Source organism: Oncorhynchus clarkii, chromosome 4 (genome assembly GCF_045791955.1).
Source record: "Oncorhynchus clarkii lewisi isolate Uvic-CL-2024 chromosome 4, UVic_Ocla_1.0, whole genome shotgun sequence".
NCBI lineage: Eukaryota > Metazoa > Chordata > Actinopteri > Salmoniformes > Salmonidae > Oncorhynchus > Oncorhynchus clarkii.
Genome location: NC_092150.1, coordinates 1,273,884 through 1,401,138, shown reverse-complemented (window position 1 = coordinate 1,401,138; position 127,255 = coordinate 1,273,884). Strand labels below are relative to the sequence as shown.

The 127,255-nt window shown below is 43.8% G+C and overlaps 2 protein-coding genes across 3 annotated transcripts; one reads left to right on the top strand and one right to left on the bottom strand.

The window, feature by feature from the left end:
* Positions 1-18,338: 18,338 nt before the first annotated feature.
* LOC139406279 (semaphorin 7A (JohnMiltonHagen blood group)) lies at positions 18,339-83,867 on the bottom strand. Its single transcript, XM_071148735.1, has 14 exons — positions 83,647-83,867; positions 75,742-75,881; positions 74,491-74,532; positions 67,197-67,292; positions 64,958-65,060; positions 63,195-63,305; positions 56,950-57,092; positions 44,726-44,904; positions 40,291-40,399; positions 33,695-33,890; positions 28,050-28,165; positions 26,419-26,564; positions 19,128-19,201; positions 18,339-18,951 (listed from the first exon to the last, which is right to left on the bottom strand). Exons 1-14 carry the CDS (start codon positions 83,729-83,731, stop codon positions 18,476-18,478), a joined length of 2,016 nt encoding a protein of 671 aa, XP_071004836.1. The 5' UTR covers positions 83,732-83,867; the 3' UTR covers positions 18,339-18,475.
* Positions 83,868-87,031: 3,164 nt separating this feature from the next.
* Positions 87,032-97,517, top strand: LOC139406278 (nei-like DNA glycosylase 1). 2 transcript variants are annotated; one of them, XM_071148733.1, is made up of 10 exons: positions 87,032-87,134; positions 88,213-88,448; positions 88,578-88,826; positions 89,191-89,310; positions 89,578-89,743; positions 91,297-91,390; positions 95,437-95,558; positions 95,640-95,667; positions 96,892-96,953; positions 97,034-97,517. In XM_071148733.1, exons 2-10 carry the CDS (start codon positions 88,228-88,230, stop codon positions 97,133-97,135), a joined length of 1,164 nt encoding a protein of 387 aa, XP_071004834.1. In that variant the 5' UTR covers positions 87,032-87,134; positions 88,213-88,227; the 3' UTR covers positions 97,136-97,517. The 2 variants fall into 2 exon arrangements, with proteins under 2 accessions (XP_071004834.1, XP_071004835.1); XM_071148734.1 differs by lacking the exon at positions 95,640-95,667.
* Positions 97,518-127,255: the final 29,738 nt, after the last annotated feature.

The following is a 127,255-nucleotide window of genomic DNA, read 5'->3' as shown; positions in this document are numbered from 1 at the left end:
AGCGTGGATTCCTTGATTGAACTCGCTATTCGCATTGAGCGACGGGTTGATCTTCGTCACCGAGCTCGTGGAAAGGAGCTCGCGCTCTCCGTCGCCCCCCTCTCCGCATCACTACCATCTTCCTCTGCCGGCTCGGGTGCTGAGCCCATGCAGCTGGGAGGTATCCGCATCTCGACTAAGGAGAGGGAACGGAGAATCACCAACCGCCTCTGTCTCTATTGCGGTTCCGCTGGTCATTTTGTCACTTCATGTCCAGTAAAAGGCCAGAGCTCGTCAGTAAGCGGAGGGCTACTGGTGAGCGCTACTACTCCTGTCTCTCCTTCAAGATCCTGCACTACCTTGTCGGTCCATCTACGCTGGACCGGTTCGTCAGCTTCCTGCAGTGCCTTAATAGACTCTGGGGCGGAGGGCTGTTTTATGGACGAGACCTGGGCTCGGGAACATGACATTCCTCTCAGACAGTTAAAGGAGCCCACGGCCTTGTTCGCCCTGGATGGTAGTCCTCTCCCCAGGATTCAGCGTGAGACGCTACCTTTAACCCTCACTGTTTCTGGTAATCATAGTGAAACCATTTCTTTTTTAATTTTTCGTTCACCTTTTACACCTGTTGTTTTGGGCCATCCCTGGCTAGTTTGTCATAATCCTTCCATTAATTGGTCTAGTAATTCTATCCTCTCCTGGAACGTCTCTTGTCATGTGAAATGTTTAATGTCTGCTATCCCTCCTGTTTCCTCTGTCTCTTCTTCACAGGAGGAGCCTGGTGATTTGACAGGGGTGCCGGAGGAATATCACGATCTGCGCACGGTGTTCAGTCGGTCCACGGCCACCTCTCTTCCTCCACACCGGTCGTATGATTGTAGTATTGATCTCCTTCCGGGAACCACCCCCCCCCCGGGGTAGACTATACTCTCTGTCGGCTCCCGAACGTAAGGCTCTCGAAGATTATTTGTCTGTAGCTCTTGACGCCGGTACCATAGTCCCCTCCTCCTCTCCCGCCGGAGCGGGGTTTTTTTTTGTCAAGAAGAAGGACGGGTCTCTGCGCCCCTGCATAGATTATCGAGGGCTGAATGACATAACAGTGAAGAATCGTTATCCGCTTCCTCTTATGTCTTCAGCCTTCGAGATCCTGCAGGGAGCCAGGTTTTTCACTAAGTTGGACCTTCGTAACGCTTACCATCTCGTGCGCATCAGGGAGGGGGACGAGTGGAAGACGGCGTTTAACACTCCGTTAGGGCACTTTGAATACCGGGTTCTTCCTTTCGGCCTCGCTAACGCTCCAGCTGTCTTTCAGGCATTAGTCAATGATGTCCTGAGAGACATGCTGAACATCTTTGTTTTCGTTTACCTTGACGATATCCTGATTTTTTCACCGTCACTCCAGATTCATGTTCAGCACGTTCGACGTGTCCTCCAGCGCCTTTTAGAGAATTGTCTTTTTGTGAAGGCTGAGAAGTGCACTTTTCATGCCTCCTCCGTCACATTTCTCGGTTCTGTTATTTCCGCTGAAGGCATTAAGATGGATCCCGCTAAGGTCCAAGCTGTCATTGATTGGCCCGTCCCTAAGTCACGCGTCGAGCTGCAGCGCTTTCTCGGCTTCGCGAACTTCTATCGTCGTTTCATCCGTAATTTCGGTCAGGTGGCAGCTCCTCTCACAGCCCTTACTTCTGTCAAGACGTGCTTTAAGTGGTCCGTTTCCGCCCAGGGAGCTTTTGATCTCCTCAAGAATCGTTTTACATCCGCTCCTATCCTTGTTACACCTGACGTCTCTAGACAGTTCGTTGTCGAGGTTGACGCGTCAGAGGTGGGCGTGGGAGCCATTCTTTCTCAGCGCTCCCTCTCTGACGACAAGGTCCACCCATGCGCGTATTTTTCTCATCGCCTGTCGCCGTCGGAACGTAACTATGATGTGGGTAACCGCGAACTGCTCGCCATCCGGTTAGCCCTAGGCGAATGGTGACAGTGGTTGGAGGGGGCGACCGTTCCTTTTGTCGTTTGGACTGACCATAGGAACCTTGAGTACATCCGTTCTGCCAAACGACTTAATGCGCGTCAGGCGCGTTGGGCGCTGTTTTTCGCTCGTTTCGAGTTCGTGATTTCTTATCGTCCGGGCTCTAAGAACACCAAGCCTGATGCTTTGTCTCGTCTCTTCAGTTCTTCAGTAGCCTCCACTGACCCCGAGGGGATTCTCCCTGAGGGGCGTGTTGTCGGGTTGACTGTCTGGGGAATTGAGAGGCAGGTAAAACAAGCGCTCACTCACACTCCGTCGCCGCGCGCTTGTCCTAGGAACCTTCTTTTCGTTCCCGTTCCTACTCGTCTGGCCGTTCTTCAGTGGGCTCACTCTGCCAAGTTAGCCGGCCACCCTGGCGTTCGGGGTACGCTTGCTTCCATTCGCCAGCGTTTTTGGTGGCCCACCCGGGAGCATGACACGCGTCGTTTCGTGGCTGCTTGTTCGGTCTGCGCGCAGACTAAGTCCGGTAACTCTCCTCCTGCCGGCCGTCTCAGGCCGCTTCCTATTCCTTCTCGACCGTGGTCTCACATCGCCTTAGATTTTGTCACCGGACTGCCTTCGTCAGCGGGGAAGACTGTTATTCTTACGGTTGTCGATAGGTTCTCTAAGGCGGCTCATTTCATTCCCCTTGCTAAGCTTCCTTCTGCTAAAGAGACGGCACAAATCATCATCGAGAATGTTTTCAGAATTCATGGCCTTCCGTCAGACGTCGTTTCGGACAGAGGTCCGCAATTCACGTCTCAATTTTGGAGGGAGTTTTGCCGTTTGATTGGGGCTTCCGTCAGTCTCTCTTCCGGCTTTCACCCCCAGTCTAACGGTCAAGCAGAACGGGCCAATCAGACTATTGGTCGCATCTTACGCAGTCTTTCTTTTCGTAACCCTGCGTCTTGGTCAGAACAGCTCCCCTGGGCAGAATACGCCCACAACTCGCTTCCTTCGTCTGCGACCGGGCTATCTCCTTTTCAGAGTAGCCTCGGGTACCAGCCTCCGCTGTTCTCATCTCAGTTCGCCGAGTCCAGCGTCCCCTCCGCTCAGGCTTTTGTCCAACGTTGCGAGCGCACCTGGAAGAGGGTCAGGTCTGCACTTTGCCGTTATAGGACGCAGACTGTGAGGGCTGCTAATAAGCGTAGAACTAAGAGTCCTAGATATTGTCGCGGTCAGAGAGTTTGGCTCTCCACTCAGAACCTTCCCCTTAAGACGGCTTCTCGCAAGTTGACCCCGCGGTTCATTGGTCCGTTCCGTATTTCTCGGGTCATTAATCCTGTCGCAGTTCGACTTCTTCTTCCGCGATACCTTCGTCGCGTCCACCCGGTCTTCCATGTCTCCTGCATCAAGCCCGTCATTCGCGCCCCCGCTCGTCTTCCCCCCCCCCCCCCCATCCTTGTCGAGGGCGCACCCATCTACAGGGTCCGTAGAATTTTGGACATGCGTCCTCGGGGCCGTGGTCACCAGTACCTCGTAGATTGGGAGGGGTACGGTCCTGAGGAGAGGAGTTGGGTTCCCTCTCGGGACGTGCTGGACCGTGCGCTGATCGAGGATTTCCTCCGTTGCCGCCAGGTTTCCTCCTCGAGTGCGCCAGGAGGCGCTCGGTGAGTGGGGGGGTACTGTCATGTACTGTCATGTTGTGTCTTGTCTCTGTCCTTTCCCTTCACCCTGTCTCCCTCTGCTGGTCGTTGTTAGGTTACCTTTCCACCCCCTCTTTCCCCCAGCTGTGCCTTGTCTCCTCCTAACCACCTCGTCACCCCTTTTCCCACCTGTTCCCTTTTTCCCTCTGATTAGTCCCCTATATCTCTCTCTGTTTTTGTTCCTGTCCTTGTCGGATTCTTGTTTGTTGTGTTTCATGCCTGAACCAGACTGTCGTCATGTTTGCTGTAACCTTGTCTTGTCCTGTCGGAATCTGCCGGTCCGTCTGAGCCTACCTATGTTTGGTAATTAAAGAAGCTCTGTTTAAGTTAATTCGCTTTTGGGTCCTCATTCACGCACCGTAACAGAAGAATCCGACCAAGAATGGACCCAGCGACTTCGGATCCTCTCCACTCAGCCGTCGGGATCCAGGGAGCGATGCTAGGCAGACACGAGCAGGAAGTGTCTGCTGCTCGACATGCCGTTGAGACCCTGGCCACCCAAGTCTCCAACCTCACAGAACAGGTTCACCATCTCCGCCTCGATCCACCGGCCACTTCCAGGGCTTTCGAATCTCCGGAGCCCAGAATCAATAACCCGCCGTGTTACTCTGGGGAGCCCACTGAATGCCGCTCGTTCCTCACCCAGTGTGATATTGTGTTTTCTCTCCAGCCCAACACTTACTCCAGGAGCACTGCTCGTGTCGCCTACGTCATATCTCTCCTTATTGGACGGGCTCGTGAGTGGGGCACGGCAATCTGGGAGGCAAGGGCTGAGTGTACTAACCAGTATCAGGACTTTAAGGAGGAGATGATACGGGTTTTTGATCGATCTGTTTTTGGGGAGGAGGCTTCCAGGGCCCTGTCTTCCCTATGTCAAGGCAATCGATCCATAACAGACTACTCTATTGAGTTTCGCACTCTTGCTGTCTCCAGTGGCTGGAACGAGCCGGCCTTGCTCGCTCGTCTTCTGGAGGGTCTCCGCGCAGAGGTAAAGGATGAGATTCTCTCCCGGGAGGTTCCTTCCAGCGTGGATTCCTTGATTGAACTCGCTATTCGCATTGAGCGACGGGTTGATCTTCGTCACCGAGCTCGTGGAAAGGAGCTCGCGCTCTCCGTCGCCCCCCTCTCCGCATCACTACCATCTTCCTCTGCCGGCTCGGGTGCTGAGCCCATGCAGCTGGGAGGTATCCGCATCTCGACTAAGGAGAGGGAACGGAGAATCACCAACCGCCTCTGTCTCTATTGCGGTTCCGCTGGTCATTTTGTCACTTCATGTCCAGTAAAAGGCCAGAGCTCGTCAGTAAGCGGAGGGCTACTGGTGAGCGCTACTACTCCTGTCTCTCCTTCAAGATCCTGCACTACCTTGTCGGTCCATCTACGCTGGACCGGTTCGTCAGCTTCCTGCAGTGCCTTAATAGACTCTGGGGCGGAGGGCTGTTTTATGGACGAGACCTGGGCTCGGGAACATGACATTCCTCTCAGACAGTTAAAGGAGCCCACGGCCTTGTTCGCCCTGGATGGTAGTCCTCTCCCCAGGATTCAGCGTGAGACGCTACCTTTAACCCTCACTGTTTCTGGTAATCATAGTGAAACCATTTCTTTTTTAATTTTTCGTTCACCTTTTACACCTGTTGTTTTGGGCCATCCCTGGCTAGTTTGTCATAATCCTTCCATTAATTGGTCTAGTAATTCTATCCTCTCCTGGAACGTCTCTTGTCATGTGAAATGTTTAATGTCTGCTATCCCTCCTGTTTCCTCTGTCTCTTCTTCACAGGAGGAGCCTGGTGATTTGACAGGGGTGCCGGAGGAATATCACGATCTGCGCACGGTGTTCAGTCGGTCCACGGCCACCTCTCTTCCTCCACACCGGTCGTATGATTGTAGTATTGATCTCCTTCCGGGAACCACCCCCCCCCCGGGGTAGACTATACTCTCTGTCGGCTCCCGAACGTAAGGCTCTCGAAGATTATTTGTCTGTAGCTCTTGACGCCGGTACCATAGTCCCCTCCTCCTCTCCCGCCGGAGCGGGGTTTTTTTTTGTCAAGAAGAAGGACGGGTCTCTGCGCCCCTGCATAGATTATCGAGGGCTGAATGACATAACAGTGAAGAATCGTTATCCGCTTCCTCTTATGTCTTCAGCCTTCGAGATCCTGCAGGGAGCCAGGTTTTTCACTAAGTTGGACCTTCGTAACGCTTACCATCTCGTGCGCATCAGGGAGGGGGACGAGTGGAAGACGGCGTTTAACACTCCGTTAGGGCACTTTGAATACCGGGTTCTTCCTTTCGGCCTCGCTAACGCTCCAGCTGTCTTTCAGGCATTAGTCAATGATGTCCTGAGAGACATGCTGAACATCTTTGTTTTCGTTTACCTTGACGATATCCTGATTTTTTCACCGTCACTCCAGATTCATGTTCAGCACGTTCGACGTGTCCTCCAGCGCCTTTTAGAGAATTGTCTTTTTGTGAAGGCTGAGAAGTGCACTTTTCATGCCTCCTCCGTCACATTTCTCGGTTCTGTTATTTCCGCTGAAGGCATTAAGATGGATCCCGCTAAGGTCCAAGCTGTCATTGATTGGCCCGTCCCTAAGTCACGCGTCGAGCTGCAGCGCTTTCTCGGCTTCGCGAACTTCTATCGTCGTTTCATCCGTAATTTCGGTCAGGTGGCAGCTCCTCTCACAGCCCTTACTTCTGTCAAGACGTGCTTTAAGTGGTCCGTTTCCGCCCAGGGAGCTTTTGATCTCCTCAAGAATCGTTTTACATCCGCTCCTATCCTTGTTACACCTGACGTCTCTAGACAGTTCGTTGTCGAGGTTGACGCGTCAGAGGTGGGCGTGGGAGCCATTCTTTCTCAGCGCTCCCTCTCTGACGACAAGGTCCACCCATGCGCGTATTTTTCTCATCGCCTGTCGCCGTCGGAACGTAACTATGATGTGGGTAACCGCGAACTGCTCGCCATCCGGTTAGCCCTAGGCGAATGGTGACAGTGGTTGGAGGGGGCGACCGTTCCTTTTGTCGTTTGGACTGACCATAGGAACCTTGAGTACATCCGTTCTGCCAAACGACTTAATGCGCGTCAGGCGCGTTGGGCGCTGTTTTTCGCTCGTTTCGAGTTCGTGATTTCTTATCGTCCGGGCTCTAAGAACACCAAGCCTGATGCTTTGTCTCGTCTCTTCAGTTCTTCAGTAGCCTCCACTGACCCCGAGGGGATTCTCCCTGAGGGGCGTGTTGTCGGGTTGACTGTCTGGGGAATTGAGAGGCAGGTAAAACAAGCGCTCACTCACACTCCGTCGCCGCGCGCTTGTCCTAGGAACCTTCTTTTCGTTCCCGTTCCTACTCGTCTGGCCGTTCTTCAGTGGGCTCACTCTGCCAAGTTAGCCGGCCACCCTGGCGTTCGGGGTACGCTTGCTTCCATTCGCCAGCGTTTTTGGTGGCCCACCCGGGAGCATGACACGCGTCGTTTCGTGGCCGCTTGTTCGGTCTGCGCGCAGACTAAGTCCGGTAACTCTCCTCCTGCCGGCCGTCTCAGGCCGCTTCCTATTCCTTCTCGACCGTGGTCTCACATCGCCTTAGATTTTGTCACCGGACTGCCTTCGTCAGCGGGGAAGACTGTTATTCTTACGGTTGTCGATAGGTTCTCTAAGGCGGCTCATTTCATTCCCCTTGCTAAGCTTCCTTCTGCTAAAGAGACGGCACAAATCATCATCGAGAATGTTTTCAGAATTCATGGCCTTCCGTCAGACGTCGTTTCGGACAGAGGTCCGCAATTCACGTCTCAATTTTGGAGGGAGTTTTGCCGTTTGATTGGGGCTTCCGTCAGTCTCTCTTCCGGCTTTCACCCCCAGTCTAACGGTCAAGCAGAACGGGCCAATCAGACTATTGGTCGCATCTTACGCAGTCTTTCTTTTCGTAACCCTGCGTCTTGGTCAGAACAGCTCCCCTGGGCAGAATACGCCCACAACTCGCTTCCTTCGTCTGCGACCGGGCTATCTCCTTTTCAGAGTAGCCTCGGGTACCAGCCTCCGCTGTTCTCATCTCAGTTCGCCGAGTCCAGCGTCCCCTCCGCTCAGGCTTTTGTCCAACGTTGCGAGCGCACCTGGAAGAGGGTCAGGTCTGCACTTTGCCGTTATAGGACGCAGACTGTGAGGGCTGCTAATAAGCGTAGAACTAAGAGTCCTAGATATTGTCGCGGTCAGAGAGTTTGGCTCTCCACTCAGAACCTTCCCCTTAAGACGGCTTCTCGCAAGTTGACCCCGCGGTTCATTGGTCCGTTCCGTATTTCTCGGGTCATTAATCCTGTCGCAGTTCGACTTCTTCTTCCGCGATACCTTCGTCGCGTCCACCCGGTCTTCCATGTCTCCTGCATCAAGCCCGTCATTCGCGCCCCCGCTCGTCTTGGCCCCCCCCCCCCCCCCCCCCCATCCTTGTCGAGGGCGCACCCATCTACAGGGTCCGTAGAATTTTGGACATGCGTCCTCGGGGCCGTGGTCACCAGTACCTCGTAGATTGGGAGGGGTACGGTCCTGAGGAGAGGAGTTGGGTTCCCTCTCGGGACGTGCTGGACCGTGCGCTGATCGAGGATTTCCTCCGTTGCCGCCAGGTTTCCTCCTCGAGTGCGCCAGGAGGCGCTCGGTGAGTGGGGGGGTACTGTCATGTACTGTCATGTTGTGTCTTGTCTCTGTCCTTTCCCTTCACCCTGTCTCCCTCTGCTGGTCGTTGTTAGGTTACCTTTCCACCCCCTCTTTCCCCCAGCTGTGCCTTGTCTCCTCCTAACCACCTCGTCACCCCTTTTCCCACCTGTTCCCTTTTTCCCTCTGATTAGTCCCCTATATCTCTCTCTGTTTTTGTTCCTGTCCTTGTCGGATTCTTGTTTGTTGTGTTTCATGCCTGAACCAGACTGTCGTCATGTTTGCTGTAACCTTGTCTTGTCCTGTCGGAATCTGCCGGTCCGTCTGAGCCTACCTATGTTTGGTAATTAAAGAAGCTCTGTTTAAGTTAATTCGCTTTTGGGTCCTCATTCACGCACCGTAACATATAGATCCATTCAACAACTAACCCTGGACAGTAGTTTGTTATAGATCTAATCAACAACTAACCCTGGACAGTAGTTTGTTATAGATCTAATCAACAACTAACCCTGGACAGTAGTTTGTTATAGATCCATTCAACAACTAACCCTGGACAGTAGTTTGTTATAGATCCATTCAACAACTAACCCTGGACAGTAGTTTGTTATAGATCCATTCAACAACTAACCCTGGACAGTAGTTTGTTATAGATCCATTCAACAACTAACCCTGGACAGTCGTTTGTTATAGATCTAATCAACAACTAACCCTGGACAGTAGTTTGTTATAGATCTAATCAACAACTAACCCTGGACAGTCGTTTGTTATAGATCTAATCAACAACTAACCCTGGACAGTAGTTTGTTATAGATCTAATCAACAACTAACCCTGGACAGTAGTTTGTTATAGATCTAATCAACAACTAACCTTGGACAGTAGTTTGTTATAGATCCATTCAACAACTAACCCTGGACAGTCGTTTGTTATAGATCTAATCAACAACTAACCCTGGACAGTAGTTTGTTATAGATCCATTCAACAACTAACCCTGGACAGTAGTTTGTTATAGATCCATTCAACAACTAACCCTGGACAGTAGTTTGTTATAGATCCATTCAACAACTAACCCAGGACAGTAGTTTGTTAGAGATCCATTCAACAACTAACCCTGGACAGTAGTTTGTTATAGATCCATTCAACAACTAACCCTGGACAGTAGTTTGTTATAGATCCATTCAACAACTAACCCTGGACAGTAGTTTGTTATAGATCCATTCAACAACTAACCCTGGACAGTAGTTTGTTATAGATCTAATCAACAACTAACCCTGGACAGTAGTTTGTTATAGATCCATTCAACAACTAACCCTGGACAGTAGTTTGTTATAGATCTAATCAACAACTAACCCTGGACAGTAGTTTGTTATAGATCCATTCAACAACTAACCCTGGACAGTAGTTTGTTATAGATCCATTCAACAACTAACACTGGACAGTAGTTTGTTATAGATCCATTCAACAACTAACCCTGGACAGTAGTTTGTTATAGATCCATTCAACAACTAACCCTGGACAGTAGTTTGTTATAGATCTAATCAACAACTAACCCTGGACAGTAGTTTGTTATAGATCCATTCAACAACTAACCCTGGACAGTAGTTTGTTATAGATCCATTCAATAACTAACCCTGGACAGTAGTTTGTTATAGATCTAATCAACAACTAACCCTGGACAGTAGTTTGTTATAGATCCATTCAACAACTAACCCTGGACAGTAGTTTGTTATAGATCTAATCAACAACTAACCCTGGACAGTAGTTTGTTATAGATCTAATCAACAACTAACCCTGGACAGTAGTTTGTTATAGATCTAATCAACAACTAACCCTGGACAGTAGTTTGTTATAGATCTAATCAACAACTAACCCTGGACAGTAGTTTGTTATAGATCCATTCAACAACTAACCCTGGACAGTAGTTTGTTATAGATCCATTCAACAACTAACCCTGGACAGTAGTTTGTTATAGATCTAATCAACAACTAACCCTGGACAGTAGTTTGTTATAGATCCATTCAACAACTAACCCTGGACAGTAGTTTGTTATAGATCCATTCAACAACTAACCCTGGACAGTAGTTTGTTATAGATCCATTCAACAACTAACCCTGGACAGTAGTTTGTTATAGATCTAATCAACAACTAACCCTGGACAGTAGTTTGTTATAGATCTAATCAACAACTAACCCTGGACAGTAGTTTGTTATAGATCCATTCAACAAATTAACCCTGGACAGTAGTTTGTTATAGATCCATTCAACAACTAACCCTGGACAGTAGTTTGTTATAGATCCATTCAACAACTAACCCTGGACAGTAGTTTGTTATAGATCCATTCAACAACTAACCCTGGACAGTCGTTTGTTATAGATCTAATCAACAACTAACCCTGGACAGTAGTTTGTTATAGATCTAATCAACAACTAACCCTGGACAGTCGTTTGTTATAGATCCATTCAACAACTAACCCTGGACAGTAGTTTGTTATAGATCCATTCAATAACTAACCCTGGACAGTAGTTTGTTATAGATCTAATCAACAACTAACCCTGGACAGTAGTTTGTTATAGATCTAATCAACAACTAACCCTGGACAGTAGTTTGTTATAGATCCATTCAACAACTAACCCTGGACAGTAGTTTGTTATAGATCCATTCAACAACTAACCCTGGACAGTAGTTTGTTATAGATCTAATCAACAACTAACCCTGGACAGTAGTTTGTTATAGATCTAATCAACAACTAACCCTGGACAGTAGTTTGTTATAGATCTAATCAACAACTAACCCTGGACAGTAGTTTGTTATAGATCTAATCAACAACTAACCCTGGACAGTAGTTTGTTATAGATCCATTCAACAACTAACCCTGGACAGTAGTTTGTTATAGATCCATTCAACAACTAACCCTGGACAGTAGTTTGTTATAGATCCATTCAACAACTAACCCTGGACAGTAGTTTGTTATAGATCTAATCAACAACTAACCCTGGACAGTAGTTTGTTATAGATCTAATCAACAACTAACCCTGGACAGTAGTTTGTTATAGATCCATTCAACAACTAACCCTGGACAGTAGTTTGTTATAGATCTAATCAACAACTAACCCTGGACAGTAGTTTGTTATAGATCTAATCAACAACTAACCCTGGACAGTAGTTTGTTATAGATCTAATCAACAACTAACCCTGGACAGTAGTTTGTTATAGATCCATTCAACAACTAACCCTGGACAGTAGTTTGTTATAGATCCATTCAACAACTAACCCTGGACAGTAGTTTGTTATAGATATAATCAACAACTAACCCTGGACAGTCGCCCCAAAGAGCCTTTTACAGTAACCGGCCTACACCTACTGGACAGTCGTTTGTTAATGATCCAGGCTTTGGCAGCTGGCGTCCAGCGTAGGGCCTCAAACTGCTTTTGGAGGGAAATTATATTATAGGCTCTCACAATTAATTTGTGGATGTCATCGAATAAATAATATACTTGACAAAAAAATGTAAAGAAATTATGCAGTTATATATATATATTTATGTATAAATGAAATGATGCAGACAATTACATTGATAGAAGCCACAATCTATCTGCGACATTAAAACTGATCTACCTCCTGAAGAAAAATAAGCTAATCAACGAACATACACGGTCGGTTTTCTACTTCTGCAAAACATTTCTACACGCAAAGGGTGGTTGTAATATTTATATCCTGGTCCTTGGTCAAGTGGGAGTCGAGTCCCTGTAAAAAGAATGCTGATATTGTTTGTGTTTCCACTGATTGTATGGTTTCAATGAGCCAATTAAGACTCCTTACCATAGTCCTCCCCTAGGAACCAAGAAGTCATTCAACTGAAAGAGAATGAACAACAACAGGAAACCACAACATTCAGGTCCACAATGACACGCCTCGGGTTCCAAGGATTTGATGTTGACAAAAGTAACACAGCCACTCTGAAACAACCTTCACCCAACCCTTGGAACAATGTTACCTTCACTCAACTCCCAACTCTTTTTGGGGGGTTCGAGGCCCTCTGATGCAGCCCCACCCAGGATATATCAGTGCTGCCTGCTAAACTGGGGGCTTAGTGTTTACACCCAAACTCTGGACACCTAAGGAGTTCAAGGGGCCTTATTATATATATATATATATATAATATTATATATCATAGCGCCTCAGCCCTTTCACATCCGCTACGCTGCTGCTATCAGGGGTCGTGTGTGTGTGTGTGTGTGTGTGTGTGTGTGTGTAGTGCTGATGGTAGGGGAATGTGGGGTTATTCAAACAGTAAAACAGCTGCTGTTGAGGAAAACACTGCTGTGGCTGCAGAACATAATCTACCAACGAGGGTATGAGTGAGAGTATTGTATTGTTAACAACAAGAGGCTAGAATCAGCAAGTCAGAGCTGGTTTGTTTGACTAGAGTCATTACACAGGACGAGATGACTACAACGTCATTCTCCAACATGAGGAGACTCGAGACTCTCTTCAATCCGGATAGCTGAAGTGTTACAGATGTGAGAGAAGGTAGAAGTGTGAAGGTCATTTCAGATTGAGCCGACATATACGCAGAGTTCAACGTTAATGCAATCCCAGGACCGATGTAATTAGGAGTCATGGCAACCATAGCACTTCCATCCCCCCTTAGCTAAAGACAGTTCTGACTGTAGAATTAGGCCAACTAGACGTGTTGTGTAACCGTCCGTTGTCTCCGGGGTAATTCTGTAGCCTCCTGGCCAGGGCCGTTTGATTCCAGCCTTGGGTACTGTGTTGTCAGCTCTGGCTTAACTCCATGATCTTTATTAAAGTGACCTGGGGTTAGGACAGACTGCATAGTCTGCTGACGGACCGGCGGCTACATGCACCTCAGACTGCGTGGGAAAGGAGGGATTGGAACCGTTTATAACAGCATGGTAATCTGAACACACACACACACACACATATACACACACAGACGCACACAACCAGAAGTGAAACTCACACACTTCATTCAGATACTAAATGTACACATCAACATCAGTGAAATAAGCATGTATTTCTTAGCTAATGGTGAGAAACCCCAAAACGTACAAGTCATTCCAAAATGGACCATCCTCTTGGGAAAAGGGCTAACCGAATGAAAAGGGCTAACCGAATGAAAAGGGCTAACCGAATGAAAAGGGCTAACCGAATGAAAAGGGCTAACCGAATGAAAAGGGCTAACCGAATGAAAAGGGCTAACCGAATGAAAAGGGCTAACCAAATGAAAAGGGCTAACCGAATGAAAAGGGCTAACCGAATGAAAAGGGCTAACCAAATGAAGGAACAAAACAACTGAAACCAAACTCAAAACAAAAGGAAAGTAAACCAAAGGTCAGCAGACCAGTGAGGGAGTCTGTCTGATTCAGTCCCCTTGTTGTTGTGACCTGCGTGATTACATGGATGAGTTCTACTGTATTCCTGTGAGACGTTGACTATGGAGGGTTTAAAGTGAGACATGTTGACTATGGAGGGTTTAAAGTGAGATATGTTGACTATGGAGGGTTTAAAGTGAGACATGTTGACTATGGAGGGTTTAAAGTGAGACATGTTGACTATGGAGGGTTTAAAGTGAGACATGTTGACTATGGGGGGTTTAAAGTGAGACATGTTGACTATGGAGGGTTTAAAGTGAGACATGTTGACTATGGGGGGTTTAAAGTGAGACATGTTGACTATGGAGGGTTTAAAGTGAGACATGTTGACTATGGAGGGTTTAAAGTGAGACATGTTGACTATGGAGGGTTTAAAGTGAGACATGTTGACTATGGAGGGTTTAAAGTGAGACATGTTGACTATGGAGGGTTTAAAGTGAGACATGTTGACTATGGAGGGTTTAAAGTGAGATATGTTGACTCCAGTGGAGGACTATGGAGGGTTTAAAGTGACACAAGTGATTAATTGACACAGAAAATAATAGCTCCCAAATCAGACACTGCTCTGTCATTAAAACATGACAGTAATCTACAAGATGAACTCTCTGTTGAAAACTGTACTTTGTTATTCATAATATACAACTTTAGGTTTACAAGACCTTTCCTTCTTCCGGAGACCCTGCCTCCTGCAATGCTGTGATGTTCTCACATCTGAGATATTCCCTCACATCCTGGTCACAAGCAGGAGCTATTCTGAAACCAATTGAATCACTCAAACAAACAAACACTGAATATTTATGATAATAAACCAAACAGTTACCACCATCGTCATTTACAAACATAATTTATTTAGTCTGGATAGCTTTAAGCAGTATGTAGATGCAAGCCTTGTCTTTAAGATCCTGCATGGTCTCCACCCCTATGTCGGCATATCGTGCTCAATGAAAGCACCTCTCGGAGAACAAGGGCAGTAACTAGAGGGGAAAACGTTGTCCCTTTTCAACACAGAAAAAAATCGGCCAATCTGTTAGAGCTACAATATGCTGGAATGCAATTCCCATGGAATTGAGAAGCTGCACGGATTATTGTAAACATGGCTAAAATCTATCCACACCTGTACACGAGTTCTGGGCTTCTTCATATGACGACAGTTGACGACAGTTGATGATGGTGTTGTTGTTGTGATTAGAATGGTATATTATATATTATTGGATGTAATGTATTGGTATTTTGTATTGATTTAGTGAGTATTTGTATTGTGACTGTGTAATTGTCCTTACCTGTCCTGGTGCTAATCAGCTATTGGCTAACCCCGGCACATTTACATGGATGTTACATTATTGTAATATAGATGTTGATTAATGTGCATTGTCCCCTATAAATAAATAAAACAAACAATATACTGTTTGATATAATGACAGGCTAACTACAAATACCTAGGTGTCTGGTTAGACTGTAAACTCTCCTTCCAGACTCACATTAAGCATCTCCAATCCAAAATGAAACCTAGAATTAGCTTCCTATTTTGCATCAAAGCATCCTTCACTCATGCTGCCAAACATACCCTCGTAAAACGGACTATCGAACCGATCCTTGACTTCGGCGATGTCATTTACAAAATATCCTCCAACACTCTACTCAGCAAACTGGATGCAGCCTATCACAGTGCCATCTGTTTTGTCACCAAAGCCCCATATACCACCCACCACTGCGACCTGCTCTCGTTGGCTGGCCCTCGCTTCATATTCGTCGCCAAACCCACTGGCTCCAGGTCATCTATAAGTCTTTGCAAGGTAAAGCCCCACCTTATCTCAGCTCACTGGTCACCATAGCAACACCCACACGTAGGCACACGCTCCAGCAGGTGTATCTCACTGGTCACCATAACAACACCCACACGTAGGCACACGCTCCAGCAGGTATATCTCACTGGTCATCCCCAAAGCCAACTCCTCTTTGGCTGCCTTTCCTTCCAGTTCTCTGCTGCCAATGACTGGAACAAATTGCAAAAATCACTGAAGCTGGAGACTCATATCTCCCTCACTAACTTTAAGCACCAGCTGTCAGAGCAGCTTCCAGATCATTGCACCTGTACATAGCCCATCTGTAAATAGCCCATCCAACTACCTCATTCCCATATTGTTATTTATTTTATTTATACATATTTTTATTTTGCTCCTTTGCACCCCAGTATCTCTACTTGCACATTCATCTTCTGCACATCTATCACTCCAGTGTTTAATTGCTAAATTGTAATTATTTCGTCACTATGGCCTATTTATTGCCTTACCTCCCTAATCTTACTATATTTGCACACATTGTATATAGACTTTTCTATTGTGTTATTGACTGTACATTTGTTTATTCCATGTGTAACTCTGTGTTGTTTGTGTTGCACTGATTTGCTATATCTCGGCAAGGTCACAGTTGTAAATGAGAACTTGTTAAATAAAGGTGAAATAAATATTTTTTTAATAAATAAAAAATGCTGTTGCTCACTAGTCTAATCAAATCTGTATGGTGCCTGAGGAGGATGGTCTTCCCCTTGTGGTGCCAAAAACATGATGGGGAGGAGGGGGAGGAGGAGGAGGAGGAGGAGGGGGAGGAGGAGGGGAGGAAGGGGAGGAGGAGGAAGGGGAGGAGGACACTGTTAAGTGTTGATGTTGTGTCCAGTCCAGGAGGAGTTAGGACAGAAGAGTCTTTCAGGGAAAGGGTGTTAACTATTCTCTGATGTTTCACCCCTAGAGAACACCCCACCCTTTCCTCTGAAAATATCTCAACTGTTATCAGAGGGTGTGTCTGGATCTGGGCCAAACTGTTGCATGTCACGTCCCAGGAGACCTCAAATTAACTGGTGGAGCTAAGCAGTGCTGCAGGTCATTGCCAAGTCTCAGTGGGTACAAAAGGCCAGGGCTTCACCAAACACACGGCGGCAATGACAGAGTCAGTACTTGCTGGACCTTGCTAATGCAATGGGAGTCTGTATGACAGAGCCTCTTTAGCCTGTTTACCCAAAGTGACTAACAATCTAATTGTCCTTAACTGCTCTTATCCTGAGCCTTCTGCCCTGGATCAGCAATCATGTGGATATTTTTGGAGGGATTTTCTTCTACGCAACAGAATTCCTTCCACCAAGAGTCCTGCTGCTATCTAACATAGTGGTAAAGAAAGTGCTCTGGCTCCTGCCCAGACTGATCTGGGTCCTACACAACAGGTTCCTGTTCAATCAGTACCAAACGGAAGGAAACCGACTGAAACATGGAGGGTTTTTAAATGTTTTGTTACGGTGTGCCCTAATGAACATGATCCAGGTTAAACGTTCTCCCAAAACAACCCCCCGACCTATTATAACTGTATAAGAGGTCGGGGGGGGGGGGGGGGGGGTTGTTATGGGAGACAGTTCGGAAAGTATTCAGACCCCTTGACTTTTTCCCTTTTTGTTGTTACATTACAGCCTTATTCTAAAATGTATTCAATTGTTATTTTTTTACTCAGGAGTCTACACACAAAACCACATAATGACATCACAATACCCCATAATGACATCACAATACCCCATAATGACATCACAAAACCCCATAATGACATCACAAATGACATCACAATACCCCATAATGACATCACAATACCCCATAATGACATCACAATACCCCATAATGACATCACAATACCCCATAATGACCAAGCAAAAGCAGGTTTTTAGAAATGTCTGCAAAAAAAATTTAAAAAATGAAATATCACATTTACATAAGTATCCAGACCCTTTACTCAGTACTTTGTTGAAGGACCTTTGGCAGCGATTACAGCCTTGAGTCTTCTTGGGTATGACACGACAAGCTTGGTACACCTGTATTTGGGGAGTTTCTCCCATTCTTCTCTGCAGATCCTCTCAAGCTCTGTCAGGTTGGATGGGGAGCGTCGCTGCATAGCTATTTTCAGGTCTCTCCAGAGATGTTTCATCGGGTTCAAGTCCAGGCTCTGGCTGGACCACTAAAGAACATTCAGAGACTTGTCCAGAAACCACTCCTGCGCCGTCTTGGCTGTGTTATTACGGTTGTTATCCTGTTGGAAGCTTCACCCCAGTCTGAAGTCCTGAGCGCTCTGGAACAGGTTTCCATTAAGGATATGCGTTGCTCTGTTCATCTTTCCCTCCATCCGGACTAGTGTCCCAGTCCCTGCCGCTGAAAAACATTCCCACATCATGATGATGCCACCACCATGGTGGGGCTCTAGGGATAATTCCTTCGACCTCATGGCTTGGTTTTTGCTCTGACATGCACTGTCAAATGTGGGAACTTATATAGACAGTTGTGTGTCTTTCCAAATCAAGTCCAATCAATTTAATTTTCCACAGGTGGACTCCAATCAAGTTGTAGAAACATCTCAAGGATGATCAATGGAAACAGGATGCACCTGAGCTCAGTTTCGAGTCTCATAACAAAGGCTCTGAATACTTATGTAAATAAGGTATTTCAGATTTTTAATACATTAGCAAAACATTTTTAGAAACCTGTTTTTGCTTTGTCATTATGGGGTATTGTGATGTCATTATGGGGTATTGTGATGTCATTATGGGGTGTTGTGATGTCATTATGGGGTATTGTGATGTCATTATGGGGTATTGTGATGTCATTATGGGGTGTTGTGTGTAGATTGAGGAGTTTTTTAATATATATGTTTTAATCATTTTAGAATAAGGCTGTAACGTAACAAAATGTGAAAAAAGTCAAGGGGTCTGAATACTTTCTGAATGCACTGTGGATCCATTATAGAGTGCAGATGTACAGTGTCATATCATGATGAAGTCCATAGTGGACATGATTTTATTGCAGAAGTTGCACGATAATGTCCAAAGCTGCAAAGGTCACGAACCAGCCCGCCTGCACTGCCATAGCTGCTGTTGCTCCGTTGTTCTTAGAGTCCTCTATGTTAGTACTGATGGTTCCCACCGGTCTAGCAGGCCTGCTGATTATGCTTGGGTTGTGGTTACTCTGCAGCTCTGTAGCTCGGACCACCCTCACCACCCTGGTATAGTCTCTCTCCGTGGAGACACACTGGTAGTGCCCATAGTGCTCTGTCTGCATGGAGGGGATGAGATGGAGACAGCTGGCCTGCAGTCGCAGACAGGGGCGTGTCGTGCCCAGGTGTTCCCAGCTGTAGTGGGCGTGGTAGGAGTCTATGGGACAGGACAGGTAGAAGGGGACGTTCAGGGGCACAGAGTGGACCGATGCACCGAGGGCGTTCAGGGACGAGGAGGGCTGGGTGTCACGTCTGGTCCTGTTGCTGGGCTTCTTTGGTTCTGGAGAAAGAGTCGGAGAAATGTATTTAACAAGGTAGGGGAATGGAAATCTAGCCTATTCATTCAACACATTCCAAATCAAATAACAGTGGTCCAGGCATCAGATTGACTCATTTGATTGATTGATTGATTGATTGAATTATTATCAGTGTGTGAGATGTCGATGTACAGTGTACCTTCTGATATTTTAACTCCTGCTGTTTTAAGGCACACATTAGTTTCTCCTCCATCAATATTTTGAATGCCTCCCCTATGGAAAGAAAAACAACAACATTTTAATCACAACGTTCAGTTCACTAAGACTAACACTGAGACTATATCAGTTTAGATACAGTAGACAGCAATGCTAGGTATATAAAGAAGAACCAAAAGTGGTCCTGCCAGTTACTGTAAAAGGCTCTTTGGGGTGTAGGCCGGTTACTGTAAAAGGCTCTTTGGGGTGTAGGCCGGTTACTGTAAAAGGCTCTTTGGGGTGTAGGCCGGTTACTGTAAAAGGCTCTTTGGGGTGTAGGCCGGTTACTGTAAAATCCTCTTTGGGGTGTAGGCCGGTTACTGTAAAAGGCTCTTTGGGGTGTAGGCCGGTTACTGTAAAAGGCTCTTTGGGGTGTAGGCCGGTTACTGTAAAAGGCTCTTTGGGGTGTAGGCCGGTTACTGTAAAATCCTCTTTGGGGTGTAGGTCGGTTACTGTAAAAGGCTCTTTGGAGTGTAGGCCGGTTACTGTAAAAGGCTCTTTGGGGTGTAGGCCGGTTACTGTAAAAGGCTCTTTGGGGTGTAGGCCGGTTACTGTAAAAGGCTCTTTGGGGTGTAGGCCGGTTACTGTAAAAGGCTCTTTGGGGTGTAGGCCGGTTACTGTAAAATCCTCTTTGGGGTGTAGGCCGGTTACTGTAAAAGGCTCTTTGGGGTGTAGGCCGGTTACTGTAAAATCCTCTTTGGGGTGTAGGCCGGTTACTGTGAAAGGCTATTTGGGGTGTAGGCCGGTTACTGTAAAAGGCTCTTTGGGGTGTAGGCCGGTTACTGTAAAAGGCTCTTTGGGGTGTAGGCCGGTTACTGTAAAATCCTCTTTGGGGTGTAGGCCGGTTACTGTAAAAGGCTCTTTGGGGTGTAGGCCGGTTACTGTAAAAGGTTCTTTGGGGTGTAGGCCAGTTACTGTAAAAGGCTCTTTGGGGTTGTTGGAGCGAACCATTAAGGAGAGCTCAGCATTGGCTGAGGCTGAAGTAGCAAGGACATGCACATTAAGAGAAGATGACACCCAGGCCATATGACACCAAGGCTATGCTCTATTTTTGAAAGAGTACATTAACCAAGACCAAACGTACATCTATGACAGCTGGACGTACTATGGTCAGCAGGATACAGGAAGAAGGATGGAAGCAAGATAACTGATGACTAAAACATGAAACATAAACATGCAATGCATATATTATTTTTAGGACGTGAAAGTAGTTCTACCATCATTATAACCTAACCAAAGCAGATATGAGCGTTAGTGGGCATAAACCAGCAAGCTCTGAGATGAGAAGAAAATAATGAAGGAAGGTCAAGGGAAGCTATTTTCATATAGAGGGAGGGGACTCTATACGTTATGCAAAGACAGAATCCTATAAAGGCAGGACTCTGTACTATGATAATTTAGTCTCTTTCCATGGAGGGGCTTGGCCCTGTTATGTTTGTGATAGGGTCCTTCCATGGAAGGGCTCAGCCCTGTTATATTTGTGATAGGGTCATTCCATGGAGGGGCTCAGCCCTGTTATGTTTGTGATAGGGTCATTCCATGGAGGGGCTTGGCCCTGTTATGTTAGTGATAAGGTCCTTCCATGGAGGGGCTCGGCCCTGTTATGTTTGTGATAGGCTCAGCCCTGTTATGTTTGTGATAGGGTCCTTCCATGGAGGGGCTCGGCCCTGTTATGTTTGTGATAGGGTTCTTCCATGGAGGGGCTCAGCCCTGTTATGTTTGTGATAAGGTCATTCCATGGAGGGGCTCAGCCCTGTTATGTTTGTGATAGGGTCCTTCCATGGAGGGGCTCAGCCCTGTTATGTTTGTGATAGGGTCCTTCCATGGAGGGGCTCAGCCCTGTTATGTTTGTGATAGGGTCCTTCCATGCAATTCTCCACAACAGGGTCTAGGCCGGTACCTGTAAAAGGCTCTTTGGGGTCTAGGCCAGTTACTGTAAAAGGCTCTTTGGGGTCTAGGCCGATTACTGTAAAACTTTTTTTGGGGTCTAGGCCAGTTACTGTAAAATACTCTTTGGGGTCTAGGCCGATTACTGTAAAACTATTTTTGGGGTCTAGGCCGGTTACTGTAAAAGGTTCTTTGGGGACTAGGCCGTTTACTGTAAAAGGCTCTTTGGGGTGTAGGCCGGTTACTGTAAAAGGCTCTTTAGGGTGTAGGCCGATTGCTGTAAAACTATTTTTGGGGTCTAGGCCAGTTACTGTAAAAGGCTCTTTTGGGGTCTAGGCTGGTTACTGTAAAAGGCTCTTTGGAGTCTAGGCCAGTTACTGTTAAAGGCACGTTGGGGTCTAGGCCGGTTACTGTAAAAGGCTCTTTGGGGTCTAGCCAGGTTACTGCAAAAGGCTCTTTGGGGTCTAGCCCAGTTACTGTAAAATCCTCTTTGGGGTCTAAGCCAGTTACTGTAAAAGGCTCTTTGGGGTGTAGGCCGGTTACTGTAAAAGGCTCGTTGGGGTCTAGGCCAGTTACTGTAAAAGGCTCGTTGGGGTCTAGGCCAGTTACTGTAAAAGGCTTGTTGGGGTCTAGGCCGGTTACTGTAAAAGGCTCGTTGGGGTCTAGGCCAGTTACTGTAAAAGGCTTGTTGGGGTCTAGGCCGGTTACTGTAAAAGGCTCGTTGGGGTCAAATCAAATCAAATCAAAAAATCAAATCAAATCAAATTTTATTTGTCACATACACATGGTTAGCAGATGTTAATGCGAGTGTAGCGAAATGCTTGTGCTTCTAGTTCCGACAATGCAGTAATAACAAGTAATCTAACTAACAATTCCAAAACTACTGTCTTGTACACAGTGTGAGGGGATAAAGAATATGTACATAAGGATATATGAATGAGTGATGGTACAGAGCAGCATAGGCAGATACAGTAGATTGTATCGAGTACAGTATATACATATGAGATGAGTATGTAAACAAAGTGGCATAGTTAAAGTGGCTAGTGATACATGTATTACATAAGGATACAGTCGATGATATAGAGTACAGTATATACGTATGCATATGAGATGAATAATGTAGGGTAAGTAACATTATATAAGGTAGCATTGTTTAAAGTGGCTAGTGATATATTTACATCATTTCCCATCAATTCCCATTATTAAAGTGGCTGGAGTTGAGTCAGTGTCAGTGTGTTGGCAGCAGCCACTCAATGTTAGTGGTGGCTGTTTAACAGTCTGATAGCCTTGAGATAGAAGCTGTTTTTCAGTCTCTCGGTCCCAGCTTTGATGCACCTGTACTGACCTCGCCTTCTGGATGATAGCGGGGTGAACAGGCAGTGGCTCGGGTGGTTGATGTCCTTGATGATCTTTATGGCCTTCCTGTGACATCGGGTGGTGTAGGTGTCCTGGAGGGCAGGTAGTTTGCCCCCGGTGATGCGTTGTGCAGACCTCACTACCCTCTGGAGAGCCTTCCGGTTGAGGGCGGAGCAGTTGCCGTACCAGGCGGTGATACAGCCCGCCAGGATGCTCTCGATTGTGCATCTGTAGAAGTTTGTGAGTGCTTTTGGTGACAAGCCGAATTTCTTCAGCCTCCTGAGGTTGAAGAGGCGCTGCTGCGCCTTCTTCACAATGCTGTCTGTGTGAGTGGACCAATTCAGTTTGTCTGTGATGTGTATGCCGAGGAACTTAAAACTTGCTACCCTCTCCACTACTGTTCCATCGATGTGGATAGGGGGGTGTTCCCTCTGCTGTTTCCTGAAGTCCACAATCATCTCCTTAGTTTTGTTGACGTTGAGTGTGAGGTTATTTTCCTGACACCACACTCCGAGGGCCCTCACCTCCTCCCTGTAGGCCGTCTCGTCGTTGTTGGTAATCAAGCCTACCACTGTTGTGTCGTCCGCAAACTTGATGATTGAGTTGGAGGCGTGCGTGGCCACGCAGTCGTGGGTGAACAGGGAGTACAGGAGAGGGCTCAGAACGCACCCTTGTGGGGCCCCAGTGTTGAGGATCAGCGGGGAGGAGATGTTGTTGCCTACCCTCACCACCTGGGGGCGGCCCGTCAGGAAGTCCAGTACCCAGTTGCACAGGGCGGGGTCGAGACCCAGGGTCTTGAGCTTGATGACGAGCTTGGAGGGTACTATGGTGTTGAATGCCGAGCTGTAGTCAATGAACAGCATTCTCACATAGGTATTCCTCTTGTCCAGATGGGTTAGGGCAGTGTGCAGTGTGGTTGAGATTGCATCGTCTGTGGACCTATTTGGGCGGTAAGCAAATTGGAGTGGGTCTAGGGTGTCAGGTAGGGTGGAGGTGATATGGTCCTTGACTAGTCTCTCAAAGCACTTCATGATGACGGAAGTGAGTGCTACGGGGCGGTAGTCGTTTAGCTCAGTTACCTTAGCTTTCTTGGGAACAGGAACAATGGTGGCCCTCTTGAAGCATGTGGGAACAGCAGACTGGTATAGGGATTGATTGAATATGTCCGTAAACACACCGGCCAGCTGGTCTGCGCATGCTCTGAGGGCGCGGCTGGGGATGCCGTCTGGGCCTGCAGCCTTGCGAGGGTTAACACGTTTAAATGTCTTACTCACCTCGGCTGCAGTGAAGGAGAGACCGCAAGTTTTCGTTGCAGGCCGTGTCAGTGGCACTGTATTGTCCTCAAAGCGGGCAAAAAAGTTATTTAGTCTGCCTGGGAGCAGGACATCCTGGTCCGTGACTGGGCTGGATTTCTTCCTGTAGTCCGTGATTGACTGTAGACCCTGCCACATGCCTCTTGTGTCTGAGCCGTTGAATTGAGATTCTACTTTGTCTCTGTACTGACGCTTAGCTTGTTTGATAGCCTTGCGGAGGGAATAGCTGCACTGTTTGTATTCGGTCATGTTACCAGACACCTTGCCCTGATTAAAAGCAGTGGTTCGCGCTTTCAGTTTCACACGAATGCTGCCATCAATCCACGGTTTCTGGTAAGGGAATGTTTTAATCGTTGCTATGGGAACGACATCTTCAACGCACATTCTAATGAACTCGCACACCGAATCAGCGTATTCGTCAATGTTGTTGTCTGACGCAATACGAAACATGTCCCAGTCCACGTGATGGAAGCAGTCTTGGAGTGTGGAGTCAGCTTGGTCGGACCAGCGTTGGACAGACCTCAGCGTGGGAGCCTCTTGTTTTAGTTTCTGTCTGTAGGCAGGGATCAACAAAATGGAGTCGTGGTCAGCTTTTCCGAAAGGGGGGCGGGGCAGGGCCTTATATGCGTCGCGGAAGTTAGAGTAACAATGATCCAAGGTCTTTCCACCCCTGGTTGCGCAATCGATATGCTGATAAAATTTGGGGAGTCTTGTTTTCAGATTAGCCTTGTTAAAATCCCCAGCTACAATGAATGCAGCCTCCGGATAAATGGTTTCCAGTTTGCAAAGAGTCAAATAAAGTTCATTCAGAGCCAACGATGTGTCTGCTTGGGGGTGGATATATACGGCTGTGATTATAATCGAAGAGAATTCTCTTGGTAGATAATGCGGTCTACATTTGATTGTGAGGAATTCTAAATCAGGTGAACAGAAGGATTTGAGTTCCTGTATTTTTCTTTCATCACACCATGTCACGTTAGTCATAAGGCATACGCCCCCGCCCCTCTTTTTACCAGAAAGATGTTTTTTCCTGTCTGCGCGATGCGTGGAGAAACCTGTTGGCTGCACCGCTTCGGATAGCGTCTCTCCAGTAAGCCACGTTTCCGTGAAGCAAAGAACGTTACAGTCTCTGATGTCCCTCTGGAATGCTACCCTTGCTCGGATTTCATCAACCTTGTTGTCAAGAGACTGGACATTGGCAAGAAGAATGCTAGGGAATGGTGCACGGTGTGCCCGTCTCCGGAGTCTGACCAGAAGACCGCCTCGTTTCCCTCTTTTTCGGAGTCGTTTTTTTGGGTCGCTGCATGGGATCCACTCCGTTGTCCTGTTTGTAAGGCAGAGCACAGGATCCGCGTTGCGAAAAGCGTATTCTTGGTCGTACTGATGGTGAGTTGACGCTGATCTTATATTCAGTAGTTCTTCTCGACTGTATGTGATGAAACCTAAGATGACCTGGGGTACTAATGTAAGAAATAACACGTAAAAAAACAAAAAACTGCATAGTTTCCTAGGAACGCGAAGCGAGGCGGCCATCTCTGTAGGCAGGTTACTGTAAAAGGCTCTTTTTTATTCATTATTATTTGTACTTCACCTTTATTTAACCAGGAAGGCTAGTCGAGAACAAGATCTCATTTACAACTGCGACCTGGCCAAGATAAAGCAAAGCAGTTCGACACATACAACAACACAGAGTTACACATGGAATAAACAAACATACAGTCAATAATACAGTAGAAAGTCTATATACAGTGTGTGCAAATGAGGTAGGATAGGGGAGGTAAGGCAGTAAATAGGCCATGGTGGCGAAGTAATTACAATTTAGCAATTAAACACCAGAATGGTAGATGTGCAGAAGATGCATGTGTAAGTAGAGATACTGGGGTGCAAAGGAGCAAGATAAATAAATAAATACAGTATGGGGATGAGGTAGTTGGATGGGCTGTTTACAGATGGGCTGTGTACAGGTGCAGTGATCTGTGAGCTGCTTTGACAGCTGGTTCTTAAAGCTAGTGAGAGAGATATGAGTCTTCAGTTTCAGTGATTTTTGCAGTTCGTTCCAGTCATTGGCAGCAGAGAACTGGAAGGAAAGGCAGCCAAAGGAAGAATTGGTATGGGGTTGACCAGTGAGATATACCTGCTGGAGTGTGTGCTACGGGTGGGTGTTGCTATGGCGACCAGTGAGCTGAGATAAGGCGGGGCTTTACCTAGCAGAGACTTGTAGATGACCTAGAGCCAGTGGGTTTGGCGACAAATATGAATCGAGGGCCAGCCAACGAGAGCATACAGGTCGCAATGGTGGGTAGTATATGGGGCTTTGGTGACAAAACGGATGGCACTGTGATAGACTAGATCCAATTTGCTGAGTAGAGTGTTGGAGGCTATTTTGTAAATGACATTGCCGAAGTCGAGGATCGGTAGGATGGTCAGTTTTACGAGGGTATGTTTGGCAGCATGAGTGAAGGATGCCTTGTCATTCTTTCTTCTTTCTTTTTGTCATTCATTATTTGGCCTGGGAGTGTAAAAGGCTCTTTGCGGTCTAAGCCGGTTAATGTAAAAGCACTTTGTGAAAACTGCTTCTGTAAAAAGGGCTTATAAATCCACTTGATTGAAAGACACAGCTTATGGGACAGCCATGCTTGGTCAATTGAGGAGGAGCCAAAGAGGAAACATTAGACTTACGGGACGGTGGGTTTGCACCCAGCCTCTGTCCAGGCGCAGTACGGGTCTCTGGCCAGAACACACACATAACAGGATCCGTTATAGTCCTGACACCTCTGGAGGTCCAGAATGGAGATCTGCTCTGACAAACCCACCACCAGTTTCCTCTGCACATAGACAGAAAGATGCTAGTTAATACTAAAACATCCCATCACATATATTTCACATTTGAACAATATCTATCTTAATACCATCAGAGTCTAAGCCCTGTCTTTATTGGGGTTACTGCTATTAGCTTAAACAAACGCTTTCCACAGAGGGGTCATACTAGCGTATAGCCCAAACTGTTTGGATGCCACAGACAGAAGTTGGCAGATCGGCGTTACCGATTTCAGACGAGTCTCCTGACACTTGGGGAGATCGTAAAGCAAAATGGAGAACACCATCGTGAGAGTGTTATCTTTCCAGGGGTCAGTTTGTAGGCTTAAATGTTCAGACGCTACAGACGATATTGTGAGAAGACCCATTTTTGGGATGTCTCCTGGTCTGACAAACACCGCTCTAGCTCTGTGACCTTTCACCTCCCGAGTGGCGCAGCAGTCTAAGGAACTGCATCTCAGCGCTATAGGTGTCAGTACAGACAGACCCTGGTTCGATCCTGGGCTGTATCACAACCGGCCGTGATCAGGAGTCCCATAGGGCGGCGGACAATTGGCCCAGTGCTGTGGGAATGTTTTTCAGCGGCAGGGACTGGGAGACTAGTCAGGATTGAGGGAAAGATGAACGGAGCAGAATACAGAGAGATCCTTGATGAAAACCTGCTCCAGAGCACTCAGGACCTCAGACTCGGGCAAAGGTTCAACTTCAAACAGGACAACGACCCTAAGCAAACAGCCAAGAAAACGCAGGAGTGGCTTCAGGACAAGTCACTGAATGTCCTTGAGTGGCCCAGCCAGAGCCCAGACTTGGAGAGTCTGGCTGTGTGCTTAGGGTCTCTGGGAGAGACCTGGAAATAGCTGTGCAGCGACGCTCCCCATCCAACCTGATAGAGCTTGAGAGGATCTGCAGAGAAGAATGGGAGAAACTCCCCAAATACAGGTGTGCCAAGCTTGTAGCGTCATACCCAAGACGACTGGAGGCTGTAATCGCTGCCAAAAGTACTGAGTAAAGGGTCTGAATACTTATGGAAATGTGATATTTCCGGTTTTTATTTTTAATACATTTGCAAACATTTCTAAAAAAAACGTTTTGCTTGGTCATTATGGGGTATTGTGTGTAGATTGATGAGGAAAAACATGGAGGAAGTGAAGGGGTCTGAATACTTTCAGAATGCACAGTAACCTGATCACATAGGGCCTAGGTCATATCTCATATAACCTGTACACTCAGTGTATATCTATATTAAACACCACTCTTCTGAATACCACCCTTCTAGTCATATCCAAAATAACTTGATCACAGTACATTTTAGCAATTTATCAGACGCTCTTACCCAGAGTGACTTACAGGAGCTATTAAGGTTAAGTCCCTTGCTCAAGAGTACATACATTGACAGATTTTTCACCTGTTCTTCTCTGGGATTCGAACCAGCAACCATTCGTTACTGGCCCAACGCTCTTAACGACTAGGCTACCTGCCACCCCTGCCGGTACCTTTCTAGAGTCCAGTTTCATGGATCTGATGACATCAGAGTGGTTGGAGAGATGAGTCTCTGAGATGATGAAAGGTTTGAAACGATCATTTAAGATCTTATGGATCATTCCAGTGTCTGGGGAAGGAGATACAGAAAGTTAAACAATAATTTACAAGTTGAAATAGGCCTGATTGCAGTGCACAGTCATTTAGTCACTACAAGTTGAAATAAGCCTGATTGCAGTGCACAGTCATTCACAAGTTGAAATAGGCCTGATTGCAGTGCACAGTCATTTATTTACAAGCTGAAATAGGCCTGATTGCAATGCACAGTCATTTATTTACAAGTTGAAATAGGCCTGATTTCAGTGCACAGTCATTTATTTACAAGTTGAAATAGGCCGGTTTGCAGAGGCCTGGCAGCAAGTAAGTAGCCTTCCAAGAGCCTTGGCTTGCTCGAGCTGGAAGACACTGAGAAACAGCTTCTATCTCCAGTCCATTAGACTGTTAATCAGTCACCACTAGCCAGTCTCTGCCCAGTACCCTGTCCTGAACCTTAGCCACTGTCACTAGCCAGCCTCTGTCCAGTACCCTGCCCTGAACCTTGGCCACTGTCACTAGCCAGCCTCTGTCCAGTACCCTGTCCTGAACCTTAGCTACTGTCACTAGCCAGCCTCTGTCCAGTACCCTGTCCCGAACCTTAGCCACTGTTACTAGCCAGCCTCTGCCCAGTACCCTGTCCTGAACCTTAGTCAATGTCACTAGCCAGTCTCTGCCCAGTACCCTGTCCTGAACCTTAGTCACTGTCACTAGCCAGCCTCTGCCCGGTACTCTACCCTGAACCTTAGTCACTGTCACTAGCCAGCCTCTGTCCAGTACCCTGCCCTGAACCTTAGTCACTGTCACTATCCGGCTACCACCCGGTACTCTACCCAGCACCCTAGAGAATGTTGCCCTACGTACATAGAATCATTGAACAAAGATCACTGTAATAATGTTTACATACTGTCTAACCCATGTTATAGGTATATACTGTATTCTAGTCATGGCTCATCCTACTGCCCTAGTTTACTGCCCTGGTATTAATTATCTGGTATTAATGCCCTGGTATTAATGCCCTGGTATTAATGCCCTGGTATTACTGCCTTGGTATTACTGCCCTGGTATTAATGCCCTGGTATTACTGCCCTGGTATTAATATCTGTTATTAATTATCTGGTATTATTGCCCTGGTATTAATGCCCTGGTATTACTGCCCTGGTATTACTGCCCTGGTATTAATGCCCTGGTATTATTGCCCTGGTATTAATGCCCTGGTATTACTGCCCTGGTATTAATGCCCTGGTATTAATGCCCTGGTATTACTGCCTTGGTATTACTGCCCTGGTATTAATGCCCTGGTATTACTGCCCTGGTATTAATATCTGTTATTAATTATCTGGTATTATTGCCCTGGTATTAATGCCCTGGTATTATTGCCCTGGTATTAATGCCCTGGTATTATTGCCCTGGTATTACTGCCCTGGTATTAATGCCCTGGTATTAATGCCCTGGTATTACTGCCCTGGTATTAATGCCCTGGTATTACTGCCCTGTTATTAATGCCCTGGTATTCATTATGTGGTATTACTGCCCTGGTATTACTGCCCTGGTATTAATGCCCTGGTATTACTGCCCTGGTATTAATGCCCTGGTATTAATGCCCTGGTATTAATGCCCTGGGATTACTGCCCTGGTATTAATTATCTGGTATTAATTATCTGGTATTATTGCCCTGGTATTATTATCTGGTATTAATTATCTGGTATTAATTATCTGGTATTATTGCCCTGGTATTACTGCCCTGGTATTAATGCCCTGGTATTAATGCCCTGGGATTACTGCCCTGGTATTATTATCTGGTATTAATTATCTGGTATTATTGCCCTGGTATTACTGCCCTGGTATTAATTATCTGGTATTACTGCCCTGGTATTATTATCTGGTATTAATTATCTGGTATTATTGCCCTGGTATTACTGCCCTGGTATTATTATCTGGTATTAATTATCTGGTATTATTATCTGGTATTAATTATCTGGTATTAATGCCCTGGTATTAATGCCCTGGGATTACTGCCCTGGTATTATTATCTGGTATTAATTATCTGGTATTATTGCCCTGGTATTACTGCCCTGGTATTAATTATCTGGTATTACTGCCCTGGTATTATTATCTGGTATTAATTATCTGGTATTATTGCCCTGGTATTACTGCCCTGGTATTATTATCTGGTATTAATTATCTGGTATTATTGCCCTGGTATTACTGCCCTGGTATTAATGCCCTGGTATTAATGCCCTGGTATTAATGCCCTGGGATTACTGCCCTGGTATTATTATCTGGTATTAATTATCTGGTATTATTGCCCTGGTATTACTGCCCTGGTATTAATTATCTGGTATTACTGCCCTGGTATTATTATCTGGTATTAATTATCTGGTATTACTGCCCTGGTATTACTGCCCTGGTATTAATTATCTGGTATTATTGCCCTGGTATTAAAGCCCTGGTATTACTGCCCTGGTATTACTGCACTGGTATTAATTATCTGGTATTACTGCCCTGGTATTAATTATCTGGTATTACTACCCTGGTATTAATTATCTGGTATTACTACCCTGGTATTAATGCCCTGGTATTAATTATCTGGTATTATTGCCCTGGTATTAATGACCTGGTATTAATGCCCTGGTATTAATGCCCTGGTATTATTATATGGTATTAATTATCTGGTATTAATTATCTGGTATTACTGCCCTGGTATTATTATCTGGTATTAATTATCTGGTATTACTGCCCTGGTATTACTGCCCTGGTATTATTATCTGGTATTAATTATCTGGATTTACTACCCTGGTATTACTAGCATGGTATTAATTATCTGGTATTATTGCCCTGGTATTACTGCCCTGGTATTACTGCCCTTGTATTACTGCCCTGGTATTAATTATCTGGTAATACTGCCCTGGTATTATTATCTGGTATTAATGATCTAGTATTATTGCCCTGGTATTATTATCTGGTATTAATTATCTGGATTTACTACCCTGTTATTACTAGCATGGTATTAATTATCTGGTATTATTGCCCTGGTATTATTATCTGGTATTAATGATCTAGTATTATTGCCCTGGCATTACTTCCCTGGTATTACTACCCTGGTATTAATTATCTGGTATTATTGCCCTGGTATTAATGCCCTGGTATTAATGCCCTGGTATTACTGCCCTGGTATTACTGCCCTGGTATTAATTATCTGGTATTACTGCCCTGGTATTAATTATCTGGTATTACTACCCTGGTATTAATGCCCTGGTATTAATTATCTGGTATTACTACCCTGGTAATAATTATCTGGTATTACTGCCCTGGTATTATTATCTGGTATTAATTATCTGGTATTACTGCCCTGGTATTACTGCCCTGGTATTATTATCTGGTATTAATTATCTGGATTTACTACCCTGGTATTACTAGCATGGTATTAATTATCTGGTATTATTGCCCTGGTATTACTGCCCTGGTATTACTGCCCTGGTATTACTGCCCTGGTATTAATTATCTGGTAATACTGCCCTGGTATTATTATCTGGTATTAATGATCTAGTATTATTGCCCTGGTATTATTATCTGGTATTAATTATCTGGATTTACTACCCTGTTATTACTAGCATGGTATTAATTATCTGGTATTATTGCCCTGGTATTATTATCTGGTATTAATGATCTAGTATTATTGCCCTGGCATTACTTCCCTGGTATTACTACCCTGGTATTAATTATCTGGTATTATTGCCCTGGTATTAATGCCCTGGTATTAATGCCCTGGTATTACTGCCCTGGTATTACTGCCCTGGTATTAATTATCTGGTATTACTGCCCTGGTATTAATTATCTGGTATTACTACCCTGGTATTAATGCCCTGGTATTAATTATCTGGTATTACTACCCTGGTAATAATTATCTGGTATTACTGCCCTGGTATTAATTATCTGGTATTACTATCTGGTATTAATGATCTGGTATTATTGCCCTGTTATTAATTATCTGGTATTACTATCTGGTATTATTGCCCTGGTATTAATTATCTGGTATTACTACCCTGGAATTAATTATCTGGTATTACTGCCCTGGTATTACTGCCCTGGTATTAATTAGCTGGTATTACTACCCTGGAATTAATGATCTGGTATTACTGCCCTGGTATTACTGCCCTGGTATTATTGCCCTGGTAATAATGCCCTGGTATTAATGCCCTGTTATTAATTATCTGGTATTACTGCCCTGGTATTAATGCCCTGGTATTATTGCCCTGGTCTTAATTATCTGGTATTACTACCCTGGTATTACTACCCTGGTATTAATTATCTGGTATTACTGCTCTGGTATTACTACCCTGGTATTACTACCCTGGTATTCATTATCTGGTATTACTACCCTGGCATTACTACACTGGTATTACTACCCTGGTATTAATTATCTGGTATTACTACCCTGCTATTACTACCCTGGTATTAATGATCTGGTATTACTGCCCTGGTATTACTACCCTGGTATTAATTATCTGGTATTACTACCCTGGTATTACTCTCCTGGTATTAATGCCCTGGTATTAATTATCTGGTATGAATGCCCTGGTATTACTGCCCTGGTATTACTACCCTGGTATTAATTATATGGTATTACTCTCCTGGTATTAATGCCCTGGTATGAATTATCTGGTATTACTGCCCTGGTATTAATGCCCTGGTATTAATTATCTGGTATTACTGCCCTGGTATTAATGCCCTGGTATTACTGTCCTGGTATTAATTATCTGGTATTACTACCCTGGTATTACTGTACAAGCATTACGCTGCACCTGCAATGATATCTCAAATTCTGTGTACGTGACCAATAAACTTTGATTTGATAGTGTTTATTCATAGTGTTTATTCATAGTGTTTATTCATAGTGTTTCTTCATAGGGTTTATTCATAGGGTTTATTCATAGTGTTTATTCATAGTGTTTATTCATAGGGTTTATTCATAGTGTTTATTCATAGTGTTTATTCATAGGGTTTCTTCATAGGGTTTCTGTAGCATCAGACAGCTAGTCTTTCGCGGGGCCTGGCCTAACAGCTGGTATTAATTATCTGGCCTAACAGGCTGTCAAAGACGTTGTCGTTGTGCACATGAGACTCTGAATAACACGTGACTGTGATAAAGACATCATAATACTGATAACAACCATGATGAACAATGGTCACACTGTGTCTTCATTTCATCATGCTGTTGTTAGAAGAATATTACAGCACGGCAGGAAATGCAAACGTTTTGCCTATTCAAGATTTAAAAGGCTTCTAGTTTCTAATTTCCACTTCAAAACTTCAGAAGATTTTACAAAAAAATGTATCAACCTCTACCCAAAATAATTCATTAATTATAATCAACACAACAATTCACATTTCCTGTTGCTGCAGGATTATTTTCCTGTTTTGTGAAACTGGCTCAAATTAAGATCCAACATCTGTAGGTCAGCAACAGCACCGACAGTAGAAAAGGGGTGAATGTTCAACTTGGTGGTATTTAATTTCAACCCAGAGAGTCTATTTCCAGACATGGAGCCCAGACATCACCTACCAGTTGCTAGCAGCAGGACGTTGTGCATGGTGTAGTCTGCAGCCTGTACTCGGTCCACAACTATCTTGGTGTAGTTATAGTTAGAGATGTAGAATGGGGTGTAGGGCTGGATGGGATGAATCCAGTCTGTCATCTCTGGGTGATCCTTTATCACGTTCACCGTAGCCAACGGCAGGTCTTTACTGTCAGGGACACACTGAGGAGATAAGACAGGAGAAAATATCTTTACCCAGATAAGCACCCCATTCGATACAAGCCTTTGCCAAATAAGTGAATAAAATCGGAATTTCGCAGGCAAATAATATGAGACATTCATGTCGCTTATCCCAGGACTAAATCTAGCATAGTTTGATCAGATGCATGTTATGTAGTCTGTCCACCAAAGATTACGGAGACATGGGATGCTGACATAAATATTCCAGCACAACTTCCTATGTTGTGTGGAGTTGGTGTTTACGTTTCTCAATAGGTCACAGGAAATCACTTAGTCCAAATAAGGGCATAAAACCTGCTTTTGTTTATACTCCTATAAGTCATTTAAAATTTCTTAAAAACACATGTATAAATGTTAACACTCTTACATGTTAAACCGTGTATATAAATATGCTTAAGGCATAGATACAAGAAGAAAAAGTCACTTGCTTCCTGGTAAAGGGAGTCAGGAAGCACAGCCGGCCTTAGTCAGACTGTTTTTTGTTTTGTTGTAGCCTATACAACACGTCTTAGTCACATCAGGAACTTAGACAAAACAATACAATATATTGATGCATCCCAAAAGGAAGAACATGAGGACTGTAGGGTCAGGGTCAGGGTGGAGGAAAAACAGATTGAGGAAGTTGTTCAGACAATAAACCACCTAACAGAAACCTGACTACACACATACACCTGCAGGGTCTTAGTAGTGGTAGAAATCACATGTTATTGGTCACATACACATATTTAGCAGATGTTATTGTGGGTGTAGCAAAATGCTTGTGTTCCTAGCTCCAACAGTGTAGTAGTATCTAACAATTCACCACAACACACACATATCTCAAAGTATAAGAATGGAATTAAGAAAAATATATTAGGACCAGCAATGTAGGAGTGGCATTGACTAAAATACTGTAGAATAGAAAACAGTACATACATATGAAATTAGTAAAGCAGTATGTAAACATTATTAAAGTGACCAGTGTTCCATTATTAAAGGGACTAGTGTTCCATTATTAAAGTGACTAGAGTTCCATTATTAAAGTGACCAGTGTTCCATTATTAAAGTGACCAGTGTTCCATTATTAAAGTGACCAGTGTTCCATTATTAAAGTGACCAGTGTTCCATTATTAAAGTGACCAGTGTTCCATTATTAAAGTGACCAGTGTTCCATTATTAAAGTGACCAGTGTTCCATTATTAAAGGGACTAGTGTTCCATTATTAAAGGGACTAGTGTTCCATTATTAAAGTGACCAGTGATCCATTATTAAAGTGACCAGTGTTCCATTATTAAAGTGACCAGTGTTCCATTATTAAAGTGACCAGTGTTCCATTATTAAAGTGACCAGTGTTCCATTATTAAAGTGACCAGTGTTCCATTATTAAAGTGACCAGTGTTCCATTATTAAAGTGACCAGTGTTCCATTATTAAAGTGACCAGTGTTCCATTATTAAAGTGACCAGTGTTCCATTATTAAAGTGACTAGTGTTCCATTATTAAAGTGACCAGTGTTCCATTATTAAAGTGACCAGTGTTCCATTATTAAAGTGACCAGTGTTCCATTATTAAAGTGACCAGTGTTCCATTATTAAAGTGACTTGTGTTCCATTATTAAAGTGACCAGTGTTCCATTATTAAAGTGACCAGTGTTCCATTATTAAAGTGACCAGTGTTCCATTATTAAAGTGACCAGTGTTCCATTATTAAAGTGACCAGTGTTCCATTATTAAAGTGACCAGTGTTCCATTATTAAAGTGACCAGTGTTCCATTATTAAAGTGACCAGTGTTCCATTATTAAAGTAACCAGTGATTCCATGTCTATGTATATGGGGCAGCAGCCTCTAAGGTGCAGGGTTGAGTAACCGGGTGGTAGCCGGCTAGTGATGGCTGTTTAACAGTCTGATGGCCTTGAGATAGAAGCTGTTTTTCAGTCTCTCGGTCCCAGCTTTGATGCACCTGTACTGACCTCGCCTTCTGGATGATAGCGGGGTGAACAGGCAGGGGCTCGGGTGTTTGTTGTCCTTGATGATCTTTATGGCCTTCCTGTGACATCGAGTGCTGTACAGTCGTGTCCAAAAGTACAGTCGTGTCCAAAAGTTTTGAAATAATTTTGTCTGATGTTACTATGGAATACTGAAGTATAATTACAGGCATTTGATAAGTGTCAAAAGCTTTTTATTGACAATTAAATTAAGTTGATGCAAAGAGTCAATATTTTCAGTGTTGACCCTTCTTTTTCAAGACCTCTGCAATCCGCCCTGGCATGCTGTCAATTAACTTCTGGGCCACATCCTGACTGATGGAAGCCCATTCTTGCATAATCAATGCTTGGAGTTTGTCAGAATTTGAGGGTTTTGTTTGTCCACCCCCCTCTTGAGGATTGAAGTTAATCCCATTGAAGTTCTCAATGGGATTAAGGTCTGGGGAGTTTACTGGCTATGGACCCTAATTATTGATGTTTTGTTCTCCGAGCCACTTAGTTATCACTTTTGCCTTATGGCAAGGTGCTCCATCATGCTGGAAAAGGCATTGTTCATCACCAAACTGTTCCTGGATGGTTGGGAGAAGTTGCTTTCGGAGGATTTGTTGGTACCATTCTTAATTCATGGCTGAGTTCTTAGGAAAAATTGTGAGTGAGGCCACTCCCTTGGCTGAGAAGCAACCCCACACATGAATGGTCTCAGGATGCTTTACTGTTGGCATGAGACAGGACTAATGGTAGCGCTCACCTTGTCTTCTCCGGACAAGCTTTTTTCCGGATGCCCCAAACAATCGGAAAGGGGATTCATCAGCGAAAATGACTTTACCCCAGTCCTCAGCAGTCCAATCCCTGTACCTTTTGCAGAATATCAGTCTGTTCCTGATGTTTTTCCTGGAGAGAAGTGGCTTCTTTGCTGCCATCCTCCAAAAGTCTTCACCTCACTGTGCGTGCAGATGCACTCACACCTGCCTGCTGCCATTCCTGAGCAAGCTCTGTACTGGTGGTGCCCCGATCCCGCAGCTGAATCAACTTTCGGAGACAGTCCTGGCGCTTGCTGGACGTTCTTGGGTGCCATGAAGCCTTCTTCACAACAATTGAACCGCTCTCCTTGAAGTTCTTGATGATCCGATAAATGGTTGATTTAGGTGCAGTCTTACTGGCAGCAATATCGTTGCCTGTGAAGCCCTTTTTGTGCAAAGCAATGATGACGGCACGAGTTTCCTTGCAGGTAACCATGGTTGACAGAGGAAGAACAATGATTCCAAGCACCCCCCTCCTTTTGAAGCTTCCAGTCTGTTATTCAAACTCAATCAGCATGACAGAGTGATCTCCAGCCCTGTCCTCGTCAAAACTCACACCTGTGTTAACGAGAGAATCACTGACATGTCAGCTGGTCCTTTTGTGGCAGGGCTGAAATGCAGTGGAAATGTTTTTTGGGGATTCAGTTAATTTGCATGGCAAAGAGGGACTTAGCAATTAATTGCAATTCATCTGATCACTCTTCATAACATTCTGGAGTATATGCAAATTGCCATTATACAAACTGAGGCAGCAGACTTTGGGAAAATTTAGATTTGTGTCATTCTCAAAACTTTTGGCCACGACTGTATGTGTCCTGGAGGGCAGGTAGTTTGCACCGAGTGTTGTGTTCGGCAGACTGCACCACCCTCTGGAGAGCCCTGCGGTTGCGGGCGGTGCAGTTGCCGTTGCAAGCGGTGATACAGCCAGATAGGATGCTCTCAATTGTGCATCTGTAAAAGTTTGTGAGGGTTTAAGGTGCCAAGCCAAATTTCAGGTGCTGTTGCACCTATTTAATTTTGTCAGTTATGTGTACGCCGAGGAACTTGAAGCTTTCCACCTTCTCCACTACTGTCCCATCGATGTGGATAGGGGGATGCACCCTCTGCTGTTTCCTGAAGTCCACGATCATCTCCTTTGTTTTGTTGACGTTAAGTGAGAGGTTATTTTTCTGGCACTACACTCGCAGAGCCCTCACCTCCTCCCTGTAGGCTGTCTCGTCATTGTTGGTAATCAAGCCTACTACTGTTGTGTCGTCTGCAAACTTGATGATTGAGTTGGAGGTGTGCATGGCCACTCAGTCATGTGTGAACAGGGAGTACAGGAGAGGGCTGAGCACACACCCCTGTGGGGCCCCAGTGTTGAGAATCAGCGAAGTGGAGGTGTTGTTTTCAACCTTCACCAACTGGGGGCGGTCCGTCAGGAAGTCCAGGACCAGGTTGCTCAGGGCGGGGTTCAGACCCAGGTCCTCAAGCTTAATGATGAGCTTGGAAGGTACTATAGTGTTGAATGCTGAGATATGGTCAATGAACAGCATTCTTACATAGGTATTCCTCTTGTCCAGATGGGATAGGCCAGTGTGCAGTGAGACGGTGATTGCATTGTCTGTGGATCTATTGGGGTGGTAATCAAATTGAAGTGGGTCTAGGGTGTCAGGTAAGGTAGAGGTAATATGATCCTTGACTAGTCTCTCAAAGCACTTCCTGATGACAGAAGTGAGCGGTGATAGTGATAGCCATTTAGTTCAGTTATCTTTGCCTTCTTGGGAACAGGAACAATGGTGACCATCTTGAAGCATGTGGGGACATCAGACTTGGTTAGGGAGAGATTGAATATGTCCGTAAACACTCCAGCTAGCTGGTCTGCGTCATGCTCTGATTACGTGGCTAGGGATGCAGTCTGGGCCGGCAGCCTTGTGAGGGTTAACACGCTTAAATGTCTTAATCACGTCGGCCATGGAGAAGGAGAGCCCACAGTCCTTGGTAAGGAGCCGCGTAGGTGGCACTGTGTTATCCTCAAAGCGGGCGAAGAAAATGTTTAGCTTATCCGGAAGCAAGACATCGGTGTCCGTGACGTAGCTGGTTGGTTTTCCATTTGTAGTCCGTGATTGTCTGTAGACCCTGCCACATATGTCTCGTGTCTGAGCCGTTAAATTGCGACTCCACTTTGTCTCTATTCTGACGTTTTGCCTGTTTGACTGCCTTGCGGAGGGAATAACTACACTGTTTGTATTCGGCCATATACCCAGTCACCTTGTCATGGTGGTTCGCGGTTTCAGTTGCGAATGCTGCCATCTATCCACAGTTTCTGGTAGGTTTTAATAGTCACAGTGGGTACAACATGGTCAGACCAGTGTCAGATAGCCATCAGGACGGGTCCTTCTTGTTTGAGTTTCTGCCTATAGGAAGGGAGGAGCAAAATGGAGTCGTGGTCAGATTTGCTATTCTGGGTAGCTTCAGAGAATATTATTGACGAATACACCGATAAGTGAGTTTATCGGGAAGTGTATAGGTGATGTTGTACACTTCCCGATAAACTCACTTATCGGTGTATTCGTCAATAATATTCTCTGAAGCTACCCAGAATAGCAAATCTGACCACGACTCGTCCTGATGGCTATCTGACACTGGTCTGACCAATCGAAATCCACGCTTCAAGATTGTTTTGATCACGCGGACTGGGATATATTCTGGGTAGCTTCAGAGAATAATATTGACGAATACACCGATAAGTGAGTTTATCGGGAAGTGTATAGGTGATGTTGTACCCACTGTGACTATTAAAACCTACCAGAAACTGTGGATAGATGGGCCTTGTAGGCATTTCAGAAAGTTGAGTAGCAGTGTTCTAATGTTTTCCCAGAGCGAGTACTACAGTCAAGGTGTTGGTAGAACTCTAATGTTTTACCAGAGCGAGTATTGGTTGGTAGAACTTAGGTAACGTTTTCCTCATATTAGCTTTGTTGAAACCCCCAGCTACTATAAATGCGGCCTCAGGATATGTGGTTGCTTTAATGCTGTTGTTGTCAGGCACAATCTACTCGACAGGCGCAGCACATACAGGCAACTATGAGTCACACAGTTGGAGGTATTATGTGTCATGACTGTAGCAGCCACAGCCACAGCCACAGCCACAGCTATAGAAAGACATGTGGAAACTGATGTGAACTCTGAGCTGTAGAGCCCCATGGTTCCATGCTTTAGTCAGCTGTACAGGCCAAGGGGGGTCCAGCTTTAGGGTATGTCCCAAAGGCCATCCTATTCCCTATGTAGTGCACTACCTTTGGCCAGGGCTAAGGAAAGTAGTGCACGATATAGGAAATAGGGTGCCATTTGGGACACACCCCATGTTTCCCTTTGGTTGTGGAATACTGATGCTCCTATAAGGCACGCAGAGACACATTTTCCCCCTATCCACCCTGGAGTAATGAGTCTCAAATTTTCCTTTGTTTTCAGTCACTTTTTAGTTATGGTCCACATGACACTGGCTGAAATATGTCTGATTCTTTAGGTTAAGAAGACAACAGACTCCTTTGTTAACGAGAGCAGAGATGTACATGTAGCTGCAGAATAGAACATATGTCTATTGTCCTGGAGATGTAAAATAGTCCGAATTTCTTACTGTTCCAGGTCTTGGGTTGGGAATGTCGTTACTGTATCCCCTGAAGGGAGAGTTCTGGAATATCCGGTCGATCTCTTCCATGGAGTAGACGCAGACAGCTGTGCCATTCCTATTGGTGGAGAGAACAGGTTAGACTATATACAGGGGGGTACCGGTTAGTAATGAGACTATATACAGGGGGTACAGGTTAGTAATGAGGCTATATACAGGGGGGTACCGGTTAGTAATGAGACTATATACAGGGGGGTACCGGTTAGTAATGAGACTATATACAGGGGGGTACAGGTTAATAATGAGACTATATACAGGGGGTACCGGTTAGTAATGAGACTATATACAGGGGGGTACCGGTTAGTAATGAGACTATATACAGGGGGGTACCGGTTAGTAATGAGACTATATACAGGGGGTACCGGTTAGTAATGAGACTATATACAGGGGGTACCGGTTAGTAATGAGACTATATACAGGGGGTACCGGTTAGTAATGAGACTATATACAGGGGGTACCGGTTAGTAATGAGACTATATACAGGGGGGTACCGGTTAGTAATGAGACTATATACAGGGGGTACCGGTTAGTAATGAGGCTATATACAGGGGGTACCGGTTAGTAATGAGACTATATACAGGGGGGTACCGGTTAGTAATGAGACTATATACAGGGTGTACCGGTTAGTAATGAGACTATATATAGGGGGGTACCGGTTAGTAATGAGACTATATACAGGGGGGTACCGGTTAGCAATGAGACTATATACAGGGGGTACCAGTTAGCAATGAGACTATATACAGGGGGGTACCGGTTAGCAATGAGACTATATACAGGGGGGTACCAGTTAGCAATGAGACTATATACAGGGGGGTACCGGTACAGAGTCAGTGTGAGGAGGCACCGGTTAGTTGAGGTAATATGTACATGTAGGGACAGTTATGAAAGTGACTATGCATAGATGGTAATAACAGAGAGTAGCAGTGGTGTGAAAGAGGTTGGGGGGGGGGGGTCAATGCAAATAGTCTGGGTAGCCATTTGATTAGATGTTCTGGAGTCTTATGGCTTGGGGGGTAGAAGCTGTTTAGACCTAGACTTGGACCTAGACTTGACGCTCCGCTACCGCTTGCCATGGGGTAGCAGAGAGAATAGTCTATGACTAGGGTGGCTGGAGTCTGACAATTTTTAGGGCCTTCCTCTGACAAAGCCTGGGATAGAGGTCCCGGATGGCAGGAAGCTTGGCCGAGCAGTCGGAGGCCGAGCAGTTTCCATACAAAGCAGTGATGCAACCCGTCAGGATGCTCTCGATGGTGCAGCTGTAGAACCGTTTGAGGATCAGAGGACCCATGCCAAATCTGTTCAGTTTCCTGAGGGGAAATAGGTTTTTTTGTGCCCTTTTCACGACTTTCTTGTTGTACGTGGATCATGTTAATTTGTTGGCGGTGTGGACACCAAGGAACAATGAGAATGGGGGCGTGCTCTGTCCTCTTTTTCCTGTAGTCCACAATCATCTCCTTTGTTTTGATCACGTTGAGGGAGAGGTTGTTGTCTTGGCACCACACGACCAGGTCTAGCCCAAATATATTTATTGGGGCTCAGGACGATTCTGGTGATAGTTATCTGGCCCAAATATATTACTTGGGGCTCAGGACGATTCCGGTGAGAGTTACCTGGCCCAAATATATTACTTGGGGTTCAGGACGATTCCGGTGAGAGTTACCTGGCCCAAATATATTACTTGACACTGCATCACAATGCAAACTGCGTTGCTACAGATGCTGGTTCGAGACCCGTGCCGGCCGCGACCGGGAGACCTGTGAGATGATGAACAATTGGCCCAGGGTCATCCGAATTAGGGGAGGGATTGGCTGTCCCGGTTGTCCTCGTCCCATCGTGCTGTAGTGACTCCTGTGGCGGGCCAGGCGCATGCACTCTCACACGGTATAATTTGTATCTATAAAATGTGTAATATTTAAAATGACTAAATCGGGTAATTTTGTGTACATTTACTTAAATTTGCATCGGGCCGCTTCTGGCGGGATGCCGGCAAAGTCAGATGAATTCTAGTAGAAGGAAACGGCCCGATGTACTTGGGGCGATTCTGGGAAGTCATTCATTTTGATTCTGGGCCGATTCAATCAGTTCCGGCCCACCGGAAGAGGGCCGATTCCGGGCAGATTCCTCATTGCTAGCTGGGTTGTTTAACAGAATACGGTTATCTTCCTCATTGCTAGCTGGGTTGTTTAACAGAATACGGTTATCTTCCTCGGTGTAACAAGTGTTGAATTTCACGTTGTATAACTATTGCAAAACATTTTTATAGTTCCCAAGCCTGATATTAGTGTACATTCCTTTTGTTGCTGTAAGTGCCTTTTTTAATGTTGCACACTTCCTTCTCCTTCTGCATTCCCTCTCATAAACATCCTGCACCCCCTTCCTTCTCCTTCTGCATTCCCTCTCATAAACATCCTGTCTCCCCCTTCCTTCTCCTTCTGCATTCCCTCTCATAAACATCCTGTCTCCCCCTTCCTTCTCCTTCTGCATTCCCTCTCATAAACATCCTGTCTCCCCCTTCCTTCTCCTTCTGCATTCCCTCTCATAAACATCCTGTCTCCCCCTTCCTTCTCCTTCTGCATTCCCTCTCATAAACATCCTGTCTCCCCCTTCCTTCTCCTTCTGCATTCCCTCTCATAAACATCCTGTCTCCCCCTTCCTTCTCCTTCTGCATTCCCTCTCATAAACATCCTGTCTCCCCCTTCCTTCTCCTTCTGCATTCCCTCTCATAAACATCCTGTCTCCCCCTTCCTTCTCCTTCTGCATTCCCTCTCATAAACATCCTGTCTCCCCCTTCCTTCTCCTTCTGCATTCCCTCTCATAAACATCCTGCCCCCCCTTCCTTCTACTTCTGCATTCCCTCTCATAAACATCCTGCCCCCCCCTTCCTTCTCCTTCTGCATTCCCTCTCATAAACATCCCCTGCCCCCTTACCTCTACCCTGTCTACTCTATCCATGTGGAAGAGGAAGATTATGAAAATCATAATCAATCCTATATGTTAAAATACTTAGAATGAGTGAATAGGGTCACTGACAGTGTTTGATAATGGTCTCCCATCATGATGTTGGGATATCTATACATTTCAGTAATTTATTTACTTTTATACGTTGACTGCTAGCTAGTTACTGTATTTTTATATGTTACTGTCAGATAGTTACTGTATTTTTATATGTTGACTGCTAGCTAGTTACTGTATTTTTATATGTTACTGTCAGATAGTTACTGTATTTTTATATGTTGACTGCTAGCTAGTTAGTGTATTTTTATATGTTGACTGCTGGCTAGTTACTGTACTTTTATATGTTGACTGCTAGCTAGTTACTGTACTTTTATATGTTGACTGCTAGCTAGTTACTGTATTTTTATATGTTACTGTCAGATAGTTACTGTATTTTTATATGTTGACTGCTAGCTAGTTAGTGTATTTTTATTTGTTGACTGCTAGCTAGTTACTGTACTTTTATATGTTGACTGCTAGCTAGTTACTGTATATTTATTTATATGTTGACTGCTAGCTAGTTACTGTACTTTTATATGTTGACTGCTAGCTAGTTACTGTACTTTTATATGTTGACTGCTAGCTAGTTACTGTATTTTTATATGTTGACTGCTAGCTAGTTACTGTACTTTTCTCTGTACATGGCGTCATTGAGCTAGCATGGCTATTAATGTCCCCTTTCATTGTTCATTGGGGCGGCAGGGTAGCCTAGTGATTAGGGCGTTGGACTAGTTACCGGAAGGTTGGACTAGTAACCGGAAGGTTGCAAGTTCAAATCCCCAAGCTGACAAGGTACAAATCTGTCGTTCTGCCCCCACTGTTCCTAGGCCATCATTGAAAATAAGAATTTGTTCTTAACTGACTTGCCTAGTTAAATAAAGGTTAAATAAAATAAATAAAAACATTTGCAGAGCTGGCGTATAAAAGGCAGCATTTGTTTCTGGAGTTGTTTCCTGTCACGATCAGAAAATAAAACCTAGTTAGACCAACCCAGATCCTCTGGTCATCTGTTCTCGGATCAAAAACAGAACACAGAGGCAATCTACACCGGTCACATCAGGAAGAACCTTTGTCTATACAGAACCTGCTGTATAGATATCCCAAAATCATGATGGGAGACCATTATCAACCACTGTCAGTGACCCTATTCACTCATTCTAAGTATTTTAACATATAGGATTGATTATGATTTTCATAATCTTCCAGGATCTTTGTGTTCTGTTAAAATAGCATTTACTGATGTCAATGGGAGACCTGCTCGAATATCTGAGGTAGGCGTGCAGATCTCAAGTCAGAATACCGCTCCAGTGACATTTAGTTAGGAATTTGGGGCATTGGGAGAGGAGCCAGGAGCTGCTGGGAGATAACAGAGGCAGGATCATTTTCTCACCAGCTGCTAGTGAACAGAGCATAGACTTGTGAGTCCCTCCATTCCTCCGCGTGGAGCACGTAGACATCTTGGAGACGGTTAAAGTAGAGCGACTCGTTGGGAATCCCACACACCAGCCGAGCCTTCAGGAACGACGTCCACATGTTCTGCAAGAACCGCTTAGAACCGCCTTCATCCACCTGTAGAATGACATCACCACCATAATCAACATTATCATCATCACCATAATTCTCACCACGATCACCATCATCATTACCACCATCATCATTACCACCATCATCATAACCACCATCATCATAACCAACATTATTCTCACCCTCATCATTATCACCATCATCCTCATCACCATCATCCTCATCGCCATCATCCTCACCACCATCATCTTCACCACCATCATCCTCATCACCATCATCATCCTCACTACCATCATCCTCATCACCATCATCTTCACCACCATAATCCTCATCACCATCATCTTCACCACCATCATCATCCTCATCACCATCATCCTCATCACCATCATCCTCACCACCATCAACCTCATCACCATCTTCTTCACCATCATTCTCACCACGACCACCATCATCATCCTCACCATCACCATCATCCTCACCACCATCATCTTCACCATCATCCTCACCGCCATCATCATTATGCAGCTGCACAATGATGACATCATCACCATCCTCCTCACCACCGTCATCCTCATTATGCAGCTGCACAATGATGACGTCATCAGAATAAACTTCCTTCATACACCTGCAGAATGATGACATCATCAGAATAAACTTCCTTCATACACCTGCACAATGATGACATCATCAGAATAAACTTCCTTCATACACCTGCACAATGATGACATCATCGGAACAAAGACACTGAAAAAGAACCAAGCCAAACAAAGGTCTTCATGTCAATGCTTTTCCACAACTATGACCCCTTTAATCGGACCAGTAACATACATGGAACCGAGATAGATGTCTCACAGTGGAAGTTGAGTCTTTGAAGGCCGACAAGTGTTCATCTGCACAGACGGTTCTGTTCCTGGTTATCCAAACAATAACATACTGTAGATAGAATGTTAGTGGCCTTCAAGATTCACAGGTGGTATGGTTAGCCTACATTACAGTATATACAGTAACGTGTCTTCTCCAACAAATAGCTGGGCTGCTAGAAGGGAGGGCCTTGTACTGCAGTAGAATAAACAGACAAGGTGCTGTTACAGCTGTTCTCGGGAATGACTGGAATCTGTGGGATACGAGGGGAGTGTTGGTGCAGATAGATCCAGACAGAACTGTGGTTCAGAACTTGATGAAAAACACTTGTAATCTATCCTGGAATCAGATCAGTAAAATCACTTGTAATCTATCCTGGAATCAGATCAGTAAAAACACTTGTAATCTATCCTGGAATCAGATCAGTAAAAACACTTGTAATCTATCCTGGAATCAGATCAGTAAAAACACTTGTAATCTATCCTGGAATCAGATCAGTAAAATCACTTTTAATCTATCCTGGAGTCAGATCAGTAAAAACACTTGTAATCTATCCTGGAATCAGATCAGTAAAATCTCTTGTAATCTATCCTGGAATCAGATCAGTAAAAACACTTGTAATCTATCCTGGAATCAGATCAGTAAAATCACTTTTAATCTATCCTGGAGTCAGATCAGTAAAAACACTTGTAATCTATCCTGGAATCAGATCAATAAAATCACTTGTAATCTATCCGGGAGTCAGATCAGTAAAAACACTTGTAATCTATCCTGGAATCAGATCAGTAAAAACACTTGTAATCTATCCGGGAGTCAGATCAGTTAGTGCTGTATAACCATCTCCTGTGGTAGATGTCATGCCCAACTATGCACGTGTTAAACCAGTATATTTGCATCACAACACTGAAGTGTAAGAGGTCTCCAAATGTTTTAAATGGACTGGATCATTATATATAACACTTGGGTCCTGTTTCAGTAACAATGATATTAGACCTTCTTGTTGCGTGTCTGATAATCTACCATTTATATAGGAGTGGTTAAAACCTGATAATAATGGTCCTCTGAGTATATCAAAACAAGTTTGGTAAACCTCCACTGGTATGCCATCCAGCCCTGGAGTTTGGTAAACCTCCACTGGTATGCCATCCAGCCCTGGAGTTTTCCCAGCCTTAGAATGGCTTTCATTGCATCAAGAAATTCCTTCTCTGTAATTTGGCCTTGACCTGAGTCTTTCTGTACAGATGTTAAAAAATCCATACAATTAAGCTTCGGTTAGTGGAGATGGAGGAGACTGAAACGAGAATATATTCTGAAAGTAGTTTATTTCCTCTTTCAAAACATCATTCGGTGAATCATGTGAGACTCCATCATTTGTAACTAGTTTTAATACATTTTTTTTAGCAGCATTTCTATTTTGAAGATTGAAAAAGAATTTGGTGCATTTTTCCCCATATTCCATCCAGTTGGCTTTATTTTTATAATATATTACACTGGATCTTTCTTGAATAAGTTCCCCCATTTCTTTTTGTTTCTCCTCTAACTTATTCTGTGCCTCTATGGTACAGTTTTTATTGCTATCTAACTGTACTGTTAGTCCTTCAATTTCCTTGGTTAATATGGACTCTTTTGATCTAAATTGCTTTTGTTTTATAGATGAGTACTGAATTGCATGGCCTCTAATGGCACATTTAAAAGGTGTCCCATACAATAAGGGGATCTGCTGTACCTATGTTATGTCTGAAAAAGTCAGTTATAAATTCTTCTGTTCTAGTTAAAAACAATTTATCATCTAGTAGGCTTTGATTAAATTTCCAATATCCTCGCCCACGTGGAAATTCTGTAAGAGTCATATATATGCCAATTATGGGATGATCCGACCACATTCTGTCCCCTATCAACACTTTTTAAACTTTTGGTGCCAGAGAGAAAGGTATGAGAAAGTAGTCAAGAGGACTAGCTTGATTAAGACGACTAACTTGATTAAGCCTCCGCCATGTATATCTCACTAGGTCAGGGTATTAAACCTCCATGTATATCTCACTAGGTCAGGGTATTAAACCTCCATGTATATCTCACTAGGTCAGGATATTAAACCTCCTCCATGTATATCTCACTAGGTCAGGATATTAAGCCTCCGCCATGTATATCTCACTAGGTCAGGATATTAAACCTCCATGTATATCTCACTAGGTCAGGATATTAAACCTCCATGTATATCTCACTAGGTCAGGATATTAAACCTCCATGTATATCTCACTAGGTCAGGATATTAAACCTCCTCCATGTATATCTCACTAGGTCAGGGTATTTAAGTCTCCATATATCCACTAATTCCAATATATCCATGACATTCATGATTTCCTTAAGTGCCTGAGGGTGATAGTTTGTAGTGTGATTTCCTTAAGTGCCTGAGGGTGATAGTTTGTAGTGTGATTTCCTTAAGTGCCTGAGGGTGATAGTTTGTAGTGTGATTTCCTTAAGTGCCAGAGGGTGATAGTTTGTAGTGTGATTTCCTTTCCGGTCCATAGAGGTATTTAACACCGTATTAAAATCTCCCCCTCTATGAATGTCTGAGTGTGACCCCCTCCCCATGAGTTACTGCAGCTAGTGTTGCCAGCACTGCCACTGCCTGGGTGGGGGCACCCCACCGGAATCCCCACCGGCTAGGTACAAGGTCATCAAGGTTCTCATTAGCACTCTCATTTGAGAGTGTCCTTGTATAGTATGCTCTCCCTTTAGGGGGCTTTGGCTTTGGCAGTGCTGCCATCAGGTTCTTGGTCACCTCCCTGACCAAGGCCCTTCTCATCAGATTGCTCAGTTTGGCAGGGCAGTGATCTCTAGGAAGAGTCTTGGTTCTTTAAAACTTCTTCCATTTAAGATGGAGGCCACTGTGTTCTTGGGGACCTTCAATGCTGTAGAAATGTTTTAGTACCCTTCCCCAGATCTGTGCCTCGAAACAATCCTGTCTCGGAGCTCTGCGGACAATTCCTATGACCTCAAGGCTTGGTTTTTGCTCTGACATGCACTGCCAACTGTGGGACCTTATATAGACAGTTGTGTGCCCTACAAATCATGTCCAATCAATTTAATTTACCACAGGTAGACTCCAATCAAGTTGTAGAAACATCAAGGATGATTAATGATAACATGATGCACCTGAGATCAATTTCGAGTCTCATAGCGAAGGGTCTAAATACTTATGTAAATAAGGTATTTCTGTTCCTTATTTTTAAGAAATGTGTAAAACATTCCAAAAACCTGTTTTTGCTATGTCAATATGGGGAATTGTCTGTAGATTGCTGAGGATTTGTATTTACTTAATCAATTTTAGAATAAGGCTGTAACGTAACAAAATGTGGAAAAAATCAAGGGGTCTGAACACTTTCTGAAGGCACTGTACATAGACACATTGGCTATACTGAAAGCCAGTGGCATGTTGTTAGTAAAGATTGAAGAAAGTAAGGGGCCTAGACAGCTGCCCTGGGGAATTCCTGATTATACCTGGATTCTGTTGGAGAGGCTTCAATTAAAGAACACCCTCTGTGTTCTGTTAGGCAGGTAACTCTTTCTCCACAATATATCAGGGTGTGTAAAGCCATAACACAAACATTTTCCAGCAACAGACTATTATCGATAATGTCAAAAGCCGCACTGAAGTCCCCACAATCTTTTTTTAATCAATTTCTCTCAGCCAATGATCAGTCATTTGTGTAAGTGCTGTGTTTGTTGAATGTCCTTCCCTATAAGCGTGCTGAAATTCTGTTGTCAATTTGTTTACTGTAAAATAGCATTTTATCTGGTCAAACACAATTTTTTCCAGAAGTTTACTAAGGGTTGGTAACAGGCTGATTGGTCGACTATTCGAGCCAGAAAAGGGGGCTTTACTATTCTTGGGTAGCGGAATGACTTTAGCTTCCCTCCAGGCCTGAGGGTACACACTCTCTAGTAGGCTTAGATTGAAGATATGGCAAATAGGAGTGTCAATATCATCTGCTATTATCCTCAGTAATTTTCTATCCAACTTGTCATTTGAAGGGGTGTCCACATACTTTTCTATATCTAGTGTACCATAGGTACGGACGGTCTCATTGAGTAGTGGAGGCACTAAGCCAGGATAGTAGGTAGGTCATACAAACTGAAGTTCAGTAACCACTAAACTGCTAAACTGTGTCTGAACTGGGTCTGAACTTGGTCTGAACTGGGTCTGAACTGGGTCTGAACTGGGTCTGAACTGGGTCTGAACTGGGTCTGAACTGTGTCTGAACTGGGTCTGAACTGGGTCTGAACTGAATGGAAAACACTGCTAATATACATCTAATCCCACGATCAGGAGTTGGCTACAGATAGATCTGGGATCCGAGGTGTTAAAGGTTAAACCCACTGGGTACAGACGTCAGTTCAACGTCTAGTTTTGATTTACATTTGTGAATTCAACGTGAAATCAACAACAACAAAAATTCACATCCAATCGGTTTTTCCACATTGATTCAACATCATCCCATTGTATTTTTTGGGTTTGAAATGAAACAATGAAACAACAGCCCAGTCTAGATCAGCAACCACTGAACTGCATCTGAGCTGGTCTCTTATGGTCGGTGTCACGTTATAGGAGACGGAAGGCAGCACTAACCGTTAGCCAAGTCTCAGGTTCTCATAACCTGTGAGTATCAATGACCCTGGTAACATTTTCCATCTCCTCTCCTTCCCCGTTTCAGAGACACAGGCCAAACGCGGTAATAATTAGATGTCCTACCGTTTACTAGTCACATGCTATCTAAAAGGTAGAAACAAAAAGACATACTATAGACAGATGGAGAAAAATATCAAACTGAAAACAATATGGATGTCGTTCTCAGACTAACTCAACTCAGTGAGTTCACCGGTTAACTTCCTTCCTGCTGACACTTGGTTTTTATCTAACACAAGATCACAGGAAACATTACGCACCGTGAGAAAACCACTGTTAGCCTTCTGACATCAATGTAATACATCAAGTAGCTGGCCAGTCAGTAGCAGTGTGTACTCAATATTTGGGTCCCACTTGAAATGGCATGCAGGTTATAAAGTCGTCATAAAGCCTTCATAAACGTGTTACAGATCAGCTATTACTGTATGGCATGCTCTATAAAGGCTTCATAAAGCCTTCATAAACGTGTTACAAATCAGCTATTACTGTATGGCATGCTCTATAAAGGCTTCATAAAGCCTTCATAAACATGTTACAAATCAGCTATTACTGTATGGCATGCTCTATAAAGGCTTCATAAATGTTGCATAACTGTGTGATATAGATATACCAATGTCAAATGTGACATAAACAACTATGTAAAAAATGACATAAACCTGTGCTTTATAAAGGGTGGCATAAGCAACGTTTAATAAAGGCCTTGTAAATGATATTAAATGGAGGGTTCACAAAGCATTCATAACCCTGTCATGCATCTTGGTAGAGCATTTCAACACCAGGATAGTGGGTTCAATTCCCGGGACCACACATACGTACAAATGTATTCACGCGTGACTGTAAGTCGCTTTGGCTCAAAGTATCTGCTAAATTGGTTTCTGTAAATTGTATATATTATATTACTGTAAAAAAAAAAAAATCTAGGATGGTCCCAGCTTCTTTCCCTCTTTGCATTGTCAATATTGGACCTGACCTCAACTTTACCCAACATGCTGTGCTGCAGGACCCTACAGTGGTCATGCACAACAAAAAACGTTGGCATTTTAAAATCAGTGAATTGTTTTGCCATGTAACTAGCACTTCTCAGTAGAGCTCAGAGCAGGCCATTCCGTGAGCGCAGCAATTATTTTGCAACACGAATCAAATGAGCCCAAATCAGTCCTCCGTGACAACAAAATCATAAACAACAGAGTAGGGCTGGCTAATACATCCTTCGTTTTGGGGTCATGCTCAGGTCAAACTATTTGGATCATTTATACTTCCATATTTCCAAGTCCTATTCTAGAAGATTCTTGAAGATCATTTAATCATATTGTTATATGTAGTAGAAAGCGATGGGTTAGAAGAAGTCTACATAACCAACCCATAAAGTCAACTTTAACATCCATATGGCCAGCTATGTAAACTTTAACATCCATATGGCCAGCTATGTAAACTTTAACATCCATATATGGCCAGCTATGTAAACTTTAATTAACATCCATATATGGCCAGCTATGTAAACTTTAACATCCATATGGCCAGCTATGTAAACTTTAATTAACATCCATATATGGCCAGCTATGTAAACTTTAACATCCATATGGCCAGCTATGTAAACTTTAACATTAATTATCCTGCAGTAGATGTTGTTCAATTGGTAACATACATTGTTGTCTACTTCTAATGCCTCTTGAGGGGAAAGTAATCTAAAAGTAACTGAATGTAATCAGACTATGTTTCTGAATTTGGGTAAACCAAAAGTTACGTTACTGATTACAATTTTGGACAGGTAACTAACGGATTACATTTAGGAAGCAACCTGCCCAACCCTGGCTGTTAGTGAGAATTACTCTGGGGTTATTACATTTAGGAAGCAACCTGCCCAACCCTGGCTGTTAGTGAGAATTACTCTGGGGTTATTACATTTAGGAAGCAACCTGCCCAACCCTGGCTGTTAGTGAGAATTACTCTGGGGTTATTACATTTAGGAAGCAACCTGCCCAACCCTGGCTGTTAGTGAGAATTACTCTGGGGTTATTACATTTAGGAAGCAACCTGCCCAACCCTGGCTGTTAGTGAGAATTACTCTGGGGTTATTACATTTAGGAAGCAACCTGCCCAACCCTGGCTGTTAGTGAGAATTACTCTGGGGTTATTACATTTAGGAAGCAACCTGCCCAACCCTGGCTGTTAGTGAGAATTACTCTGGGGTTATTACATTTAGGAAGCAACCTGCCCAACCCTGGCTGTTAGTGAGAATTACTCTGGGGTTATTACATTTAGGAAGCAACCTGCCCAACCCTGGCTGTTAGTGAGAATTACTCTGGGGTTATTACATTTGGGTTTACATCATTAAGCCGTTATGAATGTGTTATGAATGACCGAAGGTGTCTGATTTTAAATTAAGTAGAGCATCATGTGATAGTCTTTATAGATCTTATGAATGACCGAAGGTGTCTCACCCCAAACTAAGTATTACAGGACACGACATAAAGTGTCAATTAAAAGGTTATTAACGTTCTGATGATTTATGAAGGTTCTCTGAGGATCCACAGGTTACTGTAGGGTGTGACGGGTATTTAAATGGGTTGAAGGACCTATGTGTGTGTGTGTGTGTGTGTGTGTGTGTGTGTGTGTGTGTGTGTGTGTGTGTGTGTGCGTTTGTGTGTCAGAACCAAGACGATTTGGAGTAGTTCAACCTGAGAATACCTCACCGGGTGTTCCTCTTCTGTTCCCATGGAGACCAGCACGACATGTCACCCCTTTATAAAGCACATGTTTATATCATATTCCACATAGTGAGTAGAACATTTGACATGAGTGATTATGTCACACGGTTATGCCACATTTATGAACCCTTTATAAAGCCTGACATACGGTTATAGATGCTTTGTAACACATTTATGTAGTGCTTATGAAGCCTTTATAAACTGAACGGGAGCGGGGCCAATATTTGGTTGTGGATGCCAATCACTGATTGCTGTTTGCTCATCTCATACAGAAGCAACCCTGTTGACTAACGACAGAAAAACACGGTTTGCCTAATCTCCCGAATCAGATTGTTTCCAAAATATGACATGTATTGAGGAACCATGTGTGCAAGACTGGAAACCAAGGCTACTGTTTTCCTATCTCATACAGCACAGCCCTGCTGACGACATGATAGACAAGCTCTGCCTTCAGGTTTTCAATTTCTTCTGTCAATAAAATAACTTAATGAACAAAGAACAGTATTTGAGTCTGGAACAGCATTGTTTTCTTCCAACTATCTTGACCTTCTAAGGCAACATATCTCGTAGCACGGGGTAGAGACTAGACTCTTGGCAGGGTAGAGGAGTTTTGAATCTATCTGATGAGGAGACAGCTAGCAACTCTTTGTCTCGTCACAGTCCACAAGTCCAGAACAGACGATGGGAGATGTACAGTACTACATAGAGCCATGACTACATGGAACTCTATTCCACATTACAACATAGAGCCATGACTACATGGAACTCTATTCCACAGTACAACATAGAGCCATGACTACATGGAACTCTATTCCACAGTACAACATAGAGCCATGACTACATGGAACTCTATTCCACAGTACTACATAGAGCCATGACTACATGGAACTCTATTCCACAGTACTACATAGAGCCATGACTACATGGAACTCTATTCCACAGTACTACATAGAGCCATGACTACATGGAACTCTATTCCACAGTACAACATAGAGCCATGACTACATGGAACTCTATTCCACAGTACTACATAGAGCCATGACTACATGGAACTCTATTCCACAGTACAACATAGAGCCATGACTACATGGAACTCTATTCCACAGTACAACATAGAGCCATGACTACATGGAACTCTATTCCACAGTACTACATAGAGCCATGACTACATGGAACTCTATTCCACAGTACTACATAGAGCCATGACTACATGGAACTCTATTCCACAGTACTACATAGAGCCATGACTACATGGAACTCTATTCCACAGTACTACATAGAGCCATGACTACATGGAACTCTATTCCACATCAGGTAACTGATGCAGCAGGAGAATCAGATTTAAAAAACAGATCAAAATACACCTTATGGAACAGCTGGGACTGTGAAGAGACACACACAGGTACAGACACATGCACACACACACACGATAACACACTCTATACATACACACACACATAGGCACAGACACATGCACACACAAACACGATAACACACACACACACATGGATTTTGAACTGTCAATATGTGGTAGTAGAGCAGGGGCCTGAGGACACAAATTTAATGTGTTGTGGATGTATTGTAATATATTCAGACTGTCTCTATCCCACTATCTGACAGACTGTCTCTATCTAACAGACTGTCTCTATCCCACCATCTAACAGACTGTCTCAATCCCACCATCTAACAGACTGTCTCTATCCCACCATATAACAGACTGTCTCCATCCCACCATCTAACAGACTGTCTCTATCCCACCATCTAACAGACTGTCTCTATCCCACCATATAACAGACTGTCTCTATCCCACCATATAACAGACTGTCTCTATCCCACCATCTAACAGACTGTCTCTATCCCACCATATAACAGACTGTCTCTATCCCACCATCTAACAGACTGTCTCCATCCCACCATCTAACAGACTGTCTCTATCCCACCATCTAACAGACTGTCTCCATCCCACCATCTAACAGACTGTCTCTATCTAACAGACTGTCTCTATCCCACCATATAACAGACTGTCTCCATCCCACCATCTAAAAGACTGTCTCAATCCCACTATCTAAAAGACTGTCTCAATTCCACTATCTAACAGACTGTCTCTATCCCAACATCTAACAGACTGTCTCTATCCCACCATCTAACAGACTGTCTCTATCCCACTATCTAACAGACTGTCTCTATCCCACTATCTAACAGACTGTCTCTATCCCACCATCTAACAGACTGTCTCTATCCCAACATCTAACAGACTGTCTCTATCCCACTATCTAACAGACTGTCTCTATCCCACCATCTAACAGACTGTCTCCATCCCACCATCTAACAGACTGTCTCTATCCCACTATCTAACAGACTGTCTCTATCCCACCATCTAACAGACTGTCTCAATTCCACTATCTAACAGACTGTCTCTATCCCAACATCTAACAGACTGTCTCTATCCCACCATCTAACAGACTGTCTCTATCCCACAATCTAACAGACTGTCTTTATCTAACAGACTGTCTCTATCCCACCATCTAACAGACTGTCCCTATCCCACTATCTAACAGACTGTCTCTATCCCACCATCTAACAGACTGTCTCTATCCCACCATCTAACAGACTGCCTCTATCTAACAGACTGTCTCTATCCCACCATCTAACAGACTGTCTCTATCCCACCATCTAACAGACTGTCTCTATCCCACCATCTAACAGACTGCCTCTATCCCACTATCTAACAGACTGTCTCTATCCCACCATCTAACAGACTGTCTCTATCCCACCATATAACAGACTGTCTCTATCCCAATATCTAACAGACTGTCTCTATCCCAGTATCTAACAGACTGTATCTATCCCAACATCTAACAGACTGTCTCAATTCCACTATCTAACAGACTGTCTCTATCCCAACATCTAACAGACTGTCTCCATCCCACCATCTAACAGACTGTCTCTATCCCACTATCTAACAGACTGTCTCTATCCCACCATCTAACAGACTGTCTCCATCCCACCATCTAACAGACTGTCTCTATCCCACTATCTAACAGACTGTCTCTATCCCACTATCTAACAGACTGTCTCTATCCCAACATCTAACAGACTGTCTCTATCCCACCATCTAACAGACTGTCTCTATCCCACTATCTAACATACTGTCTTTATCTAACAGACTGTCTCTATCCCACCATCTAACAGACTGTCCCTATCCCACCATCTAACAGACTGTCTCCATCCCACCATCTAACAGACTGTCTCTATCCCACCATCTAACAGACTGTCTCTATCCCACCATCTAATAGACTGTCTCTATCCCACTATCTAACAGACTGCCTCTATCTAACAGACTGTCTCTATCCCACCATCTAACAGACTGTCTCTATCCCACCATATAACAGACTGTCTCTATCCCAGTATCTAACAGACTGTCTCTATCTAACAGACTGTATCTATCCCAACATTTAACAGACTGTCTCTATCCCACTATCTAACAGACTGCCTCTATCTAACAGACTGTCTCTATCCCAACATCTAACAGACTGTCCCTATCCCACTATCTAACAGACTGTCTCTATCCCACCATCTAACAGACTGTATCTATCCCACCATCTAACAGACTGTCTCTATCCCACTATCTAACAGACTGTCTCTATCCCACCATCTAACAGACTGTCTCTATCCCAACATCTAACAGACTGTCCCTATCCCACTATCTAACAGACTGTCTCTATCCCACCATCTAACAGACTGTCTCTATCCCACCATCTAACAGACTGTCTCTATCTAACAGACTGTCTCTATCCCACCATCTAACAGACTGTCTCTATCCCACCATCTTACCTTACAGACTTGTGCTACTCTAGAGATCCAGGGATCAGCTTCAGGGCTGCTGTCAGAGTTCTTCTCCCTGAAGAAGATATATATCTTCTCCTTGTCCGGCTCCTCCCTACGTCTCACCCAGCAGGCGGAGATGAATGTGGGCTCTGGGAGGACAGGGAATATTTATCAATTAACCCATTCTTCTATAAAACACTCCAGTTATCATTTACAGTGTTCCATTACCTATCTAACGATTGCACAATAATTTTTGCAAACAAAATTTACGAGAAACAAACATGTCGCATCTCATCACAGAACACATGGGTGTATCAGTTTATCAACAGAACACATGGGTGTATCAACAGAACACATGGGTGTATCAGTGAAACAACAGAACACATGGGTGTATCAACAGAACACATGGGTGTATCAGTGAAACAACAGAACACATGGGTGTATCAGTTTATCAACAGAACACATGGGTGTATCAGTGAAACAACAGAACACATGGGTGTATCAGTTTATCAACAGAACACATGGGTGTATCAGTTTATCAACAGAACACATGGGTGTATCAGTTTATCAACAGAACACATGTGTATCAGTGAAACAACAGAACACATGGATGTATCAACAGAACACATGGTGTATCAGTGAAACAACAGAACACATGGGTGTATCAGTGAAACAACAGAACACATGGGTGTATCAGTGAAACAACAGAACACATGGGTGTATCAGTGAAACCACAGAACACATGGTGTATCAGTGAAACAACAGAACACATGGGTGTATCAGTGAAACAACAGAACACATGGGTGTATCAGTGAAACCACAGAACACATGGGTGTATCAGTGAAACCACAGAACACATGGGTGTATCAGTGAAACCACAGAACACATGGGTGTATCAGTGAAACAACAGAACACATGGGTGTATCAGTGAAACCACAGAACACATGGGTGTATCAGTGAAAGAGCAGAACACATGGGTGTATCAACAGAACACATGGGTGTATCAGTGAAACAACATAAAGTACTAACACAGAGGAACCCTGAGAGAGTTCCATCCAAACTACAGTGACCCCTCTTCCATGATTAACAGCCACAGAGCCAAGTCTGCCGCCTTAAATCATGACGTAGCTAGTAGCCTTGGTTTGGCAGCTATGCTGATACGCGGAAGAGTAGACGGAAAGATAAGGATTTCACTAATGAAGCTGTACTGTGATCGCTGATGCCAGACTGAGAATGAGACAGCGTCCCAAAAGCCACCCTTTCTCCTACACAGTACTTTTGACCAGGGCTCTAGTCTAAAAAAGTGAACCATATTGAGAATAAGGTGCCATTTGATCGGCTATGAAAAGCCACCTGACATTTACTCCTGAGGTGCTGAACTGCTGCACCCTCGACAACTACTGGTATTATTATTATCTCACCCTGCTGGTCATCTATGAACATTTGAACAACTTGAAGAACGATCTGGCCTTAATGGCCATGTTCTGTTATGTTCATCTTAATCTTATAATCTCCACCCGGCACAGCCAGAAGAGGACTGGCCACCCCTCAGAGCTTGGTTCCTCTCTAGGTTTCTTCCTAGGTTCCTGCCTTCATAGGGAGTTTTTCCCTAGCCACCGTGCTTCTACATCTTGCTGTTTGGGGTTTTAGGCTGGGTTTCTGTATAAGCACTTTGTGACATCAGCATACATTATCACATTAATACATTATCACATTAATACATTATCACATTAATACAGTATCACATTAATACAGTATACAGTAACACATTATCACATTAATACACCATCACATTAATACAGTATCACATTAATATGTGGCCGCCTCGCTTCGCGTTCCTAGGAAACTATGCAGTTTTTTGTTTTTTTACGTGTTATTTCTTACATTAGTACCCCAGGTCATCTTAGGTTTCATTACATACAGTCGAGAAGAACTACTGAATATAAGATCAGCATCAACTCACCATCAGTACGACCAAGAATATGTTTTTCGCGACGCGGATCCTGTGTTCTGCCTTACAAACAGGACAACGGAGTGGATCCTATGCAGCGACCCAAAAAAACGACTCCGAAAGAGAGGGAAACGAGGCGGTCTTCTGGTCAGACTCCGGAGACGGGCACAGCGGCACCACTCCCTAGCATTCTTCTTGCCAATGTCCAGTCTCTTGACAACAAGGTTGATGAAATCCGAGCAAGGGTAGCATTCCAGAGGGACACCAGAGACTGTAACGTTCTTTGCTTCACGGAAACGTGGCTTACTGGAGAGACGCAATCCGAAGCGGTGCAGCCAACAGGTTTCTCCACGCATCGCGCAGACAGGAAAAAACATCTTTCTGGTAAAAAGAGGGGCGGGGGCGTATGCCTTATGACTAACGTGACATGGTGCGATGAAAGAAACATACAGGAACTCAAATCCTTCTGTTCACCTGATTTAGAATTCCTCACAATCAAATGTAGACCGCATTATCTACCAAGAGAATTCTCTTCGATTATAATCACAGCCGTATATATCCCCCCCCAAGCAGACACATCGATGGCTCTGAACGAACTTTATTTAACTCTCTGCAAACTGGAAACAATTTATCCGGAGGCTGCATTCATTGTAGCTGGGGATTTTAACAAGGCTAATCTGAAAACAAGACTCCCCAAATTTTATCAGCATATCGATTGCGCAACCAGGGGAGGAAAGACCTTGGACCATTGTTACTCTAACTTCCGCGACGCATATAAGGCCCTGCCCCGCCCCCCTTTCGGAAAAGCTGACCACGACTCCATTTTGTTGATCCCTGCCTACAGACAGAAACTAAAACAAGAGGCTCCCACGCTGAGGTCTGTCCAACGCTGGTCCGACCAAGCTGACTCCACACTCCAAGACTGCTTCCATCACGTGGACTGGGAGATGTTTCGTATTGCGTCAGATAACAACATTGACGAATACGCTGATTCGGTGTGCGAGTTCATTAGAACGTGCGTTGAAGATGTCGTTCCCATAGCAACGATTAAAACATTCCCTAACCAGAAACCGTGGATTGATGGCAGCATTCGTGTGAAACTGAAAGCGCGAACCACTGCTTTTAATCAGGGCAAGGTGTCTGGTAACATGACCGAATACAAACAGTGCAGCTATTCCCTCCGCAAGGCTATCAAACAAGCTAAGCGCCAGTACAGAGACAAAGTAGAATCTCAATTCAACGGCTCAGACACAAGAGGCATGTGGCAGGGTCTACAGTCAATCACGGACTACAGGAAGAAACCCAGCCCAGTCACGGACCAGGATGTCTTGCTCCCAGGCAGACTAAATAACTTTTTTGCCCGCTTTGAGGACAATACAGTGCCACTGACACGGCCTGCAACGAAAACATGCGGTCTCTCCTTCACTGCAGCCGAGGTGAGTAAGACATTTAAACGTGTTAACCCTCGCAAGGCTGCAGGCCCAGATGGCATCCCCAGCCGCGCCCTCAGAGCATGCGCAGACCAGCTGGCCGGTGTGTTTACGGACATATTCAATCAATCCCTATACCAGTCTGCTGTTCCCACATGCTTCAAGAGGGCCACCATTGTTCCTGTTCCCAAGAAAGCTAAGGTAACTGAGCTAAATGACTACCGCCCCGTAGCACTCACATCCGTCATCATGAAGTGCTTTGAGAGACTAGTCAAGGACCATATCACCTCCACCCTACCTGACACCCTAGACCCACTCCAATTTGCTTACCGCCCAAATAGGTCCACAGACGATGCAATCTCAACCACACTGCACACTGCCCTAACCCATCTGGACAAGAGGAATACCTATGTGAGAATGCTGTTCATCGACTACAGCTCGGCATTCAACACCATAGTACCCTCCAAGCTCGTCATCAAGCTCGAGACCCTGGGTCTCGACCCCGCCCTGTGCAACTGGGTACTGGACTTCCTGACGGGCCGCCCCCAGGTGGTGAGGGTAGGCAACAACATCTCCTCCCCGCTGATCCTCAACACTGGGGCCCCACAAGGTTGCGTTCTGAGCCCTCTCCTGTACTCCCTGTTCACCCACGACTGCGTGGCCACGCACGCCTCCAACTCAATCATCAAGTTTGCGGACGACACAACAGTGGTAGGCTTGATTACCAACAACGATGAGACGGCCTACAGGGAGGAGGTGAGGGCCCTCGGAGTGTGGTGTCAGGAAAACAACCTCACACTCAACGTCAACAAAACTAAGGAGATGATTGTGGACTTCAGGAAACAGCAGAGGGAACACCCCCCTATCCACATCGATGGAACAGTAGTGGAGAGGGTAGCAAGTTTTAAGTTCCTCGGCATACACATCACAGACAAACTGAATTGGTCCACTCACACAGACAGCATCGTGAAGAAGGCGCAGCAGCGCCTCTTCAACCTCAGGAGGCTGAAGAAATTCGGCTTGTCACCAAAAGCACTCACAAACTTCTACAGATGCACAATCGAGAGCATCCTGGCGGGCTGTATCACCGCCTGGTATGGCAACTGCACCGCCCTCAACCGTAAGGCTCTCCAGAGGGTAGTGAGGTCTGCACAACGCATCACCGGGGGCAAACTTCCTGCCCTCCAGGACACCTACACCACCCGATGTCACAGGAAGGCCATAAAGATCATCAAGGACATCAACCACCCGAGCCACTGCCTGTTCACCCCGCTATCATCCAGAAGGCGAGGTCAGTACAGGTGCATCAAAGCTGGGACCGAGAGACTGAAAAACAGCTTCTATCTCAAGGCCATCAGACTGTTAAACAGCCACCACTAACACTGAGTGGCTGCTGCCAACACACTGACACTGACTCAACTCCAGCCACTTTAATAATGGGAATTGATGGGAAATGATGTAAATATATCACTTTAAACAATGCTACCTTATATAAATGTTACTTACCCTACATTATTCATCTCATACGCATACGTATATACTGTACTCTATATCATCGACGGTATCCTTATGTAATACATGTATCACTAGCCACTTTATACTATACTATGCCACTTTGTTTACATACTCATCTCATTTGTACATACTGTACCCGATACCATCTACTGTATCTTGCCTATGCTGCTCTGTACCATCACTCATTCATATATCCTTATGTACATATTCTTTATCCCCTTACACTGTGTACAAGACAGTAGTTTGGAATTGTTAGTTAGATTACTTGTTATTACTGCATTGTCGGAACTAGAAGCACAAGCATTTCGCTACACTCGCATTAACATCTGCTAACCATGTGTATGTGACAAATAAAATTTGATTTGATTTGATTTGATTTTAATACAGTAACACATTAATACAGTATCACATTAATACAGTATACAGTAACACATTATCACATTAATACAGTATCACATTAATACATTATCACATTAATACAGTATCACATTAATACAGTATACAGTAACACATTATCACATTAATACAGTATCACAGTAATACATTATCACATTAATACAGTATACAGTAACACATTATCACATTAATACACCATCACATTAATACAGTATCACATTAATACAGTATACAGTAACACATTATCACATTAATACAGTATCACATTAATACACCATCACATTAATACACCATCACATTAATACAGTATCACATTAATACAGTATACAGTAACACATTAATACATTATCACATTAATACATTATCACATTAATACAGTATCACATTAATACAGTATCACATTAATACATTATCGCATTAATACATTATCTCTCTTTACATACCAGTCACCCACTTGTCAACCATTACATATTAATACATTATCACATTAATACAGTATCACATTAATACAGTAACACATTAATACATTATTACATTAATACAGTATACAGTAACACATTATCACATCAATACATTACATATTAATACACCATCACATGAATACACCATCACATTAATGCAGTATCACATTAATACATTATCACATTAATACATTATCACATTAATACATTATCACATTAATACAGTATCACATTAATACTATATCACATTAATACAGTATCACATTAATACAGTATCACATTAATACAGTATCACATTAATACACCATCACATTAATACATTATCTCATTGATACATTATCTCATTAATACATTATCTCACCAATACATTATCCCATTAATACATTATCACATTAATACATTATCTCATTAATACATTATCACATGGATACAGTATCACATTAATACAGTATCACATTAATACATTATCACATTAATACATTATCTCTCTTTACATACCAGTCACCCACTTGTCATACATCCATACATTGGTTCTGCTGCCAGCTTTCCTTCTGAACTGTAATGAGCTCCCATCGCTGTATAAAGGAGCTGCAGCATATAGGTCCCCCTCTAAAAGAACAGAACCCACGTTACGACAAGGAAGCAAAGACATTCAATAATTCATTGCATCCTAGTAAAAAATAGACACATTTTATAAGGTATTTCTACTGGATTTGATTAGGTGGTTATATAGTATGATCTCATGTCACACACAGACACACAGAGAGACACACAGAGAGACACACAGACACACAGAGGCTCACAGACACACACAGAAAGACACACAGAGACATTCAATAATTCATTGCATTTTTGTGAAAACGTACGTATTCAACGCCAAGGGATCTGATTGACCAACCTTTGGACTACATGACCAAAGGTATGTGGACACCTGCTCGTCAAACATCTCATTCCAATTCAAAATCATGCTATAACAGCCTCCAGTCTTATGGGAAGGCTTTCCACTGGATGTTGGAACATTGCTGCTATAACAGCCTCCACTCTTCTGGGAAGGCTTTCCACTAGATGTTGGAACATTGTTGCTATAACAACCTCCAGTCTTCTGGGGAGGCTTTCCACTAGATGTTGGAACATTGTTGAGGGGACTTGCTTTTATTCAGCCATAACAGCATTAGTGAGGTCGGGGCACTGATGTTTGGCGGTTTGGCCTGGCTCGCAGTCAGCATTTCAATTCATCCCAAAGGTGTTCGATAGGGTTGAGATCAGGGCTCTATTCAGTCCAGTCAAGTTCTCCCATATCTATCTCGGCAAACCATTTCTGTATGGACCTCGCTTTGTGCACGGGGGCATTGTTATACTGAAACAGGAAAGGGACTTCCGGAAACTGTTGCCACAAAGTGGGAAGTACAGAATTGTCTAGAAGGTCATTGTACGCTGTAGATTTCCCTTCACTGGAACTAAAGGGCCCGAACCATGAAAAACAGCTGCAGACCATTATTCCTCCACCAAACTTTACCGTTGGCACTATGCATTGGGACAGGTAGCGTTCTCCTGGCATCCGCCAAACCCAGATTCATCTGTCAGACTGCCAGATGGTAAAGTGTGATTCATCACTCCAGAGAACGCATTTCCACTGCTCCAGAGTCCAATGGCTTTACACTACTCCAGCATTGCACATGGTGATCTTAGGCTTGTGTGCAGCTGCTCGGCCATGGAAACCCATTTCATGAAGCTCCAGACTAACAATTATTGTGCTGACGTTGCTTCCAGAGGCAGTTTGGAACTCTGTAGTTGCAACCGAGGACAGACTATCTTTACACACTACGCGCTTCAGCACTCGTGGGTTCCGTTCTGTGAGCTTGTGTGGTCTACCACTTCGCAGCTGAGCCGTTGTTGCTCCTAGACGTTTCCACTTCACAATAACATCACTTACAGTTGACAGGGGCAGCTCCAGCAGGGCAGAAATGTGACAAAATGACTTGTTGGAAAAGTTGCATCCTATGACAGTGCCCCGTTGAAAGTCACTGAGCTCTTCAGTAAGGCCATTCTACTGCCAATGTTTACCTATGGAGATTGCATGACTGTGTGCTTGATTTTATAAACCTGTCAACAACGGGTGGGGCTGAAATAGCTAAATCCACTCATTTGAAGAGGTGTCCACATACTTTTGTATATATAGTGTATCATCTGCCACTGAACCACTGAACGTTAAGTTTGTACTGTAGGGAAGACAACAGTCGACAGCTATGTGCTTAACATACCTACAGTGAGGGAGAGTGCATTCTGGGAGTAAACGTAAGGAGAGAGTCCAGTGCCTTCGTAACTCTCGACAATCTCAAGTGTGTGATTGGGCATCTGAGAATACTGTGGCATAAACACAGGAAAAACACTCATCAACACAGGAACCAAAGATCACAGTGGGCGACTCACAAATGGCACCCTATTCCCTATGTAGTGGACCACCACATGCCGCTTTTGGGGCGGCAGGTAGCCTAGTGGTTAGAGTGTTGGACTGGTAGCCAGCAGGTAGCCTAGTGGTTAGAGTGTTGGACTAGTAGCCAGCAGGTAGCCTAGTGGTTAGAGTGTTGGACTAGTAGCCAGCAGGTAGCCTAGTGGTTAGAGTGTTGGACTAGTAGCCAGCAGGTAGCCTAGTGGTTAGAGTGTTGGACTGGTAGCCAGCAGGTAGCCTAGTGGTTAGAGTGTTGGACTGGTAGCCAGCAGGTAGCCTAGTGGTTAGAGTGTTGGACTAGTAGCCAGCAGGTAGCCTAGTGGTTAGAGTGTTGGACTAGTAGCCAGCAGGTAGCCTAGTGGTTAGAGTGTTGGACTAGTAGCCAGCAGGTAGCCTAGTGGTTAGAGTGTTGGACTAGTAGCCAGCAGGTAGCCTAGTGGTTAGAGTGTTGGACTAGTAGCCAGCAGGTAGCCTAGTGGTTAGAGTGTTGGACTAGTAGCCAGCAGGTAGCCTAGTGGTTAGAGTGTTGGACTAGTAGCCAGCAGGTAGCCTAGTGGTTAGAGTGTTGGACTAGTAGCCAGCAGGTAGCCTAGTGGTTAGAGTGTTGGACTGGTAGCCAGCAGGTAGCCTAGTGGTTAGAGCGTTGGGCCAGTAACTGAAAGGTTGCTGCATCAAACCCCCGAGCTGACAAGGTACAAATCTGTCGTTCCGCCCCTGAACAGGCAGTTAACCCACTGTTCCTAGGCCATCATTGAAAATAAGAATTTGTTCTTAACTGACTTGCCTAGTTATTAAATAAAGGTTGTTTTTTTTTATTTATAATTTTGACCAGGGCTCATAGGGAATAGGGGGCCATTTGGGACATGAAAACATATGTGATGGAACATATCAAATCATACTTTATTTGTCACATGTGCCGAATACAACAAGTGTAGACTTTACCGTGAAACGATGAATACAACAAGTGTAGACTTTACCGTGAAACGATGAATACAACAAGTGTAGACTTTACCGTGAAACGATGAATACAACAAGTGAAATGCTTACAAGGCCTTAACCAACAGTGCAGTTCAAGAAGAGTTAAGAAAATATTTACCAAGTAGGCGAAGGTAAATAATTATCATAAATGACATAGCAATCAATCATCACCATGCTGGGAGGACGACCTATGAACTATAGTGAGAAAGCCCTGCTCGGTGGCCGACCTGTTAACTATAGTGAGAAAGTCCTGCTCGGTGGCCGACCTGTGAACTATAGTGAGAAAGCCCTGCTCGGTGGACGACCTTTAACTATAGTGAGAAAGCCCTGCTCGTGGACGACCTGTGAACTATAGTGAGAAAGCCCTGCTCGGTGGCCGACCTGTGAACTATAGTGAGAAAGCCCTGCTGGGAGGACGACCTATTAACTATAGTGAGAAAGCCCTGCTGGGAGGACGACCTATGAACTATAGTGAGAAAGCCCTGCTCGGTGGACTAACTATGAACTATAGTGAGAAAGCCCTGCTCGGTGGACTAACTATGAACTATAGTGAGAAAGCCCTGCTCGGTGGACTAACTATGAACTATAGTGAGAAAGCCCTGCTCGGTGGACGACCTATTAACTATAGTGAGAAAGCCCTGCTGGGAGGACGACCTATTAACTATAGTGAGAAAGCCCTGCTGGGAGGACGACCTATGAACTATAGTGAGAAAGCCCTGCTCGGTGGACTAACTATGAACTATAGTGAGAAAGCCCTGTTGGGAGGACGACCTATGAACTATAGTGAGAAAGCCCTGCTCGGTGGACTAACTATGAACTATAGTGAGAAAGCCCTGCTGGGAGGACGACCTATGAACTATAGTGAGAAAGCCCTGCTCGGTGGACTAACTATGAACTATAGTGAGAAATCCCTGCTGGGTGGACGGCTTTTCCACTTTCCTTAACACTCTCTGCTGTCAGCACATACTGTATATGTCTCCCCACAGGAGACAGGGTTCATTCCCGGTCTCCAACCTTCCTACTACTCAGTTTCTACAACTGTCTAAGAAAGCATAAAATAAACAAATCCTCACCAGCTTCCAGCACTGGGGCTTGTTCCCATTGGTCCCACAGACAAACAGACTGTCCTGAAACTTCTGGATAACAGTGATGACATTCTTACATGGACCCTGGGAAAGGGTTAGAATAAGAACGTTAGAATCAGAACGTTAGAATCAGAACGTTAGAATCAGAACGTTAGAATCAGAACGTTAGAATCAGAACGTTAGAATCAGAACGTTAGAATCAGAATGTTAGAATCAGAACGTTAGAGCTAATTGTTTATAAAAGCGTGTGTTGTGTATAGTGTCAAACATTAAACAAAAAAACTTTGTAATGACAGTATATCGCTACAAAAAACATTCTAAAGCAACCGTTGAAGGTCAACATTGTTAACAACACCAGTGAGAAAACTCTCTTACTGCATGAGTTCAACCTGATCAACAACTAAATAGAAAGTAGGACTTTAAGCTTCGGGAAACAGCTGAACAGTAAAGTTGGCAGGCTGTAAGTGACCCTAGAAAAACAGAGACGAGTTTAAGAGAGATTGAAAGAAAAGCCAAAGAAATCCAAGATAACTTAGACTTGGATATAGCGCACCTAGCATCGAGGATAGACAATATGGAAGCCAATACGACCAGCGCAAACCCAAACCAATTCACTAAATTAAACCCTGAAGTGTCCATCATCACAGCAGGCCAACCATTCAAACAAGGAGAGGATGTGATGGAGAGAGCGGGGTACTTCTGACAGAGGGATCCCGATGCAGGACGTAGTAGCAGCAGAGTGGATGTAGACCTAGTAGCAGCAGAGTGGATGTAGACCTAGTAGCAGCAGAGTGGATGTAGACCTACTAGCAGCAGAGTGGATGTAGACCTAGTAGCAGCAGAGTGGATGTAGACCTAGTAGCAGCAGAGTGGATGTAGACCTAGTAGCAGCAGAGTGGATGTAGACCTAGTAGCAGCAGAGTGGATGTAGACCTAGTAGCAGCAGAGTGGATGTAGACCTAGTAGCAGCAGAGTGGATGTAGACCTAGTAGCAGCAGAGTGGATGTAGACCTAGTAGCAGCAGAGTGGATGTAGACCTAGTAGCTGCAGAGTGGATGTAGACCTAGTAGCAGCAGAGTGGATGTAGACCTAGTAGCAGCAGAGTGGATGTAGACCTAGTAGCAGCAGAGTGGATGTAGACCTAGTAGCAGCAGAGTGGATGTAGACCTAGTAGCAGCAGAGTGGATGTAGACCTAGTAGCAGCAGAGTGGATGTAGACCTAGTAGCAGCAGAGTGGATGTAGACCTAGTAGCAGCAGAGTGGATGTAGACCTAGTAGCAGCAGAGTGGATGTAGACCTAGTAGCTGCAGAGTGGATGTAGACCTAGTAGCAGCAAAGTGGATGTAGACCTAGTAGCAGCAGAGTGGATGTAGACCTAGTAGCAGCAGAGTGGATGTAGACCTAGTAGCAGCAGAGTGGATGTAGACCTAGTAGCAGCAGAGTGGATGCAGACCTAGTAGCAGCAGAGTGGATGTAGACCTAGTAGCAGCAGAGTGGATGTAGACCTAGTAGCAGCAGAGTGGATGTAAACCTAGTAGCAGCAGAGTGGATGTAGACCTAGTAGCAGCAGGTGTTACCGTTATCAGGTGTTACCGTTATCAGGTCCGTTATCAGGTCCGTTATCAGGTGTTACCGTTATCAGGTGTTACCGTTATCAGGTCCGTTATCAGGTGTTACCGTTATCAGGTGTTACCGTTATCAGGTGTTACCGTTATCAGGTGTTACCGTTATCAGGTCCGTTATCAGGTGTTACCGTTATCAGGTCCGTTATCAGGTGTTACCGTTATCAGGTGTTACCGTTATTAGGTCCGTTATCAGGTGTTACCGTTATCAGGTGTTACCGTTATCAGGTCCGTTATCAGGTCCGTTATCAGGTGTTACCGTTATCAGGTGTTACTGTTATCAGGTCCATTATCAGGTCCGTTATCAGGTGTTACCGTTATCAGGTGTTACCGTTATCAGGTCCGTTATCAGGTGTTACCGTTATCAGGTGTTACCGTTATCAGGTCCGTTATCAGGTCCGTTATCAGGTCCGTTATCAGGTGTTACCGTTATCAGGTGTTACCGTTATCAGGTCCGTTATCAGGTGTTACCGTTATCAGGTCCGTTATCAGGTGTTACCATTATCAGGTGTTACCGTTATCAGGTGTTACCGTTATCAGGTGTTACCGTTATCAGGTCCGTTATCAGGTGTTACCGTTATCGGGTGTTACCGTTATCAGGTCCGTTATCAGGTGTTACCGTTATCAGGTGTTACCGTTATCAGGTCCGTTATCAGGTGTTACCGTTATCAGGTGTTACCGTTATCGGGTCCGTTATCAGGTCCGTTATCAGGTGTTACCGTTATCAGGTGTTACCGTTATCAGGTCCGTTATCAGGTGTTACCGTTATCAGGTCCGTTATCAGGTGTTACCGTTATCAGGTCCGTTATCAGGTGTTACCATTATCAGGTGTTACCGTTATCAGGTGTTACCGTTATCAGGTGTTACCGTTATCAGGTCCGTTATCAGGTGTTACCGTTATCAGGTGTTACCGTTATCGGGTCCGTTATCAGGTCCGTTATCAGGTGTTACCGTTATCAGGTGTTACCGTTATCAGGTCCGTTATCAGGTGTTACCGTTATCAGGTCCGTTATCAGGTGTTACCATTATCAGGTGTTACCGTTATCAGGTCCGTTATCAGATGTTACCGTTATCAGGTGTTACCGTTATCAGGTCCGTTATCAGGTGTTACCGTTATCAGGTGTTACCGTTATCAGATGTTACCGTTATCAGGTGTTACCGTTATCAGGTGTTACCGTTATCAGGTGTTACCGTTATCAGGTCCGTTATCAGGTGTTACCGTTATCAGGTGTTACCGTTATCAGGTGTTACCGTTAGCAGGTCCGTTATCAGGTGTTACCGTTATCAGGAGTTACCGTTATCAGGTGTTACCGTTATCAAGTCTGTTATCAGGTCCGTTATCAGGTGTTACCGTTATCAGGTGTTACCATTATTAGGTGTGACCGTTATTAGTTGTTACCGTTATCAGGTGTTACCGTTATCAGGAGTTACCGTTATCAGGTCCGTTATCAGGTGTTACCGTTATCAGATGTTACCGTTATTAAGTCTGTTATCAGGTCCGTTATCAGGTTTTACCGTTATCAGGTGTTACCGTTATTAGGTGTTACCGTTATTAGTTGTTACCGTTATCAGGAGTTACCGTTATCAGGTCCATTATCAGGTGTTACCGTTATCAGGAGTTACCGTTATCAGGTCCATTATCAGGTGTTACCGTTATCAGGAGTTACCGTTATCAGGTCCATTATCAGGTGTTACCGTTATCAGGAGTTACCGTTATCAGGTCCATTATCAGGTGTTACCGTTATCAGGTCCATTATCAGGTGTTACCGTTATCAGGTCCATTATCAGGTCCTCCTCAGTCTCCTCAGGTAGGTCCTCCTCAGTCTCCTCAGGTATGCCCTCCTCAGTCTCCTCAGCCAGGTCCTCCTCAGCCTCCTGAGGTAGGTCCTCCTCAGCCTCCTCGGGTAGGTCCTCCTCAGTCTCCGCAGGTAGGCCCTCCTCAGTCTCCTCAGGTAGGCCCTCGTCAGGTAGGTCCTCCTCAGTCTCCTCAGCCAGGCCCTCCTCAGTCTCCTCAGGTAGGTCCTCCTCAGTCTCCTCGGGTAGGTCCTCTTCAGTCTCCTCGGGTAGGTCCTCTTCAGTCTCCTCAGGTAGGTCCTCTTCAGTCTCCTCAGGTAGGTCCTCTTCAGTCTCCTCAGGTAGGTCCTCTTCAGTCTCCTCAGGTAGGTCCTCCTCAGTCTCCTCGGGTAGGTCCTCTTCAGTCTCCTCGGGTAGGTCCTCTTCAGTCTCCTCGGGTAGGTCCTCTTCAGTCTCCTCAGGTAGGTCCTCTTAAGTCTCCTCAGGTAGGTCCTCTTCAGTCTCCTCAGGTAGGTCCTCTTCAGTCTCCTCAGGTAGGTCCTCTTCAGTCTCCTCAGGTAGGTCCTCTTCAGTCTCCTCAGGTAGGTCCTCCTCAGGTAGATCGTCTCCTTGTCTCTTGCCAAAGTTATACAGAACTGCAACTGCAGTAATGACTGTCAGGGTAGTGTCCATCTTCGTGCAGAGCCTTCAGGCAGGGGGATCTTTTGTTCCACACTCCAAAAACTCTCTATGAGACCTCTTGTCAGGATATGAGAGGTGTTGTATTCTCTCTCTTCAGGTGTCTGGGGCTTTAAAAGGGGAGTCATAAGGTACCCACGACAGGCATATCCATTGTCACCTAGTAGGGGCCTTCATATGCTCCCCTTTCCAGCATTGCACACAGTTTACTATTGTCAAAGATTCTGCTGGCATGGCTGGATCTTGGCCATTTAGCTAGGATGTTGGTGAGCTGACCTTTGACATCACAGCCAGCCTGCATGTTGATGGAGCAGTAGGATGTTGGTGAGCTGACCTTTGACATCACAGACAGCCTGCAGGTTGATGGGGCAGTAGGATGTTGGTGAGCTGACCTTTGACATCACAGACAGCCTGCACGTTGATGGAGCAGTAATCTTTCTGATTACTTGTGAAGTCCAAAAAGGCCCCCATCCACTATCCGGTTACATAGAACCGTAGGGCCACCAGGAGCTGAAGTACTGGGGGTACAGCCACAATCCTATCCCTCCCATACTTCATGGTTGGTCTTTCTTTCCAGTTGCATTACAGAGTCCTTGGAGAAGCAGTATCTCCTTGACAACTCATCGTTATCATGAAACTCAACAGGATTCAACGGTCTCTAATTATTCTCTGAGGAACTCTGTCGTTTTGGTCTCTCCACGGTAGATATGCTGCCGCCCATTTTATCTGTTTATCGCACCTCAAATGGCAGTTTAGAATTAATCTCCAATCTAAGTTAACATTTAAAACATTTTTCATTGAGCAACAGGCTTAGAATTTATCTAGGTTTAAAGTGAAAACTAAATTTAGATTAGAGGAAGGATTTCATTTAACTAGGATTAGTTGGTGTAACAAGATTAATAGATAAAACCTTGATTTAAACCAGTTTAAGAGGTTATCCATGTTGGTGCAACTCACCCACAATGTGGGCTGGGCATCATGCAGGCGCATGACATTAGAATAAAATCAATCAATCAATCATATTAATATGGACAGATACCATTCAAACATGACCATATTAAACACACAACAGTCAGGTGCATTGCACCAGCACACTGTGCTTCTAACACCTGCATTGCTTGCTGTTTGGGGTTTTAGGCTGGGTTTCTGTACAGCACTTTGAGATATCAGCTGATGTACAAAGGGCTATATAAATACATTTGATTTGATTTGCTAGTAATGTTGAAGGGTAAATTAGATCAAAGGTTATATATTATTCAGACAGCCGGGGGGAAACGGAACCATATCTATTCTCAGTTTTGATTAAAATGAGTGTGTATTTCCATGCTATGCTGAGTGCTGATCCTCTGACCCTGAGGAAGTCTCTAAAAACTTCTAGTAGACACTAATATGAATCAGGGTGTTGTCAACTTTCAATAAAAACCTGTCAGTTAATATAGTTTTATATACAATTTACATTGTTGATAATACAAAATATTCCAAAACATGCATCCCGTTTGCAACAACGCACTCAAGTTATACTGCAAAAAATGTGGCAAAGCAATTCACTTTTTTTGTCCTGAATACAAAGTGTTATGTTTTGGGCAAATCCATACAACACATTACTGAGTACCACACTCCATATTTTCAAACATAGCCGTGGCTGCATCATGTTATGGGTATGCTTGTAGTCGTTAAGGACTGGGAAGTTTTTCAGGATAAAAAAATAAATAGAATGGAGCTAAGTACAGGCAAAATCCAAGAGGACAACCTGGTTCAGTCTGATTTCCACCAGACAATGAGAGTAGAATTCACCTTTCAGCAGGAACACAAGGCTAAATCTACACTGGAGTTGCTGACCAAGATGACAGTGAATGTTCCTGCATGCCCGAGTTACAGTTTTGACTTAAATCTACTTGAAAATCTATGGCAAGACTTGAAAAGTGTTCTCTAGCAATGATCAACAACCAATTTGACTGAGCTTGAAGAATTTTGAAAATAATCATGGGCAAATGTTGCACAATCCAATCTTAGAGACGTACCCAGAAAGACTCACAGATGTAATCACTCTTAGAGACTTACCCAGAAAGACTCACAGTTGTAATCGCTGCCAAAGGTGTTTCTACAATGTATCGACTCAGGGGTGTGAACACTTATTTTTTTTTTAAAGTTATATTTCTGTATTTCATTTTCAATATATTTTTTACAATTTTGAAAAACAAATGTTCACTTTGTCCAATATCAGGTATAGTGTGTATAGTGTATATAGTGTATAGTGTGTATAGTGTATATAGTGTGTATAGTGTATAGTGTATAGTGTGTATAGTGTGTATAGTGTGTATAGTGTATAGTGTGTATAGTGTATAGTGTAGTGTGTATAGTGTATAGTGTGTATAGTGTATAGTGTGTATAGTGTGTATAGTGTATGGTGTGTATAGTGTGTATAGTGTATAGTATGTATAGTGTATAGTGTGTATAGTGTATAGTGTAAAGTGTGTATAGTGTATAGTGTGTATATTGTTTAGTGTGTATAGTGTGTATAGTGTGTATAGTGTATAGTGTATAGTGTGTATAGTGTATAGTGTGTATAGTGTGTATAGTGTACAGTGTGTATAGTGTGTATAGTGTACAGTGTGTATAGTGTGTATAGTGTACAGTGTGTATAGTGTGTATAGTGTATAGTGTGTATAGTGTATATAGTGTGTATAGTGTGTATAGTGTATAGTGTGTATAGTGTATAGTGTGTATAGTGTGTATAGTGTATAGTGTATAGTGTGTATAGTGTGTATAGTGTATAGTGTGTATAGTGTATAGCGTGTATAGTGTATAATGTGTATGGTGTATAGTGTGTATAGTGTATAGTGTGTATAGTGTGTATAGTGTATAGTGTGTATAGTGTATAGTGTGTATAGTGTGTATAGTGTATAGTGTGTATAGTGTATAGTGTGTATAGTGTATAGTGTGTATAGTGTATAGTGTATAGTGTGTATAGTGTATAGTGTGTATAGTGTATAGTGTGTATAGTGTGTATAGTGTGTATAGTGTGTATAGTGTATATAGTGTGTATAGTGTGTATAGTGTGTATAGTGTGTATAGTGTGTATAGTGTGTATAGTGTGTATAGTGTATAGTGTGTATATGGGTGAGAAGAAAACCTGGAATAAGTCAAGAGGTCTACGTTCTGAAGGCGCTGTATGTGGATTTACTCACCTCTCCACAGGTCTGTCCAGCTGTCGTGCCGAGTGGGAACAACTGCAGAACAAAAGACATGATTGAGAAAACATTGCCCTGTTTAACCTTCCCTGCCTCAGAGCTGTACAAGGCTCTGCTTTGGCTGAATCAGGAGGTTTTCATGCTGTAAACCAACATATATCCAGGTTATTGCATAAACTCAAGAGGAATGCATGACTTTCATCTCAATATCCTGATTTTAAGAGCGAACTAACTTGGCCATCAGCGTAAATATTTGAGATACCAGCATTTATTCCCTAAGTACCACAAAACACACAGTATTTTCAGCTTGAAAGTAGACATTCCTCCTAGCATTGTTAATATAACTAAATGTGCTTATGTCTCTGCATGGCTGGCTCTTTGGGGTTGTAGGCTGGGTCTCTGTAAAGCACTTACAACTGCTGATGGGGGGGGGGAAAAGGCCTTTATAAAATACATTTGAGTGAAATTGGATTGAAACTGAAACCTACCTATCTAATGACAGACTTATCCTGACAGTGTAACAATAATGGCTTTGAGATGTCTACTGTTGATATGTATGTAGCCCGCTGTGGCATTGACGTTATTATTTAATGTCTGGCTTTTGTAGCAAACCTAATGGCTATTATAGATCTCAAAGGGCCAGACATCGTTGCGAAGGTCAAAGACGTCTAGCCCTGTGAGACTAACCCAACAAACAAGCACCATGTTCTAGAAAGGAGAATATGACATTCAACACACTGTATGATACAAATTATTAAACAAAGGACACTGCATATAAAATGAGCATTGTGTTTTATTTGTATATTTAACCTTTATTTAACTAGGCAAGTCAGTTAAGTGATTGCCTTACCCCACTAATCTTCTACATTTGCACACACTGTACATATATTTTTTTTCTAATGTATTATTGACTGTATGTTTGTTTTACTCCATGTGTAACTCTGTGTTGTTGTTTGTGTCGTACTGCTATGCTTTATCTTGGCCAGGTCGCAGTTGTAAATGAGAACTTGTTCTCAACTAGCCTACCTGGTTAAATAAAGGTGAAATAAACATGTTTTTAAAAGACGAGCGACCCAGGGATGTGTTTGCGTTGTGGACCTTTAACAGAATGTGACTGGCAGAACGGGTGTTGTATGTGGAGGATGAGGGCTGTAGTAGATATCTCAAATAGAGGGGGGGGGGGGGGGGGGGTTGGCTAATTGTGATCTTGGGAGGGAAGGAAAGGGAACAGAGACTGTGTGTACCAACCTCTAAGATTCGACTGTACTCCACATCAATCTGAAAGACAAAGTCTGTGCCTCCAACGTACAGCTCATCACCATCTTCTGGTTGGAAGAAGACTGTGTGGTTCTGAGGAAGGTTATATTCCAGCCGGTCTTCTATCCTGTCTGGAGGAAGGAATAGAATAGAATCTGTAAGGAGCTGGATGGTGGTACGGCCATAGAAAGAATGAGATGCATTAGCTATTATTTACAATTATTAATTATATTTCTCTGGGATCAGTAGAAGGTTTCAGAAAACAAAATGGGGACAAAGCAAGAATGTACATTTGAAGAAATGAAGAAAAAAAAAACTGTTTTCATAATATTTGTGGGTAGATGTCAATACAGTAGTGTTCCACAGACAACTGTAATGCTGTTTTATGTCCGTGTGACACTATTCATTCACACACATATGATGGAAAGCATCACGTTGGTGTAATTTCCTACAGTGTCATTCTACAGAGTCAAGTAGCATCGGTATTCGTTTCACATGCTATTGAAGTCATCATGTAGACCTTACGCAGTCATTCCCATGCAGTGTGACATTCTGTTGAATTATCTTATTAGGTTAAGCTAATTATTTTCCATTTAGGGTTAGACTAATTAATTTCCATTTAGGTTTAGGCTAATTCTTTCCATTTAGGGTTAGGCTAATTCTTTACATTTAGGGTTAGGCTAATTCTTTACATTTAGGGTTAGGCTAATTCCTTTCCATTTAGGGTTAGGCTAATTCTTTACATTTAGGGTTAGGCTAATTCTTTACATTTAGGGTTAGGCTAATTCTTTACATTTAGGGTTAGGCTAATTCTTTACATTTAGGGAAGGGCTAATTCCTTCTTTGAATGAAACGGGCCATAGAATGACGTAAGGTTAACGTCCTCATGTTGCGTTCTTGTAATTTTAAGTCCCCAAGTACAATAAAGTAGGACCTCGGGTATATCATTCTGTTTTCCTGGGCTACATCATTCTGTTTCCCTGGGCTACATCATTCTGTTTCCCTGGGCTACATCATTCTGTTTCCCTGGTCTACATCATTCTGTTTCCCTGGGCTACATCATTCTGTTTCCCTGGGCTACATCATTCTGTTTCCCTGGGCTACATCATTCTGTTTCCCTGGGCTACATCATTCTGTTTCCCTGGGCTACATCATTCTGTTTCCCTGGGCTACATCATTCTGTTTCCCTGGGCTACATCATTCTGTTTCCCTGGGCTACATCATTCTGTTTCCCTGGGCTACCTCATTCTGTTTCCCTGGGCTACATCATTCTGTTTCCCTGGGCTACATCATTCTGTTTCCCTGGGCTACATCATTCTGTTTCCCTGGTCTACATCATCAAATTCATCAAATGTATTTAAATAGCCCTTCGTACATCAGCTGAAAAAGTGCTGTACAGAAACCCAGCCTAAAACCCCAAACAGCAAGCAATGCAGGTGTAGAAGCACGGTGGCTAGGAAAAACTCCCTAGAAAGGCCAAAACCTAGGAAGAAACCTAGAGAGGAACCAGGCTACATCATTCTGCAGCCCTGAGCTATATCATTCTGCAGCCCTGAGCTATATCATTTTGCAGCCCTGAGCTATATCATTTTGCAGCCCTGAGCTATATCATTTTGCAGCCCTGAGCTATATCATTCCATAGCCCTGAGCTATATCATTCTGTAGTCCTGAGCTATATCATTCTGCAGCCCTGAGCAACATCATTCCGTAGCCCTGAGCAACATCATTCTGCAGCCCTGAGCTATATCATTCTGCAGCCATGAGCTATATCATTCTGCAACGCTGAGCTATATCTTTCTGAATCCCTGAGCTATATCATTCTGCAGCCCTGAGCTATATCATTCTGCAGCCCTGAGCTATATCATTCCATAGACCTGAGCAACATCATTCTGCAGCCCTGAGCAACATCATTCTGCAGCCCTGAGCTATATCATTCCATAGCCCTGAGCTATATCATTCTGTAGTCCTGAGCTATATCATTCTGCAGCCCTGAGCAACATCATTCCGTAGCCCTGAGCAACATCATTCTGCAGCCCTGAGCTATATCATTCCGTAGCCTTGAGCTATATCATTCTGTAGTCCTGAGCTATATCATTCTGTAGTCCTGAGCTATATCATTCTGTAGCCCTGAGCTATATCAATCCGCAGCCCTGAGCTATATCATTCTGTAGTCCTGAGCTATATCATTCTGTAGTCCTGGGCTACTTCATTTTGTTGCCCTGAGCTATATCATTCTGTAGCCATGAGCTATATCATTATGTAGCCGTGGGCTACTATCATTCTGTAGCTCTGAGCTACAGTATATCATTTTGTAACCCAGGGCACATCATTCTGTAGCCCTGAGTCAAATCATTCTGTAGCTATATCATTCTGAATCCCTGAGCTAAATCATTCTGTAGCCCTGAGCTATTTCATTCTGTAGCCCTGAGCTATATCATTCTGTAGCCCTGAGCTATATCATTCTGTAGCTATATCATTCTGTAGCCCTGAGCTAAATCATTCTGTAGCCCTGAGCAAAATAATTATGTAGCTATATAATTCTGTTTCCCTTAGCTACATCATTCTGTAGCCCTGAGCTATATCATTCTGTAGCCCTGAGCTATATCATTCTGTAGCCCTGAGCTATATCATTCTGTAGCTATATCATTCTGAATCCCTGAGCTATATCATTCTGTAGTCCTGAGCTATATCATTCTGTAGCCCTGAGCTATATCATGCTGTAGGTTTTTCATTCTGAATCCCTGAGCTATATCATTCTGTAGCCGTGAGCTATATCATTCTGAATCCCTGAGCTAAATCATTCTGTAGCCCTGGGCTATATCATTCTGAATCCCTAAGCTATATCATTCTGAATCCCTGAGCTATATCATTCTGAATCCATGAGCTATATCATTCTGTAGCCCTGAGCTATATCATTCTGAATCCCTGAGCTATATCATTTTGAATACCTGAGCTATATCATTCTGAATCCTTGAGCTATATCATTCTGAATCCCTGAGCTATATCATTCTGAATCCCTGAGCTATATCATTCTGTAGCCCTGAGCTATATCATTCTGAATCCCTGAGCTATATCATTCTGAATCCCTGAGCTATATCATTCTGAATCCCTGAGCTATATCATTCTGAATCCCTGAGCTATATCATTCTGAATCCCTGAACTATATCATTCTGAATCCCTGAACTATATCATTCTGAATCCCTGAGCTATATCATTTTGAATCCCTGAAATAAATAATTATGTTTAGTTCTAATGCTGTCTCTCTGGGTGATAGTTCTAATGCTGTCTCTCTAGGTGGTAGTTCTAATGCTGTCTCTCTAGGTGGTAGTTCTAATGCTGTCTCTCTGGGTGGTAGTTCTAATGCTGTCTCTCTAGGTGGTAGTTCTAATGCTGTCTCTCTGGGTGGTAGTTCTAATGCTGTCTCTCTAGGTGGTAGTTCTAATGCTGTCTCTCTAGGTGGTAGTTCTAATGCTGTCTCTCTAGGTGGTAGTTCTAATGCTGTCTCTCTGGGTGGTAGTTCTAATGCTATCTCTCTAGGTGGTAGTTCTAATGCTGTCTTTCTAGGTGGTAGTTCTAATGCTGTCTCTCTAGGTGGTAGCTCTAATGCTGTCTCTCTAGATGGTAGTTCTAATGCTCTCTCTCTAGGTGGTAGTTCTAATGCTGTCTCTCTAGGTGGTAGTTCTAATGCTGTCTCTCTAGGTGGTAGTTCTAATGCTGTCTCTCTAGGTGGTAGTTCTAATGCTGTCTCTCTAGGTGGTAGTTCTAATGCTGTCTCTCTAGGTGGTAGCTCTAATGCTGTCTCTCTAGATGGTAGTTCTAATGCTCTCTCTCTAGGTGGTAGTTCTAATGCTGTCTCTCTAGGTGGTAGTTCTAATGCTGTCTCTCTAGGTGGTAGTTCTAATGCTGTCTCTCTAGGTGGTAGTTCTAATGCTGTCTCTCTAGGTGGTAGTTCTAATGCTGTCTCTCTAGGTGGTAGTTCTAATGCTGTCTCTCTAGGTGGTAGTTCTAATGCTGTCTCTCTAGGTGGTAGTTCTAATGCTGTCTCTCTGGGTGGTAGTTCTAATGCTGTCTCTCTAGGTGGTAGTTCTAATGCTGTCTTTCTGCATTGAGTATCACCAGCACACAGACTAGACTCTTCAGAGTTCACGGACTGTTATGTGCTAGAAAAACATCCCTAACTCCTAAAAACAGGTTGGAGCACTAAAATACAGGCATAAAGACTTCATATTTACACTGACTGCACCAAACATTAGGAACCACCTTTAGTCAGGTCATGAACTATACAAGGTGTTGAAAACGTTCCACAGGGATAGGGGCCCATGGGAAACTGTTGCGTGTGAAAATCCCAGCAGCATTGCAGTTCTTGACACACTCAAACCGGTTCGCCTAGCAACTACTACCAGGAACTTAAATCTTTTGTCTTGCCCATTCAATCTCTGAATGGCACCTTTGCAGTAGGGTGGTAGTTGCTTTTGATACCATCGATTACCACATTCTTTTGGCGAGATTGGAAACCCAAATTGGTCTACACGGACAAGTTCTGGCATGGTTTAGATCTTATCTGTCGGAAAGATATCAGTTTGTCTCTGTGAATGGTTTGTCAAATCAACTGTAAGTTTCGGTGTTCCCCAAGGTTCTGTTTTTTTTGTTTTCACTATATATTTTACCTCTTGGGGATGTCATTCGGAAACATGTTAACTTTCACTGCTATGCGGACGACACACAGCTGTACATTTCAATGAAACAAGGTGAAGCCCCAAAATTGCCCTCCCTGGAAGCCTGTGTTTCAGACATAAGGAAGTGGATGGTGGCAAATGTTATACTTTTAAACTCGGACAAAACAGAGATGCTTGTTCTAGGTCCCAAGAAACAAAGAGATCTCTCTGTTGGATCTGACATTTAATCTTAATGGTTATACAGTCATCTCTGCGTTACTCTGGACCCTGATCTCTCTTTTGACGAACATATCAAGACTGTTTCAAGGACAGCTTTTTTCCATCTTTGTAACATTGCAAAAATCAGAAACTTTCTGTCCAAAAATGATGCTGAAAAATGTATCCATGCTTTTGTCACTTCTAGGTTAGACTACTGCAATGCTCTACTTTCCGGCTACCCGGATAAAGCACTAAATAAACTTCAGTTAGTGCTAAACAAGGCTGCTAGAATCCTGACTAGCACCAACAAATTTGATCATATTACTCCAGTGCTAGCCTCCCTACACTGGCTTCCTGTTAAGGCTAGGGCTGATTTCAAGGTTTTACTGCTAACCTACAAAGCATTACATGGGCTTGCTCCTACCTATCTCTCTGATTTGGTCCTGCCGTACATACCTACACGTACGCTATGGTCACAAGACACAGGCCTCCTAATTGTCCCTAGAATTTCTAAGCAAACAGCTGGAGGCAGGGCTTTCTCTACCCATGTGAGAGACCCAGACTCGGTCTCAACCTTTAAGTCTTTATTGAAGACTCATCTCTTCAGTGGGTCATATGATTGAGTGTAGTCTGGCCCAGGATTGGGAAGGTGAACGGAAAGGCTCTGGAGCAACGAACCGCCCTTGCTGTCTCTGCCTGGCCGGTTCCCCTCTTTCCACTGGGATTCTCTGCCTCTAACCCTATTACAGGGGCTGAGTCACTGGCTTTCTGGTGCTCTTTCATGCTGTCCCTAGGAGGGGTGCATCACTTGAGTCGGTTGAGTCACTGATGTGATCTTCCTGTCTGGGTTGGCGCCCCTCTCGGGTTTCTTGTGGTTGGGGAGATCTTTGTAGGCTATACTCAGTAGTAAATTGGTGTTTTGAAGATATCCCTCTAGTGGTGTGGGGGCTGTGCTTTGGCAAAGTGGGCGGGGTTATATCCTTCCTGGTTGGCCCTGGTATCGTCGGATGGGGCCACAGTGTCTCCCAAACCCTCCTGTCTCAGCCTCCAGTATTTATGCTGCAGTAGTTTATGTGTCGGGGGGCTAGGGTCAGTCTGTTATATCTGGAGTATTTATCCTGTCTTATCCGGTGTCCTGTGTGAATTTAAGTATGCGCTCTCTAATTCGCTCTCTCCCTCTCCTCCCTCATAATATTGTGTAACCGTTCGGACGCAACAGACAACTTTGCGAGACCGCCGATCTTTCGGACGTCTCCTGGTCTGACAAATGCCGCTCTGGTTCTGTCACCTTTCACTGCAGATGCGGAAGTGCGAGATCGGCGGATGATAGATCTCTCTCTCCATCTTAACCTGACTGATTATTAATGTGGATGTGGTGGATAGATCTCTCTCTCCATCTTAACCTGACAGATTATTAATGGGGATGTGGTGGATAGATCTCTCTCTCCATCTTAACCTGACAGATTATTAATGGGGATGTGGTGGATAGATCTCTCTCTCCATCTTAACCTGACATATTATTAATGGGGATGTGGTGGATAGATCTCTCTCTCCATCTTAACCTGACAGATTATTAATGGGGATGTGGTGGATAGATCTCTCTCTCCATCTTAACCTGACAGATTATTAATGGGGATGTGGTGGATAGATCTCTCTCTCCATCTTAACCTGACAGATTATTAATGGGGATGTGGTGGATAGATATCTCTCTCCATCTTAACCTGACAGATTATTAATGGGGATGTGGTGGATAGATCTCTCTCTCCATCTTAACCTGACAGATTATTAATGGGGATGTTTTTATTATGCTAATTAGATTTCCGCGGGGGGTGCGGACATCCACTCTAGAGGGTTAAAGTAGTCCTTAATCCTATCAGTCCCAAGACCCCAGCAAAAAATCTGCTTTTCATTTATCTGACTTTAATTTATTCATGTTCATAGCCCATCTATAAATAGCCCAAACAACTACCTTCTTCCCCTACTGTATTTAATTTATTTTGCTCCTTTGCACCCCAGTATTTCTACTTTGCACACTCATCTACTGTCAAATCTACCATTCCAGTGTTTTACTTGCTATATTGTATTTACTTTGCCACCATGGCCTTTTTTGCCTTTACCTCCCTTATCTCACCTCATTTGCTCACATCGTATATAGACTTGTTTATACTGTATTATTGACTGTATGTTTGTTTTACTCCATGTGTAACTCTGTGTCGTTGTATGTGTCGAACTGCTTTGCTTTATCTTGGCCAGGTCGCAAATGTAAATGAGAACTTGTTCTCAACTTGCCTACCTGGTTAAATAAAGGTGAAATAAAAAAATAAAAAATGTAAATTATAGACACTATGACCTGGGATCTCCTATGGTCTTCTATGTAGAAGAACCCTTTACAGTATTATAGACACTATGTCCTGGGATCTCCTATGGTCTTCTATGTAGAAGAACCGTCTACCTTTTAACGACTCCTGTGTACTTTCTGGGCGTCATAGATCAGAACATGTTAAGTGTTTGTGAGTCTCAGCTTTCCATAGATAACTTTTAATAGTTTGTAGCTCAAACCATTCTGAATCTAAAGATGTTTTTATAAAACAAAATGTAAAAAAGACCTGGGCCAGTTAAGGATCTGCTCTTGTCTCACAAATACAGCTCTAGCTCAGCCACAGTTAAGTTTTGTAGCTCAAACACATGATGTTTAAAAGGGGTTAGACACATTGGGTTGGGACTGATCTTGATCTGACTACCCTTCCTCCTAGACTTTGATTGTTGCTTTTATGATATGGTTCGATATATATAAATATATATTTATTTTTTAAATTTATTTTTTAAATTGAATTAAAAATGTTTCGATTTTTTGCACTTTGGGATTATTATTATATAATGAAAATCGTTTTACAACGGTAATACATTATTATTATTATATTATTGACACTTTGAATCAGACACGATAGCCTTCGTTGCAAAATTGTTACAGGTAATGAACAGGTGCCGTGTGCAGCAGCAGTCACAGAATACATGTACTTACCTTGTCTCAAGATGAGTCTTGGTATATCCCTCACACCTCGGGTAAATGGAAAATTAATCAAACCAAGAAAAACAAGCAAATTCATTTTTATGCTTTGATTTTGCGGTCAAACTACTCAGAAGAATTCATTGGTGTTGCCATGACGGCAATGCGTTAGAATCATGATGAACGTGGAAATGAATACGTTGCTGTCCGTCTCCTTTGCGTTCATCGCAAGCACTGGGAAATAACAGATTCATCCCGAAGGTAGAGGGAGGGAGCTTGTAACCCGCCTCCCTTCACTCCGGGTTCAACGTTTTAGTCCCATTATAAATCTAACGTTACTGCTAAAATAAAAACACTTATAAAATAACTACCCATCACATTACAAATCTAACGTTACTGATAAAATAAAACACTTATAAATGAACTTGCATCACCTTACAAATCTAACGTTACTACTCAAATAAAAAAAACGTATATTTATTTCTATCTTGGTTTTTATATCGATAAGGTGAGCCAATGTGCATATGTTGTTGACTGCCGTGACTAATCAGCTACAGCTGAGTGTTTGATAGATCCGTGTGGATAAGAGCAAGTCAACAAATGAAACGCCAGATGGCTAAAAACAATCACACGATAACGTTAGCTAGCTAGCTGTTTGTTGCCAGGGAAACATAAACAAAGACCGTAGAGAAGGCGAGACACCCGACTCCCTCATTTTATTTGTTATAGTTGCGGGTGGGAAGAGACGATTGGATTAAATATCGCTGCTTGTTAATTAAAGCATGTTTTTGCATGCAGTTTAAAGTTGATTGCATTCGGAATCAGACTGCCTCCACGGTGTGACGAAGGTGCTCTGCTCTGTCAGTCGGCGAAGTCGGTTCAAAACAAAAAAAAACATTAATTGTGTAGTAATTAGTAGGATTCGGTGTTTTCCCCATGTGATTGCCTTTGATAAAAACACTATCTGCTTTCCCAATGAAAACGAGTTCTTAAATTACTGTTTGGTTTGTGACGGGAGCTTCACCCTCCCCGCTTTAACCCAATAACTGAGCGTAAAATAACTCCCTCGATAAGTAGACCAGAGCCAACTGGAAGCCAGATATCATGGAGGAACAGAAAGCAGTCCTCACATGAGAGAGGAAATGCCCACCGACACAGACAGGAAAATTGACCATTTTTCTTCAGTGGTAAACGGCCTAAGTAAACCATCTTATTTTTCCACCATCTTTGAATTAAAGTGTTCTTGCTGAAAACAGCACTTTGGCGAAAATGTTAAGTTTAGCTAGCTAGCTACACATTGAACCAGCATTTGGGCAGAGGAGACCATGCATATACAATGATTTTAACCATTTTATGCCGCGTTCAAAACAAATGGGAACACGGACATCTCAAACCTCGGTGCGTTCAAGACAACTGGGACCTCCGAAAAAAACTAGCTCAGACTGGGAAAATCGTTTTGAACTGTCAAACAACTCCGAATTCCAACTCGGGAACTCTGGCCTCTTTCTGGAGCTCAGACTTTCCGACCTGAAGATCATTGATGTCATGATTTGACATCGTATTTTTCTGAGTTCCCAGGTGTGGTGAACGCACCACTATGCCACGATTTTGCCATCTCAGACAAAATCTCCACGTCGTGGGCAAATTCAGTTCGTACGTAAACGACTGTTGGAAGTCTTGGCTGGTTCAGTGAGACAGGGTCTAGGTCTGCTGATTAAGTATCTCTACGTCTTGGCTCCTCGTTCAGTGTCTGCTGATTACCACTACGTGCGGTAGTAGGCCCCGTCTACGTTCTGCCAGTGTCAGACATTTTGAGCCTTAATTGTGTCGTGTGCCTGAAAATGTACAAGCAATTTACAAGAATCTGTCTTATATTTGTATCTAATCTATGTATTGTGTGCATGCGCACTTTGTCAACAACATTACATACATGATTGAATGTTTTTATTTTCATTTTTTTTCCATGTGGAATGGTTTCAGTCCCATAATGTTGTTTATTCCAGGTGGAGTGGTTTCAGTCCCATAATGTTGTTTATTGCAGGTGGAATGGTTTCAGTCCCATAGTGTTGTTTATTCCAGGTGGAGTGGTTTCAGTCCCATAATGTTGTTTATTCCAGATTGAGTGGTTTCAGTCTCATAATGTTGTTTATTCCAGATTGAGTGGTTTCAGTCTCATAATGTTGTTTATTCCAGGTGGAGTGGTTTCAGTCTCATAATGTTGTTTATTCCAGGTGGAATGGTTTCAGTCCCATAATGTTTATTCCAGGTGGAGTGGTTTCAGTCCCATAATGTTGTTTATTCCAGGTGGAATGGTTTCCGTCTCATAATGTTATTTATTCCAGGTGGAGTGGTTTCAGTCCCATACTGTTGTTTTTTCCAGGTGGAATGGTTTCAGTCTCATAATGTTGTTTATTCCAGGTGGAATGGTTTCAGTCCCATAATGTTGTTTATTCCAGGTGGGGTGGTTGTTTATTCCAGACAGGAGTCTGTTATCAGGACACCCAGCTGTCTTGACCAATGACAGAATACTTGAGATAGACAAGATGGTGGCGTACATTTTTTTTTGATTACTTCATGGAGCAAAAATAACAGAGCATTTTCTAAATTCAAATTCAAATTCAAAAAACGGTATCGGCAAGTATTGGTCGAAAATCTTTTGTGTTACACCAAACGGTACCTAACCGGTAACTCTCAGTATAGTGGATACCACCTTCTTTGGGTTAAATCACATTATCTGGTGTTATAATCTATAGCTAAGTCTGTGAGGGGGTCTTGGGAAAAAAAGGAACTATGATTAAGTGAATGGATCACACACTAAGTCAATCAAAAGTGCCAGATGGACATTGTGATGTGTAGAATATCATGTGTAAGGAAGAATGTTGTAAATGTTTAGTGAGTGGACCATGATCTTTTGAATGTGTTTTTTGCATTACTAATATGCTGTTAATCTGATGATGTATTTCTCATGTCTACATCTGTTTATGTATGTGCTTGAAAAATAATTACCATTTTAAAATTAATGTTTTGTATATTTAAACATTTGTCTTTCTAAAACATTACAATTGACCCGATTTGATAATGTTGTGATGTGGAACTACAAGTCCCATCTGCCATTAGTCTAGTTTAGTAGTTCTGCTGGTCGACCAAGCATGTTCACTCTGTTGGGACTACAAGTTCCAGCTGCCATTAGTCTAGTTTAGTAATTCTGCTGGTCGACCAAGCATGTTCACTCTGTTGGGACTACAAGTTCCATCTGCCATTAGTCTAGTTTAGTAATGCTGCTGGTCGACCAAGCATGTTCACTCTATTGGGACTACAAGTCCCATCTGCCATTAGTCTGGTTTAGTAATGCTGCTGGTCGACCAAGCATGTTCACTCTGTTGGGACTACAAGTCCCATCTGCCATTAGTGTAGTTTAGTAATGCTGCTGGTCGACCAAGCATGTTCACTCTGTTGGTGTGTTGACGTGAATTCCCCTCGCAGTTCCCGGGAGCAGCGCACAGGTAAACAAATATTCGTCATAAACATTGTTCATTGATAGAAACTGGAAAATATAATTTATAATTGTATAACATGTCCAACAACAACGTGTGTAAGTTAGTTGTGTGCTTCAAATATCGTACCTTGCTATCTAATTTAGTGACCGCAGAACGACGTTACATAACTTATTGTTTGGTAACATCCATGTGCCAGCTAGCTCATGTCCATTCATGCAAGTTAGCAGTAACTTTTGTATATAGCTTTGCATGCAAGTTACCCGTAAATAAGTTATTGCCTGTTACAAATTGCAAGACATGTCAACACTGTTAATTGAAAAATGTGAAAGTTAGCTTCCAAGTTAGTTAGCTAACTAACGTTACATCACAGATACATTGACTTCGGTTACATAGTTGATCTGCCCATAGTGCGTGTAGAAACTGATTCCTGTCCTCTATTTGGTCCCCTTGTCCTTCTCTATCTGGCCCCCTTGTCGTTCTCCATCTGTCCCCGTCACTCTGTCCACCTTTCCCTCTCGATCTGTTCCGTTTCCGTCTCTGCCCCTGTCTCTCTCTCTCTCCCGCTGTGTCTTCTTTCCCTCTCCTACCCCTGTCTCTCTCTCTGTCCCGCTGTGTCTCCTGTCCCTCTCCTACCCCTGTCTCTCTCTCTGTCCCGCTGTGTCTCCTTTCCCTCTCCTACCCCTGTCTCTCTCTCTGTCCCGCTGTGTCTCCTGTCCCTCTCCTACCCCTGTCTCTCTCTCTGTCCCGCTGTGTCTCCTGTCCCTCTCCTACCCCTGTCTCTCTCTCTGTCCCGCTGTGTCTCCTGTCCCTCTCCTACCCCTGTCTCTCTCTGTTCCACTGTCTCCTTTCCCTCTCCTTCCCCTGTCTCTCTCTGTCCCTCTCCTACCCCTGTCTCTCTCTCTGTTCCGCTGTGTCTCCTTTCCCTCTCCTACCCCTGTCTCTCTCTCTGTCCCGCTGTGTCTCCTTTCCCTCTCCTACCCCTGTCTCTCTCTCTGTCCCGCTGTGTCTCCTGTCCCTCTCCTACCCCTGTCTCTATCTATCTACCGTCCCTCTCCATTTGTCTCTCTGTCTATCTCTTCTTCAGAACCACACCACCACCATGCCTGAGGGTCCAGAGTTACACTTGGCCAGCCTGTTTGTCAACAGGATGTGTGGGGGAGTGGTCTTCACCGGCCCAGTACAAAAATCAGAGGTCAGTAAGAACCCTGAGGTCTCCTTCTCCTGCCCGGCCTACACCATCATCGCCACCTCCAGAGGCAAGGAGGTCCGCCTCACTCTAACCCCCCAGAAGAGTGACTCTGCCCAGGGGAGATGCAGGCGGTAGGTAACCGAGAAGTTAAGAGGTGGAATAGTTGCCACAAGGTTACTGTTTGTTTTGTGGTGGTGGACCAAAAATATGAAGTTGCTTTGAAAGATGGAGAATTAAATACCATTCTATTATGTTGTCAGGGGGAAGACAGGTCAGGTCAACCAGGTCCAGACCATGGACATCGTCTTCCGTTTCGGAATGTCTGGATTCTTCCGTTTCACCACGGAGGCGGAGCTTCCTAAACATTCCCACCTGCGGTTCTACACCAATGAGAAGCCCTGTAGGGTTCTGAGCTTTGTGGACACACGCCGCTTTGGCAGCTGGCAACCCAACGGGACCTGGCAACTCAACCGAGGGCCCTGTATCATGTTTGAGTACCTGAGCTACAGGTAGCCATTGTTCAAACTGCAGAACCTAATAGGAGATGAAATGGATCAGCATTACACAGTGGGGTTAGATCCTATTAGAACAACAACATGGGCTACAGATCCCTTGGGGTTAGATCCTATTAGAACAACAGGGGTATAGTGCCAAACATCAACATTAAAACTGTCTTCTCTAAATCACCTCTTCTTGTTTGTTGTCTACAAATCCTCCCACCATCAGTTCAGATGGTAACCCAAGGTTTCAGGGTTCAGATGGTAACCCAAGGTTTCAGGGTTCAGATGGTAACCCAAGGTTTCAGGGTTCAGATGGTACATTTTGTAGTGGGTGTGACTATATGACCACTGTTCTACGTTGTTTCTGTTCCAGGGAAAATGTCCTTTCCCACCTGTCCGACAGAGCGTTCGACCGGCCCATCTGTGAGGTTCTGTTGAACCAGAAGTACTTCAACGGCATTGGCAACTACCTGAGAGCTGAGATCCTCTTTAGGTGACCCACTGCCCCAACATCTATGTTAAGCCTGATTTAGACTATGAGATTGTTTTACTATTAGAACCATGTGTTGTCGGCTATTGTGAGTCAAAAACGAAACTACCAACACCATTGTTGTACAAGCACATTTTCCAGCTATGACATTTCTTTCCTTCCCTGATGAATTGAAATTCCCTAGAATTCTTCATTCTCATCTTGTGAGAAACAGACCTTCTTCTGAAACAATGAGCGTTAATTGAGTTACTCTTTCTTCCATTCTTTTAGATTAAACATCCCTCCCTTTGTGAAGGCTCGGACGGTTCTGGAAGGACTTCAAACACATCTGTCCGACGAGGACCGGAAGTCAGTTGTTAAAGTGGAGGTCACAGACACAGAAGTCAAAGAGGAGGTCACCAACACCGAGGTCAAAGAGGAGGTCACAGACAGAGAAGTGAGAGGGCAGGCCAGGTTCACTGGCCATTGCATTACATTTAAGGGATTACAAAAATCGGTAACTGTAATCCGTTACCAGCAAAAATATTGTAATCAGATTAGATACTTTTGAAAAACTAGATGATTACTTTTAAATTCAGAAAGGATGTTTGCGAGATAAAAAAAAATACCTGACACTTCTGTTTTCTCAATGACATTCAAATCAGCATTGAAAAAAAGTGCAAGTTTCACCTGAGCGAGTCTGACCACCAATCAGAGACCCCTATGATGTCAGAGACCCCTATGATGACCCATCAAATGTGTTTGATGGATTGTGGGGAAAGAGCAGGAATAGGCTTTTGTAGGCTTCAGTCCAAGCCATGTCTTCCGACTGCTGTCGGCATCCCGAGATTATCCAACTTCAATAAACGCTTGGAGGTAAAGGATGACAGCAGTGGTGTCCTCTACGGCGATACGGACATCACTTATTATTGTTATCTACATAGCGCATTGATGTGAATCTCATTTAGCTATTTGCGCCCGACGGATTGTGGACGGCTGTTCACAAATCAAAATGTGTATTTGAAATGAAGAAGTTTAACCTGCCTATCAACCAATGGCCAGCCACGTGTGTAACAGCTTCAGAGTGCAGATCCCAGCCTGTGGAATAAACGTGGGGCTTTTAATTCATGCTGATAAAATACAGCAATACGCAATCTGTATTTGCTTCATCCATTTTTGGACTTGTAAATTATATATATTCATGTAAAGATATATAATTGAACAGTATTATTGTTATATGTACCAATCCAACCCATAAAGTAAAGTTTACATAGATGGCCATATGGATGTTAAACTTTAACATGGATTTATCCCGCAATAGATGTTGTTCAATTGGTAACATGCGTTGTTGTCTACTTCTAAAAGTAACGGAATGTAATCAGATTACATTACTGAGTTTGGGTAATCCTAAAGTTACTTTACTGATTACGGTATAGCTGATAGCATGCTTCTCCGCGGTTTAGCTGATAGCATGCTTCTCCGCGGTTTAGCTGATAGCATGCTGCTACGCGGTTTAGCTGATAGCATGCTGCTACGCGGTTTAGCTGATAGCATGCTTCTCCGCGGTATAGCTGATAGCATGCTTCTCCGCGGTTTAGCTGATAGCATGCCGCTACGCGGTTTAGCTGATAGCATGCCGCTACGCGGTTTAGCTGATAGCATGCCGCTACGCGGTTTAGCTGATAGCATGCCTCTCCGCGGTTTAGCTGATAGCATGCTGCTACGCGGTTTAGCTGATAGCATGCCTCTCCGCGGTTTAGCTGATAGCATGCTGCTACGCGGTTTAGCTGATAGCATGCCGCTACGCGGTTTAGCTGATAGCATGCCGCTACGCGGTTTAGCTGATAGCATGCCTCTCCGCGGTTTAGCTGATAGCATGCCTCTCCGCGGTATAGCTGATAGCATGATGCTACACGGCATAGCTGATAGCATGATGCTACGCGGTATAGCTGCTATGGGGTATAGCTGATAGCATGATATCCACTAACTACTGTTTCCTGTGTTGATCAGATCTCAGACAGAGCTGCTGTGAAGGAGGATGAGAGTGAGACTCCAGACCTGCTCCGTCTCTGTCACACAGTACCTCTGGAGGTCATCAAGTTAGGTACAATAATATACTCACAGTTTTCCCATTAAGTTGTGTACAGTATGGCTCTGCTGTTGGGTGCAGTATCACTGCTGACTGTGTTTAACTGAACTGGAACAATCTCTCATAAAAATGACCCTAATTGGCTTGTTAAACCTACCTATTACAAGTCTCAATTTCCTGACAGACACACGAGTCATTTTACGTGACCACCAACCATGTAACGTTATGAATCAACAGCTCTTGGACAAAGGAAAGAGATTGGTAATGTAATAGTCATAGTGACCTCAAGTTTACCGTCATTTTTATTTTTTTATTTCCTGTTTAGTTTCCTGTTTTCAAACCTAATTTACTGTAATTCAGTTTCCTGTTTTTAAACCTAATTTACTGTAATTCAGTTTCCTGTTTTTAAACCTAATTTACTGTAATTCAGTTTCCTGTTTTTAAACCTAATTTACTGTAATTCAGTTTCCTGTTTTTAAACCTAATTTACTGTAATTCAGTTTCCTGTTTTTAAACCTAATTTACTGTAATTCAGTTTTTTTTGCTGCCATGGCATATTAACATATCATAAGCCATCTGGGGGGGTGGGAGCTTTAGGGGGGGAAGAAGGTCCTTTTAAGAAGTCACCAGTGCTGACCGCCACGGCTAATAACATTTAGAGGAAACACTGGTGTTCCCTCTGCCTGATGACCTTTATTAGGTGGTAAAGCTGACGCTTCCTGGCTGTTTTTGTAGGTTGTTTAATGTTGGTTCGTGATATGAAATCTATTGTTGGAATACAATGCAATTAAAGAACAAAGAAGGCCCTCACACTATTTAAAGCCCCCCCAATTCACAGCTTTGTTGACAACGTTTCAATCCGAAACGGATATTCGTCAGGTCAAACACACTGAGTGTTCACATCCCAAAATATACACCTTTCACCTCACATGACCACATGGTCGTGGACTAGACAGGACTGGCAAAAAGTGTTACACCGAGGCCTGTACTCTGGAGCGGGATCGATTTGGAGGTGGAGGGTCCGTCATGGTCTGGGGTGGTGTGTCACAGCATCGTCGGACTGAGCCTGTTGTCTGGGAAGACATCCTCCTCCCTCATTTGCTACCCTTCCTGCCGGCTTATCCTGACATGACCCTCCAGCATAACAATGTTAGGCACATTGTTCTGTGTATGATTTCTTGCAAGACAGGAATGTCAGTGTCTTGCCATGGCCAGCGAAGAGCTGGATCTCTGTCAGCAATGGATCTCAATCCCATTGAGCACGTCTGGGGCCTTAGATCGGCGGGTGAGGGCTAGGGCCATTCCCCCCAGAAATGTCCGGGAACTTGCAGATGCCTTGGTGGAAGAGTGGGGTAACATCTCACAGTAAGAATTGGCAAATCTGGTGCAGTCCATGAGGAGATGCACTGCAGTACTTAATGCAGCTGGTGGCCACACCAGATACTGACTGTTACTTTGGATTTTGACCCCCCCTTTGTTCAGGGACACATTATTCAATTTCTGATAGTCACATGTCTGTGGAACGTGTTCAGTTTCTCATATTTGCACATGTTAAGTTTGCTGAAAATAAATGGAGTTGACAATGAGGACGTTTCTTTTTTTGCTCAGTTTATTTACAAAATGACCAAGTAGGAATGTGACCACTTAGTTTGTTTGTTTGACTTGACAAAGATCAGTTTTGGGTGGAAACATCAATAAAGCTGTGAATTGGGAGCTTTAACAGTGTGAGGGCCTTCTTGTTCTATACTGGTATTCTTCATTAGCCCAGCACCTACAGTATGTTTAACAGTGTGAGGGCCTTCTTGTTCTATACTGGTATTCTTCATTAGCCCAGCACCTACAGTATGTTTTTAACAGTGTGAGGGCCTTCTTGTTCTATACTGGTATTCTTCATTAGCCCAGCACCTACAGTATGTTTTAACATTGTGAGGGCCTTCTTGTTCTATACTGGTATTCTTCATTAGCCCAGCACCTATTTTTTTTTTTTAAAGGATGTGCGTATGACCACAAACTTTTTCTATAGAATACAATGTTTCAGAGCCTTGCTCATTTCCTGTCTTTTAGAATAGAACCATTCAGGCTACTGTTCTGGTTTCTGGTTCTATTTCAAGGATTCCTTCCCTGTATGACTGTTATGAGGTGGTAAAGGTTACGACCCAGAGAATAAGGCTATATTTTATTAGTGGTTACGACCCAGAGAATAAGGCTATATTTGATTAGTGGTTACGACCCAGAGAACAAGGCTATATTTTATTAGTGGTTACGACCCAGAGAATAAGGCTATATTTTATTAGTGGTTACGACCCAGAGAATAAGGCTATATTTTATTAGTGGTTACGACCCAGAGAATAAGGCTATATTTTATTAGTGGTTACGACCCAGAGAACAAGGCTATATTTTATTAGTGGTTACGACCCAGAGAATAAGGCTATATTTTATTAGTGGTTACGACCCAGAGAACAAGGCTATATTTTATTAGTGGTTACGACCCAGAGAACAAGGCTATATTTTATTAGTGGTTACGACCCAGAGAATAAGGCTATATTTTATTAGTGGTTACGACCCAGAGAACAAGGCTATAGTTTATTAGTGGTTACGACCCAGAGAACAAGGCTATATTTTATTAGTGGTTACGACCCAGAGAATAAGGCTATATTTTATTAGTGGTTACGACCCAGAGAACAAGGCTATATTTTATTAGTGGTTACGACCCAGAGAATAAGGCTATATTTTATTAGTGGTTACGACCCAGAGAACAAGGCTATATTTTATTAGTGGTTACGACCCAGAGAACAAGGCTATATTTTATTAGTGGTTACGACCCAGAGAATAAGGCTATATTTTATTAGTGGTTACGACCCAGAGAACAAGGCTATATTTTATTAGTGGTTACGACCCAGAGAATAAGGCTATATTTTATTAGTGGTTACGACCCAGAGAATAAGGCTATAGTTTATTAGTGGTTACGACCCAGAGAACAAGGCTATATTTTATTAGTGGTTACGACCCAGAGAACAAGGCTATATTTTATTAGTGGTTACGACCCAGAGAACAAGGCTATATTTTATTAGTGGTTACGACCCAGAGAACAAGGCTATATTTTATTAGTGGTTACGACCCAGAGAACAAGGCTATATTTTATTAGTGGTTACGACCCAGAGAACAAGGCTATATTTTATTAGTGGTTACGACCCAGAGAACAAGGCTATATTTTATTCGTGGTTACGACCCAGAGAACAAGGCTATATTTTATTAGTGGTTACGACCCAGAGAACAAGGCTATATTTTATTAGTGGTTACGACCCAGAGAACAAGGCTATATTTTATTAGTGGTTACGACCCAGAGAACAAGGCTATATTTTATTTGTGGTTACGACCCAGAGAATAAGGCTATAGTTTAGTGGTTACGACCCAGAGAACAAGGCTATAGTTTATTAGTGGTTACGACCCAGAGAACAAGGCTATTTTATTAGTGGTTACGACCCAGAGAATAAGGCTATATTTTATTAGTGGTTACGACCCAGAGAATAAGGCTATATTTTATTAGTGGTTACGACCCAGAGAACAAGGCTATATTTTATTTGTGGTTACGACCCAGAGAATAAGGCTATAGTTTAGTGGTTACGACCCAGAGAATAAGGCTATATTTTATTAGTGGTTACGACCCAGAGAACAAGGCTATAGTTTATTAGTGGTTACGACCCAGAGAACAAGGCTATTTTATTAGTGGTTACGACCCAGAGAATAAGGCTATATTTTATTAGTGGTTACGACCCAGAGAATAAGGCTATATTTTATTAGTGGTTACGACCCAGAGAACAAGGCTATAGTTTATTAGTGGTTACGACCCAGAGAACAAGGCTATTTTATTAGTGGTTACGACCCAGAGAATAAGGCTATATTTTATTAGTGGTTACGACCCAGAGAATAAGGCTATATTTTATTAGTGGTTACGACCCAGAGAATAAGGCTATATTTTATTAGTGGTTACGACCCAGAGAATAAGGCTATAGTTTATTAGTGGTTACGACCCAGAGAATAAGGCTATATTGTGTTATTAGGTGGTAAAGGTTACGACCCAGAGAAAATGGACTACGCTGACTTTAAATCGTGGCTCCAGTGTTACTGTGTGGAGGGGATGAAGTCTGTAAGAGATCACAACGGCAGAACTATGTGGTTCAAGGTAAGCACACACACATCGCACACACACATCACACACACACACCTTTTAGACACGTAATGTGATTGTTTTGTCTGGTTTCAGGGAGATCCAGGTCCCATGGCTCCTAAAGGTGAGGCACTAGCAGAGCCTAAAACAGAAGGAAACCCTTCCACAATCCAACAGTCTCTTACTCCAGTTAGTGGTTAACAAGGCCAGTCCTAAGAAACTGACTAGCGGTATAGAATGCATCAGTAATACCAGTTTAACTTGTTATGGCTGCAATCCCACTATCGGGATACGTGTCATCAGCAACCGCTGAATAGCATAGCGCTACATACAATAAATATTACTATACATTTTTATATTCATGAAATCACAAGTGCAATATAGGAAAACACAGCTTAGCCTTTTGTTAATCCACCTGTCGTGTCAGATTTAGAAATTATGCTTTACAGCGAAAGCAATCCAAGCATTTGCGTAAGTTTATCGATCGCACAATAAAACAAAGTTTTATCGTAGCTAGGTCACGAAAAATCAGAAAAGCAATCAAATTAATCGTTTACCTTTGATCTTCGGATGTTTTCACTCACGAGACTCCCAGTTACACAATAAATGTTCCTTTTGTCCCATAAAGATTATTTTTAGATCCAAAATACCTCCGTTTGTTTGGCGCGTTACGTTCAGAAATCCACAGGAAAGAGCGGTCACGACAACGCAGACGAAAATTCCAAATAGTTCCCAGAATGTCCACAGAAACATGTCAGACGCTTTTTATAATCAATCCTCAGGTTGTTTTTAAAATATATAATCGATAATATATCAACCGCAAATGTCTTTCACAGTAGGAGAGGGAAAAGCAATACCTATCCAAACATGCTTGAGCAAAACTCATGTGACAACTTGACGCGATGTTGTCATTCTGGCTCATTTATCAAAATACAAGCCTGAAACTATGTCTGAAGACTGTTGACACCCTGAGGAAGCGATAGGAAAAGGAATCTGGTTGATATCCCTTTAAATGGAGCAAAGGGAGGCTATGGAACATGGAGTTTTCAAAATAGAAGCCACTTCCTGTTTTGATTTTCCTCAGGGAAAATATATTATAAATATATTATAATATAAGATATTCGCCTGCAATATCAGTTATGTTATACTCACAGACAATATTTTGACAGTTTTGGAAACTTTAGAGTGTTTTCTATCCAATACTAATAATAATATGCATACATTAGCAACTGAGACTGAGGAGTTGGCCGTTTACAATGGGCATCTTTTCATCCAAGCTACTCAATACTGCCCCTGCAGCCATAAAAAGTTAAATTCATTGGGTCGATCTCCTCTTCTCATCCGCTAGATGCCAAAACAAAGATGATAGTGAAGAAAGAGGATGACCATGATTATAAAGGGGGAAAAAAGGTGAGTTGGGATTGTTTCCCCAGCTACTTTAACTGTACAGTAAAAACATGAGCACGCCTCCCATTCTCATCCCTCATCAGGTAAAGAAGGCCCGCTCTGAGAGCACGGTGAAGCCAAAATACATAAAGGAAACGGTGCAGGAAAAGGAAGTCCCTCAGAGACGGGCAGGAAGGAGGAAGTAAACATGACCTCAGCAGAAGAGCACCAGTACAGAGTCCAGTGAGATGAGAAGCTGATGATAATTTGTCCTTCAACTTTGCCTGCGTCATGTGATTTGTCATGATTTATGAATCCTCCGTGTTCCAGCCCCACACGGTTTCTGGTGGGACCAGAAACCGTGCCAGACAGTAGAAGAATATTGTCCATTTTCATGCAGGAAACAAAAAGTGTATATTTTTTTGTTGCTTTCAATCCAGACGCTGCTAGGTAGAATAAGAAAGTAGCTGTAGGAACAGAGCCATTACTGAACGGGGCCATTTAAAAAAATAAAACTGTCTATGATGATGTGTTCTATGCAAGAGAAATCCCCTTTTTGTACCATGTAATAAACCACGTTTGATATCATTCTGGTCTGCTTGCTTTGAGTGCTGTGTGACACAAAAGGAATATCGAGAGCTGTTTTAAAGTATAGAAAACCTTCATTTATTTACTTATTTCAACAACATCCACAAAACTCCCATTTTGAAAGAAGAAAAAAAATGCATGGGGTCCCGTTTTTAAATTACATGCAGCTTAAAGCCTTCATAAACACTACATTAAAAGTTACATATCAGCTGTCGTGCTTTATAAAGGGTTCTTAAATGTGGCATAACTGACAAACCTGTGCTCCATTAAGGATTTAGAGCCAGCCGTTCATGCATTTTGGTACAGCATTGCAACGGCAGGATATTGGGTTTAATTCCCGGGACCACCCATGCGTAAACATTTATTCAGACAAACGTTTCTAGAAAGGCCCAACCCCTTTCCCTCTGGTGTACAGTCAACATTGGACCTGACCTCAACTTCCACCAAAATGCTGCAGGACATGTTGGCCTTTAATTCTGCCCACTTCTGTCTTTTCTTTGGATATGTATTTCATATACAGTGATTTGCATTGGGGGCATTGATATGACCTAGGAAATAAATATTAAAAACCCTCAAAGATCGGACACTTTTTTAACTGCCTGTAGCTCAGGACCCAAATCTAACTGCCTGTAGCTCAGGACCCAAATCTAACTGCCTGTAGCTCAGGACCCAAATCTAACTGCCTGTAGCTCAGGACCCAAATCTAACTGCCTGTAGCTCAGGACCCAAATCTAACTGCCTGTAGCTCAGGACCCAAATCTAACTGCCTGTAGCTCAGGACCCAAATCTAACTGCCTGTAGCTCAGGACCCAAATCTAACTGCCTGTAGCTCAGGACCCAACTCTAACTGCCTGTAGCTCAGGACCCAAATCTAACTGCCTGTAGCTCAGGACCTGAAATAACAACCCAAATCTAACTGCCTGTAGCTCAGGACTTGAAATAACAACCCAAATCTAACTGCCTGTAGCTCAGGACCTACAATGACATACCCAAATCTAACTAGAGAGAATAAAGTAGACGGCATGGGTCAAAATTTTGATTTATGACCCTGTGTCCATGATGACGTGTACATGTCCAAATATGGGCCTCCGGCCAGGCCATCCTGTTCCTGTGGTCACGTGTTAGACGGTGTGTTATTTTATATCTATATTGCATCCTTTGAAGTAGTCATGCTGATTGATGTCTAGGGACCTGGTTGAACTGGGGGGGGGGGGTTCTGTGTTTGAACTTTTGAAAGAGTATGGCCCCACACCCCCAGTTTTATTGTCCTTATGGTTGCTATCTATGAAGCAGGAATGTGTGTGTGTGTGTGTGTGTGTGTTAGAAACAAGGTCCCTTGGCATTGTGTCCCTCTCAAGCTTTCAACAACAATTAAACAGCCATCTAAATAATGTTTCTCAGCCTAGTTTCCTATTTAGTTCTCTTTATATGTACATGCACAGAGCTTCCAGATGGCTCCAGCCTAAGGATTTTCAGTGCATGTACACCTGGGGAGAATAGAACCCCAAAGAAGAGATCCTAAAGGTCATTTCAGATTCATCATGACAGCCTCTTTATGAAAGGCCTTTACTTATGGCTAAACAGTTTTCTACCCATCTTATTAATTAATGATGTGGGCATACCCAGGATTTACATGCAGGACGGTTGATCTACACATGGAGGGAAAACTTACAGAGTTTTGATGGAGCGGGCAAGCGTCTTTGCGATGGTGAATTGGAAACGGATAATGGTCAGGGCTAACCGGACCTTTTATCTGTAAGAAATAGTAAACATTTTGAATTATAACGTGTTAAAATGTATGTACTAAATATTTTGAATGAAATCACTGGTTTTAAAAAATGTATCTCACGATTTAACGATAGGGGAAGAGGTAATTTCATATTTGGGTTTAGGGGAAGAGGTAATTTCATATTTTGGATTAGGGGAAGAGGTAATTTTATATTTCGGTTTAGGGGAAGAGGTAATTTCATATTTCGGTTTAGGGGAAGCGGTAATTTCCTATTTCGGTTTAGGGGAAGCGGTTTAGGGGAAGAGGTAATTTCATATTTCGGTTTAGGGAAAGAGGTAATTTCATGTTTAGGGGAAGCGGTAATTTCATATTTCGGTTTAGGGGGTTATTAACTTTATGGAAAACAATATTCACACTATGTGGATTATAAACATGTACATACATAGAGAGCCAACACATCAAGATCTAACAGGGATGAGTGGGGATTCATAGTACAACAGGAGTCTTCTGTAACCTGCAATTCGTGTTAAATATGTTTTGCATACATCCACGACTGAATGGTTTCACAAACTCCCTTTAAAGGTTTTGTCAGAAAGTTGTAACAGGCCTCATTCAACAGTCTAGAGATGAACCTGGAGACACCAAAACATCACCGTTTAGAGCAGCTTGGAGATTATTACCCATGTAAGGGGGGAGCAAAGAGCGGATTTACCCAACTCTGTACAAACCCCGACACGGGGTATGATAACTCTGACCCGTACGTCTTATGGTTATTAGAGATGTTTACAACTGAGGGAGTTGACAGTAGGTCAATGAGATGTATAAAGGCAAATTGACATAACGGACCTCAAAGACCAACAGCCTACTTTATAATATAGAATGCAGGGGTGTGTACTGAACATGTACCCATTATAAAACAAAATGGTCTACGGTCAAATGCATCTATAGTTTTGTAATGAAGTGGTCGCTGCATTCATTTAGATTATTTCAACATAGTCTTCGTCAGTCCACAGAATGGAACACCTATCAATTAACCATGATAACGGGACTTACCCATGATATACACTATTAGTTCAAATATTTATGGACCTTAAATTATTATGGAATACACAATATCTCACCCTTAAACGATAGGGGTCTTTTCTCTCACGCCAGGGTCGCAGAGAAATGTAATGTCTGGAAAAAACATGTATTATTTTATAGTCTTCCTACAATGGTATGTTCTAAACATTGTAGGCCTCCAACTGTAGGCCTCCAATGTTTTTACATAAAACACTAATGATGCATGTTTAAATATTAGTACAATTTGGTAATTTAATTCTGACATGTCTTTAAAAAGTTTGTACAAAATATTTTGGAATTAAATCAATGGTTTTAAAACAGTATCTCACCCTTTATATTAAATCAATGGTTTTAAAACAGTATCTCACCCTTTAACGATAGGAAAATGTCCTTTCCATCCATAACCCCGGTCTGTCGCGAACAACAACAACAAAAAGACACGGAAAATCAGGGTGCGTGCGTGAGTGTGACGGAGCAGCAGGAGTGTGACGGAGCAGCAGGAGTGTGACGGAGCAGCAGGAGTGTGACGGAGCAGCAGGAGTGTGACGGAGCAGCAGGAGTGTGAGCGTGACGGAGCAGCAGGAGTGTGACGGAGCAGCAGGAGTGTGAGTGTGACGGAGCAGCAGGAGTGTGTGTGTGACGGAGCAGCAGGAGTGTGAGTGTGACGGAGCAGCAGGAGTGTGACGGAGCAGCAGGAGTGTGAGTGTGACGGAGCAGCAGGAGTGTGAGTGTGACGGAGCAGCAGGAGTGTGAGTGTGACGGAGCAGCAGGAGTGTGAGTGTGACGGAGCAGCAGGAGCGTGAGTGTGACGGAGCAGCAGGAGTGTGTGTGTGACGGAGCAGCAGGAGTGTGCGTGTGACGGAGCAGCAGGAGTGTGAGTGTGACGGAGCAGCAGGAGTGTGTGTGTGACGGAGCAGCAGGAGTGTGTGTGTGACGGAGCAGCAGGAGCGTGTGTGTGACGGAGCAGCAGGAGTGTGTGTGTGACGGAGCAGCAGGAGTGTGAGTGTGACGGAGCAGCAGGAGTGTGAGTGTGACGGAGCAGCAGGAGTGTGAGTGTGACGGAGCAGCAGGAGTGTGTGTGTGACGGAGCAGCAGGAGTGTGAGTGTGACGGAGCAGCAGGAGTGTGAGTGTGACGGAGCAGCAGGAGTGTGAGTGTGACGGAGCAGCAGGAGTGTGAGTGTGACGGAGCAGCAGGAGTGTGAGTGTGACGGAGCAGCAGGAGTGTGAGTGTGACGGAGCAGCAGGAGTGTGAGTGTGACGGAGCAGCAGGAGTGTGAGTGTGACGGAGCAGCAGGAGTGTGTGTGTGACGGAGCAGCAGGAGTGTGTGTGTGACGGAGCAGCAGGAGTGTGAGTGTGACGGAGCAGCAGGAGTGTGAGTGTGACGGAGCAGCAGGAGTGTGTGTGTGACGGAGCAGCAGGAGTGTGTGTGTGACGGAGCAGCAGGAGTGTGTGTGTGACGGAGCAGCAGGAGTGTGAGTGTGACGGAGCAGCAGGAGTGTGAGTGTGACGGAGCAGCAGGATTGTGTGTGTGACGGAGCAGCAGGAGTGTGTGTGTGACGGAGCAGCAGGAGTGTGAGTGTGACGGAGCAGCAGGAGTGTGAGTGTGACGGAGCAGCAGGAGTGTGAGTGTGACGGAGCAGCAGGAGTGTGTGTGTGACGGAGCAGCAGGAGTGTGTGTGTGACGGAGCAGCAGGAGTGTGTGTGTGACGGAGCAGCAGGAGTGTGTGTGTGACGGAGCAGCAGGAGTGTGTGTGTGACGGAGCAGCAGGAGTGTGAGTGTGACGGAGCAGCAGGAGTGTGCGTGTGACGGAGCAGCAGGAGTGTGTGTGTGACGGAGCTGCAGGAGTGTGAGTGTGACGGAGCAGCAGGATTGTGTGTGTGACGGAGCTGCAGGAGTGTGTGTGTGACGGAGCAGCAGGATTGTGTGTGTGACGGAGCAGCAGGAGTGTGCGTGTGACGGAGCAGCAGGAGTGTGAGTGTGACGGAGCAGCAGGAGTGTGTGTGTGACGGAGCAGCAGGAGTGTGAGTGTGACGGAGCAGCAGGAGTGTGTGTGTGACGGAGCAGCAGGAGTGTGTGTGTGACGGAGCAGCAGGAGTGTGTGTGTGACGGAGCAGCAGGAGTGTGAGTGTGACGGAGCAGCAGGATTGTGTGTGTGACGGAGCAGCAGGAGTGTGAGTGTGACGGAGCAGCAGGATTGTGTGTGTGACGGAGCAGCAGGAGTGTGTGTGTGACGGAGCTGCAGGAGTGTGAGTGTGACGGAGCAGCAGGATTGTGTGTGTGACGGAGCTGCAGGAGTGTGTGTGTGACGGAGCAGCAGGATTGTGTGTGTGACGGAGCTGCAGGAGTGTGTGTGTGACGGAGCAGCAGGAGTGTGAGTGTGACGGAGCAGCAGGAGTGTGAGTGTGACGGAGCAGCAGGATTGTGTGTGTGACGGAGCTGCAGGAGTGTGAGTGTGACGGAGCAGCAGGAGTGTGAGTGTGACGGAGCAGCAGGAGTGTGTGTGTGACGGAGCAGCAGGAGTGTGTGTGTGACGGAGCTGCAGGAGTGTGAGTGTGACGGAGCAGCAGGAGTGTGCGTGTGATGGAGCAGCAGGAGTGTGAGTGTGACGGAGCAGCAGGAGTGTGTGTGTGACGGAGCAGCAGGAGTGTGTGTGTGACGGAGCAGCAGGAGTGTGCGTGTGACGGAGCAGCAGGAGTGTGTGTGTGACGGAGCAGCAGGAGTGTGTGTGTGATGGAGCAGCAGGAGTGTGTGTGTGACGGAGCAGCAGGAGTGTGAGTGTGACGGAGCAGCAGGAGTGTGTGTGCGTTTCAAAAACAAAAGGGTGTGTGTTCAACAGGGGCCCAGGCATGTAGCCCCATTCTATCTGTAGAGAATCGTTTGAAACCAAGGTGTGCACTATCATGCATACGGCATGTCCAGATATCTGCCGACCCCCCCGGGGTTAAACATTGATATCTCTAATCAGTGCCCGGTGCCCCCCACCCCGGGGTTAAACATTGATATCTCTAATCAGTGCCCGGTGCCCCCCACCCCGGGGTTAAACATTGATATCTCTAATCAGCGCCCGGTGCCCCCCACCCCAGGGTTAAACATTGATATCTCTAGTCAGCGCCTGGTGCCCCCCAACCCGGGGTTAAACATTGACATCTCTAGTCAGCGCCCGGTGCCCCCCACCCCGGGGTTAAACATTGATATCTCTAATCAGTGCCCGATGCCCCCCACCCCGGGGTTAAACATTGATGTCTCTAATCAGCGCCCGATGCCCCCCACCCCGGGGTTAAACATTGACATCTCTAATCAGCGCCTGGTGTCCCCACCCCAGGGTTAAACATTGATATCTCTAATCAGCGCCCAGTGCCCCCCACCCCAGGTTGTAGACAGAATGTCTCGACATCCCCTCCTGTTGTTTGAATTCACTGCCTTTGTTCTCTAAACCAAATATACAGGGTGTTGCATACATGATATCTCCCGAAAAAAAATAAGGAAAAGCCCCTGTAAACTGTCTGTACTTTCGCTAGTTAGGGACACGAACGCAGAGCGAGTCTAGTGGGTCTAGTCTAGTACTTTAACACTATGTTACCACAGCTTTAGCGCAAACCCACAGGCCCGAATATTTAGCTGCCAGGACAGATTAAAAAAGAGATGCGAATAAGTGAATCTCTCCTAATGGATATTTCTGAAGGCTACTGGACATAAGTGATTGGGAAGCGACTGTTAGACGTAGATTCTCAGAAGCAAACTGCGCCCTGTCCTTTACGTAGCCCTTCACGATCACACCATTTTCGGCGTAAATTAAAATAATCACATACCCAAGAATGTTTATATATTAAAAAACGAAAAGTGTGCACTCTGAACGACTTCGTAAGACACCAGGCAGCAGTCCCAGGACAGAGTAGTAGTCTGTGAAGCCCTCCTAATGGACATTTCTGGAAGTGAGTAAGTGAAAAATATATTTTAAGTTTTGTTTTGAATATTATCGTGATATTATTGTAATATTAAACACGAGTTATTTGTGTTTTAAACAGGGGGGGACAACTATTCTTTTTTTTTAGGTATGATGGACAACTGACACAACGGGTGACTTGGATGCATTAGGGACTCTGACCGACATCGGAGGAACCGATGAAACAGACAGTATTCTGCCTTTTTGTATGAAAGGTTTTCCAAACACTCCAAGAACAGAGAATTTAAAAGAACCTCAACCCACCTGCTACACATTCCATGCCCCAACAACCAACGCACAACTGTGGCCCAAGTGCATTGCGCAGAATCACCCCAAGAAGGGCTACAGGGCTGAAAATGTATGGATTCAAGAACTGGCTCTCTATGTATGTACATGTTTATAATCCACATAGTGTGAATATTGTTTCCCATAAAGTTAATAACCCCTAAACCGAAATATTAAATTACCTTTAGGATCTCTTACCCCCCTATTACTTTGTGGTTCTAATCTCCCTCTTTTAAAATCGCCCCAGTGACCAAATCTCTAACATTCCTGATCGTTCCCATATATTTTAACCCTAAACCTCCCACGATAACTATTGTCTATTGTTAGTCTCAGTGACCTTACTGACAATATCCACGTTTAAAACAGATGGAAATACATTGTTGGATACAGTTTTCATGTCTTTCATTACGCAGACATTTGTTTCATTAGACTATATTTCTCATTAGGAATACGGTTGTCAGCCCCTTGGAGGCTTGGTGCTTGTACAATGAAAAAGTATATCATGTATGCAACACCCTGTATATTTGGTTTAGAGAACAAAGGCAGTGAATTCAAACAACAGGAGGGGATGTCGAGACATTCTGTCTACAACCTGGGGTGGGGGGCACTGGGCGCTGATTAGAGATATCAATGTTTAACCCCGGGGTGGGGGGCACCGGGCGCTGATTAGAGATATCAATGTTTAACCCCGGGGTGGGGGGCACCGGGCGCTGATTAGAGATATCAATGTTTAACCCCGGGGTGGGGGGCACCGGGCGCTGATTAGAGATATCAATGTTTAACCCCGGGGTGGGGGGCACCGGGCGCTGATTAGAGATATCAATGTTTAACCCCGGGGTGGGGGGCACCGGGCACTGATTAGAGATATCAATGTTTAACCCCGGGGTGGGGGGCACCGGGCGCTGATTAGAGATATCAATGTTTAACCCCGGGGTGGGGGGCACCGGGCGCTGAATAGAGATATCAATGTTTAACCCCGGGGTGGGGGGCACCAGGCGGTGATTAGAGATATCAATGTTTAACCCCGGGGTGGGGGGCACCAGGCGGTGATTAGAGATATCAATGTTTAACCCCGGGGTGGGGGGCACCAGGCACTGATTAGAGATATCAATGTTTAACCCCGGGGGGGTCGGCACCGGGCGCTGATTAGAGATATCAATGTTTAACCCTGGGGTGGGGGCACCGGGCGCTGATTAGAGATTTCAATGTTTAACCCCGGGGTGGGGGGCACCAGGCGGTGATTAGAGATATCAATGTTTAACCCTGGGGTGGGGGCACCGGGCACTGATTAGAGATATCAATGTTTAACCCTGGGGTGGGGGGCACCGGGCACTGATTAGAGATATCAATGTTTAACCCTGGGGTGGGGGGCACCGGGCGCTGATTAGAGATATCAATGTTTAACCCTGGGGTGGGGGCACCGGGCGCTGATTAGAGATATCAATGTTTAACCCCGGGGTGGGGGGCACCAGGCGGTGATTAGAGATATCAATGTTTAACCCCGGGGTGGGGGGCACCGGGCGCTGATTAGAGATATCAATGTTTAACCCTGGGGTGGGGGGCACCGGGCACTGATTAGAGGTATCAATGTTTAACCCCGGGGTGGGGGGCACCAGGCGGTGATTAGAGATATCAATGTTTAACCCTGGGGTGGGGGGCATCAGGCACTGATTAGAAATATCAATGTTTAACCCCGGGGGGGTCGGCAGATATCTGGACATGCCGTATGCATGATAGTGCACACCTTGGTTTCAAACGATTCTCTACAGATAGAATGGGGCTACATGCCTGGGCCCCTGTTGAACACACACCCTTTTGTTTTTGAAACGCACTCACACTCCTGCTGCTCCGTCACACTCACGCTCCTGCTGCTCCGTCACACTCACGCTCCTGCTGCTCCGTCACACGCACACTCCTGCTGCTCCGTCACACGCACACTCCTGCTGCTCCGTCACACTCACACTCCTGCTGCTCCGTCACACACACACTCCTGCTGCTCTGTCACACACACACTCCTGCTGCTCCGTCACACACACAATCCTGCTGCTCCGTCACACTCACACTCCTGCTGCTCCGTCACACTCACACTCCTGCTGCTCCGTCACACTCACACTCCTGCTGCTCCGTCACACTCACACTCCTGCTGCTCCGTCACACTCACACTCCTGCTGCTCCGTCACACTCACACTCCTGCTGCTCCGTCACACACACACTCCTGCTGCTCCGTCACACACACACTCCTGCTGCTCCGTCACACTCACACTCCTGCTGCTCCGTCACACACACACTCCTGCTGCTCCGTCACACTCACACTCCTGCTGCTCCGTCACACACACACTCCTGCTGCTCCGTCACACACACACTCCTGCTGCTCCGTCACACACACACTCCTGCTGCTCCGTCACACTCACACTCCTGCTGCTCCGTCACACACACACTCCTGCTGCTCCGTCACACACACACTCCTGCTGCTCCGTCACACTCACACTCCTGCTGCTCCGTCACACTCACACTCCTGCTGCTCCGTCACGCACGCACCCTGATTTTCCGTGTCTTTTTTTGTTGTTGTTGTTCGCGACAGACCGGGGTTATGGATGGAAAGGACATTTTCCTATCGTTAAAGGGTGAGATACTGTTTTAAAACCATTGATTTAATATAAAATATAGGGGGCGCTCTTTTAATTTTTGGATGAAAAACGTTCCCGTTTTAAACAAGATATTTTGTCACGAAAAGATGCTTGACTATGCATATAATTGACAGCTTTGGAAAGAAAACACTCTGACGTTTCCTAAACTGCAAAGATATTGTCTGTGAGTGCCACAGAACTGATGTTACAGGCGAAACCCAGATAAAAATCCAATCAGGAAGTGCCGCATTTTTTGAAACCGCCTCATGGCAATGACTCCTTATATGGCTGTGAAGGAGCTAGGAGTCAGCTTACGTTTTCCACGTTTTCCCCAAGGTGTCTACAGCATTGTGACGTATTTGTAGGCATATCATTGGAAGATTGACCATAAGAGACTACATCTACCAGGTGGTCGCTTGGTGTCCTCCGTTGCAATTATTGCGTAATCTCCAGCTGCAGTATTTTTCCGTTTGCTTCTGATGAGAAGCCAACTGCCACCACTGATAGATTATCGAATAGATATGTGAAAAACACCTTGAGGCTTGATTCTAAACAACGTTTGCCATGTTTCTGTCGATATTATGGAGCTAATTTTGAAAAAAGTTTGGCGTTGTAAGTGACTGCATTTTCCGGTGTTTTTCTTAGCCAAACGTGATGAACAAAACGGAGCTATTTCGTCTACACAAATAATATTTTTGGAAAAAATGAACATTTGCTATCTAACTAAGAGTCTCGTCATTGAAAACATCCGAAGTTCTTCAAAGGTAAATGATTTTATTTGAATGCTTTTCTTGTTTTTGTGAAAATGTTGCCTGTTGAATGCTAGGCTTAATGCTATGCTAGGCTATCAATACTCTTACACAAATGCTTGTGTAGCTTTGGTTGAAAAGCATATTTTGAAAATCTGAGATGACAGTGTTGTTAACAAAAGGCTAAGCTTGTGTTTGAATATATTTATTTCATTTCATTTGCGATTTTCATGAATAGGAAACGTTGCGTTATGGTAATGAGCTTGAGGCTATAATTACGCTCCCGGATACGGGATTGCTCGACGCTAGAGGTTAAAGGGTGAGATACTGTTTTAAAACCATTGATTTAATTCCAAAATATTTAGTACAAACTTTTTAAAGACATGTTAGAATTAAATTACCAAATTGTACTAATATTTAAACATGCATCATTAGTGTTTTATGTAAAAACATTGGAGGCCTGCAGTTGGAGGCCTACAATGTTTAGAACATACCATTGTAGGAAGACTATAAAATAATACATGTTTTTTCCAGACATTACATTTCTCTGCGACAGACCCTGGCGTGAGAGAAAAGACAGCTTCCCCTATCGTTTAAGGGTGAGATATTGTGTATTCCATAATAATTTAAGGTCCATAAATATTTGAACTAAGAGTGTATATCATGGGTAAGTCCCGTTATCATGGTTAATTGATAGGTGTTCCATTCTGTGGACTGACGAAGACTATGTTGAAATAATCTAAATGAATGCAGCGACCACTTCATTACAAAACTATAGATGCATTTGACCGTAGACCATTTTGTTTTATAATGGGTACATGTTCAGTACACACCCCTGCATTCTATATTATAAAGTAGGCTGTTGGTCTTTGAGGTCCGTGTCGGGGTTTGTACAGAGTTGGGTAAATCCGCTCTTTGCCCCCCCCCTTACATGGGTAATAATCTCCAAGCTGCTCTAAACGGTGATGTTTTGGTGTCTCCAGGTTCATCTCTAGACTGTTGAATGAGGCCTGTTACAACTTTCTGACAAAACCTTTAAAGGGAGTTTGTGAAACCATTCAGTCGTGGATGTATGCAAAAAATATTTAACACGTATTGCAGGTTACAGAAGCCTCCTGTTGTACTATGAATCCCCACTCATCCCTGTTAGATCTTGATGTGTTGGCTCTCTATGCATGTACAGTGCCTTGCGAAAGTATTCGGCCCCCTTGAACTTTGCGACCTTTTGCCACATTTCAGGCTTCAAACATAAAGATATAAAACTGTATTTTTTTGTGAAGAATCAACAACAAGTGGGACACAATCATGAAGTGGAACGACATTTATTGGATATTTCAAACTTTTTTAACAAATCAAAAACTGAAAAATTGGGTGTGCAAAATTATTCAGCCCCCTTAAGTTAATACTTTGTAGCGCCACCTTTTGTTGCGATTACAGCTGTAAGTCGCTTGGGGTATGTCCCTATCAGTTTTGCACATCGAGAGACTGAAATTTTTTCCCATTCCTCCTTGCAAAACAGCTCGAGCTCAGTGAGGTTGGATGGAGAGCATTTGTGAACAGCAGTTTTCAGTTCTTTCCACAGATTCTCGATTGGATTCAGGTCTGGACTTTGACTTGGTCATTCTAACACATGGATATGTTTATTTTTGAACCATTCCATTGTAGATTTTGCTTTATGTTTTGGATCATTGTCTTGTTGGAAGACAAATCTCCGTCCCAGTCTCAGGTCTTTTGCAGACTCCATCAGGTTTTCTTCCAGAATGGTCCTGTATTTGGCTCCATCCATCTTCCCATCAATTTTAACCATTTTCCCTGTCCCTGCTGAAGAAAAGCAGGCCCAAACCATGATGCTGCCACCACCATGTTTGACAGTGGGGATGGTGTGTTCAGGGTGATGAGCTGTGTTGCTTTTACGCCAAACATAACGTTTTGCATTGTTGCCAAAAAGTTCAATTTTGGTTTCATCTGACCAGAGCACCTTCTTCCACATGTTTGGTGTGTCTCCCAGGTGGCTTGTGGCAAACTTTAAACAACACTTTTTATGGATATCTTTAAGAAATGGCTTTCTTCTTGCCACTCTTCCATAAAGGCCAGATTTGTGCAATATACGACTGATTGTTGTCCTATGGACAGAGTCTCCCACCTCAGCTGTAGATCTCTGCAGTTCATCCAGAGTGATCATGGGCCTCTTGGCTGCATCTCTGATCAGTCTTCCCCTTGTATGAGCTGAAAGTTTAGAGGGACGGCCAGGTCTTGGTAGATTTGCAGTGGTCTGATACTCCTTCAATTTCAATATTATCGCTTGCACAGTGCTCCTTGGGATGTTTAAAGCTTGGGAAATCTTTTTGTATCCAAATCCGGCTTTAAACTTCTTCACAACAGTATCTCGGACCTGCCTGGTGTGTTCCTTGTTCTTCATGATGCTCTCTGCGCTTTTAACGGACCTCTGAGACTATCACAGTGCAGGTGCATTTATACGGAGACTTGATTACACACAGGTGGATTGTATTTATCATCATTAGTCATTTAGGTCAACATTGGATCCTTCAGAGATCCTCACTGAACTTCTGGAGAGAGTTTGCTGCACTGAAAGTAAAGGGGCTGAATAATTTTGCACGCCCAATTTTTCAGTTTTTTGATTTGTTAAAAAAGTTTGAAATATCCAATAAATGTCGTTCCACTTCATGATTGTGTCCCACTTGTTGTTGATTCTTCACAAAAAAAATACAGTTTTATATCTTAATGTTTGAAGCCTGAAATGTGGCAAAAGGTCGCAAAGTTCAAGGGGGCCGAATACTTTCGCAAGGCACTGTACATGTTTATAATCCACATAGTGTGAAAATTGTTTTCCATAAAGTTAATAACCCCCTAAACCGAAATATGAAATTACCTCTTCCCCTAAACCGAAATATGAAATTACCTCTTCCCCTAAACCGAAATATGAAATTACCTCTTCCCCTATCGTTAAATCGTGAGATACATTTTTAAAACCAGTGATTTAATTCAAAATATTTAGTACATACATTTTAATACATGTTATAATTCAAAATGTTTACTATTTCTTACAGATAAAGGGTCCGGTTAGCCCTGACCATTATCCGTTTCCAATTCACCATCGCAAAGACGCTTGCCCGCTCCATCAAAACTCTGTAAGTTTTCCCTCCATGTGTAGATCAACCGTCCTGCATGTAAATCCTGGGTATGCCCACATCATTAATTAATAAGATGTGTAGAAAACTGTTTAGCCATAGTTAAAGGCCTTTCATAAAGAGGCTGTCATGATTGCCTGTGCCACATGTTTAACACGTATTGCTTGTTACCGAATACTACTGTTGTACATTTAATATCCACTAGCAGATTTCGTCGCATTTGCACAAATTCTGTCCTGTTATGTGGTCTTTTTAAATGTCAATAAATATGTGTGTAAAGTGTACATGTTTGTTTCACTGTAGATTTGTTTAAGCCCTCCTAGAAACACCTCATTTATCCCACAGCATTAATTAATAAGCTGTATAGAAGCTGTTTAGCCATAAGTAAAGGCCTTTCATAAAGAGGCTGTCATGATAAACCTGAATCTGAAATGACCTTTAGGATCTCTTCTTTGGGGTTCTAATCTCCCCAGGTGTACATGCACTGAAAATCCTTAGGCTGGAGCCATCTGGAAGCTCTGTGCATGAACATATAAAGAGAACTAAATAGGGAACTAGGCTGAGAAACATTATTTAGATTGCTGTTTAACTGTTGTTGAAAGCTTGAAAGGGACACAATGCCAAGGGACCTTGTTTCTAACACACACACACACACACACACACACACACACACACACACACACACACACACACACACACACACACACACACACACACACACACACACACACACACACACACACACACACACACATTCCTGCTTTATAGATAGCAACCATAAGGACAATAAAACGTGGGGTGGGGGGCCATACTCTTTCAAAAGTTCAAACACAGAACCCTCCCACTAGACATCAATCAGCATGACTACTTCAAAGGATGCAATATAGATATAAAATAACACACCGTCTAACACGTGACCACAGGAACAGGATGGCCTGGCCGGAGGCCCATATTTGGACATGTACACGTCATCATGGACACAGGGTCATAAATCAAAAATGTTATTTGTCTACTTTATTCTCTCTCTAACTGCCTGTAGCTCAGGACCCAAATCTAACTGCCTGAAGCTCAGGACCTGAAATAACAACCCAAATCTAACTGCCTGAAGCTCAGGACCTGAAATAACAACCCAAATCTAACTGCCTGTAGCTCAGGACCCAAATCTAACTGCCTGAAGCTCAGGACCTGAAATAACAACCCAAATCTAACTGCCTGAAGCTCAGGACCTGAAATAACAACCCAAATCTAACTGCCTGAAGCTCAGGACCTGAAATAACAACCCAAATCTAACTGCCTGTAGCTCAGGACCCAAATCTAACTGCTTGTAGCTCAGGACCTGAAATAACAACCCAAATCTAACTGCCTGTAGCTCAGGACCTGAAATAACAACCCAAATCTAACTGCCTGTAGCTCAGGACCTGAAGTATGGATATGGATATTCTTGATACCATTTGAAAGGAAACGTGAAATTAATGTAAGAGAATAACACATTAGATCTGGTAAAAGATAATACAAAGAAAAAAATCATGCTTCCCCCCCCCCCCAGTCTTTGAAATGCTAGAGGCCAATATTTGATTTAGGAATTAGGCGCAATTTAGATTTTGGCCACTAGATGGCAGCAGTGTATGTGCAACGTTTTAGACTGATCCAATGAACCATTGCATTTATGTTCAAAATGTTGTTTCAAGTCACCCCAAATATGCCTAACTGGTTTATTAATACATTTTAAAGTTCATAATTGTGCCACTCTCCTCAAACAATAGCATGGTATTCATTCACTGTAAAAGCTACTGTAAATTGGACAGTGCAGTTAGATTAACAAGAATTTAAGCTTTCTGGCAAAATCAGATATGTCTATGTCCTGGGAAATGTTCTTGTTACTTACAACCTCATGCTAATCACGTTAGCTCATCGATCCTGTAGAGGTTAATACAAATGTCACTGAAATATGAACAAATTTGAATCATTGTAAATGTTTAGACTTTGGGAGTACTTGTTTAGTGTTGCTGAAAAGACGCTGATCATGTGACAGGTTTACAAATCAAATGCCCACTGGACCGCGATAAACAACTTCACCTTTATTGTCATTTAGATTAGTTTGTTGTTAGATTACATACTGTAGCTACCTCAACCAATGTCTGTCATTTCACAACAATTGCTAGCTAGCAGGCTCAGTTAAATACACATCCACCTAGATACAGCCACGTCTCATAGTCACGTCATGAGATTTGTAAATGAAAGAGGAATATAATCATATGAATTGAAAGGAGTTTCCAATCTCCCCATTTAGAGTTTCTGGTGCAGCACAGGCCTTATCCAGATGGTGGAACAAAGGCATTTCCTCACAAACCAGCTAACTTTCTTTGATGTTACTTTTACGGTTGCAACCAACATGCAGTGCCTCCAGCAGGAAGAGAGGTAAGAACCATTCATCTCCCAGCTCAGGGACAAGCTACACTATTCACAGCCCTTTGCAATGTTCAATGTAAGAGAGACCAGAACCATTCATCTCCCAGCTCAGGGACAAGCTACACTATTCACAGCCCTGTGTAATGTTCTATATAAGAGAGGTAAGGGACCAGCTACACTATTCACAGCCCTGTGTAATGTTCTATATAAGAGAGGTAAGGGACCAGCTACACTATTCACAGCTCTGTGTAATGTTCTATATAAGAGAGGTAAGGGACCAGCTACACTATTCACAGCCCTGTGTAGTGTTCTATATAAGAGAGGTAAGGGACCAGCTACACTATTCACAGCCCTGTGTAATGTTCTATATAAGAGAGGTAAGGGACCAGCTACACTATTCACAGCCCTGTGTAGTGTTCTATATAAGAGAGGTAAGGGACCAGCTACACTATTCACAGCCCTGTGTAATGTTCTATATAAGAGAGGTAAGGGACAAGCTACACTATTCACAGCCCTGTGTAATGTTCTATATAAGAGAGGTAAGGGACCAGCTACACTATTCACAGCCCTGTGTAATGTTCTATATAAGAGAGGTAAGGGACCAGCTACACTATTCACAGCCCTGTGTAATGTTCTATATAAGAGAGGTAAGGGACCAGCTACACTATTCACAGCCCTGTGTAATGTTCTATATAAGAGAGGTAAGGGACCAGCTACACTATTCACAGCCCTGTGTAATGTTCTATATAAGAGAGGTAAGGGACCAGCTACACTATTCACAGCCCTGTGTAATGTTATATATAAGAGAGGTAAGGGACCAGCTACACTATTCACAGCCCTGTGTAGTGTTCTATATAAGAGAGGTAAGGGACCAGCTACACTATTCACAGCCCTGTGTAATGTTCTATATAAGAGAGGTAAGGGACCAGCTACACTATTCACAGCCCTGTGTAATGTTCTATATAAGAGAGGTAAGGGACCAGCTACACTATTCACAGCCCTGTGTAATGTTATATATAAGAGAGGTAAGGGACCAGCTACACTATTCACAGCCCTGTGTAGTGTTCTATATAAGAGAGGTAAGGGACCAGCTACACTATTCACAGCCCTGTGTAATGTTCTATATAAGAGAGGTAAGGGACCAGCTACACTATTCACAGCCCTGTGTAATGTTCTATATAAGAGAGGTAAGGGACCAGCTACACTATTCACAGCCCTGTGTAATGTTCTATATAAGAGAGGTAAGGGACCAGCTACACTATTCACAGCCCTGTGTAATGTTCTATATAAGAGAGGTAAGGGACCAGCTACACTATTCACAGCCCTGTGTAATGTTCTATATAAGAGAGGTAAGGGACCAGCTACACTATTCACAGCCCTGTGTAATGTTCTATATAAGAGAGGTAAGGGACCAGCTACACTATTCACAGCCCTGTGTAGTGTTCTATATAAGAGAGGTAAGGGACCAGCTACACTATTCACAGCCCTGTGTAATGTTCTATATAAGAGAGATAAGGGACCAGCTACACTATTCACAGCCCTGTGTAATGTTCTATATAAGAGAGGTAAGGGACCAGCTACACTATTCACAGCCCTGTGTAATGTTCTACATAAGAGAGGTAAGGGACCAGCTACACTATTCACAGCCCTGTGTAATGTTCTATATAAGAGAGGTAAGGGACCAGCTACACTATTCACAGCCCTGTGTAATGTTCTATATAAGAGAGGTAAGGGACCAGCTACACTATTCACAGCCCTTTGCAATGTTCAATGTAAGAGAGACCAGAACCATTCATCTCCCAGCTCAGGGACAAGCTACACTATTCACAGCCCTGTGTAATGTTCTATATAAGAGAGGTAAGGGACCAGCTACACTATTCACAGCCCTGTGTAATGTTCTATATAAGAGAGGTAAGGGACCAGCTACACTATTCACAGCTCTGTGTAATGTTCTATATAAGAGAGGTAAGGGACCAGCTACACTATTCACAGCCCTGTGTAGTGTTCTATATAAGAGAGGTAAGGGACCAGCTACACTATTCACAGCCCTGTGTAATGTTCTATATAAGAGAGGTAAGGGACCAGCTACACTATTCACAGCCCTGTGTAGTGTTCTATATAAGAGAGGTAAGGGACCAGCTACACTATTCACAGCCCTGTGTAATGTTCTATATAAGAGAGGTAAGGGACAAGCTACACTATTCACAGCCCTGTGTAATGTTCTATATAAGAGAGGTAAGGGACCAGCTACACTATTCACAGCCCTGTGTAATGTTCTATATAAGAGAGGTAAGGGACCAGCTACACTATTCACAGCCCTGTGTAATGTTCTATATAAGAGAGGTAAGGGACCAGCTACACTATTCACAGCCCTGTGTAATGTTCTATATAAGAGAGGTAAGGGACCAGCTACACTATTCACAGCCCTGTGTAATGTTCTATATAAGAGAGGTAAGGGACCAGCTACACTATTCACAGCCCTGTGTAATGTTATATATAAGAGAGGTAAGGGACCAGCTACACTATTCACAGCCCTGTGTAGTGTTCTATATAAGAGAGGTAAGGGACCAGCTACACTATTCACAGCCCTGTGTAATGTTCTATATAAGAGAGGTAAGGGACCAGCTACACTATTCACAGCCCTGTGTAATGTTCTATATAAGAGAGGTAAGGGACCAGCTACACTATTCACAGCCCTGTGTAATGTTCTATATAAGAGAGGTAAGGGACCAGCTACACTATTCACAGCCCTGTGTAGTGTTCTATATAAGAGAGGTAAGGGACCAGCTACACTATTCACAGCCCTGTGTAATGTTCTATATAAGAGAGGTAAGGGACCAGCTACACTATTCACAGCCCTGTGTAATGTTCTATATAAGAGAGGTAAGGGACCAGCTACACTATTTACAGCCCTGTGTAATGTTCTATATAAGAGAGGTAAGGGACCAGCTACACTATTCACAGCCCTGTGTAATGTTCTATATAAGAGAGGTAAGGGACCAGCTACACTATTCACAGCCCTGTGTAATGTTCTATATAAGAGAGGTAAGGGACCAGCTACACTATTCACAGCCCTGTGTAATGTTCTATATAAGAGAGGTAAGGGACCAGCTACACTATTCACAGCCCTGTGTAATGTTCTATATAAGAGAGGTAAGGGACCAGCTACACTATTCACAGCCCTGTGTAATGTTCTATATAAGAGAGGTAAGGGACCAGCTACACTATTCACAGCCCTGTGTAATGTTCTATATAAGAGAGGTAAGGGACCAGCTACACTATTCACAGCCCTGTGTAATGTTCTACATAAGAGAGGTAAGGGACCAGCTACACTATTCACAGCCCTGTGTAATGTTCTATATAAGAGAGGTAAGGGACCAGCTACACTATTCACAGCCCTGTGTAATGTTCTATATAAGAGAGGTAAGGGACCAGCTACACTATTCACAGCCCTGTGTAATGTTCTATATAAGAGAGGTAAGGGACCAGCTACACTATTCACAGCCCTGTGTAATGTTCTATATAAGAGAGGTAAGGGACCAGCTACACTATTCACAGCCCTGTGTAGTGTTCTATATAAGAGAGGTAAGGGACCAGCTACACTATTCACAGCCCTGTGTAATGTTCTATATAAGAGAGGTAAGGGACCAGCTACACTATTCACAGCCCTGTGTAATGTTCTATATAAGAGAGGTAAGGGACCAGCTACACTATTCACAGCCCTGTGTAATGTTCTATATAAGAGAGGTAAGGGACCAGCTACACTATTCACAGCCCTGTGTAATGTTCTATATAAGAGAGGTAAGGGACCAGCTACACTATTCACAGCCCTGTGTAATGTTCTATATAAGAGAGGTAAGGGACCAGCTACACTATTCACAGCCCTGTGTAATGTTCTATATAAGAGAGGTAAGGGACCAGCTACACTATTCACAGCCCTGTGTAATGTTCTATATAAGAGAGGTAAGGGACCAGCTACACTATTCACAGCCCTGTGTAATGTTCTATATAAGAGAGGTAAGGGACCAGCTACACTATTCACAGCCCTGTGTAATGTTCTATATAAGAGAGGTAAGGGACCAGCTACACTATTCACAGCCCTGTGTAGTGTTCTATATAAGAGAGGTAAGGGACCAGCTACACTATTCACAGCCCTGTGTAATGTTCTATATAAGAGAGGTAAGGGACCAGCTACACTATTCACAGCCCTGTGTAATGTTCTATATAAGAGAGCTACACTATTAAGGGACCAGCTACACTATTCACAGCCCTGTGTAATGTTCTATATAAGAGAGGTAAGGGACCAGCTACACTATTCACAGCCCTGTGTAATGTTCTATATAAGAGAGGTAAGGGACCAGCTACACTATTCACAGCCCTGTGTAGTGTTCTATATAAGAGAGGTAAGGGACCAGCTACACTATTCACAGCCCTGTGTAATGTTCTATATAAGAGAGGTAAGGGACCAGCTACACTATTCACAGCCCTGTGTAATGTTCTATATAAGAGAGGTAAGGGACCAGCTACACTATTCACAGCCCTGTGTAATGTTCTATATAAGAGAGGTAAGGGACCAGCTACACTATTCACAGCCCTGTGTAATGTTCTATATAAGAGAGGTAAGGGACCAGCTACACTATTCACAGCCCTGTGTAATGTTCTATATAAGAGAGGTAAGGGACCAGCTACACTATTCACAGCCCTGTGTAGTGTTCTATATAAGAGAGGTAAGGGACCAGCTACACTATTCACAGCCCTGTGTAATGTTCTATATAAGAGAGGTAAGGGACCAGCTACACTATTCACAGCTCTGTGTAATGTTCTATATAAGAGAGGTAAGGGACCAGCTACACTATTCACAGCCCTGTGTAATGTTCTATATAAGAGAGGTAAGGGACCAGCTACACTATTCACAGCCCTGTGTAATGTTCTATATAAGAGAGGTAAGGGACCAGCTACACTATTCACAGCCCTGTGTAATGTTCTATATAAGAGAGGTAAGGGACCAGCTACACTATTCACAGCCCTGTGTAATGTTCTATATAAGAGAGGTAAGGGACCAGCTACACTATTCACAGCCCTGTGTAATGTTCTATATAAGAGAGGTAAGGGACCAGCTACACTATTCACAGCCCTGTGTAATGTTCTATATAAGAGAGGTAAGGGACCAGCTACACTATTCACAGCCCTGTGTAATGTTCTATATAAGAGAGGTAAGGGACCAGCTACACTATTCACAGCCCTGTGTAATGTTCTATATAAGAGAGGTAAGGGACCAGCTACACTATTCACAGCCCTGTGTAATGTTCTATATAAGAGAGGTAAGGGACCAGCTACACTATTCACAGCCCTGTGTAATGTTCTATATAAGAGAGGTAAGGGACCAGCTACACTATTCACAGCCCTGTGTAATGTTCTATATAAGAGAGGTAAGGGACCAGCTACACTATTCACAGCCCTGTGTAATGTTCTATATAAGAGAGGTAAGGGACCAGCTACACTATTCACAGCCCTGTGTAATGTTCTATATAAGAGAGGTAAGGGACCAGCTACACTATTCACAGCCCTGTGTAATGTTCTATATAAGAGAGGTAAGGGACCAGCTACACTATTCACAGCCCTGTGTAATGTTCTATATAAGAGAGGTAAGGGACCAGCTACACTATTCACAGCCCTGTGTAATGTTCTATATAAGAGAGGTAAGGGACCAGCTACACTATTCACAGCCCTGTGTAATGTTCTATATAAGAGAGGTAAGGGACCAGCTACACTATTCACAGCCCTGTGTAATGTTCTATATAAGAGAGGTAAGGGACCAGCTACACTATTCACAGCCCTGTGTAATGTTCTATATAAGAGAGGTAAGGGACCAGCTACACTATTCACAGCCCTGTGTAATGTTCTATATAAGAGAGGTAAGGGACCAGCTACACTATTCACAGCCCTGTGTAATGTTCTATATAAGAGAGGTAAGGGACCAGCTACACTATTCACAGCCCTGTGTAATGTTCTATATAAGAGAGGTAAGGGACCAGCTACACTATTCACAGCCCTGTGTAATGTTCTATATAAGAGAGGTAAGGGACCAGCTACACTATTCACAGCCCTGTGTAATGTTCTATATAAGAGAGGTAAGGGACCAGCTACACTATTCACAGCCCTGTGTAATGTTCTATATAAGAGAGGTAAGGGACCAGCTACACTATTCACAGCCCTGTGTAATGTTCTATATAAGAGAGGTAAGGGACCAGCTACACTATTCACAGCCCTGTGTAATGTTCTATATAAGAGAGGTAAGGGACCAGCTACACTATTCACAGCCCTGTGTAATGTTCTATATAAGAGAGGTAAGGGACCAGCTACACTATTCACAGCCCTGTGTAATGTTCTATATAAGAGAGGTAAGGGACCAGCTACACTATTCACAGCCCTGTGTAATGTTCTATATAAGAGAGGTAAGGGACCAGCTACACTATTCACAGCCCTGTGTAATGTTCTATATAAGAGAGGTAAGGGACCAGCTACACTATTCACAGCCCTGTGTAATGTTCTATATAAGAGAGGTAAGGGACCAGCTACACTATTCACAGCCCTGTGTAATGTTCTATATAAGAGAGGTAAGGGACCAGCTACACTATTCACAGCCCTGTGTAATGTTCTATATAAGAGAGGTAAGGGACCAGCTACACTATTCACAGCCCTGTGTAATGTTCTATATAAGAGAGGTAAGGGACCAGCTACACTATTCACAGCCCTGTGTAATGTTCTATATAAGAGAGGTAAGGGACCAGCTACACTATTCACAGCCCTGTGTAATGTTCTATATAAGAGAGGTAAGGGACCAGCTACACTATTCACAGCCCTGTGTAATGTTCTATATAAGAGAGGTAAGGGACCAGCTACACTATTCACAGCCCTGTGTAATGTTCTATATAAGAGAGGTAAGGGACCAGCTACACTATTCACAGCCCTGTGTAATGTTCTATATAAGAGAGGTAAGGGACCAGCTACACTATTCACAGCCCTGTGTAATGTTCTATATAAGAGAGGTAAGGGACCAGCTACACTATTCACAGCCCTGTGTAATGTTCTATATAAGAGAGGTAAGGGACCAGCTACACTATTCACAGCCCTGTGTAATGTTCTATATAAGAGAGGTAAGGGACCAGCTACACTATTCACAGCCCTGTGTAATGTTCTATATAAGAGAGGTAAGGGCTACACTATTCACACCTGTGTAAGCTACACTATTCACAGCCCTGTGTAATGTTCTATATAAGAGAGGTAAGGGACCAGCTACACTATTCACAGCCCTGTGTAATGTTCTATATAAGAGAGGTAAGGGACCAGCTACACTATTCACAGCCCTGTGTAATGTTCTATATAAGAGAGGTAAGGGACCAGCTACACTATTCACAGCCCTGTGTAATGTTCTATATAAGAGAGGTAAGGGACCAGCTACACTATTCACAGCCCTGTGTAATGTTCTATATAAGAGAGGTAAGGGACCAGCTACACTATTCACAGCCCTGTGTAATGTTCTATATAAGAGAGGTAAGGGACCAGCTACACTATTCACAGCCCTGTGTAATGTTCTATATAAGAGAGGTAAGGGACCAGCTACACTATTCACAGCCCTGTGTAATGTTCTATATAAGAGAGGTAAGGGACCAGCTACACTATTCACAGCCCTGTGTAATGTTCTATATAAGAGAGGTAAGGGACCAGCTACACTATTCACAGCCCTGTGTAATGTTCTATATAAGAGAGGTAAGGGACCAGCTACACTATTCACAGCCCTGTGTAGCCCTGTGTGTTCTATATAAGAGAGGTAAGGGACCAGCTACACTATTCACAGCCCTGTGTAATGTTCTATATAAGAGAGGTAAGGGACCAGCTACACTATTCACAGCCCTGTGTAATGTTCTATATAAGAGAGGTAAGGGACCAGCTACACTATTCACAGCCCTGTGTAATGTTCTATATAAGAGAGGTAAGGGACCAGCTACACTATTCACAGCCCTGTGTAATGTTCTATATAAGAGAGGTAAGGGACCAGCTACACTATTCACAGCCCTGTGTAATGTTCTATATAAGAGAGGTAAGGGACCAGCTACACTATTCACAGCCCTGTGTAATGTTCTATATAAGAGAGGTAAGGGACCAGCTACACTATTCACAGCCCTGTGTAATGTTCTATATAAGAGAGGTAAGGGACCAGCTACACTATTCACAGCCCTGTGTAATGTTCTATATAAGAGAGGTAAGGGACCAGCTACACTATTCACAGCCCTGTGTAATGTTCTATATAAGAGAGGTAAGGGACCAGCTACACTATTCACAGCCCTGTGTAATGTTCTATATAAGAGAGGTAAGGGACCAGCTACACTATTCACAGCCCTGTGTAATGTTCTATATAAGAGAGGTAAGGGACCAGCTACACTATTCACAGCCCTGTGTAATGTTCTATATAAGAGAGGTAAGGGACCAGCTACACTATTCACAGCCCTGTGTAATGTTCTATATAAGAGAGGTAAGGGACCAGCTACACTATTCACAGCCCTGTGTAATGTTCTATATAAGAGAGGTAAGGGACCAGCTACACTATTCACAGCCCTGTGTAATGTTCTATATAAGAGAGGTAAGACCAGCTACACTATTCACAGCCCTGTGTAATGTAAGAGAGTAAGGGACCAGCTACACTATTCACAGCCCTGTGTAATGTTCTATATAAGAGAGGTAAGGGACCAGCTACACTATTCACAGCCCTGTGTAATGTTCTATATAAGAGAGGTAAGGGACCAGCTACACTATTCACAGCCCTGTGTAATGTTCTATATAAGAGAGGTAAGGGACCAGCTACACTATTCACAGCCCTGTGTAATGTTCTATATAAGAGAGGTAAGGGACCAGCTACACTATTCACAGCCCTGTGTAATGTTCTATATAAGAGAGGTAAGGGACCAGCTACACTATTCACAGCCCTGTGTAATGTTCTATATAAGAGAGGTAAGGGACCAGCTACACTATTCACAGCCCTGTGTAATGTTCTATATAAGAGAGATAAGGGACCAGCTACACTATTCACAGCCCTGTGTAATGTTCTATATAAGAGAGGTAAGGGACCAGCTATTCACAGCCCTGTGTAATGTTCACAGCTACACTATTCACCCTGTGTAATGTTCTATATAAGAGAGGTAAGGGACCAGCTACACTATTCACAGCCCTGTGTAATGTTCTATATAAGAGAGAGGTAAGGGACCAGCTACACTATTCACAGCCCTGTGTAATGTTCTATATAAGAGAGGTAAGGGACCAGCTACACTATTCACAGCCCTGTGTAATGTTCTATATAAGAGAGGTAAGGGACCAGCTACACTATTCACAGCCCTGTGTAATGTTCTATATAAGAGAGGTAAGGGACCAGCTACACTATTCACAGCCCTGTGTAATGTTCTATATAAGAGAGGTAAGGGACCAGCTACACTATTCACAGCCCTGTGTAATGTTCTATATAAGAGAGGTAAGGGACCAGCTACACTATTCACAGCCCTGTGTAATGTTCTATATAAGAGAGGTAAGGGACCAGCTACACTATTCACAGCCCTGTGTAATGTTCTATATAAGAGAGGTAAGGGACCAGCTACACTATTCACAGCCCTGTGTAATGTTCTATATAAGAGAGGTAAGGGACCAGCTACACTATTCACAGCCCTGTGTAATGTTCTATATAAGAGAGGTAAGGGACCAGCTACACTATTCACAGCCCTGTGTAATGTTCTATATAAGAGAGGTAAGGGACCAGCTACACTATTCACAGCCCTGTGTAATGTTCTATATAAGAGAGGTAAGGGACCAGCTACACTATTCACAGCCCTGTGTAATGTTCTATATAAGAGAGGTAAGGGACCAGCTACACTATTCACAGCCCTGTGTAATGTTCTATATAAGAGAGGTAAGGGACCAGCTACACTATTCACAGCCCTGTGTAATGTTCTATATAAGAGAGGTAAGGGACCAGCTACACTATTCACAGCCCTGTGTAATGTTCTATATAAGAGAGGTAAGGGACCAGCTACACTATTCACAGCCCTGTGTAATGTTCTATATAAGAGAGGTAAGGGACCAGCTACACTATTCACAGCCCTGTGTAATGTTCTATATAAGAGAGGTAAGGGACCAGCTACACTATTCACAGCTCTGTGTAATGTTCTATATAAGAGAGGTAAGGGACCAGCTACACTATTCACAGCCCTGTGTAATGTTCTATATAAGAGAGATAAGGGACCAGCTACACTATTCACAGCCCTGTGTAATGTTCTATATAAGAGAGGTAAGGGACCAGCTACACTATTCACAGCCCTGTGTAATGTTCTATATAAGAGAGGTAAGGGACCAGCTACACTATTCACAGCCCTGTGTAATGTTCTATATAAGAGAGATAAGGGACCAGCTACACTATTCACAGCCCTGTGTAATGTTCTATATAAGAGAGATAAGGGACCAGCTACACTATCCACAGCCCTGTGTAATGTTCTATATAAGAGAGGTAAGGGACCAGCTACACTATTCACAGCCCTGTGTAATGTTCTATATAAGAGAGGTAAGGGACCAGCTACACTATTCACAGCCCTGTGTAATGTTCTATATAAGAGAGGTAAGGGACCAGCTACACTATTCACAGCCCTGTGTAATGTTCTATATAAGAGAGGTAAGGGACCAGCTACACTATTCACAGCCCTGTGTAATGTTCTATATAAGAGAGGTAAGGGACCAGCTACACTATTCACAGCCCTGTGTAATGTTCTATATAAGAGAGGTAAGGGACCAGCTACACTATTCACAGCCCTGTGTAATGTTCTATATAAGAGAGGTAAGGGACCAGCTACACTATTCACAGCCCTGTGTAGTGTTCTATATAAGAGAGGTAAGGGACCACCTACACTATTCACAGCCCTGTGTAATGTTCTATATAAGAGAGGTAAGGGACCAGCTACACTATTCACAGCCCTGTGTAGTGTTCTATATAAGAGAGGTAAGGGACCAGCTACACTATTCACAGCCCTGTGTAATGTTCTATATAAGAGAGGTAAGGGACCAGCTACACTATTCACAGCCCTGTGTAATGTTCTATATAAGAGAGGTAAGAGACCAGCTACACTATTCACAGCCCTGTGTAATGTTCTATATAAGAGAGGTAAGGGACCAGCTACACTATTCACAGCCCTGTGTAATGTTCTATATAAGAGAGGTAAGGGACCAGCTACACTATTCACAGCCCTGTGTAATGTTCTATATAAGAGAGGTAAGGGACCAGCTACACTATTCACAGCCCTGTGTAATGTTCTATATAAGAGAGGTAAGGGACCAGCTACACTATTCACAGCCCTGTGTAATGTTCTATATAAGAGAGGTAAGGGACCAGCTACACTATTCACAGCCCTGTGTAATGTTCTATATAAGAGAGGTAAGGGACCAGCTACACTATTCACAGCCCTGTGTAATGTTCTATATAAGAGAGGTAAGGGACCAGCTACACTATTCACAGCCCTGTGTAATGTTCTATATAAGAGAGGTAAGGGACCAGCTACACTATTCACAGCCCTGTGTAATGTTCTATATAAGAGAGGTAAGGGACCAGCTACACTATTCACAGCCCTGTGTAATGTTCTATATAAGAGAGGTAAGGGACCAGCTACACTATTCACAGCCCTGTGTAATGTTCAATGTAAGAGAGACCAGAACCATTGGTCTCCCAGCTCGGGGACAATCTACACTATTCACAGCCCTGTGTAATGTTCAATGTAAGACAGACCAGAACCATTTGTCTCCCAGCTCGGGGACAATCTACACTATTCACAGCCCTATGTAATGTTCAATGTAAGAGAGACCAGAACCATTCGTCTCCCAGCTCGGGGACAATCTACACTATTCACAGCCCTGTGTAATGTTCAATGTAAGAGAGACCAGAACCATTTGTCTCCCAGCTCAGGGACAATCTACACTATTCACAGCCCTGTGTAATGTTCAATGTAAGAGAGACCAGAAACATTCGTCTCCCAGCTCGGGGACAATCTACACTATTCACAGCTCTGTGTAATGGTCAATGTAAGAGAGACCAGAACCATTCATCTCCCAGCTCGGGGACAAGCTACACTATTCACAGCCAGTCTTTATAGATCTTATGAATGACCGAAGGGTTCTGACTTTAAATTAAGTAGAGCATCATGTGATAGTCTTTATAGATCTTATGAATGACCGAAGGTGTCTCACCCCAAACTAAGTATTACAGGACACGACATAAAGTGTCAATTAAAAGGTTATTAACGTTCTGATGATTTATAAAGGTTCTCTGAGGATCCACAGGTTACTGTAGGGTGTGACGGGTATTTAAATGGCTTGAAGGACCTGTGTGTGTGTGTGTGTGTGTGTGTGTGTGTGTGTGTCTCACAACCAAGATGATTTGGAGTAGTTCAACCTGAGGGCTTTAATCAAGGTTAGTGTTTCTGTAGGTTGGGGGCTTTCATCAAGGTGTTTCTGTAGGTTGGGGGCTTTCATCAAGGTGAGTGTTTCTGTAGGTTGGGGGCTTTCATGAAGGTTAGTGTTTCTGTAGGTTGGGGGCTTTCATCAAGGTGTTTCTGTAGGTTGGGGGCTTTCATCAAGGTTAGTGTTTCTGTAGGTTGGGGGCTTTCATCAAGGTGTTTCTGTAGGTTGGGGGCTTTCATCAAGGTTATTGTTTCTGTAGGTTGGGGGCTTTCATCAAGGTTAGTGTTTCTGTAGGTTAGGGGCTTCATCAAGGTTAGGGGCTTCATCAAGGTTAGGGGCTTTCATGAAGGTTAGTGTTTCTGTAGGTTGGGGGCTTTCATGAAGGTTAGTGTTTCTGTAGGTTGGGGGCTTTCATCAAGGTGTTTCTGTAGGTTGGGGGCTTTCATCAAGGTGTTTCTGTAGGTGGGGGGCTTTCATCAAGGTTAGTGTTTCTGTAGGTTGGGGGCTTTCATCAAGGTTAGTGTTTCTTTAGGTTGGGGCTTTCATCAAGGTTGGTGTTTCTTTAGGTTGGGGCTTTCATCAAGGTTGGTGTTTCTTTAGGTTGGGGGCTTTCATCAAGGTGTTTCTGTAGGTTGGGGGCTTTCATCAAGGTGTTTCTGTAGGTTGGGGGCTTTCATCAAGGTGTTTCTGTAGGTGGGGGGCTTTCATCAAGGTTAGTGTTTCTTTAGGTTGGGGCTTTCATCAAGGTTGGTGTTTCTTTAGGTTGGGGCTTTCATCAAGGTTGGTGTTTCTTTAGGTTGGGGGCTTTCATCAAGGTTAGTGTTTCTTTAAGTTGGGGGCTTTCATCAAGGTTAGTGTTTCTTTAGGTTTAGGCTTTCATCAAGGTTAGTGTTTCTGTAGGTTGGGGGCTTTCATCAAGGTTAGTGTTTCTGTAGGTTGGGGGCTTTCATCAAGGTTAGTGTTTCTGTAGGTTGGGGGCTTTCATCAAGGTTAGTGTTTCTGTAGATTGGGGGCTTTCATCAAGGTTGGTGTTTCTTTAAGTTGGGGGCTTTCATCAAGGTTAGTGTTTCTTTAGGTTTAGGCTTTCATCAAGGTTAGTGTTTCTGTAGGTTGGGGGCTTTCATCAAGGTGTTTCTTTAGGTTGGGGCTTTCATCAAGGTTAGTGTTTCTTTAAGTTGGGGGGCTTTCATCAAGGTTGGTGTTTCTTTAGGTTGGGGCTTTCATCAAGGTTGGTGTTTCTTTAAGTTGGGGGCTTTCATCAAGGTGTTTGTTGGTGTCGTCTCCAGGTTATTGAAC

Coding starts and splice junctions, on each gene's coding strand:
- LOC139406279 (XM_071148735.1), bottom strand. CDS start 83,731: ATGAATTTGCTTGTTTTTCTTGGTTTGATTAATTTTCCATTTACCCGA. Junction 26,565..28,049: donor TGAAACTGGACTCTAGAAAG/GTACCGGCAGGG, acceptor GTCTATGTGCAG/AGGAAACTGGTGGTGGGTTT. Junction 19,202..26,418: donor GGGTGCAAACCCACCGTCCC/GTAAGTCTAATG, acceptor TTCTTTCCATAG/GGGAGGCATTCAAAATATTG.
- LOC139406278 (XM_071148733.1), top strand. CDS start 88,228: ATGCCTGAGGGTCCAGAGTTACACTTGGCCAGCCTGTTTGTCAACAGG. Junction 88,827..89,190: donor TTTGAGTACCTGAGCTACAG/GTAGCCATTGTT, acceptor TTTCTGTTCCAG/GGAAAATGTCCTTTCCCACC. Junction 95,559..95,639: donor GCAGAACTATGTGGTTCAAG/GTAAGCACACAC, acceptor GTCTGGTTTCAG/GGAGATCCAGGTCCCATGGC.